Raw genomic sequence first — 121,896 nt, forward strand, 5'->3', positions numbered from 1 at the left:
TAATGTTCTTTATAAAAGTTTCACAACATGGCATTACATTTTTGTGGCTTCCCAACTACAACTTGAGGTCTTGTTGAGGGCCATATGAAGCTTAGATTTATTTTAATTTAATACTCTTCTTCCATGAAGATTAATATTCCATTGAGTGTTCTATGGTATTCTTGGTCAGGACATAATCATTTTTTCAGAAGTGTAAGCAAGTTTATGTGGTTATTCCTTTTTCTGCATATTTTCGTTTTCTGCATATGTTGGACATTAAATTTGATCTGATCTTTAACAACAATAGACACAAAGTCAACTAATAAGACACCATGTAAACATTCACATTGTAGGGATGCTCTTAAAAGACTATTAAATCATCAAAACAAATAGGATTCTTCCATAGGATGAATGTAAACACATTTTGTACAGATTATATCTTTATTTATTATTTTCTGTGTTTAAAGCACCATAGGAAAGAATAAAATGACAGATATGCTAATGTTTATTTTCTTAACATACTACATGTGTTGCCTAAGTAAAACAGAATCTTAACTAAAGAAATGCATAGTTATTCATTTTTTTTAAAGCTGTCATTTAAACATTTCAGAACTCAAAGCATGAACAACAACACATGTGAATTCCTAGATGGACAACAACAAAAGCTAATTGGAGTCTCAGCAGTAAAATAAGATTGAAGGTTTTGGTCAGAGCTGCCCTGCCCTGCAAAAAAACACTCACAAAATGTGAGCTTGCTTTTCATAATAACCATTCTCTGATGTAAACCATGACTTGAACAAAAGGGATTCCTGAAGAACTAAGATTAAGAATTGTTGACTGGCATAAAGGTGGAAAGGGTAGCAAAAGCATCTCTAAAATCCTTGACGTTCATCGATCCACAGTAAGACAAGTTGTCTATAAATGGAGACTGTTTAGCAGTTCTTCTCCAGCAGTGCTTCTCTTCCAAGGAGTGGGCATCCAAAGATGACTGCAAGAGCACAACTCAGAATGCTCAATGTGGCTAAGAAAATAACACCTAGATTTTCCCCAGTGCTACTTGCATACTATTCTGTGGACAGATGAAACCAAACTTGAGTTGTTTCGCAGGAACATGCAATGGTCAGCTGTAAAGTACGATGGACAGGGCATCATGGTTTAGGGCTGCTTTGCTGTCTCAGGGCAGCTTGCTAAGAATGTAAGGCCATCTGCCTGCCAGTAGAACAGGAGTTTGGTGATGCACCAGGACAAAAAAACCTCCAACGCACCAGACTCAATCAACAACAGAATTGTAATTGCAAACAACCTGTGATTTGTATGTAAAAAAACCTAATATTATCTATTTAATTCCAGAACTTGAAGGGCTTTATTAAGAGACTTTAAGTATCGAGACATTCTTTTCCGAAGATGTTTGAATTTTCTGTAAAATGTAGTTTGTTTTGGTTAATACTGAATACAAAAATGAGATGTCTTATTTTCCTATTTGCTGTTAACTAATCTGGTATTTAGTAGACTCAGGTCCTGGGATTGACACGCGTGTAATGCTTGTGCCAAGTAATCAATGACCCAGTACGTAGAATGTACCTGCTCTGTCTAGGGTGACTGGGACAAATACTCATGTCCTTGAGGACCAGTGGCCGTTCCACTTCTCTTTAGCTAATGTTGTTTGTTATGCATCGTTCATTTGCCATTGTCTGAACCAATTTTCAGTAGTTATCTGGCTCCGATCATGTATTTTCAGTATGTGTTCCATATAGGTAGATGCACCAGTCCTCCTTTCTGAATGCTCTACCAAATGAATATATGTGGAAGCAGTTCCCTTGTTTCATGTACGGTAATCATGTATGCAGTACCAGTCCAGTCAGGATAACATAATGTCTGGCTTCAAAGAAACAGCTCTGGCATTTTACACAGAAAACAGTTTCAAATCTCCCTATTACATTTTCCTTATACCCATGTGACCTTCAGTTTAATCACTAAATACTAAAATTGTCTCAAAAGGTTAGCCAGTACCTTATGATTCATTGATCTTACTTGGATATGAATATCCAGAGATATCCTTTATATGAAATTGTCTAAAGCAATAAAAAAGACTTTATAGCAGAAAAAAGGACACTGAAGACATAGGGAATTGGCAGAGCTCGGGGACATGGTTTAAGTTACAGTTTAATATAAGATTGTAGGATCTGAACTTAAGTTACCTTTCCTAATACAAACCGGAAGCTATTTTTTAAAAAAATTGCAAAAAACTGGATTGAAATAGGACACACATATGTATATGACCATTATATGAAATGAAATTTACTTTCAGTATGTGAATTCATTTATAAGTGTGATTACATTTCAAAATATCTTCTGGATTCCTATAATGTTCAGTTTAAAAAGCAGGAGAAAAGCTGTCCTCCAGCTGAAGCTCAGTAGAAGTTGGGTGATGCAGCAGGACAATGGCCTTAAACACCCAAGTAAATCTTACAGAATGGCTTTTAAAAATCCACCTTTTGGAGTGGCCCAGTCAGGACAAAGACTTGAACCCACTAGAGATGTTGTGGAATGACCTCAAGAGATCCATTCACATCAGACATCCTAGGAATATGGCTGAGCTTAAACAGTTCTGTAAGGAAGAATGATCTAAAATTCCTCTTGAACTCTGTTTAGGTCTGATCAACAGCTACCTAAAGCACTTGTTTGAGGTTATTGCTGCCAAAGGAGGTTTAATGGGTGTGTTCAATAAAGACATGAGAAATTATCATTGTGTTTTATTATCTTAAGCACATTGTGTTTATCTATCCTGTGACTTACATGTAGATCAGATCACATTTTACGAACAATTAATTCAGAAAACCAGGAAATTTACTTTTTCTTGTCACTGTGTTTGCAACCTACCCTCTCTTGTGTGCTTTAATACTCTCTTGATACTTGCGCTACAATCAGTTTACAATGCTGTGCTTTAATTTGGTTCAGTTCAGCATCATCGAGATACCTTATGTTTCATGGAACAGACCGACTTTATATAGTTTGCTTCTGTGACAGATGCTGTATAAAGTTATCTTTTAGAGCCGCATCTAAAAATGTTATCGAAAAAAACAGATTGTATGCAAATATAGGCAATTGCAGGGCTATTAAGTTAGGAGTCCCTAGACAAGTATTCCACCAACATCTCGATGCCCTTGAAAGTAAATATATTACCAGGATATTCTACAGTTATATTTACCTACAGCCATATAAAACTGTGCAATGATAAATTTGGTATTATATATCCAAATCTAGATTTATGCTGTTTGAAACCATGGTATAAACTCTGCATAAGTTTAGCCTAGTATCAGTCTACTGCAGGTGTAAATAATCAGCCTTTGTCACAGTAATTGTTGGTTAGGAGCTACTTGATTAGTACCGTAAAACGGAGGTTAATCACACTTTTAGACTGTCAGATATTGTAACATTGGATTCCCATTGTTTATCCAGGTTTTTGTTTTTTCATTTATCTATGTTCATCATTGGGTTGAGTTGCATCAACTAGCGTCCTTCACACGCATGGGAGAAAAGTGAGAAAAATTGCTGATTCCATATATAGCCACATTGGCCTTGGCCACATTTGCTCCCTTACTGGATCCTTCATATAAGTTTTTGGGTTCCCCCTCAAGTCCATTCAGGGAATGCCCCAAACTATTGTGACTCATTTATCTTTTTAGTGCTGCGGTCAACTTAAACTATGGTACAAGAACAGTTATTTCTATTCTACCCCTGTTAAATCATACACCTCACTGACAGCACGGGAGGCAAGAAGAATTTGCCAACTAAAACCGATTGAACATCACATACTGATGACTTGGTCACACACATTTGGATGGAAATTTACTTCACAGAAAGATAGCGTTTGATGGTAAATAATAACTATTCTGCCCGTCTTGTGTGCTCACCACTTTTTGTGCAGGACACCATTAATAGGACTCTCCTCTGGCTCACATTGATCTTTTTAAGTTGTGTGAATATCTGTCTTAATTAGAGCATGATGCTTATCTCAGACACTAGCATTGACTGTGAAACTCTACAAATCCTAATTATAACTCAGTTAATTAATGAGTAATTTAACTTTTTCTTGCTGTAGACTGCCTTGGCTGCCTTCCGTTGATTACTGTTCCATACAACTGGCTGCCTGATCAGCCCTCTGCAAACCTTCTGACTTCCTAAATTCCTACTTTGAAACTAAATCTCTTAGCGCCAGATTATGTGAAGCAGAATAGCCAAAGGGTCAAAGACTTAGATGTAATATGATGTAATATATGACAATATAAATTCTCTGAGACTGTGGTAGATAAGAAGAACACCCTTCATGCCGCAGAGCAATTTCAGAGCAGTGCGGATACAGTAATTGTTGCTGCATGGCTCTCTACTTGCAAGGAGAAGGCCAGGGTCAGAGTTAATGTGTGGGGCGCCCCCAACACCCCCAGCCATCAACCTGCAGGAGAGATACTGTGCAGGTAGGAGATGGGATCTGTGTTTATGCACACAGGTATTTTTGGGCTGCTGATGGGTAATAGATTATGTATGGACATCCAGCTAGCTGAGTAACTTTCACGAACCCCTGCCTTTGTTTGTATTTCCCTTCATGTCCCCTAAAATATAATTCCTGTGCATGATACTCTCTGGAGCTTTCTAACCACAGGCTGAATTATACTTCGACTGTCTATGGAAAGCAGTAATTCTACTGAGCAGTCATTGGCTTGCTAATGCACTGTGGGTGTGTATGTAGATATATGTTTGTATGTATATAGATGTGTGTGTCCACTTATAGGACTTTATGTGGAGCATAAAATATTTAATAAAAGGTATTCATTAATTGACATTTTGTACCTTACCAATGCCCTTTGTCAAGATAACCAATATCATAAACTGCATCCTATAGGAAGCTTAATTAATTACCCCAAACTGTGAGATCCCTCATCACCCACCAGCAGGCCCGGACTGGGACAAAAAATAGGCCCGGGCATTTAAGCCAGAGCAGCCCATTTTTATTTATTTATTGTTAAAGCCCACCCTTCATGTACCATCTTTGCATTTACTCACTCATTCACAAAAATCATTAACACAGTCTCACAAATCATTCAAGCAATTCATCCACACATGAATTCATTAATTGTCATACGCATTCACACAATTCATCCACACATTTATTCATTCATTCTCATACGCATTCACACTATCCCCTCTCCCCATCTTATCTGCCCCTTCTATGTTCCCCCTTTTCATTATGTACCCCCTCCCCCACTTCTCAATATGTATCCCCTCTCCCCATTTCTCACTATCTAACCCCCCTCTGCCCCTTCTCACTGCACCCCCCTCCCTCACCCTACTTACCTTGCTGCCGGAGCAAGCAGCAACTGCGACCGGGCCCGCGGCAGGGCCGGATTGACTTAGGGGCTGATGGAGCTGCAGCTCCAGGCCCCTACCTTAAAATAGGCCCAGTCAGGACTGCAGTTCCATCAGCCCCTAAGTCAATCCGGCCCAGTCCGGGCCTGCCCACCAGACTTATGGACTTCTACAGAGATACCCCTTCATCCAATCAGCGTTCATCTAACGCAGTTAGTGACCCCCCAATTCTACACATGCCAGAGGCAACAAGTGCCCATAGTTATACCTATTGTCATAGGTCAAAGAAAACATAATAAGATTTTACATTGCAAAATGGTTATTGTAAATATCAAACGGAGGAGAAAATCTGGGGTATCCTGTAAACAGCTGCATTGATAAATTGCGCCTCCCCTTTAAATGATCTCCGATCCATTTAGCAATCGGTTCTAATAAACTCCCTTGTGCAGGAACTATTGGGCGTCTCGGTGGGCACACTGGGTCCTTGTGGACCTTTGACAACGTAGACCGCACAGGGCACTTAGAAAATGGTTCCACTAACAAATCAACAGTCAATCCATCAATAATATGCGCTGATTCTGCTGTATCTAAAGCTTTCAAATTACTTGCAGCTTGTGCTGTGGGATCCTGCAGGACCTGTTGGTAAGTATCTTTGTCAGCTAATTGTCAAAGTATTTCATCTTGATATTTATGAAAAGTTATGATAACTTTGTATCACTATGCCTCCTCTGGCAGCGCATATTACAATTAATGGATCTGTCACTTCATCCTTAGGCAAGTTCATTTCTTAGAAACTAATAATTGGGTCTCAGTATTTACTACTTGTGCAAAAGACTTCAAAGATATATTATTGGTGTATGGATCGAAATGGCTTTTTAACTTAAAAGGTGTCAATGATACTTAACTTTTATGTACTTGACTCTTGTGTGTAAAAAAAAGTCTTTTAATCTGAAAGTTCTGTCAAATTTATATAACTGAATATCTTGTTCAAAGTCATTTGCTGAATTAGTCGATACAAAAGATTAGCCTCGGGTCAATAAGCTCACCTTGGCTGCAGTCAAAGTTCTTTCTGACGAATGAAAAATTGCCGTTAAGTCAGTGGTATTGGTGGTTTGCCTTTTACTCCGGTGTAGTCGGCCCCTTTGCCCCCTTCTGATGTGGTTGTGCTTTTTTCAGTTTCTTTTGCCATGGGCTATCACGATTCAATGTTTTTGGCCTAAAAATGTTGATTTGGTAGACCTAATCTCATTAGGAAATTCTGTTTCAGTAGCCGACTCACTAAATGAGTGGTTCCGAGGTTTTTGAATCCTTAAGCGTTTTTGTTTAAAACTCTTAAACATGGAATTTTCCTTTTGACCACTCAGCCGTCTATACACCTGACTATTCAGGTAATTATTATCCACTTTATTCAATTCTAATGATCTTACCATTAATTCTGTAGCACTCATATATGTATTATTATAATAGTAGGAATTAAGAAAATTCAAAGAAATATGTTTGTGATAATAGGCCAGTTAATAAAAACTGAAACTAGACATTTCATTTTAGAATCTTTAATTTGAGAAGACCTTTTCTATTTAGTTAAATGTACATTACATTAAACACGCCTTCATATTTATATTATATACATTTCAAAACCTCCTCCTTTACGGATGTATCCGAGAATCAGGTTATCGCTCTGGATGCTGGCAATGCACATCACGTAAAAGTAAAGACAATGAAATGTTAGCTGCTATTTCACTCCTTATTAAACTGCTTAACAACCCTTTAACAGATAATTGCACATTGGAAATTTCGGAGATGTGAATTATTTAACAAAATCTTCTCTGTTAAAGTAGTTAAAATCGGCATTACGTCGAGAGGTTTCACACCAGCTCTGTGAGGAGTGACAGTATGAAACCTGAAGGATGGAGTGAAAGCATACTGAATTAATTATGGAGTATTGTTGTTTACAAAAGTACATTGTTATTCAAACCTGAAATTACAATTATTTTTTTAGTGGCTAGCATGCCCAGCCCTGGATCCATCTATGTTTCCTCTAAATTATTACCCAAAGTTGGGTAATAATTTAGACACGGAAGACACAGAAAAAATATTTCTTCAACACAGAATTGATAACCTTTTTGACTTCTTGGTAAAACTCCTCTGGCATCAACCAATGAAGGGCAGCTATTTTTATACTTGTTTATAGTAAATTATATGATACAGTCAAAATAATGGCATCTGAAGAAAGCCCTTCTTGTCCTGAAAAAAAGCAATATATAACTTGTGTGGGTTCAGTAAATGAGAAAGAAGAAAATTACAGCTAAACAAGAGCATCGCAGAAATGTTAAAACAGCCATTGTCACGAAGGGTACAAAAAATAAAATCAGCCATTGTCACAAAGGTGTTAAACAGAATCACTACCCATAATAGACACTTTTATGGATGTGTCAGGACCATGGGATACGAACCAGCAACCCTGAGCATTGTAAACTTGCCTGTGTTGTCCCCAGGAGGCTCTGTGGTTGCTTTTTTTTCCTGTCCCTCTTTATGTCTCTGCCAAGTGTGTCTCAGATTCCTGTCTCACCTGCGGGCAGAAACTCAAGGGTCTTTATAACCAGGGTTGCTGCCACGGCTCGTTGCGTTAGCAACAAATTTTCCTGGCCCTGCACGGTGTGAATCTGGTTTGTTTATGCTACACATTTCTCAGGTTTTGACCCTTGGCTTTGCACCTTGCCTATGATCCCGTTTTTGCCCTTGCATGATTGTGATTATTTGGATTTTGGCCTTTGGCTTGGACTTTGACTATTCTCTTGGACTATCCTATGTTACCATGCCCATTGCCCATTCACACAGACTCGGCTGCCATCTACATGTTTCCCCAGACTCCCTTGCCCTCTGCCTTTTCCCCAGACTCTGCTGCAGTCTCTCCGTGCCTGTGAATGGCTCCTAAGAAGAAGGCCAAGCAGATAGCAGTTGTAATGCAGGAGGGACCCACAATGCAGAAACATAGTAAGTGACAAAGTCTGTGACAGGAATTTCAGGCCTGTAAGACTCTTGAGTAGAAGGCTCAGTCCTTGTGTGTTCTGGGAACATGGATTAAACAATGGAAATAAGACAGGCGGAAGTTGAAGCCTGAATGTCTTCACAAAATCCTCACTGACAACTTGCAGTGGCACAAGCAGCTGGAAAAGTGCAGAACGAAGCCAATCTGGAAGAACTTAGAGGCACTCAGATTTTCTTGGACAGCAGAGAGCAGCTTGTGACTTGAATTCTCTGGCATAATCCTTGTGCCACAGAGGGGTGCCTAACAAGGCAGTACATAAATCGTAGGTGGCTAATACTTTGGGGTCCAGAAGTTGGTGAGTCAAGGGGTGGACGAGACCTGTACACTAGTGGTGGACAAGTCAGAGGTCAGAGCACCCAAGAGGGATGGCAAGCTGGAGACAGTCGGATAGTCAAAGATGAGGTCTAAACCAGGAGAGCAGAAGTATTTGTTGTCAGGATAATAGTCAATGTCAAAAGTGGGAGAGCAGACATATTCATGGTGAAGCCGAAACAACATTGGGCAAGAAACACAAGCTGGAACCAAGAATGCACTTCTCTCATGGCTTCTGAGCATTTAAATATCCCTCCAATTCCAAAAAAACACCTCTGTAGTTGAAACAAGGTGAGAAACGCAAAAGGGTGTCTGTCACTTTAAAAAGGGCTATACCTGGAAGAGCCAAACTTCTGTACGGTAACATGGTAACCGACAGGAGCACGCATTCGTGTGATGTCACTGGGTCTCGATCGCCCATGTTGAGGGGGTGGACCACTATGTTTAATGTGTGTTAATATTATTGTCAATATTGTATTGTACTGTTAATAAAAATGAATTAAGAAGATAAGACCATGTGCACAGATAGCACTGGAATAAAAAAATGATGTACTGTAAAATTAGGTAATCAAATTAACCATAGTCACTTAGAAGAATGAACAATGCACAATACATATGTATCTAACACAAGAACATCAGTAATTACACACATACTACTATTATACCGATTCCATGAACTGAATGAGAATCTTCGATGCCAGTAACAATGCTCAGAACATTGTGTTTTATTTTGGCCATTAATAATTTACTGTATATGTAGAGAACTACAACAAAGGATGATTCATACTACAAAAGAATGATTCAGCCAAATAACACCCATTTTAATGAATAATGCTCTTTCAAATTGGCCACTAGAGAAAAGTGTGTTTCAGACATCCTTAACTGCTGCATTCATTTACACTTTAAATAAGTTGTGGGATATACATATATACATATATAAGTGAGACGACACAAAGCATTCTAAGATAAGATATCCCAATAAGAAATATTTTTTTTTACTTGATATATAAATTTCAAAGAACTTTCATATACAAGGTGAAATTGAAATCTTGTTTTTGACCAATTGGCATCTGGAACCCTTCTGGGTTTTTCATGGACCTCTGTCTGCTTGGAAATCTTATAGGCTACATTGTACAGCATCACTGACTTATCCCAGACTAATGTTGTCAGTGGCACACTAATACAGTGGCATAGTAATAACTAGAGCTGATAAAATCTTATCGCCTACATCCGGGACATAGACGATAGCTGGCAATAAATGCAAAACTCTCACCGAGGTGTTTGCATAAATAGTATGAAGCACATGAGATATCTGCAATGTTTTGGGGAACACCAAAGAATAGGGTAAATGATGGGTGAGCAGATGGGTACAGGGCACAAACGGGCAGTCAAGAATGGGGTGACTGAATTATAATCCTAGGGACCTCTCTATATATTTACATTCTTTTGCTCTAAAGGTCCCTGGGGTTTAAGTTCAATTGCCCCATTGTAATGCTTGGTCTGTGTTAAACTATCTCTCAAAAATAAAACTCTCTCGTTGTTCTTCTCAATTACTACAGTAATACAATTTATATTATGGCGCTATCCTGTGACTGACGTTAAAAGCACGTACTGTAGGGGAGTTGTCGGGAATGCTGTATGGAGCTATTATTCCATCACAACACCATGCAGACGCTTTGAAGGCAGTTTGTAATGCGGGTTATTTCGGTATGAGATGTGGGAGCAGAGGAGGAGGATAACCAACAACTATAATGACTCAACAGTCTTAATGAATATGTAGTGGTGACAATCAGGATGACAAAAGAATAATTACTAACAAATTCTTACAAAAAAAAAATAATCTAAAAAGTTTTAATCTTAATAAGAATATTCTAAATACTCAAATTATTTATTAAGGGGAAGCGTCCAGGATGTTTTGTTTTTTTACCCCAGTAACTCAAGCAGTATTTCACTAATCAATGCTGAGTGTTTGATTTTTCTTGCAGCGGTTGAATGCATTTGCACACCTGACCAGCCATTACAATGCATGTTCACAATGCATTCTCTCACAGAGTTTGGGATTCTGATTGAATTGTTTTCCATTTAAATAGTTTTTTTAACAAGGAATGTGGGGACAAGTGGTTATAGTCTAAAGGTAGAGGGTCAGTCGCTGATCAGTACATACAATGTAATGTAAAAAGTTTTCCTTTACTATGAGGGTGGCCGATGAGTGGAAGAGTCTTCAAGTAGTAGAGGTTAATACAGTGAGCGAATATAATCATGCATGGCACATACATATGGCTATCCTGAATATAATGGCCAGTTAAGGTTTGAGCTCTTACTGTTGTCAGTTGCTCTGCGGAGGATTTAAAATAGAAACACTCCGCAGGGTGTTGGGGAAGCATTAGGATTTTAAGATTAAAAAATAAAAAATCATGTTGTTCCTTTTGAGAAGTATAATGAAAATGCAGAGCTTATAATAAAACCATGCTTGATTTAAAAGCTTATTAACAAACACTAAACATTTAACACAGTTTTAGAAATACATGGCAAGCTGGACCACATAACCTAATAGTTATGGGTGCTAGCAGCAGCTTTGTCTGAAATGTCTCAATTCTGGAAATATTTCACTGGATTCTTGTACATTTTGTTCAGACAGACGTATAGCAATACATTTCAGCTCATCTTTCTTTAGAGTTAGAAATATAAAAATAGAGCTTGCGAGCTGGCCAGGGGCAATGCTAGATCTCATAGCAGATTTAATAGCAGTGGTCGCTCTGTACACTGCACACACACACATATAAATACAGTGTGTGTATATTTATATATATATATATTTATATATATATATATACATACATAAATACACACAAACATTTGCAAAACATTTATCAATTAACTAAATTCTGATTGTTATTTCCAGCATCCTCTGTGAAATATGCAACCAAGTCTATCTGCTTTAGACACGTCATCTTAATGATATAGTATGTACATAAGGACTTGCCACAGATGGTATCACAAATTTATACTACAGGACCTTCTCTAATCCTTTAATACCCTATGTGTGTACATTTTTTCCAGCAATAAAAGAGAAAGGAAAACTTTTGTGCTACTTTTATGACTCTCCCCATGCCAGGTAAATACCCAGATCAGTGTGCACGTTTATGGCCTATTTCACTATTGAATGTTAAAATATAAGCTAAAGTATGAGCCAACAGATTAGCCAAAATCCTTTCTAAATTGATACATACTGACCTGGCTGGTTTTGTGCTGGGCAAGCAGCCTTCAGATAATACTCGAAAGCTAATAAATGTTGTGATCTGATAGATCACAAATGCTGTGTATGCTTCTATCATTCGATGCTGAACAAAGGCATTTGACAGTCTGCAATGGCAGTACCTAGAGGGTACTGGGGAAATTTGGGTTTCCTGCTCAAGTATCTAAAGCTCAAGTATCTAAAGCATTAAAGGCGTTACATATTCACTCTTCAGGTCAAGTGGAAGCAGGTTTTCTGTTTAAATGTATTCTAATTTACAATTATGGATGTCCACTGTCTCCCTTACTAAATGTTTTATCCCTGGAGCCTCTGACTATCCAAATTCAGCCGAACCCCTGCATAATATGTTTGGGGATGGTCATTATGCTGGGCCTAAATTTCTTCAACCACGGCATCGAATTGGGGAAGGCCCTTTAATTCCAGTGAAGGGAAATCCCAATACATTTTGGATAATGCTGTGCTGCCAACTTTGTGGGAACAATTTGGGGAAGGCCCTTTTCCATTCCAGCATGACTGTGCTCCAGTGCATAAAGCAAGGTCCATAAAGACATGGTTAGATGAGCTTGGTGTGGAAGAACTTGACTGGCCGGCATAGAGCCCTGACCTCAACCCCATCAAACACCTTTGGGATGAACTGCAACAGAGATTGTGAGCCAGGCGTCTCATCCAACATCAGTGCAGTGTTTTAGCTGCAAAGGGGGGGGGGGCAACTACATATTTATGTCTATGTATTTAGAATACAATGTCATAAATGTCTCTGTTGGTGTAACTGTCAGGTGTCCCAATACTTTTGTCCATGTAGTGTGGCTTTAAACTGATTTATAATTAGTCTTAACAGGGACTGCGGGTGATGGAAATGTTGCTTGTATATACTTAAAGGTAGCAACATCTATACCCCTCCTGTTTTTAGGATTGCTTTTGGAATTTGCCACTGTCCAGGGGTAAAATAGACAACCCATTACTATGGATTTTCAGCTTATTGTTTAAACTGGGTGTAAGTTTTTCTTCCGCGAGACTAATGAACACATACCTATGGGGTATTTTGGGGTATTATATGGAGCAACTCCATACCTTCGTCTAATTCCTCCTCATTAATGTTTTCCTTATGTTATTACTTTTATGTTAGTTTTTACATCTTAAATAGCCAAGAGATGCTAGACAGCTCATATTGATAAAAAGATAATGCTGGTGATACAGATTGTGAATCGCATGCCTTGTTAGTGTAAACTAATTGTCAATGTTACCCTCACCTACAAAGCCCCCTAAGTTTTCTCCCTATGTGCAGTAGGGTGATGAGCCTGCCTGTATTCTGCATGCATATAGGTTCCTGGAATATACATCCGTCCGTAAAATCAGGAGCTATCTCAATATATTTTGAACAGGCAATCACATTGAAATAATAAACTATGAAGTAATCCATGCTAGGAATATATAAAATACAGAGATTGATTATAGTCTAAAAATAATATCATATGCAGCATATAATGATTCTGGATCAGAAAATCATTCATTAACTAATGTATAACCAATTCTAAATATTTGCTTTGTAACAGTAACACAGCACACATTTTGTAAAAGGATTTGGAACAGTAAAGAAATGTAGCATTACATGTTGTCAGTATTTATGGCATGGTAGTTATTCAATTTTCTCTATAACAGCTTCGGAAAATAATGTTTTGTTCCTGAGATCAAGTTGTTCAATCCTACACATTATTTCTTCAAGATAAAAAAAGAAGAGGCAAAACACTTATGAAACAAAGGTTAGAAAGGTGACAGAAGATATCAAAACAAGGGTTGAACTTGAAAGAAAAATGCTTAGAGCATTAAAACAGAGGTTTCACATGAAAAAAAATAGAACAGTATCAAAATAATACAAAACAGAGAAAAAAAAATGTGTGTATACATTTTGTATGACGGGGCCTGATAAAGGCTAAATGGTGACCCATCAGACATTCGCCGTGTCTTCACACATCACGGAGACCCACGCGCACAACAAACAGGACTTGGTCCCATGTGGCCGACCCCCCAGGTCGCGTGACAATGCTAATGGAGTCCCGAATAGCTGAAAAGGAGGTTGCACAGGTGAATGGACAGGTGAACCTTCTGCTATTGGTCAGCCAGCCCGTGATGAGAGTATCACAGATAAGTTCATTTTCTCTGTGCACGTGTTGGTCATTGAAGGTACATATATTTACTTAGAGATCAATGAAAAGGGGGAGGCTGGTGGCCCAATAATAAAGCCAATTTGAATAAAACAATGCCATTCGTTGATTATTTGATGTAATCTAAAACACATTAACAGAACAGGAATGCATAAAACACAGAAAGGATAAGTTAATATGTAAATTCTTTGTTCAATGGTCTTTTACTCTAGACACTCGGAGCAGCCCAGGTGCCAAATGCCCCCTTGTCAGCCCTCCACGTCAATGAAGGCTATAAAATGACAGGACAATTTCTGATCTTTGCAAGGCTTCACATACATTTTCTACATACGATAGCTGAGATTTGGCCCTCGCTATTTTCTGTGCAGGCCGAACACATCTTCTTGCACCTGACATACTTACCGCAGGTCGGCTCTAGCACTGGCTTACTTCTCAGAAGTCTAACAAGATCCCCTGTAGGCATGAATGTTTTTGCAGCATGCTTACACCTGTTTGGTAGGCCTCGTATTATACATTTGTATTATTTGAGCCTGTGACTAGCTTAGCGCACCGACATTTTTTCTTTTCCATGAATGGAAAGCGTTCACATTGAATTCAATTGGAGCACTTTCCTGCCACTAATTGGCTGCTTCACTCGTCAGACCACAGAGGAAGAGGGGAGCTTCAGCTTCTCTGTAAAGTAAGCGTCTTCTTTATTTTTTGAAAGAATGCATATTACGCTACTTTGATACTCTTTTTTGACGATTCTGTCAGGGACAGTATACTATGCCTTTAAAGATTAGATTTCAATAAGCAATATACCTAGTTTCGTAGCAATCACACAGGATTAATGTGATTGTTCCATCCACTTTAATTCATGCATTAATGTCCTAATGATTCATTAAGACCATTTGTGATTTAACAACCCAGATTGGAACTAACCTACTGAAAGGTCATACTTCTCTCAGCGTCAATTTTAAACAATAAAAATCTCATTAATTTGATAATTTTACAGATCTAGGAATTGGCTGAGTGAGTCAGTAATTTATTAACCTTTTTAGTGGCTGAGTAATGACTACCACATTGCTTTGGTCACTGCTCTGGCATGTAAGTAGTTAAGCAAAACCATACATTATTCCATGAAGTATCATTTTCATACATAATTTAAAATCCTCATTTTTTCTTTAAACGGAGAAAAAAAGTTATAAATCACCCTTATAGTAGAAGCATTGTACTGGCAGGCACTGATGTTTGGCGACAATTCCATGTCATAAACATATTATTTATCATTGTAAAAGAAGATATTCCACACTTCCTTTTGTTTTAGTTTTTTTTTTCAAGATCTTCTCATCTCTAGTTACTCCTAAAAGTTCCCACTCCACAATAATAGCACTTACAGTGAACCGGTGAATATCTAAGAAGGCAGAAAATTCACAAACTGACTTATGGGAAAGGTGTCATCCTATGACACTGCCACATTTAAGGTCACTGAACTCTAAAGACTCATTCTACTGCCAGTGTTTGTTTATGGAGATAGCATGCCTATACCTGTATAGACCTCTGTTTCCTACTCCATTGCGATGCACACTGGCTACTGATGTTGAGCACCAGGACATGATCTCATATCTTGGTGCTTAGCACTGCTGGTGCACCCACTGCCCTTATTCTTCCAGACCGGAAGGCGGGTGAAGACAAGAGGAGGAGGAGGAAGAAGAGGAAGAGGGGCCACACGAAAGGAGACAGGTACGCAGGAAAGGTAGGGAGACATTGTGGGAATGTGAAAATTTAAGTGTGTGAGAATGTGAGTGAGAGTGTGATGGGAATTATAGCTCACCACCATCAGACACCCTTTTAAAGGCCCATCACTCAGGCCGCCTGGGATGGGTCATTAAGGGTTTGATGGCATCTCAGAAGAGTAAGGGGAAATGGTGGGTTCCTATGGGGTGATGGCAGCTCAGATTAATTTTGTTTAAACTGCTTACATTTTTTTTTTATTGCTACAAAACATTTGATATGTGGAGATGTAACCACAGAGAAGGGGCTTTACCAGGAAGAGGCGTGGTCAGTATAGAGCGTGGCTATAGGAGGCAAAGGGGGGCCATGACTTTTTGTTGCCTGGGGCCCTGGATGGTCCCAGTCTCAGTACACACATACAGCTAACTAGAAAAGTCTCGAAAGTCATAAGTTAGTTGGGAGTTGTAACACGAGTGACTTTCCAATATGGCTTTGATGACGCTAGTCACTCCACACTCCGAACACATTACGCAACAACGTGGATACTTCCCTTTCATCTACACTGATTTTCCCTTATTTATCAGGAAAGAAAATATTAAAATGTTTTAGGACAATACATTTTCAATTATGCATGTGAAAGTATTACAAATGTATAATGAATTATATTAATCTTCCGTAAATTGCATATAAATTGAATTTCAAGACAGCTCAAGATGGAAAATATTCCTTTGGGGTTAAAATAGTTTATTATTCTAACTTTAAATGTCTTTCCCTCTGTGTATAGCATTGGGTGTGATTATATGGCTAGCCGGGGTTAAATACTATAAGAGAAAGGTCATTGAGATTAACCCATATTTTTTCCATAGTATTATCGTACCCAGGTACATATTTTACTCATAATTTTATGGCAGCCTTTTAGGTGTTAAGTGCCAGAGAAAGGCCACTTAAAGGGCTGAGTTAGACTTCCACTCATAAAAGTACTTGTGATTTATCAGAACCATAATCTCCAAATGACACCATAGTATATGATTGACATAAAGAGGAGCGCTATACGTTCCACTCCATTACTTGATAAAACACAATTCTCATAACTCACAGAAATATATCACAGTTCTACATCTGCATAAAACTGCAATTTACATTTCCTACAGCACCTATTGAGCATGAACCTATTTTGCTCCATATTTCCCACAATTGTATTGTTAGAAGCCTGAGAATTCTTTGAAAAATTTCAACCAAGACCTAGTTCTGTCAACACATTTGTTCCATGTAGGTGCGAATTTAAGAACCTCAGTGGAACCACATGTAAATATATGTATGTTAACAGATTTTGGAAATAACCCATTTATTTTCCATACCTGAAAGCAATCAAACCGCCCAACCTATACCCATTTCATTTAATTAAAATCACCTTTATGGTAAATTGTTGAAAACACTAATATGCATACTGGGTAATGCAATGCAGTTTTTTTCCTTCAAGAGATTTAATCACATAAAAACAACATTGCAAAATTAAAGGAGCATTTATAGTTTCTGTGCAACAGCATGGTTTTGTGGTACGTGGCAATTAAAGACGCTGTTCCACTGACAAAATATTAATTGCACTCTGTAGTATATTAAACAAGATTATTGTAAGTGTACATTTTATTCTTTTACATAAAAATACAGAGAAAACATTAAGAATACTTTTCATTTTGTATGGCAACAGCCTATCAATGTCTGCTATTATGTCCCACATGGGATTTATTTCTATAAAATGTTTGAGTTTTTAATTTTTTTAAAAAATTTTTATTTTATAAAAACATAATGAAATGAAAATAAAATAGATAAAAAGCTCTAATGTGTTGCCATGATATCAAATCCATTGAAAATCTCCCGTGTTAACTACAGAAACCCCTAGGGGTCTTATAAAGGTAGTTAAACTACAGATAATTGAATAAACCTCTAGTTGCCGACCGGACCATATAGATCACAAAGTTCCCGAAATCTTGGAGACAAAATAAAAGACACCCAGGGAAGCCATTTAAGCCCATTTTATAAGCCCCACCTCTGTAAGATGCAACTAGATTTGTGAAATTAAATTGACCTTAGAGAACCATGCGTTAATGGGTGGAGGGCCCGAAGCTTTCCAGAAACGGGGGGGGGGGGGAATCACGCCACATTTATGTGATGCATTGTCAGGAAGTGATGTAGCAAACGTGCCCCAGGAGAGGCAACAAAATCAGGGTCATCCACTTCCCTTATCACCTGGACCACCACCTTCTAAAGGGAGAGAATATCTGGACATGACAACTAAAGGTTCCTGACGATGTAGGAGGCTGCTTCCAAACCACATCTCCAACACAGCGAGGAAAGAAAATTTTTGAGTTTTGCTCGATATCCCACCCTTATGTATCACCAAGAATACTTTAATCGAGAAGGAATGCTGCACGTCCCTTTCCTATAGACCCCAAAAATAAGGCCTCATGTGTCCTTGATCAGAGACAAGCAGGGCGAAGACTAAATGTTTTAATTGGTGATAATCCCAAACAGAGGCGGCAGTGTTTAGGTATTTTAACACTGCTAGGATTTATGTTTAATGCTAAATATACCTCTTACAATGGGGAAAATGGGCAGAGTAGATGGACTAAATGGTTCTTGTCTACCATCAAATTCTATGTTTTTATTCGTGCAAAAATTATTTATTTTATTTATGCAAAATATGAACCAAAAATACGTTGATGTAGATCATAACAATACTGATTCCCATATTCCATGCATACAGGTCCACCAATGAAGAATGTATATTTAAATACTTTGTGCATACTTTAATACAAGGCTGGACTGGGGACAATGAAGCGTCCCTGGCACTTTAAGTCTGCCAGCTGCCTGATGACGTAAGGGTGGCTGACATCTGGATATGTCAGATTACGTTTTTATGCTGACATAGCATGTGCCCGGGCATATCCTGCAGCATACAATGTTTTCAATGTTAACCCCAAATCCTTTTAGGACCTAGAAGCAAGGCTGCTTGTGAGAGAGAGGGCAAGTGAGGGAGTGAGTATGTATGTATGTATGTTAGAGTGAGTGTATGTATATGTGTAAGGATGTGTGAGCATTGGTGGGTATGTAGGTCTCCCCCTCTCCCGCCTTTCACCACTTCAATCTATCCTCAACATTGCAGCTAGATTAATCTTTCTCTGCCACCGCTCCTCATCTGCTGCTCCACTCTGCCAATCACTTCACTGGCTCCCCATACCCTTCAGAATCAAATGTAAACTTCTAACCCTGACCTATAGAGCCCTCAACAACTCTGCACCCCCTTACATCTCTACCCTTCTATCCAAATACATCCCTACCCGCCCTCTTCGCTCCTCTCACGACCTGCTGCTTTCTTCTACTGTTGTTACCTCTTCCCACTCCCGTATTCAGGATTTCACCCGTGCCGCTCCCCTCCTGTGGAATCCCCTTCCCCGTTCAGTCAGACTTTCTGCCTCGTACGTGACTTTCAAAACCTCTCTGAAAACCCACCTGTTCAGGGAAGCGTACAACATTCCTTCCCAGTGCTCCCAACCATCATCCTAATCACAGCCATCGGAACAAATGGCTTCAACACATCAGAAGCAGATCAACTCATCCTCATCCAAGCCGTCCTCTCCTATTGTCCCACTCCCCTCAACCACTGACTAGAATGTAAGCTCGCAAGAGCAGGGCCCTCTTCTCCTTTGCACCAGTTTGTTATTGTATGTGTTATGTGTTTATAGAATGTTCTATGAATGTAACAGCGCTGCGGAATCGGCCGGCGCTTTATAAATTAATGTAATGTGAGAGGGGTGTGTAAGTATGTGTGCCACTGCGTGTGCAAGTTACTGGCTGGCACAAGGGGCTGATGCCTAACTAATTTAATCTTTTATGCTAATATAATTCATAATTCATTTTTCCTGGAGACTCAACCTTCAATACACAATCAATAAGCAAATGATTTATTTAGTTTACATAAAACCAGATTTGAAAATACAAATAATTAAAATCACAAAATGCAGCTTTCAGTATAAAAGAGGAATCATTTTATTATACTAGATCTTCTTACTACTATAGTTGTGTGGTATATAATTCATTTATTTTACTTAACCTCTTGTCATGGCTGAAATGGCAAGGATAATTGTTACATCTGAGATAAAACAACAATTAAATCCAGCACTGAAAGCCTTCAATTGTGTAATTAATTTTAATTAAATGTTCCATTTTCAGTGTGTTTACACTTTACACTTTCAAGCACTGACATCACAGCTACCTGCATAACTGCAAACGAACCAATATTTTCCATGATTTCTTAGGGTGGCACTGAAATCAAACTGTCAGCCAACACAGGACGTCTTCAGAAGCATGCATTTGGATACATGAGGACCAGAAGACAAAGGCTGAAGTGGTTGAGCCCAGCCAGGCGAAAGGTTAAGCTCCAGCTGTGAATATTTATTCTGTCATTGCATTGTTTAACCCCTTTGTAACTGATGACATAATAGGTATTTCGTGAAAAGATGGATGTACAGGACCTATGACGTACCCGGTACGTCATCGGATAAAATTGTTCCCACATCGCCATGACTGCGGAGGCACAGCTGTTACTGACCACTTCACTTCATGATTCGAGCAGCCAGTCTACAGAAAATGTTCTGCATTTCTGTGCATGCAGCTATTTATACAGCTAAAGAAAAAAGAGGGAAATTATTAAGAAAAGTGCTCTGGACCTGTAGTGTAAAATAGACCTAGTTTTTAAAGGGTTAAGCAGGCTTGTATTGTAATGCTTTTTGTCTTAGCAACCAGAAGCATAATGGCATCTTGGATATAGAGCTCAGCATAAGATGTAGGGTTTTTAGAATTAAGACTTAAGGGAACAGAAAGCATATATGTAAGTATTATGATTGGGCATAATCCACATTGTGATAGTTCCCCACTATCTGTCAGATTATTTTAAAGGCTAACATATTTTTTTCTATGGACATTCAATAATGTGTGCTATATGGAAATGTATTAAGTATTTTTGTTTTTCATTGTTAAACTTAGTTGCACTTGATCTCCAATAAGTTTCCAACATCTGCGCTTCCAACATCTGTGTATGTGCTTGCAAACTCTGATGCACAGATTGTGAGGGTCTAGCAGTTGCCAAGTGAAATACTGCTTATTTTGCTAAAATGCCATTTTAATGGACCAGAAAGGGGTTTCTTCTTCAAGTAGTCTTTGTTAGCCTTCATAGACCAGATCGGAGCCATTATTCATCTGAAAATGGTGTTCGTTTTTACTAGATATTAAGATATTAAGGTTCCATACAATCATGTGATTGGTTTGCATAAACAAACAATAGCAAGTCATTCATTTGGGCATTATATTATTGAGAATAGTTTAGGTATAGAATTTTAGTAAAGCTGAACACTTGGACCACCGTTTGTTATTTTTGTGTTCTAAATTTTACTTGTAATATAACATATTTAAGAGGAAAAGAACACAAGCACAGCAATTGCTTTTGTCCAATTACTGCTTCAATTTGAAATGTGGTAGTACTGTGATTCCCATTTAATTCGTGCAAATGTCAAAATCTGTTGGAGTTAATTGGAACTGGCATTGGAAGGGCTAATTAAAAGGCACATCCTGCTTCTCTTGTTTCCGTTCATGTTTATGAGTTCCAGTCTGCTTTTATAGACTTTTACATAAGGTAAACGACTATATGTGAGTGTTCTATCTATTTACCGGGAAATTTGATTTGAAGCTGCTTAATGTAAAACATGTCCCACATTTGCAGTGTCACTTGAAAATGCGTTTTAATTCTATACACAATAAAATGTAAAATATTCCACAAAGATAGGCATATCAAGTCTTATTTATAGTCACCATTGTGTTGACAGATTTAGTTTGATAGCTTTATTGTTTTTGGTTTGTTATCATCGCACAAGACAGATGCCTAGTGCAAGACATCAAGGTCACAAAATCTAGCATGGGTAGAGAAAGAGATATAGAAGGACTCGATAATGGCATCTAGGTGTGGGGGAAGAATTATAGGAGCAGTTATGTCAATTTCTTTCCTGCCTTGCTATGCTTGATACTATTTTAGTGGGATACAAACCACCAAATGAAATAAGAGCACCATTAAGGACAATTTGCTTTCCCTCTAAAATGCCTATGAAAACAAATAGTGACTATAACGAGTGGTTTGGCATTGTGAAAGACTGCTTAGTGGCAGCTGCTCTCCTGGAGGGCAGCACCATCTGGTACCTTGCCACCAGCTACCACGTACCTCCACAGCCGCTGTCCTCTATGGAGAATGTATTGGCTATCAAGTGCTCCATAGAGTATAGATGCTCCTCGCTTTACAATGGTTCAACTTACAATATTTTGACTTTACACTGGGATGATAGTGATGCACATTCAGTACTGTACTGTATCATCCTTGGGTAATCAAGTCAATGTACAGTGCTGAATGTGTACTGCTATACCTTATTAGTAGTAGACATTACACAAGAATGAGACAGGTAAAGTACAGTACATGTAGTGATATGGTGCACAGGTAATCCCCATTAAGTAGTCAGCTGAAAGCACAACGGGTCTGAGGAATGTTGTGAAGCATTGAACTAACATTAAATCGCTGAGCAAAGGTACTGGGGAGGAGGCTACAGCGACAGGGTCATCAATTTCCCTTTCTTCTGATGATTCACGTACGCGACCATCGCTCGTAGAACGCACTGGGTCGTCGATACTTGTAGATGATTCAGGAACAGGCTCAGGCTTCTTCAGGAAGATATAAAGTTTTAAATGCACAGTTTGCTTCTTCTTTTCATTATACATTTCATTATAGCAAGCAAAAGCAATCTGTATTTGTCTTTCAAATTTTCCAAATCTCTCACAATTGACTTACATTTCCACTATCATCTGCAAATCACTATTGAAACATGAAAATGCCTGTGCCAATGTATTTGTTGTAAAGTTCCTTGGTGTGCCTGGCATCATTTCTGCTTCTACCTCGGCTTCTTTACTTCTGTCTTCCTCAGTTTGTTCTGATCCCTCATTGGAAAGCTCTTGAGAATCTGTACCAACAAGCTGATAAAAATCTTCTTCATCCATTTACAATTCTAGCTGTCTCCCAAGCAATAAAATCTTGTTATTTATTTCATCAACACAAGAATCTTTGTTAAAGTCTTTGAATGTGTTCCCCAGCATGTCTTCAAAACATTTTTTTATCCTTTGTGACTTCTCATGCTGCAGCGATGTTCCTGATAGCGTTAAAATCTATCTTTCACTAAAATCTTTCCAAAACTCTGAAAGCATTCAGCCGTGGTCAGTTGTCTGAACAGCCTGAGCGAACGTGTTGCGTGAATGGTACACTTTGAATGCAGCTTTTATGCCTTGATCCATTGGTTGGATGAGTGAGGTTGTGTTCCCCAGCAAAAACATAAACTTTGCATCAGGATGCTGAGACGCTATGGATGTCCTGGAGCATTATCTAAAATAAGAAGATTCTTGAAAGGTATGCTGTTTTTACATTAATATTCTTTCACCTGAGAAATTAAACAGGTCACAAACTGCTAATGTCATCCAAGCTTTCTTGTTATTTCTATAATAGAAGGGAAGCTTATGCTTGCTCATATTCGTGAATGCTCTGGGGTTCTCAGAGTGGTAGATTAGTAAAGGCTTCATTTCATTGAGTAACACAATCTTTGAATTCCATAAATCCCACCATTGTCTTGGCCTCTTGATGAATGTAATGTAAGTACACAAATTATCGTAACCAAATACCAGTAACTGAACAGTAAATAAATTAATATAAGGATTTACCATATTAATGCAAGTACAATACTGTACAGTACAAAAACAAAAAGGTTCAACCCAGCCATGCTTTCCTCCCAATAGCCTCCCAGTCAATTGACCCAAGAAATTGTCCTGATGTTGGAGGTCCCTTTGATTTGGGTTTAAGGCTGGGTAAAATAGCTCTAACAGCACTATTTTGTTCCAAGCAATTTTTATTAGCTGCTTTTTTAATTAGTGACATTTTAAATGGGATGTTACAAACTGTCTTGTTAAAGCATAACAAAGAAAATTGTTTATTGCTGTTTTAATGACAAAAGATCAAAGAAACTAGACTGAAGTGGCTTTCTGTTTATCTTGGTTTACTTTTCTTTATGAGCACTGATGCACAGTTTAAATTATACTCTGATTATGTGGATGAGTTCGCTAATTAATTGTTCATGTTTTAATAACCGTACAACCAGAGAAGAAAAATATGTTTGCAGAATATACTTGTTTTTTTAATCCGGTCCTTTTTTCTCCTATCTACACATCAGATTTTATACACTGGTAACATTAAGATTGCTATGTAGAATAGTAATTAAAGTAATCAAAGACAATTTAAGTCAAATGGCCCATTAGTGTATTCTATTTTTATGTGACTGCACTTAAAATTTAGGGACTAAATCCATTAAATAATAGGGGTCCATAAACTACTTACCAGTCCTCTCCTGCTTTCTGATTGCCCTAACCTCTGTTAGTCCCTTACAGCTAACCTTATTTTGTCTAACCATCTGTGGTACGACTTGTAATCTGTTCTTTCAACAGTGTTCTTCCAGACGTTTTTCTAGGTGTACTGCAGGCCACGGATGTTTTATTGGTTAAACTCCTGGGTGCCCATTAATGTCACTATATGATCCCTATGAGTCCTGGACTGGCCATCTGACCCATCATATTAATGCCTGGTGGGCTCCAGCTAGATGCTTAAAAACATAGAGTGCGGCTGTGCATATCCAGCCAGTGCCACCGCATCATCGCCAGGCCAGATCATCTGGTTTTTGCATTTATCAAGAATAAGAGAATAAGAAACTGCTGAGTTTGAAGCAGGTGTACATTATATTTTTGTTATCTGTCCTAATAATATTTTAATGAAATGAAATGAGAGTTAAAGTACAAGTGTTACCTAGATAGACTTTACAATTTAGCTCAAAACATACTGCATAGTACATGAGTTGGCTTTCTGCACAAAGCAACATATTCTACTAATTTCTACGAATTAACCCAGTGGCAAAGATATTTTTTTTTACTGATACTGTTAATCATGGCTTTCAGACTAGCAGATAAACATATGTACATCTGAGTCACAGTTGGGCATGAGGCAGACAGCAAGGGTGGGCTACCAAGATTAGGAATGACTTTACACCACTATCCATATTACAACACAGTGATATATTTCAGTAAAACATGATATATTAGCCTATAAGACAATTGGCTAGCAGGTTGCACAGCGTATTCTATAAAATCAACTCAAATTCCCATTCATTAAAATAACATGGGTATAAATTCAAATTAGGAGCACAAAAATTATCCAGTCACAATTTAAATGCAAGCCAAAAGGTCCCCAATACTGGAAAGGCACCTCAATGACTGCATGCGGAATCATAGAAACATAGAAGTTGGCTTAAGAACCATGGTGTCAGTGGATGGTGTTAAAGTGTATAATTGTATGTTAGTGAGTGGTGTGTCATGGTTTCACAGCCACACTTGAGATTTCTCTAGTGTTGTGAGCTCTGTGCCTTTTCACTGTGTGCGGTTTGTTAAACTCCACCATGCTCTGGCCTATATAAGCCTGCAGGATTCCATTGCCCTTGTGTTTTGCTCCCATGTTCCCGATTTCCCCGTGTATGACCTGGCTTTGTGTGACTACCCTTCTGCCTCCAGATGCCTGGCTATTGTACCCTGGCACTGCTAACTTCCATCTTCCTGACTAGGGATAGTGGTGCCTGGGTTAGGAGGAGCGGGAGGAACAGTATGCGTATGATTATTATGTACATGCAAGTTTATGGTGTTAGAGCAAGTCTGGGTATCAGGAAAAATGTATACGGTAATTTCTTGCCTCAAAACATCAATGTATAATCCTGCTTTATTTTATTCCTATCTTTTACAGTAACCTAAGGCAGATACTTTGCTTTCCACAGCTCCTGGCAGCATTAAAATTCTACAAGGAGCCTCCATGAGTCCATAATACACATATAAATTTCATTGAAATCTTAATTAGAATGCAGAGAACTACTCCAAAGGCATAAATTCCAGATCCTTGTTCTAATTAAAATGCTTTAAAAAAAAAAAAAACAGTACTTTCACTCTCACAGAGCTACCATGCTTTACATTATTATGACATTTTATGCCAAACTTCCCTTAGGGAAAACATCTTTTGGCTGCGATGTTTATATTTACCTGTCATCTCAGTAAATCCCAACCAGTATCAGTTACTCTATGAATCAATAAGAATAAAATTGTTTAATCCCTTTAAGTGCTCAAAGACAGAACAGAGGAACAGATTACAAAACAATACATTTCTATCTTCCACAGAATTACATGAATTAATGCCATAGTGAATTGACTTTTCTAGTTACACTTTTTAAATATTTTCTATTGTTTTATTTTGCTATTTTGCGTGTCTGATATATATATATATATATATATATATATATAATTAGACATGTGCAACTGGCTAAAAAAAAAATGTGTTGCCCAGTGCCCACATTCACTTTGTCTCACACTGTAATTCGTTCACTCTCTCTCGCGCTCTCTAAATGTTTCCCTACCTTCTCTGTCGACCACTTTGGCTACTGCAAACCACTTCCAAATCTTCTTCTTCAACTTCTCTTCTCTATTCTATCTTCATTCATGCTATCTTCTTTCTTTGTCCGCATCTCCACAGACATAACCCGGCAGGAATTTCTGACAAAATGGCGGTGCTGTAGTGATGTCCTCTACGATCCTCCAATCAGGGGGAGAGGATGTCACTGAAAGCGGCAACTGAGGGCAATATATATATACAGTATATATATATACATATATATATACACACACACACACACGAGTCCAATAGTCCTCTAGTAATACAAGATAATCCACCTGCCCGGGCGCTATTCTGCCATTATACAAAAGTCTAAGACTTCCAAGTCAGGAAAAAGATCCAATCTTTATTCAGGAATTACAATGACGTTTCAATAACCTTTAACTTCTAACCCTTTATCAAGATGTTGAAACATATATATACACATATACATACGGTTAGCAGTGTACTTATGGAAGACTGATCAAGCACTGAACTGATTTACTTATTTACATTTGTAAGATATCTTTACCTAAAAGCACTTTAGAAAATTAAATTGAGCACAATCAAACTTTTGTGCAGGCAGATGTTATTTAATATCCTTGCAATTCTATAGACAATCCTTGCAATTCTTCATTACAATTTATCTCACTGTAATTTTTTTAAGATTCTGAGATCTTCATTTTAAGAGGTGCATGAATATATATATATAATTGGCAACTGTTTTTAACCATTCCATTAACTCTATAAAACCTTCAATAGGCATATGTATATAGGAATATAGAACAAGCTATTTAAACAAGTGAATACATCATCCATAGACTTAAACAAAACCCTTGGTTTTATTTAGTTATTGGTTTGATTTGCTACTGAAGCTGAATGTTTTAATACAATTACAGGAGCTTAACATTGAATAATGTTCATGTTGCTGATACTTCTTCACAGAAATAATCGTCTTTGGATAAATCAGGTGGCTGTATTTTGGAAGTGCTCTTATGACCTCCTCTTCTAGTGAGACAGTGTAGAGGACTGCATTGGGAGGCGGGTCCCAAAAAACACTGTGGGCGGTCTTGCTGGTGGTGTTGCAGGTGGGAGCGGGCGGTCAGACACTGTACCTGGGAGAAGAGTTGGGTATTTTTCGTTTTTAGCCAATCAATATAATGATTTCTAATGCGAACTAGAAGGACTACAACTCCTTGAAGCGTGAGTAACAGTAGCAAATCAGTAAAGAGGGAGTTTGTTGACATTTTATATTCTATTGCATCTAGAAATAGCAAAACATTCTGAGAGAAAGTGAAAAGGTAAATATAGTTATGGGCTTCACTTCTAAATATAGATAGTAGATATTGTAAAATACATGTCAAAATTGATGGCAGTTGCAGCGACAGAATGAATGAATGAAGATGTGTTGCACACATTTGTTTTTTGTTTCTTTCGTCCAATGTTTGTTGGTTCATCATTCGGACAAGTGGATGAAAAGGTAAAATTTGGCACGAAAACACATCCGTCCGAAAACGAATGCACAAATCTATTAATTACCATATTGATATTGTACACATTCTGATTGCTTATTGCTACTGCAGCCTCATAGGTAGGTTATCAGTTTCGTATAAACTGAAGTAATAATTACAAGCAAAATAAACTGTATTTTCTACAAAAGAATCACAAATGTCTTCAGCATGCATTGAAACAAAGTATATTAGCACATATTACAAATGATAGGCATGCAAAATGTAAGAAAATGCATAATTACCATCTTCGGGTTTTTCTACTGTATTTATTTAATATGACCCCAGGAGGATCTGTGCTAGATAGAGAAGATGTAAGAACATAACATCTTACACTTCATGTCCTCCAAATCCAACTCACTGCATTGTTACATATCATAGTGCGTTTCAAAGGCAGATGGAGAATGTTTAATGGCATTTAAATGAGCTTACTAAGAACCTGCAGGAATGTATTGGCAGAATACAGATTTAACAGAGGATAATATGATACATAACAGGAAGGTGCCTTGGCACTTGGGTAATGTATATTCTTAAGCATCATGATCTAATTTAAATAAACAGACGTTTCACAAAATACATGCATGGCTTTATAAACTACATAACCAAACTACTACATCCCTATTAATATGCGTTCCCTTGCATATGTTCGGAAATCCATAAAATAAATCATGAAATAAACACTTCACAAATGATGCAAATAAACTGATCTTTATTTTTTGTACTCTTCGTGACAACGGCTGTTATAACACTTCTGCAGTGTTTGTATTTAGCTTCTCATTTCGTGTACACACACAAATTATATATTGGTTTTTTTTTCAGGACAAGAAGTGCTTTCTTTATATACAATTAATGTGGGCATATCACCTAATTTACTTTAAATAAAATTAATACAATATGTTTTGTTTTTTTTTTTTAAAACCCCACTTTTTTTAAAAAAAAAAATAAAAAAACATTTTACTCATTTACAAAAGCTAAAGAAAAAACCTGCTAACTAGATTCTAATATTCATCCTGAGTTTGGAAATACCCAAGGTTTGTATGTTTTTTTTTTTGCTTTTTCATTGCCGTTTAAAAATAGAAAATTTTCACATTCTTTTCAAAATTAGCGATCGTGTCATTGTAACACTGATATCATAAGTCTCTGAATCACTTCCACATGCACAGATTTTTCAAAAGCAAACAACTAAGGCTATTCAACTTGGGGTATTTTTTCACTTTTTATGTAGCCATTTTACCAATAACCTTTGCCAAATTTTCGTGATTTTTTTCAAAAATATTGTAATTCAGGTATACATTTTCTTAGGATTTAAAAGGTGACTAAGAAACAATAGCAATAATGTAACACATATGTCGAATAAATACCAACCAACCATGGTTTAAAATAGAAAGATCTATGGTTAAGATTAACTTACCCACAAGTATGTGGCAATATCAGACAAAACTAGAGGTAAAATATATAAATAATACTATAATAAAAGATACTTTGCAAGAATGGAAAAAGATTAAGAAAAAATTGAATTTAATTAATAAGGTTTTAGATAATACGAAATTGGATACCATAGAGCTTATTATTTCTAATATAAATTTAAGTATTTGGAAAAATGCGGGAATTGAAGAATTAAAAGAAATTCTATCTAAAGATAACATAAAATCGTTCGATCAAATACATAGGGAGTTTAATATACCTAGCTCAGAAATATTCACTTATCTGAGAATAAAATCCTTTATATTACAAGCTAGATATAAAGAGGATGAGGAACTTCATTGTAAACTCCAAAACGTGTTTAATAAACAAGAAATAAAAAAAGCACTCTCTAAATCATTTGAAATAATCAATAAAATGGACGAGAGTCCAATAACACCAATTATAACAAAATGGAATAGAGATACAACGAAACAAATCACAGAAATAGATTGGTATAAAGCAATAAATAATACTTATAATTTAATACATTCCATAACAATTAGAGAGAATTATTTTAAATTAATTAATCAATGGTATCTAACTCCGACAAAAATAAAATCTATGTTTCCAAGTTCTTTAGACAGATGCTGGCGGTGTAATCAGGAACGGGGAGACTATAAACATATATGGTGGACGTGTATAAAAGTAAGGCCACTTTGGAGGTATGCCTTTGAACTCCTAGAAAAAATAGGCAATATTAAGATTAATAAAACTTTAGAAATGGCTTTACTTCATATATTCCCACCGGGATTATCATTAAAAATAAAAATAATAATTATTCATATACTGGCAGCTACGAAAGTAGTGATAGCAAGAAATTGGAAAGAAAGTAAACCATTTTTATATCTACAATTGAGAAATCAAGTGTTATTCCAATTACAGATGGAGAAAGGCTTGCAATGGAGTAGTCAACAACAGAAAAGAAAAACAACTATATACGAGGACTGGATTATTAAACTAAATAATATAAGAGTAATATAAGCATCAACATATATACCCGGCTTTTCTTTTTTTTTTTTTTTTTTTAAGATATTATACGATGTATTATATAACTTACATTTAAAGATGATATTTAAATATCTTAACTGTTATTTTTTCTTTATCTTCTGTTGTACTCGTCTATTAAATGTTTAATTTGTGTGTATGTACTATGAAAATAACAAAAATAAAAATTTAAAGAAAAAAATTTAAAGAAAAAATAATGTAACACATATGTTACATCACATCTCCTGAGTACAGTGATACCACCCATGCAGAGGTTTGTCGGGTTCTTTGGAGGCCTTTGTCAAAGTTTGGTAATTTAATTACACACACAAATTTGTGCATGTAAAGGGTTAAAATGCCACCAGTTGAAATACCCTGGGGTGTCTAGTTTTCAAAAATATTTGGTTTGATGGGGTAATTGGAATTGGCCGCTTTCATGAGCGTAAAAATGTAATGTGAGGCTCCGCATATTTAGGTTATCAGGTGGCCGCCAGCCTTAGAGGGCCAATGCAGGCCTCATCATTGCCAGTCCAGCCCTGGAATACACTAACATTGCTGTAGTATATAAGCACATAGTTTTACAGTCTCGGTATAAATTTTTTAAAAAAACATTGGAGTAATCTTTTCATGTTTCCTTTGTAATCACCAAAATAGGTTACAATTCTAGGCAGAATTTTTTTATTTGTATAAGTTGTTTACAAATGTTATAGGTGAAAGGGCGAATAAGTGTGCTATTTTAATTTATCAAAACCAGTAAATATGAATTTGAAAAAATGTTTCTGTTCGCTGTAAAAGTGCATCCTTAAAGTTTTAAGCATTTCAAAAAATAATAAAAAATATTTATATTATTTGCCTATGTGTATATTTTTTTATGAAGAAGTTTACAGTGTCTGTGAGCATACTAATGTGAGCATGATAGTCTCTGTATATGTAAATGTGAGCATGGACGTCTACGTATAAGTGGATTTGAGCAGGAATGTGCATGTATAAGAGTGTGTTAATATGAATCTGTATGTGAAAGCACTTCTATGTACAAGCATTAATGTGTAAGTGTTTGTTAGAATAGATGTGTATATGTGTTTCTGTGTAAGAACATATGTGTAAGAGTTGTGAGATGGAGTGTGTTAGCATGAATGTGTGTTTGCGATAGCAAATGGTTGGGCATGTACTGTATGTGTTGTGTTTGCATGTGAGCATGAATGTGTATATATAAGTGGTGTGAGAGGGTGTGTGTGTGTTAGAATAAGTGTGTACATGTATGTTACTGAGTATGAATAAGTATGTATGTTAGCATGTGCAAATTTGTGTTAGGGAACAAAGATGGCACAGGCACAGGCAGAGTGCTTGGAGGTTAGGATGGCACTGATAAGCTGCTTGGGGGCAGAGGGGGCACTCACAAGCTGATTGGGGGCAAAGGCAGCACTGTGGGACATGTTGCTTGGTGAAGTTGAGGGGCCCCGAGGCAATTTTTGCACTTGTTTCCTTTACCAAGCTGTCTGTTATTGAAGCAAAGGTAGTCCTCAGCAGATCCACCACCATTTATCAGATGTTGAAGTATACTGATACGCTAATACCCTGCACAGCTATTACGATCCAGAACCTTGAAGTTGCAACACTACTTAGAAGCACGTGTATCTTGTAATACTCTCCTTCCCCCAATGTATTTTTAACAGTAGCTATAAAAATAAAACAGTACTGTCTTAGAAGGATTTGATGGATATTTTCACCCACTTAGTCTGCACATTTTTTGTCTTGCTGTTAAACCCTCAAACCTTAATCATTCCTTGGTCTTGTCTTTTCAGCATAGCCTTATGCCTATCCCATGCATGTTTAAATCTCCTCATTGCATTAGCCTCTACTGCATTTGCTGTAAGGTTACAGTGTAAAAATAGACCCTCTGGTTTTATACAATGACCTCTGGTCCTAACGCCTCTCCTCCTTTGAAACATACTTCCCTATTGTACTTCTTTGAATCCATTTATATATTTAATTTCTTGTTTCATATGTAAATAGTTGCTACTGTGTTTTTCAACAAGAATATGTTGTTGGTGTTGTACATACAGAGGTCACTAGAAATGATTAGGTAAATAACACAAGCTATAATAAAGAGCTCTTTTATTCCACAGGATTATTTTAATTGCCTGATAATGTGCTCTACCTCCTCCATGTGCAACAACACAGATAATTGCAACTATAAACATAATAGACAACTTTGATGGCTGGATAGCAAAACAAGCAATTAATACTTGCTGCCAGAGTCACCATAGAAACAGGATCCATGATCTTCTACCACTTTTATTTTTATGCTTTATGTCCACAGCTTTAAAGCTAGTGAAACCCCACTACACTTTCATTTAATATTATAATTGTGTATTTATAATTATAAAGACTGATGACGTAAGAGTATTACAAGTAGCTAACGTCTGAGAGCAACTCTTTTTTTAAAATAAAGGGTGCTATACACTTTTGTGTATTTGTGTCTTATTTGTCACACATTCCCGAAATAATATCCCTGTAAAACAGCCATGAAAAATACTTTTCAAAAATAGAGTACTTTGACACAGTGGTGGGCTAAGCAAAATATGTCCGTATAGTGTCCCCAATATTTATGCCTGAAACAGGTGTTTTTTGAATGGTATTTGCCGAGTATGTGCTGAATTCTTGCCTTGTTTTGTGTACTTTAATAAAAGAGCTACAAAGGGTTAAATCTCATAGTGATGACTTGCAGTATTAAAGCAGCCAAGTTATCCTGATTATTATATTAAAAAAAAACAAAAAACCCTGTAATAACAGAGTAACAAATAATTTCCATGTAATAATATTGACTTTAAAATTACTTGAACAGAAGACATAGCAGCATATATTTACATAATGGAAACATATTATGCAAATTATCTTATTATATTTAAGATTTCCATTGTTTAAATTACCTGTACTTTGAAGCACTGGCAGATTAAAAGCATATAAAAGTGCAAGCCGCTTTATCAAATGTTAGTTACTTACTGCCATAATCAACTCATGTGACCTCTAAAGTAGATTGACCAGCCGTGTAGCCCCAGCGTGGATTTATACCCTCAGAGATCCTTGTTCCTTGTTGTCTGGCAGGGGTAAGCCTCTGTGGGAAAATGTCTTTCTCATGCTCCTTCCTGGGCAGTGTCAATACCACTGTTGGAGTACAACATTGTATCCTGACATTGTCAGTAACAAATAATTGACGACCTGTGCCACGTTTTCTACAGACCTCCTGCTTCACCCGCTGGTTATGCCAATGCCTAATACAATCTTCTATTATCAAGAGTAATGTTTTAGGGAATCCAAAAATGATTAAGGGAATATTTTACTGCATGGAAACTAGCGCGCATATTCATCAGTTACTTGAGTTAAAATATCAGACTTATGCCTCATTTAGCTCTGTTTTATTTTTTAAGAAGCCTAACTTATCTTGTGCTTACCCTTGTCATGTAAAGATGTGGATGTGCGCTACTGCAGTAAAGACTCCCCAATCTTCCTCTTCTGGGGCTACAAACATCATGTGGGGATAAACATTCCCCTTCCTGCCCTCCCTGGCCAAAGCCAAAGGGAGAAATTATTCTTCTTGGTCCCCTTTTGAAAAGACCAACCAAAATGGCATAGCCTTCCAGTCTTCATGGGTTTGGCTCTATTTCAGTATTTCTATTTTGTATCAAAACCATATGATACGTGCTGAAAACAACAAAAAAATGTGCCAGTGAATGTGTGAAAAATACATTAGTGCTATATGATCTCCCTTGGATCTGTCATGAAAATGTCACCTTCTGCCCATCAGCCATAGACTGGGGGATAGAGGACTAGAAATTGGAAAGATTATGAAGGGTCTGGTATTGTCCTTAGTGTGCTCACTAGCCCAAACAACGTAACTGAGTTGTGTTCAGCCATAAAACACACCCCCTTGTAAAGCACCCTGGTGGAATTAACCGGGTGGTTCCAACCCCACCTGGGTCCCATAGTTTCCCTGGCCTCAAGACCAGAGGACCAAGTGTTTCCCCAACCTTGCAGGTGGTACACTTGATTCGAGCCTATGCTGAAATGAAGAAGTAAATTTACTCCTACTAATACTGAGCATTACAGCTAATCTTATATGTAATACCTTTGACAAGAAAAAACATCCTGGTATGTTAATTGTCGCAAAAACAGGAAACCCAGAATAAAAAACATTTACTGTTCAACATCACAAAACTCCAGTAATGCTTTACTTCTGGAAGACTGGTCTGCAATCTGAGGCATGGCGTTGCATTTGTTAATGCTCAAAAGCCTATCTTCTTTAGTTGAGTTGCAGGTTATATTTCAATAATCAAATTCAAAATGATTAAAATCCTTCATAATTACATATTTCCTAGTACAGCAACATGTTTTTCATTTGTATAACCAGCTGTGTGTTTTTAAACACAGCAGTGTTTGATGGCATATTGCAAATAATATAGTATCTTCTGGGTAATCTGAGCCCAGTGCTTCTGCATGGTGACTGCTCCTGCTTTCACATACAGGCACATGCAGATCTATTGAATGTTCCTGAACAATGAGTCTCCAAATTTGTATAGATAACCTTGTTTACAATGGGCAGCTGAAGATGACTGGGTTGTTAGTTATGATATTATTAGATGTGATCAATGATTATTATACTGGAAAACATGGCCAATGTGGTCACCCTAGGCCAGTTTAAAGACAGATATCTGAGCTTGCCAACAATGTAGAATTGGGAACTGTGGTACACTGAGGGGGACACCCAATGTATCTGCTGCACCCACTATTATTTCCTGCTGTCTGTTGGGCTCCTGAAAACATGAATGCAGTGCAGCAGGTATTAGAAAGCAATGCATCAAGTACCAATAGAGTACAATGTGCTTTATCACTAAAGGGAGGATTGCAGGAGAGTTTCCACTCGCTAGCTTCACTGTGCTTGAAGGCCAAACCATGGAAAGTTTCTTCTGAATGAAAGGCTAGACTGGCCTATTTTAATTCACAGGTTCTACATGTGCATTTGAAGTATTCCATTGTGGCTGAGGATAGTGTAGACTAAGCATGATGCTTTGATTGTGGGGAGTGAGTATGCTCAAAGACCTCACAACTGCCTCACAAAGAATTTATAAATAGTTAACAAAAATCCAACCAATGTAGCAAGAAGCCCAAATAAGACACAGGCCCTGCAACAAAAACTGAAATGTTCAAACTGTAATGGGAATGTTCCAATTTGTGCCGTACTTCCAAAAACCATACAAAAACCCATGCTTATTGGGTATTTCCGTAATCTGGAGATGCACCTTAAAACTCTTTTTGGTGGGTTTCCCTTAAGTAACCATAACTTGTGCATAAAAAACCTACAAAACACCAGAATAAATACTGCATGCTGGGCTATGTGGAACAAGATTTTAAACAAACACAATCTAACAATGGGCCCATGTCCATTGATGTGTCATACTTCAGTGATCAGTATTACATTGTTGCAATAAATCCCCAAATCAGACACTGTGGTTATGTACCTTTTTATGTGTCCTTAACCAACTGGGATTTTTTCATTTTTAAAATTTTCACAAACATGTATGTAGCTGTATTTGGCAGGTAAAACTTTTCGAACAGTCTCTGCAAAAAATGGCCAAGCTCAGACAAGCTGGTCTAGGCACTTAACACATAACTCAATATATAGTTTTAACTAGAACTTTAACATTTAAAGCAGTATTAAATAAATACTATCATGGTACCACATTGTAGCTTTAACTGCCATTTGTGCAGCAGATCCCATCTGTGTGGGACTTTTGGCTAGGGACACATGGCTACACACTGGGGGTAAAAACATAGTGTGCCATCCCTTCTGATATCTAAAAGGTAGATAATCAAATCCCAGATCATTTTTCTACTGCTGGTGGGCATCTGGCTGGGTTTAGTAGTTTATTGTTTTCTATGATTAATGAGAAAATAAGCTGCAGATAACTTGTGTTACTCTCAAACAGCTTACATAATTTTATGTAGTGCCTAGCATGCTTACTCGGTAAGAAAGAAATGCTTTTGAAGGGAAACAGAGTTTGGTCTAAGATTTTAAGAAGACTGTAGACTTTCATGAATTTTGTTGACAGGGTAGCATTGATGCTGATCCAGCATACATGCAATTGATCTCAATTGTGCATGAAGTGTTAAGTGTTATGTTTGCACTCATCTGAGACAGACACAGGGAATAGAAAAATGAAGCAAAACTCTGTGTACTAATTTGCATGCACAAAAATGCATTGGAATCAAGGCAACATCCAGTATGCGTTAAAAAAAAGAACAAAAAACGGGGGGATAGGATTGTTTCTTTAACTTCTTTTTCTAGAGAACTGCCTGATTATTTCTCCCATTAAGAAAACTGCCTTGATGGTAACTTGGTGATTGTATTCGATTGGTTACAGGAGCCTTTGTAAGCATGTGTCAACACAGACAATGACAAAAAAAGGAATAGAATAAGAGGTGTTGCAGGAATAGTGAAAGGGACATGGGACAGGCAGGGAGACATTGTGAAGGAGATGTAAGAAAGTGTTATTAAGTATATGAGAGTGTGAGAGGCATTACGCTGTACCACTGTCAATGTCTGACTTAGGTTACAGCGAAGGGAGTTTAGGTGTGCCACCGTCATTGCCTGGCTTAGTATGTAGTGATGGGAGTTTAGGTGTACCACTGTCAGTGCTTCGCTCAGTTTATAGTGATGGGAGTTATGCTGGACCACCAATAATGCCTGGCTCTGTATATAGTGATGGGAGTTATGTTGCACCACTGTCAGTACCTGGCTCAGTATACAGTGATGGGAGTTAAGGTGTACCACATTCAGTGCCTGGCTCAGTATATAGTGATGTGAGTTATGGTGTACCACTATCAGTTCCTGGCTCAGTATATAGTGATAGGAGTTATGGTGTACCACTGTCAGTGCCTGTCTCAGGATATAGCAATGGGAGCTATGGTGTACCACCATCAATGTCTGGCTTAGTATATAGTGATAGGAGTTATACTGTACCACTGTCAATGTCTGGCTTATTATATAGTGAACATTAATATAGCTCTGATGAAGTTGCTGATCAATTTGCAGAAATGGAGACTCCAAGCCAGAAGATATAAATCCATTTACCTTTGCAGAATAGTAGTCAATATGGACCTGTGTTTTTGTTATCATAGAAAGCAGTATTATATGCTCAGTAAATTTTATGTATATAATTATACATAAAATATATTTTTTTATATTTAAAGTCTGTGTGTGAGTTGCCACATATGGGATCTGCCCCATGTGCCAAATACTCTAGGTATGCCCCTAGGTAAGTACTTTATTAAAATAAAAAAAAAACTTTAGTACCTTAAATATGCATTCCTTGATGAGAATTCTGTGTGGGACACTGGAGTGCCCATTTATGCTAGAACTACTGTTACTAAATAAAACATATGAGGGTAACTTGGATTTCAGTTACAGTCTCCATTTAACCCTGTACACATAGCCTTACTTCTAAGTAGCACAAAGAGACACTAAATTGTCTTTCAAGTTCTTAGGTTGCTATGGAAACCTAAAGATAAAAAATAAGAGAGTATTTTATTAAAAGTAGCTTTAACATTGAATCTGTTGGCTGACTCCTACCTACGATGTCTCATGTAGATTTTGTCCACAAAGGAGGTGCAAATTATGGGTATGAATCTCTGGGGTGAAACATTTGGAGCACAGGGCAGGCTGCAACCCCAATTATTGTAAGAGCCTGGATGTCAGCAGGATCCACTCCCATATTTGTATAAAGCCTGCATTAGGTACAGGTTTTGGATAGTTAAACTTCTGAAGCCTCACATTCAGGGATCTTGAAGACCCATGAGCCGCATTACCTATTTGGACCTGGGTGATTTGTCTGGGGGAGGTTTTCAAGAGCTTGGCCTAGCTACAGGGCTGACCCCTGGGTGCACGAATTTGTCCCCAGTTGGGTGTGGTAATATTGCTAACTCCTTCCCTTAACAAACGTAATACACCTATTATCTATGGCAACCACTTCAGCTCTTCGGGCCCCTGACTTCACAAAGTAACGTCACCCACATCCCACAGTGCCACACAGCAATCGCCAGCCAGGAACGCCACACATCTTTAAAAGCAAACTGACCACTGGAACCAGCATCAACAATAACATAAATTAAAATAAAAAAATCAATGCCACCTGTGCCTTATGCATTTTCACCTGAATACTTGTCAGGATTTACCTGCCCAAATCCTAGCCTGCCTCGCGTATTGCGATCTTGTGTGCACACATGCATACTTATGAAGCAAATGGCCTTAACTGACCACGTTTCCTGGCGGGTTTGCTATTTAAATCCAGGGCCTACACTTCCGCCCTTGCTGTATTCTGCAACTACCAGAGTGTTTAGTATTTTGCTATAGTTGATTCCTGATTCAGCTGGTCTCTGACCACAGATCTGCCTGCTACTCGGTCCTCTTTGCCTGTTGTCTCTCCTTACTGAACCGGCTTGCCTTATGACTTTGCTTTGGATCCTGATTTGGCTACCTGTACCCATATTACAGGTATTGGTTGACCAGTCTCCGCTTCAGGGTTCCTGTATTCTACACTGCGGAAAAGCAAATTCCACGATAACCTATACTATATTGCCCCCATCCCCGCCATTGTCCAATCCTCATCAAGTTCCTTAATTCATTTTAAATTAATTTTATTTGTATCCTGTGATTCAGTGGATGTTGACATTTTCTGTTTCAGTTTTAGTAACAAGGCAATAAATGATATTAGAACTGCAGAAAATAATAAAAGTAAAAAAAAATTCCCAAAACCCCAAGATTTATTCACATTTTGTGCTGGTCGGGGCTTTAGCAAGTGTTTTACATGAGCCTAATAAGACATTAGGGACAATGTAACCTTTGATACTCTAGAGGTTGTGGAAGGTGTTACATCATTGCCCTCAACAGTATACAGTTAGCCAGACATAGATATGATACAGTGCAGCTCATAGTGAGCATAAGCACATAATGAGCCTGACATATGCTATCCAGTATAAATCCTATTAACCCCTATGTGACAACGGCTAATTTTATTTTTTATACCCTTCATGACAAAATGTGTTTTAACATTTCTGAAGTGCTCGTGTTTAGCTGTATTTTTCTTCTATCATATAACTTACTATAAAAAAAGGATAAAATATGGTAAAAAAGTGAGAAAAATCTGCTTGAAAAATCTTTTATTCATCTACAAAAGCTAACCAAAAAAACCCTGCTAAATAGATTCTAGTATTTTTCCTGAGTTAAGAAATACCAGATTTTATAGGGGTTTTTTTGCAAGTTATAAGGTAATAAATAACATATTGCTATTTCAAAGCCATTTTTTCCAAAAATGGTCAATCAGTCCCCATGTCCTATTTGGGACATTGTCGACGCCGGCCAATGAAATTTACCCCATCAAACCATATATGTTTGAAAAATCCAGGGTATTTCAAATGCTACTATTTTAACTCTTTCCATGCATTAATTCTATCACCAGCTTTTGGCAAACTTTGTGGTAGTAGTTTGTTCTTTTTTTTTACACACATTTTACGTGTTCAGTAACATCTCTTGAATATAGTGATACCCCCCATGCATGGGTTTGTCGGGCTATATGGGAGCTAAAAGGCCACTTTTTGGAATTTGGATATATGGTCAGTCTTTTTTTTATTTTGTGAAGATATAGTGCCAATTTTAGGACTTGATATCAGTGGAGAATTATTTTTACACATTTTTGTTTTTGTTTCTTATTTATTTTACTAACCACATTTTACTAACCTATTGACCTGCATGGTTGTATTCAACCTGCAGAGGGAGTCCAGAGTTCTCAGGAAGGTCTGGAGAGACCCTCTTGGAAACTTGATTATTTTTTTAAAGGGCACCGCCATCTTGCAAGAGGCAAAATCTCTTGCAGTGGTGCTTGTGACGCTCTCTGGAGTGCTGGGGTCGGTTTTCGTTGTCTCCTTTTAAAGCAGGTGTCTGTCGCCATATCATATATGATGGACGTTGACGTCTGGGGGAGGGACCACACAGGCCCCTGTTGCATATGTTATTGTTGCTGAATGCCTCAACATCAAGGCATTACATCAGCACCGTTTGGGAGAAGAAAACTATCACAGACATTTATGGCCCTCAGCCTCAGGGTTTTGACACACTGTATATAATCAACTCTTATCTGTCTCGGTAACATTTTTGTTTGTATGATGTCAATTTCTTATATATATCATTAGTTATATACTCTTATTAGTGAAACTACAGGGGTCTGTGCCTCTAGAGGCCTGGTGCGACCCCTTCAACCCCTTGTGCCTGTCTCTTCATACTAATTCAAAATTGTTTAGAAAGGTCCCTTTCTTAACAATTTTGAACTGGCACAGGGGACAGGAACATCGTTGCATCACGTAACCCTGCATTGAAACAAAGGCTGCCAGCACAGTGTGCGAGCCGTCAGACAGCAAGCTGCAGGTGAGCGTGAGTGGGTGGGGTTTATGTTTGTTTGTTTGTCTTTATGTATGTATGTGTGTGTGAATGGATGTGTAATTGTGTATGTGAGAGCACGGATGTGTAATTGTGTGTGAGACCATGGATGTGTAAATGTGTGTATGTGAGCATGGGTGTGTAAGTGGGGTGAGAAGATTTGTGTTAGTGAGTCTGAGTAAGTGTGTGTAATTTGTGCATGTGTGTTTACATACGTGTGCCAGAATGTATGTTGGAAGGGGGGCAAGGGGCATAGAAGGCACAGCCAAGTTGTTTGGTGGCAATGATGGAACAGATAAGCTGTTTGAGGGCAATGATGGTGCAGACCAGGTGTTTGGGGCAAAGGTAGAAGAAACAGGCTGTTTGAGATCATGACGGCACTGAAGCTGCTTGGGGCACTCACAAGCTGTTTGGGGCAAAGGTGGCACTCACAAACTGTTTAGTGCAATGTGGCACTGTGGGACATGTTGCCTGGTGAAGCTGGGAGGGGGCGGCCGGGGCATTTTTCAGTGGAGGCCATTGGAGGAATACCATAACGTTATTCAGGGTTTAAAATTACGAAACTATTTGTATAAGAAAGCAACATGGTGTGCATACCATTTTAGGTGACCATCTTAACTTCTGGTTCTCATGATTAATATTATCATTCTCTTAGCAAAAAATTATACAGAAAAGGGAGCGCACAACCTAAAAGGCCATACACATTCAGATTCCCGGGTTGCTGCTAGCATAACAATGAACAATATGTACACAAAACAAATCAAGAATTCAGCACATACCTAGAGAATCCCATCCAAAAAACCACCTATTTAAGGCATAAATATAGGCGATTCTGTCACACTATATGGCCATACACTGCTTAGCCCGCCACTACATCAAAGTAAACCAAGTTTGGCGAGTTATATCTAATTTTTCCATGACTGTATTGCTTACCAAGTAGCTGAATCAGTAGGAATGCACTATTTTAACCCAAGTGAGACTCTCATCCAATTTAAAGCCTTCTCTCCCTATTTTTAGTTAGTGATTGTTGGTTCAGGCAGCGTTTGTAAAGGCAGGTTGAGTAAAGGAGAGATCATTGCATTTTCTTTCTTTGATTTTAAAAACAAAATTGAAGAACATTTTCTCATCTTTAACAGCCTGCAACTTGAAACTTTGATTAACATGCTTCCTGCTCTTGGCAGGTAGAGACAGGATACTAAAAACCAACCAATAGATAGTTACTGATTAGTTGAAAGTTATAGATTTTACACTATAATTTTAATCAAGAAACTAGGATTACAGCCTGGACAGCAGGTAATTCTCCAAAATAAATTTAGCATTTCTGTTGGAGAAGCACAGATGAAGCAAAAAAGGTAAAAACAAAAAAAATGCCTGTACATTATGGAATATATGTAAATAACATATTAAACAGAAAGTAAGTGCTGTAGGCAAAAAATATTAAGCATAATATTTATATATTTTTATATTGTGAACAGCATGAAGTTTGACCTGGAGATCTCCGGGTGAAGCACCGCTTCTCCGGGTCCAGACCCGAATCCTTAGGGTCGTGGGGTCTTGACACGCCCCGTTCCCTGCCCTTTAAATGGAGGTGTTTCCCGCTGACGTCAGCGGGACCACCCACCGATGTCCTAGCCGCGTCCTACAAGTGAAGGCTCCGGATAGCCAGAGCCCAGACGTTCGCAGGTATGGCTATAACTAATCATGTCCACATGATATCCCTGTATATTCTTCTATGATGAAAATAATCATAATTAAAAGCATCAATTGGATATCATAAGCTGCCCCCGTTGGACACCTAAAATCTTAATATGCTAGTATTTTAACTCTTTCCATGCACTAATTCTACTATCAGCCTTTGTCAAACTTTGTGGTACTAATTGTTTTGCGTTTTTTCTCATACACGTTGTACTTTAGATATGGATTTACATCTCCTGGTATGTGTCATTGACGAATACCCCAATATGTGTTCAGCAAGATCTCCTGAGTACGGTGATACCACTCGTGAATTGGTTTGTCAGTTGTTTGGGGGCTAAAATGCCACATTTGCGATGTAAGCAATTCAGTTTTTTTTAAATTGGAATTTTGACATTTGGTCATTCTGCCATGATGTCCTATTTGGGACATATTTGAACCCTACCAATTTAATTTACCCTGGACTTTGTCAGCATTTGTTTTTTGTGTCTTTTTTCACACCACATTGTACTTAAGGTATGAATTTAGAGCTCCTGTGTCACTGCTAAACAAAACACCAATATGTACATTGTTGAATGCAGTACTTGTATTTAACATGCAAGGGGAGCTCAAAGCTTTTGGAGGGTCTGGTCTTTTTTAGTGGGCGCCGTCATCTTGCAACATGCTTCTCGTTTTGGCACTTGTGGTTGCCTTCCGGATCAACCACAGTGTGTCCTGGGGTGAGTTCTTGGTGCTGCTGAATACCTCAATATCTTTGATCACTTTCTATACACGTCATCAAGGGGTTAAAGACAATATAGAGGAGGAGGACTAACCTCCACCTAATCCCCTTAACCCTTTCGACTTTTGTCAAAATCTATATGTCACTGTATTTGAAATGTATGGTCACTGTCTTTGAATAAACTCAGTAGCACTGGGACCTATGGTCACACTATTAAGAAGATGCTTTTTCTGATTTTTAAATGTTAAAGAGGACAGAGGAACATTTTAAAAACATGTAAACATTTAGGTGTATGAATATTTAAAATACTAATTTTAGGACTTATTGCTATTTCGGTATGCTTCAGGGTGTTTATACAGACAAATTTGAAAACAAATACTGAAGAAACATGATCATGGGAACAACACGCACTTATTTAACTTGTGATTAGCATTACTTTAGCTCTGATGTCTCACCATGGAATTATTAGCATCCCTATCCAATGTTGTGGCCTGGCTCAGCACAGATAGATATAACCATACCTGCGAACTCTCAGGGTTTGCCCCAGAGTCCCAAGGTTTTTGCCCCGATCACAGGGTGAATGGGTTGATTGTAATGTGACCACATTCAAGTCTCCCAGTTAGGACATTTGCTCCCAGTATGTTATGGTTGATATGCCTGGTTAAATGCAAGTGACTCAATTAGGTGTGCCTTTAAAAAATGACAAGTCAAGGTCTTCTAGAGGATTGGTATTAGGGCCATTTGTTTAACACCGTTACCTACATAACATCTTCACGATGGGCTATGAGGGGTTAATATTTCAAAAGTCTCAGGATCAGATCATTTAGAATATTCCCTGGTATGGATAAATCTTGAGGATGCCTAATATAGTTTTTCTCATCTCCAGACTATTTCATAATTATATTGATTGCACTGAATAATTAAAGTCATACAGTATTAATTACTCAGCCAATTAAATATTTTCAGCTCACCGCCCTAGTTTTATACCATTACGCCATTTACTTTCCACTGGGTAGAAAGCTCTGGAAGGTGCCTGCTGCCTGCTGCTTCTACTTTTTGGTGTAATCATTAGCAATGGTCTTTCTCCTCTTCTTTTTTCTTCTCGCTACAATCCGCCCGCTCCTTTGGCGATGTCCTGGGGAGTAGATGATGTCTGCTTCATACTAGGGCCATTAAATGTAATAGTTCCTTTTATAGGACGTGTTTATCATTTCCTGTGCTGGATAGTCTTCATTGTTCTGAAAATCAATTTACTCCTCCAGCTATGCCAAAGGCCTACTTAGCTGGATCGAAATATGATTGTTATTAAGGTAATAATTAATAATGTTATCATCATTAACACTTTCTTATATTAACTAATATTTCATTAGCACGGTGATCTTTATTTTCACTTTACTCACTGCCATCTAAATAAATCTCTCGACAGCTACAGGTGTGATGTATGCCTTCCAGCATAGAAACATAGAAGTGATGGCAGATTTAGCCCATCTCTCCTGATATCTCACTGTATTAGTGTCTACCACGTCTGTTGGAAGGCTCTTCCATTTATGCTGGGTAGCGGTTCCATTTAATTCAAATTGCTCACTGGTAAGAGCTTTGATTGAATCCCTACAGAACATGACGTATACTCATACCCATCGTCTGTGTTCAAAAATGTTAATAATCAGGGAAGCAAAAAGGGACAGGTATGGTGACTGCTGCGAGGCAGAGTGTTTCTGGCGCATTCCTTTAAAGAATAATAAATATTGGCAGCTATAAATCTGTAAAGCATGCAAGGCCTCCTGGAAAACCTCAATCTATATGTCTTTATAGAAACAGGACTTGTCCTGCCAAGAAGTTATGAAGAAGCTTAAGACTTCCAGCTCTTGGATTTATCCTGAATGGGTGGAATAATGCTGATCTCTTTGGAAACATAGAAACCGATGGCTGATTGGACTGTTTTGCTCCATCCAGTCTGTCTGGTTTTCCTTTTGTAAAGACTCGGACCTTAATCAGTTCTTGGTCTCGTCTTAGATTCAGGATACGCCTGTGTCATGCATGTTTAAATTCTCTGTGTTAGTATCTACCCCCTCTGCTTTGAGGCTGTCCCACTTATCTATCACCCTCCTAAACTTCCTTATGTTACATTTAAGTCTCTGACCCTCTAGTATCTAACATTTCCAGCAACCTAGATCTTGTGCGGCTGTGCCTGGAAATAATTAGAGATGCCCCGATTTACACAGAGCAGCTGCTATGATTCATTTGTAACACCAGCCACCAAGCTGCATCAAAGACATTGATGTCATTCAGACCTCCTTCAATAACAGACTAGTCTTATGTAATAATCACTCAGCCTGCATTCAGATCAGTGAAACATGACGTCTGTCACAACCTGTGATGCCCTCACCATTGCCTAGGTAACCTTGCAGTCTAGAAAACCTTTTCATTCAATTCTTTCAGTCAAGCACATGATGGCAGGGGGCTTTCATCCCAAGACGCGCAATTATTAAACGCACAATGATGTCGTAATCAACCCACAGAGGTCCCCTGCAGCTCACGAAACACCGCACTCGCTATCCCGCCATTACGTCATCGCTCCCAAGCGCACTCTTCGCAAGATACTACAATCCCCGTCATGCTCCAGAAAGGCAGAACCTCTAAGGAACACGTTTAACGTGGTGGGCGTGGCTATCTGGCTAAGCCCCTCCCAATTCTCCGCGGCCGCCATGTTAATGTTAACGATGACAGGAAGGAGAAGCTGGTGACTGCCGAGCCGGCTGCGGGTGCACAGAAGGGCAGTGGCGATATTTACGTTTTCGAACGAGGGCTCCGCCGCAGATAGATCATTTCCAGACTCACGGCCTCCCCCTGGGCTCGGTACTGGGGCGACGCAGTTGGTTTGCCTGGGGAATGAAGCTGTAAAGTGGTCGCACTGACTGGGGGTCGCTGCTGTGAAGACTCGCCGTGTTAATCCCTCCTCTAGAGTTATTTATAGACAGGAACAAGGAGTTATTTGTTTTATTATCAGCCTTCTAGTTGAGCCCGGATCAGACAGGATCTCCCCTTGTATCCGCGGGCTCCTCCTGGTTAACCTTCTCCTGGCTCTGGAGTGAAACTTTACATTAGTGTTTAGCTCGTTACACGAGAGAGCGAGCGAGATCTCCGCGTTTCACCCCCGGGGGGCAGTTACTGAATTCCTTCATTTACCACCTTAGTGCTCTGCCTGCTAAACGGTGCGCAGATCCGATCATCAAAAACAAAGGTGGATTTAAAGCCCATGTCAGAGCCCTGGTGCCCTCTCTCCACTGATCACCGTGCGGGGCATCTCCACTGGATTTAAAGGGATCCTCGTAAAAATACCTTCACTCTATCCGGGACCGAGTGGGGCTTTAACGCGGTGCAAGACCTTCTCGTAACTGGCTGTGCCCTCCCGTATTGTCAAGATGTCAAGCCCTGTGCCGGTGGATATGGTAAGAAGCGCATCTGCCCTGCTGTCCGATGGGGGGTTATATAGAGGAATATGACATTTCCAAATCAGATCAATGCTGTAATTGGCTTAATGTAGATTGCATTTCCTTGTTTAGTGCACAGAAGGGGACAGACACGGGTGATGTCAATGTAATGTGCTTATAGTGCTTTCATGGAAGAGATCTATTAACCTCATAAAGATCAATAAGATCTAAACCTATAGAATTACTGATAACCTATAGATATGTACAATGTAGAGGCTAATCCAGTGTGGGGGGTTTAAACATGTGTACGGCTAAACCATATAGCGCAAGACCGTGGGCTGATTGAGTCTTTACATTGGGAATAATGAGCAGACTAGATGGGCCGAGCGGTTATTATCTGCCGTCAAATTCTGTGTTTCTAACCCGGTATTATTTATCACGCTTCCTAAGATCCCCTTTATTCCATTATCTGCTATACTGCGAGGTTAACTGCTTGTGACCCTGTCATGGCGTATACTGATCCCCATTTGTTTAATGCTGGTGATATTTTATTATTTTAACCCCCTATTGGCGCCAACAATTCTTACAGCGCATACTTTCAAAGGGTCTGACAAACTAAGACAAACCGATACATTAAATAAAGTGGCCCTGCACGCCAGCTTCCTGGTTCAGCGATCCTTTATATATTTTGTCATGAGAATAGAAATAAAGAGGAAGAAAATGTAAATAACGGTGAAATCTGTAAAAGCGCTTTACGTTTATTGATATAGCTCCGGCAGCGCTGTTATAAGGACGATTTACAATGATAGGATTAACATACATTAAACATGCTGGTGCAAAAGGTAAAGAGGCTACTGTTCTTGGGAGCTTACAATCTACAAGTATATGTCTCAACTCCCAAAAAAACATATTTTTACTGAACATCCTCTTTAGTGATCTGTTTTAAAACTCATTTTTGCTTAAAAAGTGTCAACAATGAAGTTTCTACATGCTGTTAAATGTTTCGTTTGGAGGTCCGCGCGTTAATCGTTGGCATTTTTTATGCAAACAATCTTATAGCGAAACTATAAATTCGCCCAGGGCTAGAGCCGTAGCTCGGGAATCCGATCTGCCGGTCCTTAAAAGTATAACTGTGTGATCTTCCAGCAGGTGGCCGGCTGAGCACTATGGGAGTTTTAGTCACAATCATTACAGTGTTTTTTCTTTTGGTATCGTTGAGGCTGTTTGTGGCCCTTTTGGCCCACGTAATGCATTTGCGATCTGGATATTGACATCTTTTAACTTAAGGGACATGGGACTTTTTAAGAATGCCATTCCTCTGTCTTTGACCCACTAACTGGATCAGTCAATAGTGGAAATGTAATCATCATCGTGTGTAATGATTGCTGGATTTATCAATCCTACTAAAGTTTTATGTGTGATTACCCCCGGGGGGATTTGCGTAGGGCTCCCGGTGTCCAATCTCGGTCGTAAACCCCCCTCGACTTTTACATTCTGGTTTAATAAAGTAAAGCGCCGATCCCAGGCCCTTCGAAAGCAGCGGCGAATGCGTTTCGAGTGCATTGATTTAACGTTCAGCCCCGATCAGTGCGCTTTCACGATATCCGCAGGGCAATTCATTGATTTGTTGCCTGTTAGAATTAGTCTTGTACCCTGGAAGTGACTCAGACCTTCTTTAAATGCGTCTTCCGCGTGTACTCCGTAGCCACCGGTATCGCGTGCTGCCCCGCGCAGGTTCAAAGTTAAAAAATAAATAAATAAAAAGTCTTAAATGCTGTGATTGATTGTATTTGCATGTATGGAAAATGAAAAACGGATGCAAGGTACTCGCTGTCATCTTCCCGACTGTGCATTTTTATCCTCGGGAATTATCATATTTTGTCATAAATACGAGCTTCTCTGGAGAGAACGCAGCACAAGTTGCTTTGGAAGGTGTTGGAGTTTCGGATCTGGAATGTTGGTATTTCGAGCCATAATGTTCTGATGTTACATAATACTGGAATGTTGTGTTGGGGGCTTCGTAGAAAGCTATATATTCTCTCTCCAATGGTGCCGTTAAACACATTACTGCAGCTATTTGAATAATTCATTGACCAGTGATTAAAGGGATTGCTCATGACAATAGCCTGTTGTCCACTCGTCCGTTTTGTCCAGATCTTGCTGTATTTAAACACTTAAATCCTTTCTTTGTGCCGTTCGTGGTCCTCTGGGCTTTTTCTTAACCACTTCAATTCCACATGGATTTCTGAATTCTAAAGATTTTTCTTGCTCTGACAGAGGAGGTTCATACATTGTAGCGACTCAGATTATGTGAAGACCATAATGGATGGTCCAGAATGGTAACTAATTGTCAACTTCTTATAATAAGGTTGAGTTCTTCTTGGTGCAGACTGTAGATTGGTTCACTTCGCAGTCATATCGTCAGTACACTGGCAAATGATCTTGGCCATTGGCTGGCTTTAGGATCGGATCAGTAGGTCCCGGGCACCGTTCCCAAGTAAGCCCTTTTTATAGCACGGCCTTTTACAAACGAATACTCCGGCAAACAATTAATGGTCTTATCCAGGCTATAATTTGCCATTCCCTTAACCACAGTTGATTATGCGGTGTTGAGGCTGTCACTGCCCTGGGTGTGAGTAAATAAACTGCTCTGCACAATGGATATGAAAAAGGTGTATTTGGGCAGCACATTCCAAGAGCTGGCCCACCAGTTTTCAATAGCGGGTTATTCCGTACCCTGCTGTTTACTCTGGTAGTTCTATTGATCCGGCGTAAAAGAATCCATTAGGCCCCATGCAGTGAGCGTATAATTCCTCTTTTCAGAGGCGAGGAATGAGGGGTAGGAGCCGAAGTATGTGCCTTCCCCTTTCTCTCCGAGGGAGAGCTGGTTAATGACCCGCTGCAAAGAATGCAGAGCTATATCAGAGGGAAGAAAGTCTTGACATGTCATTAACGGAGCACGTGTATGATTAACTCGGCTGCTCCAGCTTTGATACTGGACTCTACTTGCTATAGTTCCTTGCTTCTACCTAGCTTTTACCTTTTTTTGCTGAAAAGTTACTGTTGCAAATCTGGTTTCCAAAATCCAGCCTATCACAATGCACGATCTAGCATAAAATTAGCATACAATTCTATCCGCGTAGAATAGTTTCAAGGTCCAGGCGATACCATAATATTATGGCAATGTATCTATGTGTTGTATATCTTTGGGTTGCTGCTTAGTCACTCACATTGCATCAAATGCAGATTTTACTTCTACACTAACTAAACATCAATGTTACTGCCTTTTTTAAATTTTTTTTCCCTCTTCAACGTTTCTGTAGAAAAATGGGGGAATGGTGACAGTTGGCAAAAATGTGTACTGTCCTGTGATAGGTGACTGCGGACGTCGTATATAATGATTTCTGCAAGCCCTTATTCCAGCGTATTTAGGTTTATATCGGCACAGATATACCATTCACAAAATGCTTTGTTCATTCATTCGAGTAATTGTAATCATACCTTGTCTGGAATGAATTTCATTGTTATGTATTTCATGCTTGGCGCCTTCTGTCTGATTTTCTATGCCGTGGTTGCTGCGTTGCTGATTAGAGCTCCTTGTTAGGAGGTTTCTATTGAATTAACGGTTTGCAGTAGGTTGCCTTTCTTGCGGTTTAATACGACATTGAATATGAAACATGCTTTAAGGAAATTCAGTGTATTTTGGGGTTGAGAGGCTTAAAGGATATTTCCAGATGAATTTGAACGATTAACCCGTGACCTTTTCATTTGCTTATACAATTAGCTTGGTGTAATTCAGTTAGTGATCTGTGTTTTTGTTTGGAGCTCTTGTGTTTCTGCATCCTGAGCTGGTTATGCTCTGATAACCTTAAAATAAGGGTCAACAAATTTGGTATGGATCTGGAAGCCAGGCCAAAAAATTTAGGAGCCTGTTTTGTTTGTTTTTTACCATACTGTAATATATTCAACACCACGCTATCCAACAACATACACACAACAACTGGCTAACACTATATAAAAATACACCCTCTAACACTGAAACTGGCATTACAATACCGTAGACATAGTCTGGCACTATACATTTTCACATATAGACACAGCACGCACACACATACACACATACAGTGCTCCTCCTCGTGGAGACCTGCAACACCACTACCTATCTTCTGGCACCCTACGCCAGTGCCGGATTCACAATGGCAGCCCTGGCCAATTTTTACCCCCTTGTCCCACATAAGCCTTGAGCGCCAGGAAGTGTTTTCTAGTTTCCATGGCAACCTGGCTCTCGTGGTTTGTTGAGTCCAACCTTAAAGCACATTCAAAATAACATGGTAAATGAGCAGTATACACAGATTCGATTGAAAAGGCCTTTTACACAGCTTTAAAACGTTATATTTGCCCCTGTGGTATTTTTTCTTCTGTAGCTCAAGTATGCAATAAATAATAATAATAATAATAAAGTATGCAGTGCAATTGGAACATCACTCCTATGTTCCAATTGCACCTTGTTTTAGTTTGTAAGATTGGAAGAGACCTCTTCAAATTATGTGTGTGTGTGTATGTATATGTATGTATATATATGTATATGTGTATATATATGTATATGTGTATATATATATATGCCCTCAGCATGGTCCTTTACTTTTTGCAAATCAAATCTATGCAATGTATTTGCTCCTTCCATGTAGACAACATATTGTATGCTGGTTAGTAGACATGAACATATCTGTATGGTTTACACACTATATTTCAGCTGTCACGTTCTAGTATTTCTGATAGCCTTTCATGGCCAGCACTATCCCCCCTCCAAACTCTTAGCATATGCTGCAAAGGCTGAATATAGAATGGCGATGAGGGCAGAATAATTGATTGCGAGGAACGCTGCGGAAGTCTGCCTCACGTGTAATTTTACAGCAGATTCCAGTAAATCCCAGAAGCCGATTTTAGCGTATTATTCATATCTTTAAATGACAGAATTATTGATTTCTATAAATTATAAATGACGGACTAATTTAGGGGCTATCTGCTGAATGAATGTGTCCACCATGTTAAATGATTATTTGCTTTTGCACCCTCGTAGTACCGGTGATGGGATAAATAACCTTAAAACCCCAGTGCGTATAGAATACCGCGTGCCTTGGGAATGGCCAAAGCTTCGTATAGTTTGATCAGATGGAGGCGACTGTTTAAAGGGAAACCGGCCACTTTATGTCCTCTTCAAGTTAACCCCCCTCCCTTAGAAATGTATGGTGAGATGCCAACCTGCTTTAGTCCCGTGGGGTCTCAATAAGATTAATATCATGCCAGTGAAATGCTCCTTGGATTTCACAACAACAAACAGCTTCTGTATGGGATGTTAAAGTCCATTTGTGACATTGGTATATACGCTATTATGTCACGTGTGATGTAATCACACTGAAATGTAGGAGGGTTCCAGCTTGGGGGCGCCTGGGGATGATGTGCAAAGTTAAATTCTTTATCCTAAACCCCTATAATTTAAAGAGCTTAATTCTTTATTAAGAAATTTGATGGGAGTTCCCATTAAAGCTCTGTATATTCAATTAAGGGCATGTTGTCGCTCACAATAGTGGACATGCAGAATGTTTACAGAACAAAGTTCATGCCTCTGACGCATGCATTTACATAGGTGGGCATAACATTGCACTTTTTTCACGCGTGCCAATGTTTTTTTGCATTTTATTTGATGCTTTTTTTTTTTTTAGCGAGGAGTGAATTTTTTTTTTTACATTTTTTTTTTACATTTTTTTTTTGTTCGAGTTATTTTTTTCTGGTGGGGGGCTGCACTAAAGAACATCCAGTCCTCTTGCTGGCCTTTTAGCTTGGGGCAGGGGGGGTTCAACCAGAAGATAAAAGGAAGGAACCCAGAAGATAAAGGTTGAGGACTCTCTTGCCCTCTGTGGCTCTTCTATAATTTGGCTCTGTAATATCTCCAGTTTTTATGTATTTTTTTTATTTCAATGAAGCTCTGCAAGTCTTCAATAAAAGTCCACGTAATGCCAATAAGCCAAAAAGGAAAATCATCAAAAATATCTTTAGTAGTCCATTGTGTCTTTACTATTTGTTTGTCCTACATTCATATCTTTTAGTGTTTGCAACTACTTACTTTCTCTGTCTCTGTGTATATAAAGTAGGGAAACCTTAAGAGGTTTGAAGTGGTTTTGCTGTTCTAGGGACCTCATTACTTAGCCATAGCTGCACACCTAGAGCTCCCGTCTCATTGATATATTGTGAAGACCGTAGCCGCTCCTTGATATTGTGAAGACCGTGGCTACTGGTGGCTTTCCCTCATAAGCCAATAACGCCGGAATTTGGCAAACCATAATAACTTATGAAGTATACTTATGACTTAATTGAATACATAGTTACTGGAGAAGTCTTTAGTTAGGATACTTCTTTGTGATACGCTGTATGATTAATGTAACTAACAACTACTCATTGATCTGTTGCCTTCTATACAATAGTTTAGGGATGGGACGTATATTTGCTGTCCCGGCTTGAGAATGTCAGCCTTGACAACCTATTTATATACAAGTAAACAGGCAACCCTTCCCGTGTTTCTGCAACACTTGGGTTAACGCCTAAAACTATTTGCCTGGCTTGGTCATAACACATTACGCATTTATTTATTACAAATACATGATTTTCTATAGATTGGATAGCTGTTGGGGACATATGGAAATATTTTCTGCTTTGTTCTTTGTTTCTCTTTCTCCTTTGTATGTGCCGCTTTACCAAATGGTATACAGTAAATCATGTGATTTTGGTCTTTATTTGAAAGCACGCTTTTTAGCTAGTTGATATTTAATCTTTAAATAGATGAAGTTACCAGTCTGTGCTGATGAGGATCCCGTGAGAAACAGAATTAGAGCCTCCAGCCATGGGCGGATGGGGAGATAGGATAGAGATGTCTTTTAACTGTATAGGGTAAGGATAATGGCATAACCATAAATCAATTCTTTAGTATGAACTAGAATCTTCTTTAGGTATCCATTGTCGGATTGTAGAAGACCTGTAGCTATACATCTTATTGTTGGAATGTGTTGACCCGCTAAAATGTGTAATGACGTCCTACAGACTCTTCTCAGGGATCAATGTATCTTCCACTTTGGCCAACATACTCGTGGAATGTAATGTGGCCATTTTGGTGAGTTCGGTTCCTAGTGTTTGTCTTTTTGCTTGTAGCTTTCCTCCAATGCTTGCGCATCTGCTGGTGGGGAGACATTTTGTTTCGGACACGATGCAGAAGGCGAGAGCTGATTTCCAGGGCAGCGTCCTCCTCTTAGCAGAACTTCAGTATCTCATTTTTTGTATCAGTCTGCTCATTTAGTAATTTCCAGGGTTATTCTACCAGTCATCAAGAGTAGCATTGCCATTTTCCAGGGTACAGAATAAAATAGGCTTTGCTACTATAAGTGAAAAGGTGCTGGATGAAAGCCATCTCTCTCCTGCCACCCAACAAAACATACAATCTGATTTTGGGGCCCTGCTGAGATGACTAATATGTACACACAACAAAGCAAGAGATCAGCACACGCCCAACAGATACTATTTAAAAGAAATACTATCTGAGACAAAAATGTTGGCAGTTCCATCTCATTAAATAGCCGTATATTCCTTAACCGCCATTATGTCAAAGTACCCCAATTTATGGCGAGTCCTATTTAATCCTAACATCGCTATATTCCTTACCAAGGAGCTGAATTAGTGGGGGCTGTGCTGCCTTTTAACCCACTGAGACCCTCATGCAATTTAAAGCCATCTCTGGACACTATTAATGATGCGCCTGTGGGCAGAACCTACAAATATGCACACAAAAAATATACAAAAAGGGGAGAACATAACCTGAACACTTAAAAATCACATTTTGGGGTACATGCTATATACAGATGTAGCACTCCTTTTTTCTAACTCATAATAGGAAACCGACTTCCAATAATCTAAATGGGGATTTGTTTACTTAACAGAGAAAATCTGCAATGTTTCTGGATGACGGGTCTCCTGTAAAGGACATTCAAATTTATGCATGGTAGCAAATATATATATATCAACTAATAGCTCCCATTTTTCCACCCCCAATAACTGTTTTTCCAAAAAAAAAAATGTTGTAATGATGCCGAAGAGGATTTTCCTTGACATTTCCACGGTTTCTTCACATCCCATTTCACAGCGCCATTATCAAAGAGCAGATTCTGCAGGATTTAATCAAATGAGTATTAAATACCAGTTGGGGATTTCAGATGTGCGGAGCAGCATTTGAAATCACTCCCTTTGTGATGAGTGACCAGATTGTGTGCGTTGGTAAGCCCCTGGCTACCAGTGGGCAATGCTCGTTTTGTTATGCTGTTTTTTGGCTCTTTTAAATAAATTCAGAATTACGAGTCAGAGTAAATGAAAGCATCGTCCTCTGAATAACTCAACGTGGTTTGATGGATAATTCAGTATACAGAAGTAACCGCAAACTTGTGTAAGATCCGTTTGCCGTTCTTGTCTATGACACTGATGCATTTAATGAACGAATACTCATAATGCGATATTAACCATTATTTTTCACCGCTCCGGCATGACATTTCTTTGCGCATAATCTGCTGTATAGGTCGGCTACAGGTGCACGACTTTGCGGGGAATGTTAAAGTCTGCTATTAATCTGCCGCATATTGTGAGAGCTTTGACAGCCTTAATAGCTACTCATCGAGCATTCTTATGCTAATATGTGACAAGTTTAGCCAACAATCTGCATGCGCTTCTATTCCAAGTGTGAGATGGCACTGTCCATGAATCAGATAATGCTTTGTTGAGACACCTGCAATTTATTTTACGCATCCACGAAGCATTCTGTACACTCGTCACTTGTAAGATAATTTAATTATTAGATTGAGTCCTATACATTTTTTATTTTTGCAAAAAGAGTGTTGGCAAAGACAAATGTAAGCAAGTAACACAGTGATTCCGTCACCCCTCTACTTATCCTTCCTGGTTTTGATCCAAAAGAAGACCAAAAAATAACCTCAATTAAGCTAATTTTCAGGTTTTACCACTTAGGGAAAAAAAACTTTGTTGACCTTGGGTTTATTCTATAAATGTATAGCCCTGTATGTTCTGCTCTTATATAAAAATATCCATACGCTTTCTGAAGGCATCCATTTTATGTGATATCAGCTCTCTTGGCAGTGAATTCTATACCTTTATTGTAGTGCTGAAACAACGAATCGATAAAATCGATAATAATCGATAACGGAAATCGTTGTCGACGATTTCCGTTATCGATTAATCGAGTGATCGATTCGTTGTTGGAGCACTCGGCTCCTTTTACTTACCTCCGCGAGCGTTCCCCGCTTCTGCTACACGCTCTGCAGTCTCCGCCTTCTAGCTACGTGACGGATGTGACGCGTTCCGGAGGTAAGTATTCTTCATGTTTATGTGCACAGATCGCACAGAGCCACTCGCACAGAGCGGTTCGCTCTGTGCGAGTGGCTCCATTCGCACAGAGCGGTTCGCTCTGTGCGAGTGGCTCCATTCGCACAGAGCGGTTCGCTCTGTGCGAGTGGCTCCATTCGCACAGAGCGGTTCGCTCTGTGCGAGTGGCTCCATTCGCACAGAGCGGTTCGCGGGGGTGGGGGTCCACGGTGGGGTGGGGGTGGGGTTTCAGGGGATGCAGGGTGTGAGTGTGGGTGCAGGGCAGAGTGGGGGTGGGGGTGCAGGGCAGAGTGGGGGTGGGGGGTGCAGGGCAGGAGACTGGGTGCAGAGCAGAGTGGGGGTGGGGATGCAGGGTGTGAGTGTGGGTGCAGGGCAGAGTGGGAGACTGGGTGCAGGGCAGAGTGGGGGTGGGGATGCAGGGCAGGGTGTGAGTGTGGGTGCAGGGCAGAGTGGGTGCAGGGCAGAGTGGGTGCAGGGCAGAGTGGGTGCAGGGCAGAGTGTGAGTGTGGGGGCAGGGCTGGGTGCAGGGCAGAGTTGGAGACTGGGTGCAGGGGCACAGTGCAAAGTGCTGGGTGCAAAGTGCCAGTGCTGGGTGCAAAGTGCCAGTGCTGGGTACAAAGTGCCAGGGCTGGGTGCAAAGTGCAAAGTGCTGGTGCAAAGTGCTGAGTGCTGTGTACAAAGTGCTTGCTGGGTGCAAAGTGCCAGGGCTGGGGCAAAGTGCTGGGTGCAAAGTGCCAGGGCTGGGGCAAAGTGCTGGGTGCAAAGTGCCAGGGCTGGGGCAAAGTGCTGGGTGCAAAGTGCTGGGTGCTGGGTGCAAAGTGCTGAGTGCTGGGTGCAAAGTGCCAGGGCTGGGTGCAAAGTGCCAGGGCTGGGTGCAAAGTGCCAGGGCTGGGTGCAAAGTGCTGGGTGCAAAGTGCTGGGTGCAAAGTGCTGGGTGCAAAGTGCTGGGTGCAAAGTGCCAGGGCTGGGGCAAAGTTTCTTGAACAGTAATAGTCCACCTCTTTTCAGAATGTTTGGGGTTATTTTGTTTCATAAATATTGTGTTTGGGTTCTTGTACTTTGAAAATATTGTTTTTTATTACATCATAACAAAATAAGAATGTTAATGTAAATTTTAAGTTGTTTTTTAACATCCAGTTCATTAAATTATTTTAAATAAACGAAAAATTTGCATATTGTTTTTTTTATCCGATTAATCGATTAATCGAAAAAATAATCGGCCAACTAATCGATTATTAAAATAATCGTTAGTTGCAGCCCTACTTTATTGCCCTTACTGTAAAGAATCCCCTCCTTTTGTTGTGTAGACAATCTTTGTTCTTCCAGTCCGAGGATGTCCTCTGAGACTTTGTACATTTCTGTTAAGAGAGCTCTTTATGTTGGCCCTGCGCATACTTATACAATGTGTGACAGTCATGTAGGATTGGTGGTGGAAGAGAGGTATGTTTCTCCTAGATTCCTTTCCTATGTGGAGTAACACCTGAGTCTTCCACCTGCTAGGTAATTAATTTAGGTGAATGAGAGGGTGGATATAAAAGGGAAGCCAGGAGGGCAGGTAGTTCTCTGGCTGAGGACACAGAAAGCCTGTCTGTGGGAGAGACATGTGAGTAAAGGTTGCTGGACATATTATTGTTAAGTTGGCAGAGAGAAGCTCTCCAGCTGGTAGTGAGGGACATCCTTTGTATAGTAAGTGCCGGACAGGCAAGGTTTTTCTTTTGTTGCTGTGTTGTTTAGTTGTTGTTTGTCTTTGCAACCTTTCCAATAAACCTGACCCTGTGTCAGATTGCACAAACCTACTGCTGTTTGCCTGGTGTGAATGAAGACGGACACTTGTCCCTTGTCCTCAGCGAGGGGCGATCCCAGACCTACCTCACAAATGTTATAATAATCCCTCTAAGATGCCATTTTTCTACTGTATATAGATGCAACTTTTTTGTCTCTCTTCATAACCAAGATCTTCCAACCCCTTTATTAACTGTGTAGCCCTCCTTTGCACCTTCTTCATCCATAAAGTCCTGGTATATCATCCCAGTGAGTCTAATATAAAAAGTCATAGGACCTCTTCCACTAGGTATGACCTCATACCGTGTGCACAATGTTCTCCAGCATATGGTGCCCATGCAACATTGGGCTAGGAATCGGTCCGCACCATGCCTCATGTCCTTATCTTCTTGTCTCTGCCAAGACTTCTGCAAGTACGCTGGAAACGTGTGCATTCTGAAAGTCAAGGAAGAGTTGTTCTTAAACATCACCATATGGATTTCGTGTTGCTGTCGGTAAAATACAAGATAACGCAATCCAAATTGCCATATGTTCTCATTGATGGTTCATTTTAATGACCTTGGCCACACAAGAGGATCAGAATGCAGTTAGTTTGGTTTGCAAACAACGTGGTTCCATTTCCTGAACGTTTCTCAATAAGCAGCCAGGTCCGCTAGATACCTGAGCTGTCTAATCCGGAACTACAAATATCACTATTTGTAGGAAAACTTTGGAGAGGGTTTCCTTGTGGCTTCTTTTTACTTCTGCTACATGGAAGGGGATTCTGCATTTTAAGGCTATTAAAGGAGCCCCTTTACTCCGAAGCAGAGACAATTGTAGATCTTAAGCTTTCTTTCTTTCTTTCTGTTTTTTTTTTTTTTAAATGTAATTTATAGTTAAATCTCCTTAAGCACGATCAGACTTTTTGTGACTTTTTTGCTGCAAAGAGTCAGGTTTCTGAGCATTATATATATTTTGTGTATGAGCTGACCTCTTACTTCAAGCCCCTGTAGGAGTCATGTCGTAATATAATCTCTGTAGTGAAGGCAGACACCGGTCACCTGAATATTGTGAATTCAAATGGAAATATATTATACACAGGAACGTAGGCATGCGCAGAACACCCATTCTACTGAATAAAGGACTTTGCTAATAACATGGAGCTCCAAGCCGACCTGCAATACCCTTATGTTATGTACAGTGTAATTTATTCTTTGTAATACATGAGTGGATTCATAAGCTAAAAGACTAATCCTATTTGACTAAAACAATTAGGATTTGTTTTATCTTCCTAGCTCGGCCATTCATATAATACGGCCATTGGAGCCGCTCTTACTCATGCGTTATATTGTCAAATCTGCATTTTAAAGTTATTTTTTTATAAATATAAACGTGGTGAAGTCGGCTAACTGAACTAGACCTTCTCCCAGCAGTATACGCAACGGCTCTGCTTCTACCTACTTAATTAAAGCGAATGCACAAACCCTACTGCGTTTGGATGTGGAAGAACGTAGAGGTGACGCCATGTTCCACGTGATCAAGCTGATGTGTGGAGGAGGCCGCTCTATATTTATTGAACAAAGCCAGTTTCTATTGGAAAAGTTGTATGTTAAGGCATTCCCCTTTCGTACATCTGAGAAAGATACAGTGTACATCTTCAAAAGTCATGCGTTTCCGTCATGGTGAATTTTTTTCATTGCGGATTGAAGACAGGCTGTATTTTAATGATTTGGGGAAACCGTAGCTAGAGGCTACTCACTTTCCATGAGAAACGTTTTCACGGATTTGTTTGGCTAATAGTCTGTCCTGGGAAAAGTGTCTTTCATTCCATCCCCCCTCCTTTCCCTTGTGAAATCAAAGTATTGGTATTTAAAAGCTGCTTATGGGGTTTTTGGGATGTAGCGTTGTGTAAAAAATAAAAAAGCTTTAAATATGATTTTCCATATTTTATTCTTCATTATTTTTCCATGGATGCTTAACATTTTATGTACCATTTGTTTAGACACTGCGATTAAGCCAAGTGAAAACGAGATTTTCCGTTTTTATTCACCACTTGTTCTTTAAAACACTAATTAAGCCACTGCCATATATGATGGATAGATATATATACATATAATTATGATATATAGAATAAAACAAGAATTGAGTTGACTTTTTGAGGCGTCTCGGTTCATTCTGTCAAACAAAACACTTTTCTAGGTTTAATCGTTCATGACCCCAAGTGCTGACTGACTACAGAAGTCCTACGAACAATGACCGACCCTTTCGACAGTTTCTACAGTATCTGGCCAGCCAAGTCATTAAAGTCTCAAACTCTGCTGCTCCATGAGATGACTGTCACCGGGAATGAAAAGTGCACCACTTGCTTACGCAAAATGCTTGCCAAGAGACTCTTCCGCTTACGGCATTAGAGTGTTGGGATCATTTTTTTTCGCCGGCTGTGTATTTGAGGTTCATCATAACAATGTTTGAGTTGATAGATTCCCCGTGCAAAGACAATCGGAGACGAGATGTAGAGTCCGCTTCGTGGTAATGCTTGCATTCTGCTCTATAAGTTTCATATATAAATGCACATATTAATCTATATTGCCTGTCCCGTGTTACCTTTTAAAGGTGAACTGTTGCATTTCTGGCTGTCAATCAGAATTACACTTCTGTATATCATATGGCGTGTTTGGCTTTTCTGTATATAAATGTAACTGTTCCTTGTTTTACGTACTGTGCTCTGTGGGAGCTGCTACGTTGATTTGTTTTGTGTTTTAAGTTGTTCACTTGCCCTAAGATATTTTTAGAATAGATTTACAGAGAAATTAAAACCCCCAGCAATTTGAAAGCTGGAAGCATATGCCCAATGTAAGAGAGCCCAGGAGGCATATTGCCGTTTGGGCTTACGGTAGACTTCCGATGCAGTCGCTGAGGAATTGTGGGAATTAGAAGAAAATGTCCATGAAATGCCCTGTCTGTGCTGAGTGGGCTCCCTCTGGGTCTGAGCTGGTTTCTGCACTGTGACGTATACCCTGTGTATTGGCCATAATAATTTCCTATTAACGCAACAGAAAGTAAAGTGAAACTCCGCCGGGAATTGTTGGGGAGGGCAGAATTTCATTCTAATACACAATTCCTCTGTCAGAATTCATGAATTATGCAAATTGCTATCTAGAAAAGAAATTGAACATTACATTTGTACTTAGTTATGTTTAAGCAAAGATCTGATTATCTAAAATGCTGATGGCAGATTCCCTTTATACCGGATTCTATACTCATTTTAATTATCTTTACAGTAAACAAAATGCAGAAACCGTCAATCACCCTCCTTAATGGCGAAGATACTGGCAGCCACAGAAAATCCTAGGCTGTCGGGATCAAGAAGCCCCTTGCCTTCTCTCCCCCTGACATGCTTGCGTCTTTACATACGTCTTTGCCACCCATTTGCAATATAGCCATGGTTAATTATTGAAATACTTCAGTTTGGCTGTCCGCAAACCCGCATTTTGATCATTTAGAGCAATGCATTATATAGAATGGCATGATCCCCTTTATCAAGGGTCAGCTTGCACACTCTTCATGGTTGATCCACAATTTTTGTGCAAGTACCCCATCTACCATTTCTGTACAGAAATCTGGTGTCGTTTCTGTGTGAGGAGATTGTTGGAGAGATTTTGCCGTCTATATGCCTTCTCTTTCGGATTGTCTGTGTGGCATTCACTGGAGTATTTTGGTTAGGGGTTGCTTGATCCGGGCAGCGCTGTAGACGCTTCTCACCAGTTATGTCTGCTGTCCTCTACGCAGTTATCTTATCTCGACCGCGCTCTTCCTAAGGATGTGCAGCTGGTTCCCCACCACGGACCTCCCTACCTGGTCATCCCAGAATATGCTACTGCTGGGAATTTCATAACTTTAGAGATTTTACAATCTGATTCCATACCTTGGTAAATCAAGTTTTTGATTCTTTCACAGAGTAGTTTGTTTCTGGAATTATGTACTTCAATTCCTAGTGCTTTGATGAATTTATTATAGTGTGTATGTAAGTATATATCCATACATAAATGATCTCCCTAAATCCATAATTACTGTATTATGTGTATAATATAGGGCTGCAACAACTAATCGATAATAATCGATGATGAAATTCGTTGGCAACGAATTTCATTATCGATTAGTTGAATCGATTATTATCGATTATAAAATGAGGGTTTTTTCAGAGCAAACGCTCTGAAAAATCCCCCTCATTATATAATCCGTTTAGTCTGACTCACCGTCTCACAGCAGCAGCTCCTACTTACTCCCCCTCCCTGTAATCACTGTGACAACTGGCCCCGCCCCTTCCTTCTCCAGGCCAGAACCACATGGCTGTGACACTCATCTAACTGTAAGTATATGTATGTATATGTATGTGTATATATATATATATATATATATATATATATATATATATATATAATGTGTGTGTGTGTGTGTATATATATATATAAATATATAATGTGTATATATGTATGTAATATATATATATATATATATATATATATATATATATATATATATATATATATATATATATATATATATATATATATATATATATATTTGGGCTACTGAAAGTTAGGGGAGGTGGGGGTTAATTTAGGGGCAGTTATGGTTAGTGGGGTGTTTAGGGTTCATTTAGGGGCAGTTATGGTTAATTGGGTGTTTAGGGTTAATTTAGGGGCAGTTATGTTAATAGGGTGTTTAGGGTTAATTTAGGAGCAGCTGTGGTTAATGGGGTGTTTGGGGTTAATTTGAGGCAGTTGTGGTTAATGGTGTGTTTAGGGTTAATTTAGGGGGTGCTGTGGTTGATGGGGTCTTTAGGGTTAATTTAGGGGATGCTGTGGTTAAGGGGGTGTTAAGGGTTAATTTAGAGGCAGTTATGGTTAATGGGGAGTTTAGGGTTAATTTAGGGGAATCTAAATCCTGGGGGCAGTGAAGTGACATATCTGGGGGTATAAGGCATATACAGTATATAAGGCATATGTGGGGAGGGCAGTGTGGCATGTCTGGGGAGGACGGAGTGGTGTATCAGGGTGTATAAGGCATATCTGGGGGTAGAGTGGCATATCTGGGGGTAGAGAAGTGGCATGTCTGGGAGGCAGGGTGGCATGTCTGGGGAGGATGGAGTGGGGTATCGGGATATAAGGCGTATCAGGCACAGTGGCAGATGTGGGAGGCAGCGTGGCATATGTGGGAGGCATTGTGGAGTGGCAGATGTGGGAGGCAGCATGGCGTGGCATATGTGGGGAGGGCAGGGTGGCATGTCTGGGGAGGATGGAGTGGTGTTTCAGGGGGTATAAGGCGTATCAGGCACTGTGGCATGTGGGGGGTAGAGTGGAGTGGCAGATGTGGGAGGCAGCGTGGAGTGGCAGATGTGGGAGGCAGCGTGGAGTGGCAGATGTGGGAGGCAGCGTGGAGTGGCAGATGTGGGAGGCAGCGTGGAGTGGCAGATGTGGGAGGCAGCGTGGAGTGGCAGATGTGGGAGGCAGCGTGGTGTGGTATATGTGGGAGGCAGCGTGGAGTGCTGTGGTAGGCAGCGTGGCATATGTGGGGGGGCAGCATGGCATGTCTGGGAGGCAGCGTAGCAAGCCTGGGCTCAAATGTGCATATATTGGGGGGCTGGTTGGGAAATAAAGACAAGAAATGTATTATCGAAGTTTTTTTATTCTGCTGTTTGTATTTAACATCATTTGTTTAGTAAATTATACTAAATAAATGAAAAATTTACATTCATTTTTTTTATCCGATTAATCGATTAATCGAAAAAATAATCCGCCAACTAATCGATTATTAAAATAATCGTTAGTTGCAGCCCTAGTATAATATGATGCATGCTTCTGGTTCATTTCACTTATTGTCGCTATCTTTGCCATGTCATTGCTCTCTGTTAAGTGGCCAAAGATGTTGATCTGTTCTACAGTTTGTATACATTAGCGCATCCGTATATAAATTGCCCAGTAAATATTCTATATGTAAGCTGTAACGTTGGCACTGCTTGTTTTCATCTCTGCGCTGACGCATGCCTCTCAATGTCCTTGGTCTTGGGAAGCTGCTATGATCAGTTTCCTCCTGACTTCCCATCAAGATGGTTAAATGTGGCCGGTTTTCTGTCCAAAGAAATCCATGGAGAATGAAAACAGGAAATGCCTTTAAACCAAAAGTAATTATTAGCACGCAGTTGAAACTGTAGAGAAGATGGAAAAGCACACGGTTTGTGAAACGACCCAAGTTTGTGAAATTGTGGTATTTGTATAGCTGCTTGAGCCGGCGTCGGATAGAATCAAACGCCTGATTCAGCCGCACCTCGTGAAAAAAGAAGCCGGGTCGGGTCAAAGTCCTATATAGTCAGCATTTTTAATTATGTAGCAGGCACAGCCCCCCCACACTGGACCCCCATTAGCTCGAGCCCAAACCGTCTATCACGTTCTCTCCCACATTAATAGCTTCTTTTTTGGAAGCTGAAGGGTGACCATAACTGGTGGCCAGGGGATCAAAAGTTGCTGTTTTGTATGGTAAAGAAGATTTTTGGACTTTGACCCTTTTCTGCTTGTTTTATAGCGAAATACCCACTTATGTTAAATGTCATCAGAGTGGGTTTTACAGTGCTGTCAGCGTTTGTCCAACCCTTCATTGATTTTTTCACATGATTATCAAAGTTACAGAGACTCCCAAATACTGTGTATGTTGGAAGATTTTTTTCCGGTTAGACATTAGTATAAAAATATATTGTATATCATAATTAAAAAATGTCCCATTCTAAGGATCTCACAAAATATATGTAATACACAGAAAAAAGGTTTTCTATTTATATTAATCCAGTTCATAAAGATTTTATAAATAAATTACTGAAAACTAGGGCTGCAACAACTAATCGATAAAATCGATAATAATCGATAATGAAATTCGTTGCCAACGAATTTCATTATCGATTAGTTGAATCGATTATTATCGATTATAAAATGAGGGTTTTTTCAGAGCAAACGCTCTGAAAAATCCCCCTCATTATATAATCCGTTTAGTCTGACTCACCGTCTCACAGCAGCAGCTCCTACTTACTCCCCCTCCCTGTAATCACTGTGACAACTGGCCCCGCCCCTTCCTTCTCCAGGCCAGAACCACATGGCTGTGACACTCATCTAACTGTAAGTATATGTATATACTATATGTATATGTGTGTGTATGTATATATGTATATGTGTGTGTATGTATATATGTATATGTGTGTGTATGTATATATGTATATGTGTGTGTATGTATATATGTATGTATATATATATATATATATATATATATATATATATATATACGTATGTATGTAATATATATATATATATTTGGGCTACTGAAAGTTAGGGGAGGTGGGGGTTAATTTAGGGGCAGTTATGGTTAGTGGGGTGTTTAGGGTTCATTTAGGGGCAGTTATGGTTAATTGGGTGTTTAGGGTTAATTTAGGGGCAGTTATGTTAATAGGGTGTTTAGGGTTAATTTAGGAGCAGCTGTGGTTAATGGGGTGTTTGGGGTTAATTTGAGGCAGTTGTGGTTAATGGTGTGTTTAGGGTTAATTTAGGGGATGCTGTGGTTGATGGGGTCTTTAGGGTTAATTTAGGGGATGCTGTGGTTAAGGGGGTGTTAAGGGTTAATTTAGGGGCAGTTATGGTTAATGGGGAGTTTAGGGTTAATTTAGGGGAATCTAAATCCTGGGGGCAGTGAAGTGACATATCTGGGGGTATAAGGCATATACAGTATATAAGGCATATGTGGGGAGGGCAGTGTGGCATGTCTGGGTAGGACGGAGTGGTGTATCAGGGTGTATAAGGCATATCTGGGGGTAGAGTGGCATATCTGGGGGTAGAGAAGTGGCATGTCTGGGAGGCAGGGTGGCATGTCTGGGGAGGATGGAGTGGTGTTTCAGGGGGTATAAGGCGTATCAGGCACAGTGGCAGATGTGGGAGGCAGCGTGGAGTGGCAGATGTGGGAGGCGGCGTGGAGTGGCAGATGTGGGAGGTGGCGTGGCAGATGTGGGAGGCAGCGTGGTGTGGTATATGTGGGAGGCAGCGTGGAGTGCTGTGGTAGGCAGCGTGGCATATGTGGGGGGGCAGCATGGCATGTCTGGGAGGCAGCGTGGCAAGCCTGGGCTCAAATGTGCATTTATTGGGGGGCTGGTTGGGAAATAAAGACAAGAAATGTATTATCAAAGTTTTTTTATTCTGCTGTTTGTATTTAACATCATTTGTTTAGTAAATTATTTTAAATAAATGAAAAATTTACATTCATTTTTTTTATCCGATTAATCGATTAATCGAAAAAATAATCGGCCAACTAATCGATTATTAAAATAATCGTTAGTTGCAGCCCTACTGAAAACAATAGCTGACTGCCATTTTGGGGTCAAGAAGGAATTTTTTTCCCTGGTTAGTGCAAAATTGGAAAGAGCGAAGCCGGGGTTTTTTGCCTTCTTTTGGATCAACAGCAACAAATTAACAGATATAGGAAAGGCTGAACTTGATGGACGCATGTCTTTTTTCAGCCTATGTAACTATGTAACTATATGTATTCCGTTAAATATTGGTAAAACTAATTAACAGACACTTAGACACTTAACACCATACAGTAACAGACACTAATGCTACTGACACACACACATGCATGCTAACTCCATGCACTAACACACACACAAAACTATATGCTGGCATGCGCACATAGCACCTGCCACAGCGCCCCCCCCTATAGGCAAACAAGGGGGCCCAGCCGGCTCTGATACGCTAGTACCAGGCGTGCCTCCCAGGTGCCAGCAAGTTATTCCTAGACTGTGTGTGTGTGTGTGTGTGTGTGTGTGTATGTATATATATATATATATATAAATAAATTTTACACACACCTGCTTCTAATACAGTTTTCCATTCCTTCTGCAATCCAAGGGCTGGTTACAGATCATTAATCTATATAGATTGCCAGATTTTTTTTTTAATCAATGATTTACCAAAACATTCTGAATTTGTGGGGAGCTCTTTACCTGCTGGCCTTGTTGTTTAGTGATTATCTGATATGTGAAAGGAAAGGTCATTGCCGCCCGGTCAGTGCGTGTATGTACATGCTCCAAGTCGTAGCCCACGGAGCACAACTTCTTTGATGTGTTTCTGGAAATAGAAATGCCGCTGTCATCCATACTCTTCAGAGAGGATCGGAAAGGGAGTTTATGCCGTTTCCTTATTCCACATCAAATATTGGGAGCTGTGATAACGTTAAATAAATCACATTTTACTCATGGAAACGGAGCATTAAGAGTTTTATCGCTAATATTTTTGTTCTTGTTTCAAGTGCAGGTCGCACGCTTTATTTTGCTAATCCTTACCTGATCTTAGTTCACTGTTTACCGCATGGGTTTTCTTGAAGCGCATACTCTTTTCAGCATATGCGCATATTTTTTTTCACTTATCTGACATTTTCGTGTTTCATGGCATTTGTGTAAGCGCTGGCAGTATGTTTTCACGTGTTCTGTGTCATTAATCACTGTTGACAGCGGCCGCGGTGTAATTCTGCTCAGGGTTTTATTGAATGATGTAATGATATAGTGTGCGTTTGAACAATTTGTTCAGCGAGGCTCTTCTGCACATAGTATATTAGGGATTCTAGGTCTCTGACACCTTGATAATAAATACAACACAATGTAGATTATGTTTCATTGTTCTGTCATAATTTAAAGTGACAAGAAATAAAGTACCTGCTACCCGTGACATTTTTATTCTGGAGTCTAGAGTGGGATCTGTACATTTGCATTTATAGGATGACGTCGACTGTTTCGGTGAAGGTAAAGACTTGTGCTACCGTTCCCATCTGGAAGATCTGGCAAACTATGACTACATACACCTGGTGCGCTCCGAGAGTCTCTCACTTCACTAATCATAATGAAGGGCTGAGCCGTCACTGCGTAACATACAGTTCAACTGATCAAGGGATGTTGGAGAGATCTCACTGATTTAACATGCATTGTTCATGGCCACACCAGCTTTTCAGAAGTTCAGTAGGCTTGGACCTTCAGAATGTATAGGGAAGTCAAGCAGCTGAAACCGCATCTCAAGGAACCGCGCGTTCTCAGTCAAGAATATGTATTGCATGTGTTTTGTTTTTCCATATGTTTTGTGTGAGTAATTCTGTAAACTTAACACATACACAAAATATGTGAAAGTGAAATACGTAATAAACCTATATATTGTGTTGTAGGCCATTTCTTTTACATAAAGAGTATGGTAGTCTGATGAGGCATGTTGGTAATCCCATCTAACTTGCTGTAAAACATAATCTTGTTACATCTCATATGGAAAGGGGAGGTGAGCGTAGCGCAGACATCAAAACTCGTAAAAGTGTTTGAGAACCGTTTCCATTAATCTTAACCTGCTGCCAAACCAGCCCTGGCACCTGGGTAAAAGTTAAAAGGACTCCTGCTGAACATGGTCAGCTGAGGAACTACAGACTGAGCTGCTGGTGGATAAAAAGAGCCACCTTTACTGGTCCAGCGCCAGAATCGTCATGCGCTGCTCAGGCATCCTCTCAATGCAAATGCTTGGCCCAGAATGCATTGCTGGAACTACTTTATTGCTCCTGCAGAGGATCCCAGAACATGAGGCAAATAGAAACGTCCGTAAGGTATCTAGATAATTGGAAGCATAGTCTTTCAGTCATTTGTTTTTTTCAGTCTCTTGGAACGCAGAAACGTTCCAGGCCTGTGTGTATTTATCGATAAATGTGTATAGTTTCATCCGTTTGTGTAAATGCCTGATGATGGTCGCTGGAGGCTGTTTTTTAACCTGCTGCCCGTTCACGTGTGGTTTTCATTACCATCTTGTAAAATGCTCAGTTTCGCATGGAACTGTATTAAAATGATTAATGGTTTAATATTATGTCTCACCTTAGCCATTTATTTGTATGGATTAACAGGACCGTCATCCTAGAATGATCTCCATCTCTTGTGAACCATGCTCCTTTTTTAAAACAAGCCAGGAAGATTTAGAAATAAACAAATAAGGAGGTTTGGCAAGGTTCCTAAGGCCAAATTAGTGGGAAGTTGCCTTTTCTGCTGAAAAATATGTTGGGCTCTTTACCAATTTAATAAGTCATACATGTAACAGACGGGTTTTGCTGCTCAGTTTACAGCAATGCTTATGGAAAACAATAGAATCAATAGAATTGGTAAATAGACAATAGAATAAAAAATAACTTTTCGAGCATAAAATACAGTGCTGAATGCAGTAATGTAAGTTAACATTGACAAAAACCTGGCTTTATCTCCATTTGTTCCGATAAACCGCCTTTATCTGCAGACCTGGAGGCGGCCATTGCTGCTAGTGGGATTTTTGGATGATTTAACCACCACGCTAAGCTGGTTCGTTATGGCAATGCTAAAGAATATAAAAGGATGTCAGGGTGTTTGTCTAGTAGATCAGGTTACGATTTTGGTGGGAGTTAAAAACCCGTATCCATTTGTTTAGTTTTAAATTACGTTAACACAGTTTGAATGTTTTTCTCATTCATACGTCTTCACCGCACATCTCATAAGCTGCGGTTGTACCACTTTGTGACAGGTCACTGGCCGCTGCTTTATATTCTGTGTCTGCGCGGCTTCACTTGAGTTCTTTGTCCTTTATCTTCACACTTCCTGTCCCTCATTTAGATGATATTTGTGTTATTTTCAATTTGTATGAAGGAACTCATTCACCAAAACAATAGTGTATATGTTACACTTTGGCTTATTTGAATTTTGAGCAGATGTTGCTAATTCATGAGTTTAGACCCAGTGCCAAACAATTGCTACTTTCTAGCTACATCTCCATATATAGTTCCTCCCTCTTGTGCGTTCATTCAGTGTCTTCTTCTAGGTGGCCATTTTGGATCCAGGAATCCTCAATCCTCATTGCATGTGACAGCTTTAAATCCGTTAATCACCTTGTGTTTTTGATGTATGTTTTAGCCTCACTACCAGTAAAGTCATTGTAATCGTGTATTTAAAGCCAAAACGGATGAGTCTTCCACGCTTTCTTTACTGTACCGTAGTGGATTACTACGCTTTATTGTCCCGGGTTTCCCGGGCATAGAGAGATGCAATGCTTTGAGGAATGCTCATCGTGTGCATGAAGTCAACTTTTAAGTCTTCCCTTCCTTAAGCTAACATTGGATCATTAAGCCAGTCTAACGTAACTCTCCTTTGAATCAGCAGTTTCTAGTACATTTATTTTAACCTTCTTTTATGGGATGCAGCAGTTTTGTGAAAGTCTTCAGTCCTTGAACCAGAGAAGACGTATTGCTGTGACTTTGGCTTAGTTTTATATCTTTGAAATCTGTTTCAGTTGGTACTCTAATGTGGAATGAGTGGACTACTATGTAATTTACAGGATGCATGAATTCTTGATGAAGTATGTAGGTCAATTAAAAATTGAAGAGGAAGACCACAGGACACACATGATGACCATGTCAAAGATACACGGTAAATGTCTCGTGTAACTGTGCGCTGCTGTGCATTGTAGACCTCCATAAACCACATCGTCCTCCTTTATTCAGGAAAGCTGTCCTTGTTTAGGGAACATCCCAAGTGACTCTTTGTAGGGGAATGATTGGCACTGATTCAACTCCACATTAATTATCTACAGAGGGGCTTATTGTTCATCATTTGGTAATTACGGATCTGTTACTTTAATAATGCATAGTGGGATATGCTAGAAACGGGGTACATCGTTCTGGAGGGTGTAGTATATTGGCTTATTCAGCTCATCTTATATATATATATATATATATGTATATGTGTATATATATATATATATATATATATATATATATATATATATATATATATATATATATATATATATGTATATATGTATGTATATAGCGTGAGTGTATGTATATACATAGTTTTAATGGGTAAAATTTCCAAGTATTCCTTATTTGTTGCAGATTATGTGAAAATATATGAATATATAGAATAATATTTGAAATAGACCAAAATAATTAGGAGTATTATACAAGCCTTCATGGCCATGGTGACTTTGAAGAGAACATTTGCTATGGCTTGCCTAGATCATCTTATTATCTTTATCTCTCTTCTAATTTGCATCTAGTTTGATGTAAAATCTCTTGCAGACAAGAAAAAGTTTATTTTATGTAGATCTTTGTTTCTATGTATGAAATAATAGATTTCTCCGTAATGTTCAAAGCTAAACAATATCTTTGAAAATCCAAATTATGAAGGCTAGGATTGAGAAGTAGGAAGATAGGAAGCAGTTTGAGAGACCTGTTTTAACTTTACCAGTTTTATGTGAACGCGTTTGAGCTTTCTTTCTGCATTTTAAACGTCTATCTACGATCCAGAAGTTTCAACCAGATATGCCGGTTTCACTGAATATCTACAGGAGTTTGATCAGTACCAGATGTTAATTCAAGTTAATTTTATATAAATCAAGCTGTATTTGTCTCTTAATTCTTTGCATTCTTTCGTTTTTATAAGTTTCAGATGCTGGTACTTCTTTTCACTGTGCCAGTTTTTTCACCAACCATGGTCGGGTGGACATGTCCACTTCCAGCTTGACTTGGCCATCTATAGTCTGGAATTAAGTCACAGAGATGACCATGTCAAGAAATCTTCCCACTTTCTGTGTGACATGTAGGATGTAGCTACCATTGAGCCATCTTATGTGAAACATGACCAAGAATTTATGATCCCATCATATTATATGGCCTTCCAAAAGAGAACCAACAGGTCTAAGAATAGAGATCAAACAGGAAGAAGACCGCTCCCATGCTATACATACCGGTTTGGCTCCTAATGCATATATATTGCTTGATTTAATCTGCAAACATCATGGCATGGGTTTATTAAGCATACTGAACTTTACGAAGATGGATTTGAGTGTTGGTAGGCATTTCTTAGTTTATCGCAAATCTCTACGTATCTTAAGCTCTTTGAGCAGGGCCCCCTCGCTTTTTGTTTCTTTAGATCCAAATTATGTGATGCCCTTTTTGTGCTCTGTTTATTCATTGTACTGGGCTGTAGAATGTGGTGCTGTGTAAATAAATTAATAATAATGCTAGCAAACCAAAAAAAAATCCAGTCTAAATCTCTACCCACGTGAACCCTCTTAAAGTTTAACCGCCACCATCCACCTGCGCCTTGCGAGAGCATCCGATGTGACTGTTCCTTAATGAAGTTATCTCAGCTGGTGCTATAGGTTACTGCCCGATGGCCGGAGATCAATCGTATAATCGATTCTCAACATTAGAAACGCATCACTGTCTCCTCTCCCCAATAGACCAGAAAGACGGAGATAGAATAAGAACAGCTGGAGAGGTAAGAATTAGAACGGCCGATACTTATACGATGGCATGAGTACAGGATTTAATAAAGATATACGGGTTTTTAACAAAAACTTAAGTCAAAGCTGAAATAGCATGTGATATTCTTAACTCCGAGACACTTCCGCAATCTCTGCGTGTTTCTGTGTTAAGCTGTTAGCGGTGTGGTTCCCACCGGCACCATAACCAGGCTCTGTGCCAATGGCAAAGCCATCACCGTACCCATCACCCTGACCGCAAAAAAAAACACAAAAATTGGGCACGTTTATACCAGAAAAACTGCCTATTCTGCTTTTAATTGCAGCGCGTGCTCTGATACTTTGCAGACGTTGTGGTCTGGTTTTATTGTATCAGTAGCTGGCTGCCGAGACAGAAATTACCCCGGCGTAATTACTGGATTTGTAACCGCAGTTATATGCGGATTTGTGTCTCGCCGTTTTGGTTCTGCGGTGATATATAGCGGACTCCGCATTAAGTTGCACATTTAATGTAGATAACGTTGTTCCTGGCGCTTTTCGCCAGGGAGAATGGCACTTTTTGCTTCTTGCTCCGTTAAAGACCACACAGAACCTTTTCTCCTTAATTACGATAGCTTCACAAATTAGACGGTGGTACCTTTTTGAAATAGCAACCCCCTGGCAGACTTCCACGCCACTCGAGAAACCCACTACGAATGCTAATCAATAGCTGGACGGGCGCCAGGAAAATTGAGGGTTTTTTTTCTAATACTGTTACAGAAATAAACTATTTGTTTCCCCGTCTTTTATCGGTCTTTATTTTGTAAATGTCAAGCAGTTGTAATCTTTTGGCATCAATGCTGCGTCTGATTTGATTGCTGGACTATTCTGCATGTGGCGGCCGTCGAGCGCCCCGGACTCTTCTTCAGGGAGATGCCTTTTTGTGTTTGGTCAAGCAGCGCAACCGGAATTTTCCACGCTCTTGAAAGTCTGGGATCTGTAAATACACGTATATTTGGATCATATCAAATTTGTATATCCAGCAATAGCAACTTTATATATATATATATATATATATATCATTTGTTTTTGTTTTTTTTTCTGAAACATGGCGGTTTGCCTGGAGGTGTGTGGCGTTGAGTCCCTTCAAGGGCTTTTCTACGGCCCCAAATGTGCTGGAAACCCTGTATATTCTCGATCAGATATTTTGGTGCTACAAGTTATCGCTGAGCGTTTTATAGCCATTATTAACATGGTATATTGTAAGAACCTTAAGTAGCGTGTTTAGGTGAATCTGTTTTTATTGAGCGCTGTGTACATCGTCCCGCTGCTGGTTTGTCTATAATGAGAATAGAACGTGAGATCAAAGAAAAAGATTGTAGAAGAGAAACAGAATAGTGGAGAGTTTGGAGCCGGAGCTCTTAATGCGGCACGAGCCCGATGACTAGGCTGGACTTCAGGTTTTTGAGTAATAAAAACGGGCCGAGTGCGTGGGCCGGAAAGATTTTATGTGCCTGGAATTGCTATGGTATACATGATCAGGGGATGATGCGATAAGTAATGTTTTATGGGTTTAGATGAAGCAGTAAAACTGATTTACTTAGCATCAGCGGCTTTGCAGATACCGGCAGTTCCCGGTCTGTATAATATGCCTGCCTGTTTATTCAAAAACGCGTTAACTATACAGACCGTTCTAATAGCGTGACGCTACGGCATAAATACTATAAGGCCGTATATATCGCTTAACCCGCCACAGCATCAAAGTACCCCAAGTTAACCAATATATAGCCATATGGTGTGACGGGATCCCCAATATATATATATGCTGTAGATTAGGTTTTTTGGATGGTGTTGGCTGGGTATGCGCTGAATTCTTGCTTTTGTTTTGTATATTTATTGGTCATTATTATTCTGGCAGCAACCCGGGAATCTGAATGTGTATGCTTTATGCTTCTTGGGTTGTGCATGTGTGTATATATATATAACTTTGCAGAGAATACAAATACTGACCTCTAGCCATCATATTATATTATGATACACTATGATGTTCCATTTTACTTTATGCTTAAAGCAGAACTCCCTCCATGTACAGTATATATTTCTTTAATCTCGGTGTAATTTCCTCTTTCAAAGCAGAAGTTTAAAGCATAAAACAATGTTTCCTGAATGTGTTCTAGCTCTGTCATGTTAGGACTGCACGCGATTCTCAAGTACAGTTGGCCATCGTACTCCTTGTGTTAACAATAGGCTGTCTCGGTCTTAATCACCCAGCAGGACCCTGTGATTAATGAAGTCTGTGCCATAAGCCATTTCCTCCGTATGGTGCTTGTGTAGGGAACATTGGTGACCTCCATGTCCAATAAGACCAACTTTTGTTAAATGTTCTACTACATCACTGTGTATGAGGCTATATTTAACCTTTAGAGTGCCAGCTACAAAGGAGATATGTAGAAGGCATCGTACACTCAGCCAGCTATGTATGCTCTATTAGGGGCATCCTGAGCCCTGTATCGAGCGATTGCTATAAGCGATCGCCCAAGTAACGTTTCTGTAGTGTAGTGGGCTTAGCGGCCGGCTAGCAGCCTTCTCGTGCCTCCTCTGGCAGGAGTTTTGTGGCCGACGGCAGCTTCTCTGAGTGTAGCTTAAAGTACAAACAAGAGGCAGCGATCGGGGCCATGGAACAGACAGCCAATCTTTTTTGCTTCATCCTCTAATCCTTCATCCTCAATCCTTCAATTTCATTGTTTTGGTGCGACTTTTTGTTATGTCTCAACAAAAGCCATTTGTGGCGGAAACATTTTAGCACAGTATCTAATAATTACATATTTATCCTAATATCTAATAATGACTCTAAAGCAGGATCATTTTAACTAATTTTTTTATACTAAAAACTGAAAATCAGTTCCCCTTTTACGATATATATATATATATATATATATATATATATATATATATATATACATTTTTAGCAATTTAGGCAAAATGTGGCTTATTGCGTAATCTTCATCAGGGAAGCCGAGGAAGCATATTTCCGTGCAGCTGCCGCTTCAGCGATATTCCTCAATAACCTGTAAAAGTCTGTATTCCTTAGTCAGTCAGACGCTTTTCAAAGCCCAAGGACTAAAATGATCTATGCGGAAGTCTGCTCGAGTCAATATGATTATTACCCTTAATAAAAGCATCTTTATTACGCCGTTAGATTACATGCTCCTGTTCTATTCTACAAAAATAGTTTTCTTCAATGTTAATAAAAATATATATATTTTTTTTTTAGGGGAAACTGATACAAAAAGCGTAATAAGAATTCCTAACTAAAGAAATGTAAGGGTATTTAAAGGAAAAATAATCGTACATTGGATAGGCCTGGGGCTGTCGTGAACAACAAGGATCAAGGAATCTTGGGGGTTTTTGTTTGTTTTTTAACACTTAGCAGAAAAAAAGCCGGCGGAGTGGCTCACGTCTGCCGTCAGATTCTATTTTTCTGTGTGAAGCTTTATCTTGGGTGGCTGTAACGTGATGACAGGTGATGTATTGTGTGTACTGATAAAGTGACTGTTATCAGAAACAATTTGGGCATTTATCATCTGAGCAGAAAAATACTTCTACATCTGTTAACATATTTGTGATAATAGATTTCTGTCCACCTCTTGGGAAGCTTTGAGCGGAATAAGTACTGATATGAACTGCACCAGTTTATAAAATGTATTAAAAGGGAACATTTGGAGTCCCTGGCTACCCCCGCTAGGGGAGAATAAAGTACTCTAACAGTCGGTGTGCACTTTAATCTGCATTCTTCCAAAGGAAAAAATAATATCCCTTACCTGATGCGGAATCTGCAGCCCTGATGCTGCACTGTCCTCCGTGGTCTGACAAGTCTTGTCATTCTTCACACAGCAAGAAGTGGCAAGAAAGCGTTCCTATTGAAATAAATGGGGTGTTTCTTTGCATATACCCAGGGATCTGAATAGACCCCCCCCCCCACCAAGTCAGCTGAACACATCTCCTGCAAGGTCTAGGTGGGGGAAGGGTAAATGCATATGGGGGGATTCTGCTGGAGTCGGCCTGTAGATGGATTCAGTGGGGTGTTTGAGCAGACATTTAGGAAGATCTGGACCCATAAAAAGGTTATATTTGGGTCGGCACTGCTGGGATCGCAAGTTTTAGATCCATGATGATTTTGATGGAATGTTTTTAAGCTTTGGAGGTATCTGACACGTCGTCATATACCGAGACTGCTCGTTCAGTTATTTGAAACCTAGTCCAATCTCCAAAGAAACAACCAATTAAGTCATTATTATAGAATTCTGTTTACTCTGCAAAGGAAACCTGCATTACAAGAAAAACTGGCTATGACGGGGCTGTTATGGATGTCAGCGTTTCTTTAGTCCGTGACGGTTCGATGGAGAGTGCAGACTGGAATTGGTTTATGGCCATATGGGCCGAACGCATGGTTTAAACTCGGTGTGGCCAAATTCTACAGCCAGTTTGCAATGTTTGATCCACATTATTAGTCACAAAGTACGATGTAGTATTGCCTGCAAATGAGGATTAACAATATCTTTTGTTGAAGTATGCCCCGGGTGGCATAGATATGTTTCTTTTGTCACATATGAAAATATAAAGAAAATAGTATATACAAAAAAATAGATCAAAATACTCTCCTTAAAGCAAGGGCTCCTCAAATCCCAAGAAATATAGCCGGTAAAAAAACAACAGGATTTCTCAACAAAAATAGCTCTCTTGGTAAAGCCAGACTGGATGACCCCCTCAGGGGCACGGGTGGACATATGCACAAAAATAGTGTAATACTGTCTCTTTAAAAATCTCTCTATCATTTCTCTCTCTCTCTCTCTCTCTCTCTAATATATATATATATATATATATACACTGCTCAAAATAATAAAGGGAACACTTAAACACCACAATGTAACTTGAAGTCAATCACACTTCTGTGAAATCACACTGCCCACTCAGGAAGCAACACTGATGGACAATCAATTTCAGATGCTGTTGTGCAAATGGAACAGACAACAGGTGGAAATTATAGGCAATTAGCAAGTCACCCCCAATAAAGGATTGTTTCTGCAGGTGACCACAGACCACTTCTCAGTTCCTATGCTTCCTGGCTGATGTTTTGGTCACTTTTGAATGCTGGCGGTGCTTTCACTCTAGTGGTAGCATGAGACGGAGTCTACAACCCACACAAGTGGCTCAGGTAGTGCAGCTCATCCAGGATGGCACATCAATGCGAGCTGTGGCAAGGTGGTTTGCTGTGTCTGTCAGCGTAGTGTCCAGAGCATGGAGGCGCTACCAGGAGACAGGCCAGTACATCAGGAGACGTGGAGGAGGCCGTAGGAGGGCAACAACCCAGCAGCAGAACCGATACATCCACCTTTGTGCAAGGAGGAGCACTGCCAGAGCCCTGCAAAATGGCCTCCAGCAGGCCACAGATGTGCATGTGTCCACTCAAACGGTCAGAAACAGACTCCATGAGGGTGGTATGAGGGCCCGACGTCCACAGGTGGGGCTTGTGTTTACAGCCCAACACTGTGCAGAACGTTTGGCATTTGTCAGAGAACACCAGGATTGGCATATTCGCCACTGGCGCCCTGTGCTCTTCACAGATGAAAGCAGGTTCACAGACGTGACAGAGTCTGGAGATGCAGTGGAGAACGTTCTGCTGCCTGCCACATCCTCCAGCATGACCGGTTTGGCGGTGGATCGGTAATGGTGTGGGGTGGCATTTCTTTGGGGGGCCCGCACAGCCCTCCATGTGCTTGCCAGAGGTAGCCTGACTGCCGTTAGATACCGAGATGAGATCCTCAGACCCCTTGTGAGACCATATGCTGGTGCGGTTGGCCCTGGGTTCCTCCTAATGCAAGACAATGCTAGACCTCATGTGGCTGGAGTGTGTCAGCAGTTCCTGCAAGAGGAAGGCATTGATGCTATGGACTGGCCCGCCCGTTCCCCAGACCTGAATCCGATTAAGCACATCTGGGACATCATGTTTTGCTCCATCTACCAACACCACGTCGCACCACAGATTGTCCAGGAGTTGGTGGATGCTTTAGTCCAGGTCTGGGAGGACATCCCTCAGGAGACCACCCGCAACCTCATCAGGAGAATGCCCAGGTGTTGTAGGGAGATCATACGGGCACGTGGAGGCCACACACTACTGAGCCTCATTGTGACTTGTTTTAAGGACATTACATCAAAGTTGGATCAGCCTGTAGTGTGGTTTTCCATGATTTTGAGTGTGACTCCATATCCAGACCTCCATGGGTTGATAAATTTGATTTCCATTGAGAATTTTTGTGTGATTTTGTTGTCAGCATATTCAACTATGTAAAGACGAAAGTATGTCATACGATTAGTTCATTCATTCAGATCTAGGATGTGTAATCTTAGTGTTCCTTTTATTATTTTGAGCAGTGTATATAAGAAAAGGTGAGAAATAAAAATATCGTGAACTTTGAATACAATGGTACTACCCCATGTTAATATACACAATGGGGTTCAGAGCATGTATGTAAAGTGAAGACTATTCTTAGTCTCAATGACATGCCTTTTGGGCCAGTATTTGGTTACCCGCACTTCCTCTTCACAGGATTCACAGGACCCGGAGGAAGTCCCAGCCCTTCTCAATCAATGGCTTTGACCGTAATGTACTGAACGGATTACATAGCGGTCAGCGCCATCAGATGCCGCAAACGGGGTATCCATTTACTGTTCTTAAGCATCTCTCTTTAAAACACTTACAGAAACTGCATACGCCATAGCAGTAAATTTGCAGCTGCAAGGAAAATATTCTCTTTACTGCAAAATTACTAATTTTACATGCGTGAAAGGAAAATGAAAAGTCTTATCTGTCACTTTTCCCTAATCATCCATTTTATAGATCTCTACGTTAAGTGAACTCATGTATATATGATTAAAAAAAGTGCGTATGACTCGGTGTTGTGTGACACAGAAGCGGGCACTCATAGAAACTGAGAACGCCTCTTAAAAGTTTTCTGACGACTTTAGAGCTTAAAACCTTCAGTGGACCCGCCATGTCTCTCCCCTGACTCAATGTGCTAGATATAGCAATTATTATTTAACATCCCTTCACTAATGGGTTTATTTCTGCGGACAGCCGTTCTAACTGTTCCCCTTTAAGGCGTTTTAGGCAGTAAAGGACTATGAGGTTTGATGTGAGGCATTACCTTGTATGTTGAAATGCTGACGGTTCATTGTAGATCCGGTTGTATTTACCCTCTTTACATGATACAGCCAGGAGAAGTAGTGATTAAATGATAATGAAACCTTTTGGGCATATCGTCCTATAGTGATTATAAACTGATTGCATTGTTTGACCTTTCACAAATTGTTTGAAGTCAATTTTGATGTAATTAAAACCACCGACTGCCCGGTTTGTAAAGAGATTACGGAATTATGAGTCTGATTTGAAAGTTCGTTGCCAAAAGAAAAAAAAATCCACGCTAACTTTTCTGTGTTAGGGAAAAAATGAGATCTGCTTTGTACAAAGGTTATAACGATAACGCCAAAAGTTGCATAGGTTATATTTTATAAAGACATGTTTTCTTCTTTCATATTTTTTGTTGGTAAGACCAAGCTTTTAGCATAATCACATTTTTGGAACTCTTTTTGTCAATCAGTGTTTTGGCGGTATTTGGTTAAAAATGGTTACATTTGGCCCCTTTTAAAGGTGGCAGAAGTAGCTTCATCAGCTTCTTGTCCTGGTATCAAACCCTTCTTCTCTTTCCCGCTCCCTTTTAAAAGCAGCTAGAATCAGCTGCAACCAGAGAGGAACTAAAACTTAACAAACGACGCGTCACTCTTTCTGAACCCTTACAGTTCTATATACTAAATAAACATTTGTTTACGGTACACGTCTCATGAATAACAATGCCACAAGCACCAGATGCAGTGTTCAGGTAGTAGACATACTAGTCCTCCGGGACATTCCCAGTATTGGCCGTCCTGCGCGAATGGCGCGCCATGGCCTAGTGCGCAAATCGTGCAAGGTGAGGAACATGGATGGAGATGGCAGAAAAAGTTAGGAGCCGCTTAAAGAGCTTTATTCTAAACACTAATGTGTGTCTTATACCAGTTGAGTTGATCAACCTCAATGATTTCCCTGTGATGAAATGAAACACTTTATTTAATTTTTATTAATTGTATTTTTGTGAAAAAGGTTTGCTATTTATTACATACGTCTAATTTTATTTATTACTGTAAACAGTTTTTTTTTGGTACTATCACTGGTTGAATAAAACAGTAAAAGCAGTCTGTTATAGCCCAATTTGTTATGTTTAGGATGTTGTCTGACTTTGAAGCAGCATAGCGAGGGCTAAATGGTTGGAAACTGGATCTTCAGGTAGAAGGAATGTCCTCTTCTGTTGTGCCCTGTCAGCATCCCCTTATCAACCCTCAAGCAGGTCTTTAGGTCATCCCCACATTAATGCAGGTATATGATCAATGTTTTATTGTTTCTGATATCGCCACTGGTTCTTCTGAAAGAGCTACCAGATGTCATGTGTTGAAGCTCCTGAAATCCCTCACAGATGAAGGTACACAATGTTTGATATCATTGCTTTGGTGGGGGGGGGAGCCTCTTAGGTAGGAAGGACCTCAATCTGTATTATGACAGAATGATAAAGCTAGCTAGCATGTCTGTTCTTTTCTAGATGGACATAAAGCTCCCTTTGCTGAAGCTCACAAAAAATCTTGCTTAACATTATAGATGACTAAGTGGTCATTATCTCATACATTTATTGCTCTCCTCAGCATCTTATTTATATTCTGATATTTTCTTCCACTCTATGAATGGAGATGTGTATCTCCAATCTACTCTGGTCATTGATTACACCGGACCTTGTGTTCTACTTCAATACATTGGCATGAGTTTTGATATTGGGTTCTGATCATGCGATTTCAAGCATGCCAAAAGTGTTTAAGGACTGCTGTTTGGTTTAGTGCAGTTTTGACCTGCTTTCCTTTGAATGCTTCCCCATTTGATACTACCCAGCATGCATCTGTTGTGAAATCAAATTCTGTTTACATACAAATAAACAGCATTTTTCATTAAAATCGAATGAAACGCCACATATAACCGCATTAGCAGAGGAATGTGCCCTGATTTAGAAAACCTGAAAAGATTCCTAAATCATTCAAGTTCAGCTTCAAGAGATAATAGTTTCCATGGTGATGATTTCAGCTGCATGTAGACATCAGAAGGCTTTTCACTACCTCATCCAAAGCAAATCTGAAAACAAATAGCTTATCGTTTTATTATAGGGCTGTGAATACAACTGGCTTAACTCTTTCAATCACGCGTGGCCCTTCTTTTTTTTTTTTTCTGTGCACAAATGCATTTTGATGTAAAAAAGGCTCAAAGGAATCCACTTCTTTCTATACCCCACCGTCTACTTGCACGGCTACCATGCTCACCAGCTTAACCCATCAAGGCCAAACGCCTTTGCCGACGGCACAAGGGGGTGTGCTGCGTGGTTCACCCCTAAACCTTATTGCACTGGGATGGGATGCACATTGGGAATGCACACCTGTGCCTGGATCTGCACTACTTCACTACCCTGCCGACGGATATCTGTAGGAAGCCTGCGGGGAAATGACCAAGCAGCCTTTCTGATTGAAATGCTCTTCGGATTTCACTGAGACAGGGATCGGCAAAGCAAGCAGTTTGCTTCACTGATCCTGAATTAAAGAAATAGACACGACGGCCTACGAAATGACGCTATACACGGAAGGCTATTATGCCAGTGAATAAAACTGTACGGCACTCTGTAAGCTAGGACAAATACCTTAGTTTGCAATGACGGGTTTCACTTGCCCAGAAAAACAAAACACAAGGTTACGCAGACATGGTCACATTATATTAACACACAGATATATTTGGGTAACATCCATATTTCTTAGCTGCAATCTCCACAATCCCCAACACGTCTGTCTGTATGAGTTGGGAACCTTAACATGAATGTTCATAGCATTTTTGGGGGGTAGAGTGCGTTACAGGTTGACAGAATTTCTATCTGATATTATTACCCTCAAAAGAAAGGGAACAAATGCTCCTAAACAGAGGTCACACGATGTCCTGTTTTCAAGACTTTTACCCCCTCCATTATTTCATCTCACATCCCAGGTTGTCTTCTCCAGCTGTGACTTGTTTTTTTGGGTTGCCTCTTACCCATTCCATCGCGTCATTCAGAGAGAAATGTGTTCTTGAAATAAGTGCTGTGTTTCGGTAGTCTGGTGCAGGCGATTTTCATCTGTATGTAAATGTTTTGAAATAGCTGTAGGAACTGAAGAGTACAATCTGTCTACTTTTAGTGTACTGAGCATCAGCACATAGACAGAGCTTTGTCAGGTCTTTCTCTGTGACAAATATTTGTTCAGACATTTATATGTAAAATTTCATAATGCTCTTTTTATAAACGACAACTTTTATTTTCACTTCTTATTCAATAAAAGCAGAATGCTCTGTGCAGTCCTGTCTTCTTCTAATGGACATTTTAACAGCAATAATGTCTCTATGGTACCATAGAGTTTCTCTGCATTGGCTCCTTAGTGGGAAAAATATGTATCAATTGATACACAGCTTTGCTCTCCAACACTCCTCCAGCTCTGTTCCTGACCCATTACTATCTTATCTATTGTTAAAGGGGGCTCGATATCTTCTATATTTACAGTCTGAAGTGATGGTTTGGTGCCAGCGATACATTGCAGAACTGTATATTATTTACTGGGTGGTAGATAAGTAGGACAGCCTCCAAGTGGCAGAGGCTAAAAGAATGGAGGATGGATGGTTAGATGTACAGCTTTCGTGAATCTAAGACGGGATGAAGGTCTGATTAAAAGGAAATGGACAGACTAGATTGGATGAATTTGCTGTTATCTGCCGTCAAATTCTATTTTCTCGTTTTCGTGTTTCTATCTGGCACTGGAAGCGTTATGGTAAAAGACTCCTCGGCTGTACCGTGATACAGCCTCAAGGTGCGAAAAAAACAGATGCCTTACACAAAAAAAAGCAGCTAGTTTTGCCAATTTTAAATTGATAATAACATGTGAGAGCGTATTCCATAATGACTTCATCAGGCATTTTTCTGTTGCACCATAAAGCAGTCTCAGAAAGCATGGAGTGATGATCTATAATACACGTTTCCCATGTTTCATTTTTGTTGCTGATACTTGGGAATAATTTCTGAGATATCAGTATGTCCCGTTTGAATAAATAAAGTCTAGATTTTACATGGTTTCGTTCATATTGCGCTCCAAATCATTTTGATTACTTATCCATCTTTCTCATTTCTAAAGGCTTTATAAACGCTGTCCTTCCCAATGCGTTTCAGTTCCAAACTCCAAGTGTTCCTTTCTGAGTAGAGCAGAGGTGGAAAGTATGTAATGGGATCATTGTATGAGCTGCCAGCTAATAAAGACCGACTGATTGACGCGTGACTTGGTATTCTGCTCCTCTATCAGCGTCCGGCCGTACTCCATGCGGGCGATCTTTGATCTGTAATCACTAGCGGCATCCCGCGCATCCTGTTAGTAGCCAGACGTTTCCTCCTCGCTACATGCATAATCCTCAGCGGGCCACGGTATTTTCCAGATTAATGAAATGCTTTCTCTACATCCTTGTTACTCAATAGCGAAAAATCTTTTGCTTTCAATTTACATACAACGGCTGCTTTTGCATGAAAAATTGGCACTGATCGATGTCTGCAAACATTTATTTATAGCCGTAGAAAAGGTTAATTGTGTTCTCCAGCAAACCCTTTAGCGAATCAGCCGTTTCATTACCATATAATAACAATACAAGCGTTTAAAAAGCCTTTCCGTTTCATTGGTTGACATCCTATCATTGCTTGCGTTTGTGTCACATGATGCAAGCATTTCCTGAAAAAGTATTAATGAGGCAGCGTTTTACAAAATTAAAGAAATATTTCTTGAATAGGTTTGGGCATCCAGAATATATGTTTCCAACGCTGTAATATCTATAGGCATTGTAATTATTGCATTCATTTACTGAAAAAAAAATGTGTATATGTATGTGTGTGTATATATGTATATATATATATATATATATATATATATATATGTATATATATAATATAAATATATTTCCTTGTGCATAAGATCCAGTGCTGTATACAGTAATGTAGGTTAGCATTTCCCCAAATCCAGATTTATCTCCGTTTTTATTCCAATAGACTTCCTTTATCTGCAGATCCGGACGCTGTTTTTGGTCGTGTGATATTTCGGGTGACTGAGCTGATTCTGTACAGCAATGCTAAAAAAGTCCCTTCCTCGATAGACTGTTGAATCGTGAAGTGAGGGAGTTGAAATAACTCCAGTATAAACCCCTTTGCCCGGTTATAACCAGTTCGTTTATACTTTATCTGCATTATTCCTGGCAGTTCGCTTATACGCAATCTATTACACAATCTGGTTAAGATTTGTTTCTGGCGGAGCTGGGGAACATTCCTCATAGCGTAGTGATTTACTGACATTTTTTACTATTGTGTAATGAAATACCAAGCTTTTCAAAACCTTATTCTATCATATTCTTTGTTACAGATTAATTTACGTCTAATACTGGTAAGCGGGAAGACAAAAGAGTTCCTGTTTTCCCCAAATGATTCGGCAGCAGACATTGCTAAGCATGTCTACGATAACTGGCCAATGGGTAAGTCATTCTTCTGAAATATCATTTTCATAAATTAATTGGTCACTTTATCTGATTCTGAACCTGTTCTCTGCCGTAATGGTCGAGAACATGAAGAGCATCCAACCAGGGCATCTTCAAAGCATGCCAGATGTCCTGTCCTGGGTGCCATGAGTTATGGCTGTATATGGCGGATAAGCAGAATCATTACATAAGGATGTTCTGTGTGCTGACTCTAGAATGATAGGAAACATGGCAGGAGGGGGTTAAACGGGGCCTAAAAAATAACAGGTCACCTAGATGACCGGTAAACAGAGGGGTTGTTTGGAACCCAAACATTTCTAATAACAAGGAGGGTGTGATCACCCTGGAATTATTAATGTACAAAGTACCATAATAACAAAATGACATATTAAAATGTCAGACAGGGTTTATGACCCAACTCATTGGGAGTGACATAAAGTGTCTGGGCTACACACTCCCCTCCCAAGTGACCCCAAACGGACATATCCTAGAGATAAAAGGAGAGAGTCCTATAAGAATGGGAATCCAAGGATACCACTATTTCTTTTTACCAACTTAAAGGGGAGAGCTTTACCATCTGAAGTTCCCACGAGGACTCTGGTAATTGTATGTAGGGATTTCTTGGGTTTCTCCTGTTTTATGGACGGTTTTGCCGATCTGTAACTTTTATTTCTGCATATTCTTTAGTCCTGCACTTTTGTACACCGCACTGTGAAACTTTTTTTTTCCAGATTAAATGTCGGTCAACTCTGGTGTTTGTTCTCTAATATGAAGTCACTACTCTGTAGAAAGCTCAGGTAGAACACGTTACAAAAGGGGTTAATTATAGATGAGTAATTATAAAGGCGATTCATTTTATGCTGTAATTCTGTTGTGTTTGGGTAACCTAGGACATCCAGATATTAAGTCTTGGCGGTGGCAGCGAATTGTAGTAGTGGGGCTTGTGTAAGAGTAGTTGACATCGCTTGTGGCATAAACATTTCTGCAATTACATTGAATGCTATGTGCGATGCGGTTGATGCCATGTTCTGATCTCCAAGAGGCTTTACAAGTCTTGAGAAGTAGCATCACAAGTGGCAGAGGATCATGAGTGGGTGACTACTCAAGTGAAGTATAGAAATAACAGTTTATTATATGAAAAGTCTGCTCTAATTGTTTTCATAGAATGGCTGCCATAAGAAGAGGTCATTTAAAGAGCAGTGATATGTAAAACATCGGAATGGTGTGTCTATGACCTTCACCCAGCTTCTGAAAGAATTCAGGTTGCTAACAATATAATAAAAAAAACATATGAACAATTATATTGTTATATTCTTTACAGATACATAGTTGAGAAAGATGCCGACTAAAACAGTTGAAGAGAATAGATTTCTTATTATGCTAACAATATATTCCATGATTCATGCTGAAGTAGACAACAGAATTGATCTGATTTGATATTGTGGTCATGCTGAAAACCGTCAGGAGTACGCGCAGCTATTGAACCAAGTAAATACCGCTGGCTCATTGCCGCATTAAGTAAATCCAGCCGTATTGTAGTAAAGGTGATCATATCAAATAATTGAGTCAAATATAGCGAATATTCAACAGTCGAAGCATCTGAAGATTTCATCACACGTCGCTGGCAATAAAGAATCCCACAGGTGAAGCACGATGTGACTACCAGGATCCCAAGTATTGTGTTACTAAACATATTGTGTACTGAATAAATAAATTCAAAGAATTCGAGCTTCCACTTCGCCACTAGTAGAAATATTTATTGTAAATGCTCGGTGCCTTTATTTGGGTCAGATTTGTTTCCAATAACATGGCTTCAAAATAGATATAGATAGATATATCTCCTAGAACATCAGCAAGAAAGCTGTATCATTTTCTGCCAGTAACACTATTTATTTGTGTCCTCCGCATTCTCCTTAAAGCTGCTGATTAGTGGATTCCGGGTTTTTGTCCCGTTCTACGTCTATATAAGTAGGGCAAGGCAGTCAGCCAAACAAAACTAAAGCGTTCAGCCTCGGCACGTCGGTTCTCTGAGCCTTTGTAAGAAGCCCTTCGCTGTATGTGGTCAACGAGGAGGACGTCGGATCGAGCCTCTCGAAACGAAAACGAAAAGAAAGTTCTGCCTGCCTGCATGGATATTTATTTAACTGCAGTATGAACAGGGGATTCCAAAAGACTGCTTCGAAACAGGTGATTCTGCCCTCTAGGATGAGAAAGATATCCTTCACTGCGGAACAGCTTGAGAAGTGTAAGCCGTTGAAACGGGGTGTGCTGATCTGCGCAGCGAGGCGTCTAGTCCTTGCTGGGATATGGATGTATTGCAGAGTTTTCTTACAGCATAACAAAGCATGGATGCTTCAGTGGCCCGTCTGCTGCTAATGCTGTTCCACCGTGTCTTCTACTGTCATTGTGTGTGTAAGATATATATATATATATATATATATATATATATATATATATATATATATATATATATAATATGAATATACACATTTATATTTGTTTCTAATATCCAAATTGTTCTCCGTTGTTTTAAAGCTGGACGTGAGCTCTAAGTCAGCAGTAAACTTCATGGCATATAAGCCGTGTGTGTGTGTGTGTGTGTGTGTATATATATATATATAGATAGATAGATATAGATACACACACAAACAAATATATTTATGTTTTCTCTCTGAAGAACTGAACATATGTATATTTATATTAGGATTTACACTCACTTCTAATCTGCCATTACAGCTACCATGCACATTTAAGTCTTGAGTGTTTAAATCAGGCCTCAGCAAGCCATCAGGCAAATGTACCGCTCAATACAGTTGTAAATTCTACAAGAATGAAAAAATATAAAAACAGGGTACTTAGCTTTTTAACCCTCTATTTATTCCTCGGAACACATATGTGGTAGCTTCCCCAAGGACTCTTCCTTCAAAAAAGCCCCTTATAACAGGTATATGGTATATATAACAGGTATATTATTCTTTTTACAGAGTATTTTTAAAGCTGTATCCCCAGAATTTGTTCTGTTTTATCCAAATGTGCCGCTCACTCACCTTTATTGCCGCGCAGGTGTCTAATCCAATCATTTAGTGCACGGCTGCAAAGGTACATGTTGTTTGGCCATTTGTATGTCATTTATCGGCCACCGGCCATAAAGCGCCCGGGAAAGGTTTAATCCCCAGTTGGAAACCTATTTCCCTCACACAAATTACAGCTCTGCTTCCCTGGTAAGCATTCCCCAAAAATTATAAATGCCGCAAAATGTATAGTTATAGTTGATTATGGCTTTCGACACAATGCTAAGAATGATGTTATTTAAATGGTAAACTCAGCAGAACCTAATACAGTATTGTAGAGGCCATTTCATTTCCTGCTAGTTTAGATCCCCTTATAATTCTGGAAAATGTTGGAACAAGAGGTCATAATCTAAAATGAGAGGGTGAGGAGAGGTAGAGGATAATACAGTGAGGGACATTACATATGCATAATGCTGTCCTAAATCTAAGGCGGGACCCCAAGGCCGATTAAGGAAAAATAGCCAGACTAGATGGACCGAATGGTTCTTATCTGCCATCAAGATTGGCCTTCACAACACAATAGTGAAAACTTTGCCGTTGCCCACCATTGTGAATTTGGCGGATTTCTGTGCATCACTTTAAAGTTGAGTCTCTATTGGTTCCTCCCGTGGAAATGAGCTGAACTTAATTTGCTTAACACTTTACCCGCATGTTTAATTTCCAATTGTGCCTGAGCACCAACCATTAAACAATGATAGAGGTGACATTTTAGGAGTAATTAGATATGAAGCCCGGAATGGCGTGGAGCCAGATGGATGTAACATTTACAAGAAATGAAACCACTCGTAATTGTTTTTAATGGTGGAGCGTTTCGCACGTTTTTCTGGCAAAATTCACTGTTCGCAGTTCGAATTAAAATGATATTCTATCAACACTTAGTGTATTTACTTTGTTCATCTTTAGTCGGGTGACTTTTCAAGCAATTAACCGGTTCCAGGTTCCACATATGCAGCCGAAATGAAGTCTGAATAAAATGGGAACCGGTTGTATTGATGAGCCCTGGAAGTATCGGAGCGTTCAGCAGACGTTGTGGTGCTTGCCTTACAGCATCTGCCAAACAAGCTGCGTGCAAATCCATTCTGATTTCAGGCTTTTTACCAGCGTAAGCAGAAATATCATTAAGACATCTGCCCAGTGCTGCTTGTAAAGATATCGTAGTCTATTAAATCCCAATAAAAGTGATGCGGTGAACTTCAATTTATAGAGGATGTTTACAACGTCCCAGACATGCCCATGGGAGGACCGGCTCCATTCGGCCTGAGCGGCAAGTCCAGCCAGGTGGCCCAGTACAAAGCTCTGAATGCAGTGTCCAGACCCCTCCAACATGTCACTGCTTAGAAAACCCAAAAGGAGCCCAGAAAGAATCCACTACATGTGCAATTGCCGCCTGACGCACTTGTTAGTGACTTATCTGGTGACTGTAAGTGTAATTAAACGTAGTTAAACGTGAAGGTGCTGCAGGTAATGGCCCAGGAGGCTTATGATCAGAGTAGCCACCTCATCCCTGTTTGCCAGCCCAACTCTGCACATGACATGGATTAATGATTATTCTCCCCCATCCCATCTCCTCATCCCAGATTGAGTGGCCCAATGTTTACACAAGGGCATAGAATGTTTAATGAGAATAGGCAAGATCCATAGACCAAAACACAACCAGCACATAACTACTGGCTTTAGATCCACTGAGTAAAAATAATACAGTAAAGCAAAGTAGTGTCATACTCCATCTACACACACAGACATACAATGCGTTTATCATCAGTCCTTTTATGCGTTTGCTTACAGGCAGTACTTGTTCAGACATTGGTGAAAACATTGTGCACATCTGTTTAACCGCGCCAAACCCATACGCAGGAAAATGTGCAGACTAGATGGCCGAATGGTTCTTATCCGCTGTCACATTCTGAGATTCGATGTTTACAGTCTAAAGCGATTTGTCCCCGGAGACTCGCTGAGTTTGCTGCACGCTCTGCCCGTTTCCTTTTTGACAGCATTTAAATATTGCTTTAGTGTAAAAATAAAAGAAGGCAGGTGCCCTTAACACGTTGAGGCGTTGTGAATATTAGTGTTGTTAATGTTGTGATAAGTTGCCGCCAGCCATTTGCCTTCCTGGAATAAGCACTGTTTGTGCAGCCTACAGTATCGAGCTAACACCCTCTGGCACTAAAAAGATTTTTATGGGAGTTTTCACAGAAGTATCAGAAATTAAACAGAATTCCTTGACACACCCAACCTTACACGATATACGTATAAAAATGTATCCCTCTTTCTGCGCGGTTGTTTAAGCCTCACAATAAAACTTGATGCATCAGAAATGAACAATGACTTCTGACAGGTTCCAAACGGTGTGGGTTTCAGATCATGATTATCGACCAGAGAGCGCACAGATGTTAACTGAAAGCCCCCTGTTAGAAAACAGAATAAACCAAAAATGACCCATGCTTCGTAGGAGGTCAATTTCACATGAAATTCCTTTTCTTTTAAAGTAAATTTTGAAATATTTCCAAAATTCTAAAAACAAAAAAACCTTAAAATACCAATAAAATGCCATACAACTTGTTAAATGTTTCCACAATATATAACCAGCCTTATCTTTTTCATGTCGTTCCCAGCATCAAGTAGGAGGTGATTGCTTACTAAACTCCTGTGTCCTGGCGCAGTAGTTCTACTGTTAAGGATGTGTTTGCACCCATTTTTTTCCATCTTATGGGTTACCATTGAATTATATTCTATACTGTTCCTGCAATGTCTGCAGACCAGCCTGAGGAGCCAAAGAAGGTGTTAAACTGTCTCAGAGTACCATTGCTGGATGGGTTGTGGAAGCAATCAAAATGCCCAACATGTCCACACCTTGGGCAGAGACAGTAGAAGTTCCCACAGCCCAGATCGGCAGAATCTCCATATGGTCAGGAGATATTACCATTGCTGATGCTCTATTGAAGATTTAATCTCTGAGAGGGTCCTTCAATCTGTTGCCCTTCTTTGCTGCTGGATATAGAAATAGTACCGTATTTGCTCGATTATAAGACGACCCTGATTATAAGACATCTCTACAGCTCTACACGCAGCCCGGACTAAGCACCGGGGACTCAGATGCACCGGTAAGTTGGGTCAGGGGTTAACACAGGAGGATCCAGGTCCCCTGCATCTGGGTCCCCAGTGCTTAGTCCGGGAAGCGTGTGGAGCTCTACGCGATTGTATCGTGTAGAGCTCTACGCGATTATATCGCGTAGAGCTCTACACGCAGCCCGGACTAAGCACCGGGGACTCAGAAGCACCGGTAAGTTGGGGGGGGGGTTAACACAGGAGGATCCAGGTCCTCTGCATCGCTGCGGGGGATCTGGATCTTAGTCTCATAATCAGACCTATTTGAGGTCTGATTATAAGACGCCCCTGATTATAAGACGAGGGGTATTTTTCAGAGCATTTGCTCTGGAAAAAACCTCGTCTTATAATCGAGCAAATACGGTAAATTCTTACCTTATCGTTTATTCTTCTTGGTGCGTATTTGCCATCTTATAAAACCTTTATTACAGACAGGCACATGGAGATGGTTCTAAATTTTGTAGGTAATTAGTGCTGCAGAGCTTATTCCCTTCTGCTTGCAGCTCAAGTAAGAACTTTTTGTTTCTTGGTGAAAGTTACTTAAAACAGATTCTCTTTGTTCTCCCTTCAAATCCATTTGATGCATCAGTTAACATGCTCTTAAAAATCTCTGAAAAAAGGCCAGGATGATATTGTCAACTGAAACCACAAGACGAACCAAAAAAGCAACACTTGAGAAAATGTAGACTAAAAGAGAAATATGATAAGGCAACCTGACCAAACTTTTTAATGGAAAAGGAAATGTAATCCCGAGAAAATTGTCAAATATAAGCCTAGCTTAAATAATATTTAGAACATTAACATTCATTCAAAAAATTTTATTGAATCAGATGAATGCAGAGTTTGGATACAGAATGTAAAAAATGGGAAGGGGAACTTGAAACATCATCCAGTTGCAAGACAAATCACATCTGCTGACTTCGATTCAAATAACAATGTGTATTAAGAAAACTGTAATTAAACAAAAACAACAATACATTGCTGCTTGGGTTAAACACCTCTGGGGAGTGCTTAATCCCATGGTGTCCTCACGGAAAGCCACAGTCACATACAAACATACATCTTCATCTACGATGTTTGCAGTCAGGTTTTACCAAGGTTCCCAGATTTGTTGATGTGTGAATTTACGATTGACTGGTTGATGAAGTATGTTTTCATAACAACAATTAGATTTTATTAAGATCATTACTACCTCTAATAATACGGGACTTACAGGTGACAGCCACTTGCGTGCTATACAAGTTTGAGCTGCTATAAATATATGTTTGAGAATCACTCCAGGTCTGGAATAATCATCATAATCATCATAAGCAACATTGTCAATGTTGGTCTCCAGAAGAATCTCTGAGAGATGGTGTACCTGCTCCCAAAATAAACTGATCCCGGGGAAGTTCCACCAAATGTCCCTCATCATTCTCTCTCCCCGACAACCTCTCGTACATAACTTGCTGCACGAGGGAAACATCTTGTGTAATCTATGTGGAATCAAGTATCAAGGAAAGATGATCTGCCTGTTAATCTCCACATGACAGTGCATTTAGAAACTGCTTAAATACAGGTGATTTGCAGCACAATGTCTGCACTAGAGACATTACTCCCAAATTAGCAGATTTCAAATAATTAGAAAGCTGCAAAAAATAGATCACCAGATGGAGTTCCATACGTATTTTGTAAATCTGGGAACGACCTCATTTTACCAGCGAAAAATAAATTTGAAATCCTGGTTATCCCTAATCTAACCCAATGCTTAATATCTAAGTGTGGAATAACCTAGGTGCATGGATATGAGAGACCACCAAAACTGGCACACCAGTGGAAATGTTAGTCCTTGTATCAGTCCCTCACCTGAAGTGACAATAGTTGTGGGCTGCACAATTTTGGGTCTGGACTTTGTTGTGGTTCAACAAATATGTTCAAACCTAAGAGGTGCTAGTAGACCATATTCCATATCCACCCAAACTGAGGCCTTATGCTAAAATGCGATATTCAGAATTCCTAGACCTCCCTCCACTCAGTTGAAGAACCTCTAGTGGAAGTCAAACTCTCTTATTATTCCAGATTTTTGAACCCTGATGGGCAGTGTGCGGAAAACATTAATGAAATTAGGCAATATGCTCTTCTTGGCTGAGGCAATGTTGCCTATCCATGAAATGTTGAAAGGAGCTAATGATCCCATGTCATGTTTAAGAATGTTCCACATATGTACAAAATGTTTCATGTAAAAAGTAATTTTTATTCCCAGGTATGTAATAAAATCTCTTGTTAAGACCTGGGTTTTGTAAGATTTTCAGCTAAATATTGATAAAGTATGCATCAAATTTGGAAGGGATATTATAAAGTTGGTGATGGCCAGCACGACAATCACAACTTTACCTTGACTGGAAACCCCTGAATGTTTGGATTGGATCTAATGGAAATGGCTAAAGGTTCCAGGGCAACAACGAAAACCAGGGGTAAAAGCAGGCATTCCTACCTCGTACCATTATTTATGTTAAATGCATCTAAATGTAAACCTGCGGAGAGCACTAGCCAAAGGACTGATATAAGCACATTACTGCTCTCACAAAAAAACTTGAAGACCAAATTTGTTTCAGATGTCTCCACTGCAGTCTATCAAAAGCCTTTTTGGCATATAATAAGAGCAGACAATTTTGGAGATTTTTGGCTAAATAGGTAATATTTACACATTTTCAAAATATTAACCTGATTGTAGTCAATAACGAGGCAGTATACGTGCTAGGATTTTGACAAACATTTTCGTGTCAGACTTTGGCATGTAATTTGCAGATCTGGGCTTGCCAGGTTCAGTGATTGTAGTGGCTTAAAGTTATCCCTTTGGAAGTGAACTTAAATCAATGCAGTAATTAAAAAGACTTTCCGTATGAGGGATTAAAACGTCTTGGATTTTTTTCATAATATAAGTGAACCCATCCGTGCCAGGGGATTTATGAGGTTTGAGGGAGTCTATCGCTTTAGATATGGTTGATATGGGTTGACACAGCAGTCCACTTTGTTCTTTGATAGAAGAGTTATGCTATTCATAAACTCAGCAATTTCAGCTTCGCAAGGTTGATGTGCAATGAGGCTTTTGTTACTTTTAATGTAATATTTGGTTTGTTTAAATTGAGATCATGAATCTCATCCCTGATCTTCTGTTTTTCTCGGACTCTTCTAACAGAGGGGTTTGGGTTTATTAATGGCTGTCAAGGTCACAAGCGAGGATTTAAGCGCATTTTTTCTTTCTGCCCCCATATTTAATGTATTGACCTCACATGACAGCTTTATGCGCTGCCCATAGCCAGGTGTATTCTGTGTCTGGGACAACAGTGATGTTTTATAAGTAGGGTCAAATAAATTGGGAGTTGGGATAGAGCTATTGATTATGCTGAATACTTTTTTTAATGATGTTTTAAAGTAAAAAAAAAAACAAGTCAAAATAGTTAAATATAGGTAAATACTTTTGAAATATAATTCTAGGGACACATTAAGCACAGGCTTAGTCAAAGATATCTCGTCAGTTTAAAACTGTGTAAGAAATCAATAATTTGTGTTATGTTACCGTACCAAATCTGTTCTGTATCTGACACCCAAGGCCAGCAACCTAGAATTTGAAGGCAGAACCATTTGGCCCATCCAGTCTGCTTATTTTCCCTGATATAAAGTCTCAGGCCTTAATCCGTCCTTGGTCTTTTCTTAATTTAAGCATATATTTGTGCACATGGCATACATCTTAAAATTCCTTCTAACACTTCTGCTAGGAGGCTGTTCCATTTATCTAGCACCCTCTCAGTAAAGTAAAACTTCCTTACATTTCATATGAGCCTCTGAGCCGCTAGATATGGACTATGACTTCTCGTTTTTACCTTAAACGTGCGCATGGATATTTTCCATAAATAGTCACGCGGCTCATTTTACGCCGATGTGACCGGGGCGCAAGTTTTAATAAAATGCTTATTTAATGGCGCTTTGATTTCCTAGGATATCGTGCCCCTCCTGCGGTTGGGACATGCATATTAGAACAGGGAGTTGAACCTACTGTTTAGTAATAACTTGCTAGTGTTTGACAATTTAATTATAGTGAAGCACGCTACGCACCTCATACGCCGGCTTTTCCTGATTGTGTACTCATTTGAATACTACTGGTACGTAACGTGTATTTGTTTGCGGAGTATCGTGTTCCATAGGCATTAGGAACATCGCTAGAGGTTGCCAAGAAGAGTGGCTAGAACTTGCACGGGCCTGTAGTATCGGGGCTTGAGGCGAGTGACACCAGTCTGCCCGGCGAGTGTTTGTTAAATAATCTGATCTTTCCCTGTTTACATCCAAACACTGCTTTAAGCCATTAACTGTTTCTGTGTCAGATGGAAGAGCCAAAGTGGAATGCGTAAATGTGTTGGACTATCGGTTAAAAATGGATTTTTTTTCTTGTCATTCAATTTGTTTTAATGTTTTCTCAAATAAAATATTTGCCGCTCTTTGTGAATGTATTCGTACATGTGTGGAACTATCTGCCTCCAGGAAACTCTCTCCTCCTAATCATAGCGGCTTATTTTACACCCGCGTCCCTTTTCTTTGTGTAAAGAAGCAGCATGTTGTCTGCAATTGGGTGGGTAACGTACAGCAACAGACAAGTGCTAATTATTGACTTGGTACTGCAATTCCACTCCTGTTGTGCTGTGCACGCATTGATCCTAAACTTGTGTACATATACTCGTGATTTTTAGTGACTTGGTGAGAAATGTTCTATGTTAAGGCTAGGAAACCAGTTTCTTGATGATTTTTAATTAAGGAAATTCTAGAATGTAGGCAGGATTGTGGCCTTCTGTAGGCTACCGGCTTTGGACTTCGTTATTTTAAACTTTTATATACACAGATTAGCCGTAACATTATGACCACCGACAGATGAAGTGAATTACACTGGTAATCTTGTTAGCATGGCACCTGTCAGTGGGTAGGATATATATTCCTCAAAATGTCTACTCTCCACTGCCGAAGGCACCTACAATGGGCATGTGGGCATAAGAACTGGACCACGGAGCAATGGAAGAAGGGGACCTGGTCTGGTGAATCACGTTTTCTTTTACATCACGTTCAAGGTGTTGAATCGGCCTCCATATTCCCCAGATCTCAATCCAATTGAGCATCTGCGTGATGTGCTGGACAAACAAGTCCAGTCCACAGATGCCCCACCATGCAACTTAGAGGACTTAAAGGATCGGCTGCTAACATCTTGGTGCATACCACAGCACACCTTCTGAGGTCTAGTGGAGTCCACGCCTCGACGGGTCAGGGCTGTTAAGGTGGCAAAAGGGGGACTTACACAATATTAGGCAGGTGGTCATAATGTTATAGCTGATCGGTGTATGTCTTCAGAGAAAATGCATTATTTTCAATGGGTTTAGGTTTATAGACCGCCAATTGTCCTTAAGGGGTTAAGTGGCTTCCAGTCATTGCAAAAGCAGCAGGATTGGAGGGGAGGGTGGAATAGATTAAAGGGAACCGAGATGGATCCAAGAGGAGCATGAGGGAAAAGAGAGAGGGGGGTGGAGGCACAAGCATAGGCTTTTCCGTGGCCTAGGGAACATAAAATGGCTCTGACAATGCCTGGTAGCTTCGCTTTACACCCTGGTTACTGGTGACATGAACACTTAAAATTGAGGAGAATTAAGCATGCATGGGGCAAACATAAGGCAAGGCTAAGAAAGAAAAGGGTATATGAGTCTGAAAGAGTACTCAGTACACCCAAACTAATGGAGAGGCTCAAATATTTGCTTGAAATATCTTATCTTATCCGTGCAGTTTGTTTTTGTTTTTTGCTATTTATTTTAGGTTTCTTTTGGTGCAAGGGCTGTCTTGAATAAATCTCTAGGAACTATTGTTAATGTAAAGGAACAATAAATAGACAGATTATTGGGTGCGCCATACTTTGGGGTGGAGACGAAGGCTGCAAACTGATTACTCAGGTATTGTTTATTAACATGATGCAATAATAAGTTGCAAGAATATGCTGTCTGCATTATTGTCGGTATTTATAGCTGACTTTCAACTGCCGCAACTTCTTAAGCTCCAGAAGAACACTTATGGAAGCACACAATGTATTTAGGTCTTATGTCTCTATTAAAGGACGTCTGTCTGGAGTCTTCCTTTAATGTAGGTGTTTGCTGATCTACAAACGTTGCATGTGGCTTCTTTAAACTGCCTTCTAAAATTTCACCTACCTGTCTCATGAATCACGGAGCAGTAACATGGCTACACACTTTCTGGGTTTTTTTCCAGCCCAGATCACATTAATATAGGTTGTCTGCAATACTGTCCTTGTTATATGAATCCACCTTTGCCTTTTGCACATATTGCATTGCATATACAAGCTGGCATGGTACTACTTCCTTTCACCTGTCTAGAAAGATGTGAATTGGGGCATAAAATGACTTTGCAAAATATATGAAAGTGGAGCTGGAAGGGGCTAAGATAAAGCCATAAACAAGTCCAACTGCGTGTGTCAGCCCAAAATGAGAATATCTGCTTCCTACCCTTCGTCTTTGGGAGTCACCACTGAAGCCATGCGTCTTTCCCTCCAACAGCGCCGCCAAGAACAACCCGAGCTCTGCTTAGTCTGCCTCTCTGGGAATCCAAAAGAGGTGATGTGCCTCGTACACGTTTATATTTTAGCTTCTCTAAAGGGAATATTTGCTGTGGGTTTTTTAGTTTTGTGAAAGAGGGGTACTTACGATAGAAAACTTAAGTCCTTTGTCGGTAACCCCCTTACCTTTGCGCTGACGGCTACCTGTATAACCCTTGGGTTCTTTGCATTGCATGTCTGTTACTCATTTGGTTCCACCACGAAAACCTCAATCACCAAGATGTCAAAGCAAACATTCTGGGAATTTCATTATTGAGTTTCCAGCCTGCTCCAGCTTTCTATCTCTGTCCATGGCGGACACTTTTTATCTTCTGGGTTTCCTTCCACTTCCACAAGCGCGGTCCTATCCACTTATCATCTATATGACCACAGCCCAGAAAGCAGCAGCCTTTTCTTGGTAGAAACCATTAATGCAGTCTTTGTCTTAATGTAATACGTACTGCATTGTGCCATAGTAGGCTTTTATTTCTAAGTGTGATTAATTTGGATTCTGCTTTTAATGTTCACATTGAGATGAGAGTCGCATTTATCTTCTGCCACCAGGTCTCTGCATTGCTTTTCCTCTCTAATTTGCTGTTTTTCTCCCTAATCTAGTCTGTTACCGTGTACAAGTTTAATATTTTTCATGATCACCTTTAATTATATTCAAGCACCTTATTGCTAGATGACCTGGCATACTAGGCTTCTACTGGATGAGTTGAAGTCATAGATGAGGTTGTGTATGTGAAATTAACATTTAGTATAAGAACCGTGGCATGTCCTGCATTATTTATTCCAAAGGCATTATGCGAGGCCAGTCACTCCTTCTGCAGACTCTGTGACATTGATTCTGACGGTAGAAAGCGGCTAATAAATCCGTATCTGATCTGTGAGATCATTAATGGCTTTAAGCATGCTTTTCCATCTGAACTTGGCATATTAAGATCAATTATGAAATGACTTTGGTCCTACGCGCCAATAAGTTCGCTTAGCTGTTTTAATTTTCTGTCTACACCAGTAATCCCTTTTAAATGAACAATACGGAGCTCTCACATGCTTGTTTTCTTACGTTCCAATTCTTTCAGTAATGCGTGTGTTTATCCATGTCTAGTATCACGCTTCCCCCGAAGATAAGAGGCTGTTAAAATGCTGAAAATAACTTCCCAGTAAATGATTCATTCCTTCTACAGGATGACCGGTGCATGCATTTATATACAAGTCATTTGTCTGCAGAACCCAATAGCTGCAGCGTGCCATTTTATGATCATTTCTGTTGGCTCATGGCCCATCTCAGCCTGGCGTGTATTAGTGGGGACTCGGCGAGGACGCTGGGCAGACTTCATTGCCTACTACCTTATGCATGTTGTGTAGTTGGTGCATGGAGACTTCTTCTCACACATTTTTTCTATGAAATATGTTATGTTAACAAATTATGTTTCCTGCTTTTTCATTCATTCAAAAACATGTCACCTGAAGAGGCATTCTAGATGAGATCAGTTGCCAGTTGTCTGAACTGCTATCCAAGACCTCCTGAATTGTGGCGAGAGTGCATGGGCAGGTTTGGCTGTAATGGCAGCTATAATCTGCACTTGCCCTGGCACAGGGTGTTATGTCTCCGCTCGGAGCTCACCCCATGGGTAAACTTCAAAACACATAAGAGGTTTCCAGTGCTACAACTGTGTCAAGGTTCTTGGCGCTGCATAGACAATTTTGGAACAGAGTTTAGCGCTCTGAGGAACCACTGGGTCCAAATTTTCCAGAATATCTTCCGTTTTTGCTGCCATTTCTCTCATTCAGAAACAGTTATCTATTGTCTTACATATCTGGCTAATTGCAAGGGTTTTTGAACATCTCACAGTTTTATCTGTGTATTACACACGGCCAACTCTGCCTTAACAGGAGAAACTCCTGTGAAATGTTCCAACGCACTGCGCCATTGTGAACGGTTTGTGATAGCGGATGAAAATGTATGAGGGTTTTTTCCTTCTTATATATGGGTAAGAATGGTTTTGAAGGCTAAGCGTGAGTGATTTGCGCGGATAGGTTTGGGAGACCGGCATGTCCATGTAATTCACTAAGTTTCAGTAAAGACAATTACACATTGTGCTGTAATTGGTTTACTAATTAGAACCCCGATCTCTGTTAATAAATGTCGCCTTTTCCTGATAATCCACCGTGAAATATTGTCCGTTTACAGTGTGTAACTTTCTCTACTAAATTAAAAAGCGCCTGTTACTGTTCTGTTCTTGATGAGTGTTTTGTGTGTTCCAGATTGGGAAGAGGAGCAGGTCAGCAGCCCTAATATTCTTCGACTCATTTATCAAGGACGGTTTCTCCACGGCAATGTGACTTTAGGAGGTAATGGCTTGCATTTAGCTGCATTAGAATTTGCATACAAAAGTAATACAACCAGTATGTATACCGACACCGCAACCTTACAGTAACAAACTAGTCTGTTAATGTTATTAATACATACCCAGTTTTTCAGTTTTATCAGCAGGATGCCAAATTAAATTTCAATTTCTTTCTGGCTGTTATGTATCAACTAGAAGTAATGCTGATAACGCATCCTCATTTTATTGACTGATGAGGCACTTTGAAGGGCTGTAGTCTCAACCACATTTCACATATAATATAGGAAGTTTAATTATCAACCTTATGGAACAATCTGAGTTAGTAAGGATAAGTTCACAAATAACTTTTACCAAAATAGGAACATTGTCAAAAAGATGCGTCAAGATGAGTAGTTAATTTTAAACTTTTTTGGATAATTTGCATTCGGATTTAAATGGAGTCCCTGACACCCATGGAGACTGTATTAAAATAGCCAATTACACCTGGTACCTGGATTAATAGTATTTTGTAACGTTTAGAATAAGTGCTTGCGTACGCTCATCCATTGGATGCAGTATTTGGCTCTAAGGCTACGACTTGACCATTTTCTCTGGGTGCCTTTTCTGCGGTGTGCTTCTGCCATCTTGTGGCTACCAGAGTAATTGCATTTTTTTTTTAGCACTGAATTTATTTACACTATATATTTCCAAATAGGATAGTTTGAGCTAACAAAAGATTTTATCACATTAATATTATAATACATTAATATTGAATAACCAATTAATATCCGCATTTTTCAGTTCCACAGCTGCATATTGTTTAATCGTATGCAAAGTAATATTCCCTAAATGTCTTTGTGTTAAATAAAACATTTCAATACGCACTCACTTAAACTTTCCTGCGCATAAGGTGGTGATTAATGAATTGGAGCCTTTGAGTTATGAACTCCTGTTCTGTATTAGTATTTACTTCTTTATATTACGGTATGTGGCCCTGTGTCAGCTACGTTCCACTTATATTGATTTAAATCCAGATTCATAGTGACAGGCAGTATGTTTTCAATCAACTCCATTCTGCTGTTTGCAGATCATACCTAGCTAAGTGGGAAAGGCTTAATGCCCCTATTCTGGCACAGTCCAGATCAACACAAAAGCTTGAGCAGTCTACAATGTTTTTGTTTATTTTTTGATAAATGTTAAGGCTTTTTCAGCAAGTTCCTTATTAATTGCCTAATGAATGCCTTCTACCAAAGCCGTTTTTCCTCTTAAGTCATTTGCATAACGTGTATCTTTGAGTATTAAGCTTTATGTCTTTGTTTACCCAGCATTAAAACTTCCTCTTGGCAAGACAACAGTGATGCATTTGGTTGCCAGAGAGACATTGCCAGAGCCCAACTCTCAAGGTATGAACAAGTCATGTTTGATCTGCGTATAAACTAGACGTACCCGTTGAAATCGGCGTGTAATGGTCCTGTGTTGTCCTGGCAGCCTTTCCTTGTGCAACAATTTTAAGTGGGAATGTTTACGTATTTAAAGTGGGCCTGACACCTGATAAAACTAACTTAAAGGGACACCCTGGCTATCATGTTGTCCATTTTGCAAATGCCTAGGGGGTCCCCCCCCCCATGCATTTGCCCCTTATTCCACGGCTCAGCTATTTTTGGTGCAGGAGACGTGTTTGGCCATGCGTTGTTCTTTCTGAACGTCGGCTCCAGTCCTGGCTGGGCAAATTCTGCAGGCAGGGGCTTTTTCAGAGACCTGAGCAGGGGCCTGTTTTGAGAAAGATTAAATGTAGAATTTGAGAAAATTCTACTAATGAATTAACTAATGAATGCCGTGCTCTCCGCAGTGAGATGAGCGTATAGCAGAGTTGGTTGTTGTAAAGTATTTTGTTACTGTTACACGATTCCCAAGTTTCCGAACAATGGCCTAATTGTATGACACAAATGACAATGGCTGCTGTATCATGAATCTCTCATGAATAGTTACTTTTTTTGGTATCAGAGACATCACTCAGCAGCATGTAGGATAATCCCCTAAGGAAAGAAATGTATAAGTGTGTGAGCTGTGTAATCTTACTCAAACGTATCATTCATTACATTGATATGATGCAGAAAAAGAGGCAGTACACCCAATATTCACTTATGAAAAGTGATCTAGTGTCGATGACATCGAAAACCAGAAGTTAGGATATTCTGTTTACAGATGCAATGAACTACAAGCATTCTAAATTACTTCATCATACAAACAACAACAATAAAAATAAACACTCTAAAACAAACAAAAAGGGAAACCTCTTCTCTATGGTCTCTTGAATGTTCCAATGGTACCTACAAAGATACCCGTGCTAAATGCTGGTGACTAAAGCCGGACCATCCGTAATCCTGGGCTTGAGAATCCAGGGGTCCAAATCACATTTTCCCTCCCAGTCAAACGATTCTCTGAGCCATTTCAACAAACCATGTGCCAGAATTAAAAAAATATATGTATTGGACACTTTGTGTGTGTGTGTATACTATGGGAACGATTACATAACTCTCTCGTTACATTTGGTCGTCTCAGCCTTTATAATAACAGAGGAAAGAGAAGGGAGATGACTTCAGTACAGAGATATAATTTAATGGTACTTCTTTACCTTGGCTCCAAGGGAATGGCTTCAATTCCTGTTTCACTTCATGTCAAACAGCCTCACCTCCCATGGTGGCGTACTCCCTGTGCCAAACGTGTTTCAATCTTCAAAGAATAGGCAGCCAATGTGCATACAGAATGTTTAAACTATATTCCATCGAGGTAGATGTACACAGCGGAGCGTCTAACGCATTTCACAAGGTGCAGGTCTAATGTCCATATGAGAAAATCCCATTGGTACTAACACAAGTTTGAAAACTTGCCTTACGTTAAAAAGAAACGCATCATTTTTACGAGGTTCTGTTTTCTAATGAAAGTGAACTGATGGCCGGAGCAGTTGTTTATTAGAAAGCCCTGGTGTTGTGGTCTGTTGGCCCTTCTGTTTTCATGTGAAGGAACCAGCGCAAACACATTCAACGGGAAACTGGAAATTGAATGCCTCAGTGTGTAATCCAGTCTCTTTGGATATGTATTTCCAAAATCGTTTCATAAAGAGAATAATACTCCAAAAAAGGTTTCTCTGCCAGAACTAAAAGCATCTCCATTCCTCTGTTCCCAAGACAAATGTCAACAAACACAGCCACTGATAAAAAATAAATAAATCACAGGCTTCTGTTCAGGCCGCAGGCCGCAGGATATTCAGCCCGGAACAAGTGGGGAGATTTCCTCAGAGCCGCGTTTAAACAATGGCGGCATAGCTGTCGCTGTGGTAGCAAAATTGTAAATTATTGTTTTATATAGTGCCATCATATTCTGTAGCGCTGTACAATGGGTAAACAGGACATAACAAGTACATATAACAGTTTGACTTACAGAAACAACAGTTGAGGAGAGTTTACAATCTAGAGGGAGTTCTTTTGTACATGTTTTTATTTTTTGGCCAATAATATCTTTGTGGATTAACTTTATTATTTTTATTATCCTCATCACAGGTCAAAGAAACCGCGAGAAAACAGGAGAAAGCAATTGCTGTGTAATCCTTTAAATCTGGCTTCGTCTGCAAAGTGTGATGTAATATAGTCTTTGTCTTTCATGCTGCTGGAATAGAGGAGACCCATTGCTTCAAAGAACCTTAGAACAACCTGTCATTGCATCCATGGAACTTATATATTACATGAACACTCATAAAACGCTCTTCTTTGAAGAGAACAAGAACATTCTCATTCTGATTTTATTTTTTATTTTAAGTTTTCTTTTTCTTGCAAAGTAATTTTGTAGTATATTGTATCCAACTTTTTCCTTTTTTTTCCTTTTTTTTTTCTTTCTTTCTATGCATTCAGTCTCCGTGGGATAAAGTCAATGTGTTCACTTATACAGCAAGAATAATTAATTCTGCATCAAAACTGTCTGTATGCAGATACGCACTACCGTATCATAACGATAGCTGTAGCCATACACAGTCCTACAGTAGAAGACACTTTCAACACTGGAAATCAAAGCTATCAAATTCCGGCTGAAATGAAAGTATTAGGAACATGACTTCTACCCAGTCCAGTTATATTGGCCATAGCGGCACGAGGTAGTAGCAGGAGAAAGACAACGGTTTCTATTCAAGGAAAACAAAATAAATAAAAAATAAAAAAAAAACTTAATGTGCCTGTAATCTGAAAGCACTCTTCAGAGGGCTCTGGAGCAAATGTTCTGTACTATTTGGTGCGCTCTTATCTGACGCATATGTTGCATGCATGCCCATACCAAGCAAACGATAAGAGAGTGCCTTTCCTAGCCTTAATATGGGAGGGTTAATTTTCCTGTAGTCCATAAGCCTTTTATTATCGTACAGAGATATTAACAGATTTACTAATCGACTTTGTGTTTCTATATCAAGACGTAATGTTTTTTCGGTGATAGTCATCCGTAATTCACGCTTAATGCCATTTAAGTAGTAAATGAACTTTAAGACAACTAGAATCCTTCCCATAGTACAAGTTTTTGTTTCCTTCTGTATCCTGCATATGTACTAGTGCTTGCAATGATATTAAACTTTGGGCAGAAATGAAGATGCCATTTTTTTTTTCTTCCATTTCATAAAAATAATTTAAGACATAATAAAACAAATAAATAAATAAAAAGGCGATTTGCACAGCACTAAAGCGCATGAAGCTACATTCATTTTAAACTGTAAAAAATTTTATATTTTTCCACTAGGGAGGAGTCTTCCTGGTTGAAATTACAAATACGTGTAGAATATATTTAATAAAAAAAAATTATAAAATGCATTATTATAGAATCTAACTGTAGATTGGCGTAGTATAATAGAAAAAAGAAAAATATACCTATAAATTGCTTTTTGCCTTGGAAGACAGGTTGACCTGGTATTCTGCATACTTAAAGTGTTCAAATCCCTTACAGACGTTAAGTGTAATAATTTTTTCCGATGGTCAGCATCATTTAATGTAATCGGGTTATTTTCTCCGTTATGATAGCTTTGACAGAATGCTTTAATATGCATTAGGTCTTCAATATACTGTTCATACTGATCTGACTTAAATTTGTATAGAGCCGTTTTAAATAGAAAACATTTGTAAATAGCACTAAACATTTTCTTCCTGCAACCTGTACTGATATAGATTATTCTGTAACTAAATAATAAAAAAAATATTGTAGTGCATTACTGTTGATTGTCTGGTGGTTATGACTGGGACTGTGATTGTTTAGAAAATGTTTTGCTAAAACTGGAAGATCATTTCGAAAAACTAAAATCAATGCGCATTTATTTGGTTTCTGCAAATTAATCCTGCTGGTTACTTTTGTAATCCCATTGATAGTGAATTGTTATGAGATTTTCCTGTATAGCTACAATAAAGTCAATTGTCACAATGCAGTGACCTCTGTCTCTAGCGTCGGATTGAAAGAAAGGAAATGTCTGTGGGACGTTGTGTTTTATAATCCCTTATTTTGTTTCAGGAGGAAACTGCATACATCCCAAGTACCCTACAGTAGGGAGGACAAGTCCCTCTTTGTAAATCTGTGTTGAATGTGTGTAAATGTAACCAGTTACTGTAATCCCCAGCGCTTGAGTCTGATAAAACAATAGGGTGAAGCATGAAGCAGGGTTAGAGAACAATTCTAAAGCGATCTTCAAAGAGGAACTGTAGTAAATAAAGGGAAACTTGCAAAAGCCCCAGCCAAACTTTTAGGTGGATGTGTGAGATATTTTAAGTGCTGGATTAATTTGTGGGGTTTTTATTTTTTTTATTAATATCATTGACCTACTACATGGCTAATTCAAATTGGCATTGTACCCTTTGACAGCATTGGGGGGTCTGCTATACAGCAACATATTTTCCCTGCATTTGCTTAAATAGATGGCTGTGCACTTTTTTTTTAAGAAAAAATCCTTAAATGAACAGTCTGGTCTACACGATTGGTTTTATTTTTAATGTGTGTTATTACCATTAAGTATACAACACTATACATTTATCTGTTTGTCGGGGGGCATCAGCTATCGTGGGATCAATAATAAGATAACATTATATGAAAGCTCTTATTCTACCCTTAGGACTCCTTAGATCAATATTTGCCTATGTAACTGCTTAATGTGTCTCTATGGTAACACCTTTAATGTCAACATATCGTTATTCATTTTACAACATCTGACGTGCACCTACAGTGTGCATGTCTTTTGTAATGTTACAACATATTTCAACTGCAAGTACTTTTCCTTTTTAAGCGAGAGGTCAGTTCCACATACTGAGCCATGGCTGGTCTGGTATTGTTTTACCGGGCCACCAGCATATCTTGGAATCTCCGGGGGAAGGGCTGCTTCCCCCGGGTCTCAGGGTTACTGTACTCGAGGGAGCTGTGTTTCATTTTACCCACTCTCTCGCCTATTCACTCTAAAAACTATATGACCAAAAGTATGTGGACACCTGAATATCACACCCTTTATGAGCATGTTGGGCATCGCATTCCAAAACCATAGGCATTAATATGGAGTTGCCATCTCCCGATCTCAGGGTCACACAATCTGGAGCTGACTGCTTTCTATCCTACACTGCTATCCTGATATATATATATCTATATATATATATATCTATATATATATCTATATATATATATATAGATAGATAGATAGATAGATATATAAAAACTCCCAAATGGTGCTTTTGCTACCAGTATCTATGGGTAATATCTCTGCTTGAATGTAGGTCGTTGTGTTGTTAAAGTTAGCTAACGTTTGGGGGTGGAGCAATGACGTAGCACGCTAGACGTGCTGTGCGTGCGGTTTGTCGGAACGGGGGCAGCAAGATGAACTGAGGCCGAGGAGGAACTACATCCGAGCGTCCGAGTATGGGTGTTCGAGCGCTCGAGCTGCCAAGCCTTACTAAAGGCGTCCGATTCCTCAGTTGCAGTGCTTTTGATGTGGCCTCGCTGCCTGGTTTGATCCTCCCTGTGGTCCTGCTGCTCGGCTAATTTGGCGGTCCTGAGGCGGTGGAGGAGGCTGTGCCGAGATTCGGCACACTCGCTCATGTCGACCTGTTAGACCGTGCGGGGACAGCGTGGGCCTTGTTCCTGTGCGGCTTTGTGGGAGAGAACCGCTGGGCCTGCCTTTGCCGGAGGCGGTGGAGTGGAGTTGGATCCAGGCTTGTTTTTGGCCTATTTTGCACACGGACCATGCGGTCTGAAGTTTTAAAATTAAGAATAGAGATCTGCACTGAGGAAAGCTACGAATTTTAAAGAATGGAGGACGCTAAAGACTCCTAAGTAAAGCAAGTGGAGGTCGGTGGAAAACAAAAAAAGAGCTGATTCCGTGGGATAAGTACCTCTATTAATTTCCATTTATAATTCTGTATTCTCATGTTTTATGAATATAAATAACATCAGCTAAGTCATTTATATTGCTTCTGAAGCGAATGAAATACTGGAATATATGTACAGCTGAGCATCTTTAAAGTGTTTGGGCCTATAAATCCCTTACTGGTATACTACTTTAAGAGGGAAGGAAGAGGAGTAAGAGGAGACAAAGAGGAGATGAGGATAGAGGAGAAAGAGTAAAGTAAATTAAAAGAAAAGGGAAAAGAAAAGAAAAAAAAGAAGAGAGAGAAAGGGGAAAAAAAAAAAATAAAATAATAAAAAAAAAAAAAAAATTTTTTGTTTGGAGGCACATTTATGTAGTAATACCTTTGAAGTGAATCTGATAATCTGACAACTCGATACTTCTGAGAGAACACGGTTTAAATAATGGCTTCCAAAAAGACTCAAGAAAAAACTATGAGAAAAGACAGAAAAGATCAGAAAACAGAAAAAAGACTTTCCTTTTTTACTCCGCCTATTAAGCACGATCAAAGAGGATTAAATGTGGAGGAAAGTATTATTGGACTTAATCAAACTGATGCAGATATTTCCCACATAAGTCCCCCATCAACAACAATGGATATGAAACAGTTTATACAAGATCAGTTAGATGCTCAGCTTGATCAGATCAAACAATTACTGCAGAATGCTATTCAGGAGTTAAAAACTGATTTATTAGCAATTACAATGAGAGTAAAACAAAATGAAGAAAAATTGGAGTACTTAGAAACTCAACTTGAAACTTATCAGGACATTATTAAGCAGAGTGACAACAAAATGAAATTCTTGGAGCAAAAAATAGCAGATCAGGAAGATCGGTCCAGACAAAATAATCTTAGATTTAGAGGAATTCCAGAAACTATCCTGAATGATAACCTTCAAGAATATATCGAAAAATTTATTGATATGCTTGGTATTAAAAAGCAGGATAACATAAAGATCTGGAATAAATGTTATAGAATTCCTAAACCTACCAATATACCATCGGAATCTCCCAGAGATGTCTTGATATCTTTCACCTCAACTATATTAAAAGATAATATTCTAACTAAGATAAGGAATACACCTCTACGTATCCCCTATGATACTATTAGAATACTACCGGATATATCCTACTTTACAAGAACGCAAAGGAGAAGATTTGCAGAAGCAACGGGGATTTTGAAACAAAAAAACATTCGTTATAGATGGACTTTTCCAGGGAAGATCTCAGTAATGTTTGATTATAAAAACTTTAGCTTTGACTCTCCTGAAAAATTAGAAACTTGGATGCAATTGAATAAGATTTATTGATGCCCAATTAATGTTTTTTTGAGGCAGGTTTTTTAGATTAGGTATAAGTGTTTTTTTTTTTTTTTTTTTTTTTTTTTTTAACAATATTCCATATGATGTATCAATTATTGATTTTCACATATTACTTGATTTAACACAAAGGATATAACTTAAATTATCACTAATACTGGTTCTCTGGAATAAATATAAGGGAAGCAGTATGAATTTAATGCACTTAAACTTTTAATGAATATGGCTTAATTAAAGGTATTCACGGAGCCTTTGGTATAGTAACCCTCTAGGATGAAGATAAAATATGTTAAATTTAAATACAATAACACTTATTATCCTACAAAGTTGCGAATCACTGTTTTATTTTGGAATTATCCGAATTTATTATTACTTACGTTTATTTATTTATTACTTTTTTTTTTTTTTTTTTTTTTTTTTTTTTAACAATATTCCATATGATGTATCAATTATTGATTTTCACATATTACTTGATTTAACACAAAGGATATAACTTAAATTATCACTAATACTGGTTCTCTGGAATAAATATAAGGGAAGCAGTATGAATTTAATGCACTTAAACTTTTAATGAATATGGCTTATTTAAAGGTATCCACGGAGCCTTTGGTATAGTAACCCTCTAGGATGAAGATAAAATATGTTAAATTTAAATACAATAACACTTATTATCCTACAAAGTTGCGAATCACTGTTTTATTTTGGAATTATCCGAATTTATTATTTACTTACGTTTATTTATCTATTACTTTTTTTTTTTTTTTTTTTTTTTTTTTCTATTGAGTCACAAATATGATTTGACACGACATAAAGGGTAGTTTCCTAAACTATGATTAAGCTATCTGTTATTCTGAAATAAACATGAGGGATATATTAGGAACCTAAATACTAACTTAAACTATCAATACATAGGGTTGTTGTACCTATGTAGTCTGTCATAGTAACCCTTTAGGTTTAAGGCATAATATGCAAACCTACACACAATAATATTTACTATACCATAAAGTTGGGATTTGGTAATCCAATTTGGGATTATTTGATTTTTTTTTTTTTTTTTTTTTTTTTTTCTTTTTTTTTTTTTTTTTTTTTTTTTTCTTTGAGTAATATTTCACATGATTCATTAAATAATGATTTTCACATATTATTTGATCTATCACAAATGATATAACTAAATTTATCACTAATATTGGTTCTCAGAATGTATAAGGGAAGCATTATGAATTTAAGCACTTAAACCCCTAAGGGATATGGCTTAATGGTATCTTTGGAACTTTTGGTATAGCAACCCTTTAGGGCGAAGATAAAATATTTTAAATTTAAACACAATAATATTCACTATTTCATAAGGTCGCGAATTATTATTTTATTTGGAATTTCCTGGAATTATTCGAACCTATTTATTTATATATTTAATCCTTTTTTTTTTTTTTTTTTTTTTTTTTTTTCTTCCTTTCACCTGCCCTATTAGGAATACCCCATTAATTCCGACAACCATCGGTAGGATGGTAAATATTCCGCTTGTATCTCTCGCAACTGAGGGATTTAGGGAGAGACACATGCGGATGTATATTTCTCATTTTAAAATTGAGCCGTATACTGTACAAAGTCTTAAATGTTGTCTTATTGTGTTATATATGTATATATTTTTCTTAGTTTATGATAGATTAGAAAGCATCACCAGGGTAGTAAAATATATTGATCAAGTTGAAAGCAATGCTTAAGTTTGCTACGATAAATGCCCAAGGTCTAAATTCTCCCTTAAAACGAACATTACTTTTGGATAGATTATGGTCGGAAAAAATACATATTTGTTGTATTCAAGAGACACATTGGAGATTAAGTGATAAAATAAATATGAAAACTCAGAGATTCCCCATTATATTTGAGGCTTCACTGAAAGAGAAAAAAAAGAGAGGAGTAGCAATTTTGTTCAGTAAAGATATAGATGCTGACATAAAGCTAATAGAATTAGACCCAGACGGGAGATACATAATAATGATTATTGAAATAAATAAAAAATTAATGACATTGGTTAATGTATATGCACCAAACAGTTCACAAGTTTATTTTCTTACAGCTCTTTTTCAAAAGATAATGAAAATTAAACAGGGTTTCTTGATGATCTTAGGGGATTTTAATTGTATATTGAATCCAGATTTAGACAAAATGACTCAAAAAGGTACGACGAAAGATAGAAAAGTGATTGCACAAGCTAAAAGATTTCAAACGCTGTTACAAAATCATTTTTTATTTGATATTTGGAGAACTATGTACCCTAATGAGAGAGACTATACTTGTTTCTCCAAATCATATAAATCTTATTCAAGGATAAATCTGGCGGTGGGGGACTTAGGTTTGATGTCTAGAGTTTCAAGTTCAAAAATACATGAAATTACCTGGTCTGATCATAATTTACTGACAGTACTGGTAGAAGGGTTAATCTTTAAACATCGCCCTGAATGGATATTAAATGATAATTTAATGAAGAAAGACCAAGATATTGCCTACATAGATGAGACTACTAAATTATATTTTAAAGAGAATGACGTAGAAGGAATATCAGCAGGTAGCCTATGGTGTGCATATAAGGCGGTAATTAGAGGCCATTTTATAAAATTAGAAGCTCAAAAGAAAAGAGTTTTGGAATCCTCCCTGTCAGAATTATATATTAATCTTTATTTAGCAACAACAGAAAATAAAAAATCTCCATCAGCTCATGGGACCGAGAAGATTGAAGAAATAAAAAATAAGATTAATAATCTTCTATTAGAGAAAGTGAATAAAACCCTAAATTCCCTAAAAATGAATAGATATTATAAAGGGAATAGAGCGGATAAACTGCTCACTAACTTACTTAAGAAAAAAAGGGCAAAAAAGCGAATTACAAGATTAGTCTATAAAGGTAAAACCCTGCTGAATCCTAGAGCAATTGGGGAAGCCTTTAATGAGTTTTATAGTATGTTATATAATATTCCGCAGAAATGTTCGGCATCGGAAATTAAAAAATATTTTAGTGATAGAGTTTTCCCTAAACCTACAAGAGAAATGCTTAAGGAGCTCAACAAAACGATAACAATTGATGAAGTCCAAAACAGAATTAGAGCATTAAAACCAAAAAAATCTCCTGGTCCGGACGGATTTAATGCCAATTTCTATAAAATATTTATAGACCGAGTATCTGCTAATCTGTCCATTTTCTTTAATGAGGTTATGAAAACAGGGAATATTCCCAGGGAACTTTTAAGAGGCAATATAATACCTATTTTGAAAGCAGGAAAAAACCCAGAGGACATGGTCAGCTATAGGCCAATAACTCTATTGAATTTGGATTTAAAAATCTATACAGGTATCCTGGCCCAAAGATTAAAAAAAGTTCTCCCCTGTCTGATCCATAAGGACCAGGCAGGATTTATTACAGGTAGATCTTCTGCAAGCCATGTAAGGTTTCTTGCAGATCTACTGGAACATTCAAGCAGGAGGGGAGTCCCCCAGCTGACCCTGTCATTGGACGCGGAAAAGGCCTTTGACAGGGTCAGCTGGGTATATATGTCAGAGGCCTTGCTTTCATTCGGCATGGATGGTGATTTCTATCGAGCTATTATGGCCCTATATACAACCCCTATGGGGAGAGTAGTTGGACCAGGAATTGAGTCCCTTTGGTTTTCATTAACGAATGGCACCCGACAGGGTTGCCCACTTTCTCCCCTTCTTTATATTATCTCATTAGAACCTCTTGCAATAGAGATTAGATCTAGTCCAGGAATCAAAGGATGTGGGAAAGACGAGACCCATAAAATAAAATTATATGCGGACGATATCCTAATAACAATTGAAGATCCGATAAGATCAACAGAGAGCCTCATGACAGTGATTAATCAATATAGCCTTTTATCGAACTATAAATTAAATGTTTCAAAAACAGTGGCTTTACCTTTATCTATTAATAAAATTCAGAAATCACAGATAGAAAAATTTGGTTTTTCTTGGGCTAAAGATTCAATAGAATATTTGGGAATAAAAATCTCAGTCAATCCCGCAGATTGGTTAGAAATAAACTTATTGCCAGCGATAAAAGAAATGAACCAATCACTCAAAAATTGGCAAAAACTGTATATCTCATGGATGGGAAGGATAAATGCGGTTAAATCATATTTACTACCAAAATTTATATATATCTTTAGATTAATACCATTTTCTGTTCCCGATTCCTGGCTAGAATTAATACAACAAGCATTTACACAATTTATCTGGGCAAAAAAAAAACCTAGATTGAATTCCCAATTATTAGCAAAAAAGTTATATGAAGGAGGCCTGGGTTTTCCAATCATTAAGCATTATGCTTTGGCTGCGCAACTTACTAATATATTAATGACCTTATTGGATAAGGCACAATATGAATCTTGGTATGATTTAGAACTGTTAATTAATACTCCCTTTAAAGATCTCCAAACACTTTTTTGGCTACCTAAAAAGGAAACTATGGAATATGTTAAGACATGTAACAAGTTAATTTTGATACACTTATTAAAGGTTTGGATTCAAATAAGGAAAAAAATAGGACTTGAAAATAAAATTATTGTGTCCTTATCATTGAGTACCATAGAAAATTTAATACAGGATATAACCCTGACCACATGGAAACACGCGGGTATATTAAAGATCTCAGATCTATATGAAGATCAGATCCTAAAAAGTTTTACGACTCTACAAATACAATATAATCTTTCTCCGGGTGAATGTTTTAAATATTTAAGAATTAAGTCATTTCTGAATAAAAATATTTGTTTTGATAATAAAAATAGCTCTATCTCCTTGTTTACAAAAATATTAAAATCTAACGAACATAACAAAATGACTACTAAATCTTTGGCCATAATCTATTCTTATAAAAAAATCCCGTCCCCTCCAGCGTTAAAAAATTGGGGAAAGGATTTAAATTGTGAAATAAATTTAGAGGAATGGAATTATGCGTTGAAACTTACTATGAAACATGTTCATTGCTTAAACCTAAATGAATTACAGTTTAAATTAATGAATAGATGGTATAGAGTTCCAGTACTATTAGCAAAAATGTATCGCAATGCCATACCTAATTGCTGGAGATGTGGAGAACCAAAGGGAGATGAAATACATATCTGGTGGAGTTGTATAGCAATTAAAAACTTTTGGAGTTCTATATCTTCCCGTCTGCAAATGATTTTTGGAAAAAAATGGAATCTGACTTCTGACCAAGCTTTGTTACATCTAAATCTTCCCAATACAAATAATAACGACCTGAGATTCCTTCTTCACTTATTAACAGCCGTAAAAATGGAGATTGCTAGGAATTGGAAAAAGACGGAAGGGATTGTTTGGGAAAAAGTTAAGGCACAAGTTATATATCAATGTCAGATGGAGAGAGGAATTGCAACCTACCCAACTTTCTATAAAGAAAAATATAATTTCTGGAATAGATGGATAGACCAATTACAAATGGGCAAATTGGATTAATATTAAATACTTAAGTTAGCTCTAATTTTTGTAACTTAATTAATAGTTACAATCTACCCTGGTGATGCGGGGATGACAATATATGTACATTAAGATGCGAATGAATCTATATTTTAATGTGGTACTTTGTACCCTATTTATTTATGTTTAATGTTTATTATTTATGTATGCTGTTGTTTTTTTTTTTTTTTCTTTTTGATTAATGTTTTTTTTTCTGTTTTTCTCTGCTGTTATGTCATAATTCGCCCGGTAAGGCACAGGCGAAGTCTGTTTTTCATTTTCTTTTTTTCGTGTATAAATTTTGAAAAACCAAATAAATAAATAAATAAAAAAAAAAAAAAAAAAAGTTAGCTAACGTTTAGAATCTTCACACTGACCTATTAAGAATACTTCAAGAGTCTCATTGCCAGCCCATTTAGAAAGTTCTCCGGTATACGTATTATCGATCTTATTCTATGAATGTTGGTCACCAAGATAACTTTAGTCAGCAATATGTTAGGTTAAATGTTAATCTTAATCAGATTTTTAGAGCTATGTTGGATTATGGACTGAGTTTAACACTTGATATTTGACTTGATGGTTAGTCAAATCATTCCACACAGATCGGATTGGACATTCATATCAAAGTGTGCAGAACACATAATGTCGTTTTAATCATGTTTAGTTAAGTACACAAAAAAACTCTGTTGATGGTATTGTTACACTTGGATATTGGTTTAGGGCAGAGTACACTGCTGGATATATGCTTTAAGGTAGTAATTTAATTTCTACATAACAGCAGCTCTAGATGCGACTAAATATATTTCCACAAGGTGGCGAACTGACTCCTAGCACTCATGGTCAGTTTTTTCTTCCTAAAAAGGATGATGAGGAAGTATAAATGAGTTTCATGCAAACGTATTTTTTACCAAATGAGGAAATCTTCTTGCACAACTTAAAAACAAAATATATATTCTAAGTCTGAAAAACTATATATAAATAATTCCAGCCATGATGCACTTACCCAATATTTTGAGTTACTATTATTTTATACTATTTTTTACTGTTGTGGCATAAGGACAGACCTATCATCTAAGTAAATGGTAAAACCGTTTTTTACCATTATTGCTGTATGATGCACATATATTGTCATGTAGTAAGACTTAATCCCTAATATTTTCGTTTGACTTCTAGGCAAATTGGAGATGCACAGAATATAGGAGAGAAAGTAAATAAACAATAGTGTAATATATCAAACAAATGGGAGATGTATTATATTTATAATGCACTCACATCTTGACTGTAGTATGAACACCCTTAGAGAGGTTTTCTTTTAACCCCTTAAAGACTTCATTCAAGAAAGAATTTTTTTTTTTTAAATCGCGGTGACCAAGTTTCCAGTTGTCCTTGAGAACCGCCATTAATGATTCCTCCAATTCAGAAGTTTCGCATGATCCTGCAGGACTTCAGGTGTGGGGAGCAATAATGGCAGTGAATGGACGCATCGCACTCTCAATGAAGTTAATACTCCATTCATGTGTAGTGAGTGCTGCTGATCGGTCAGAGACGAAGCAGCAGCCTCTGAAAATATAAGGCTGGTGTGTCGTGTGGTGTGGCCTGTAGATTAGGCTAAAAAAAAAAAACATTATTAAAAAACAAAATATATAGGGTCATTGGCTTCTTTGTGCAGGGAAAATGGATTTGTTTCATTTATGGATTTCCTACCTGGGCAGGAGCAGACTGGAGATGGTCAATGGAGACTTTATTTTGCCTATAATCGTACAGATGACTTAAAACTTATGGTCCTAAGCAGAAATGCACTGTAGGATAGGCTATTAACTGGTTGTGTTTTCTCAGCTGATTTGCTCTCAATTTTTTATAAATGTGACTTGGCTAATATTATAACTGCCCTCCTTCAGAGGATACATCTACGTATGACAATTGTTTTCTTATTAACTCTTTTAATACAAAGTTCTGTAGCATTTAGCAGAACATCCCTTAAATAGTTCCTATTCTCCTGGACTCCATCTAATGATATCCAGGCCATCAAAGATTTACCTACAAATCTTTCCATTCTAGAAAAATGTGTCTTTTGATAAACAAAAACCTTTCTTTTAATGAGGATGCAATCCAACCTGTCTTCATATAATAAACTACACTGATTAATGATCATAAAAACCCATGTATGGGCTTTGGAGGTGCTGCTAATTTTATTTTGGTGGCCCTAGAGTTCCATCTAATCTGTTTAACCCCTTCGTGACAAAGGCTGATTTTACTTTTTGTACCCTTCGTGACAATGGCTGTTTTATCGTTTCTGCGGTGTTTGTGTTTAGCTGTAATTTTCTCTTAACCCATTTACTAAACCCATTTACTAAACCCACACAAGTTATATATTGTTTTTTTCAGGACAAGAAGGGCTTTCTTCAGACACCAAATTTTTTTCATATGATGTAATTTCCTATAATAAAAATAATAAAATATGACGAAAAATTGAAAAAAAAACACATTTTCTCACTTTTATTTGAAAAATCTTTTATTCATCATAAAAAACTACTGAAAAAACCTGCTAAATAGATTCTACTATTTGTCCCGAGTTTAGAAATACCCAATGTTTTTATGTTTTTTTGCTTTCTTCTACACGTTATGGGGCAATAAGTACAAGTAGCGTTTTGCTAATTCAAAACCATTTTTCTCTGAATCTGGTAATTCTGTCTCTATGTGGTATTTGGGGCATCTTTGAAGCCAGCAAATTAAATTTACCCCACCAAACCATATATTTTTGAAAACTAGACACCCCAGGGTATTTTAGATGCTGATAGTTTAACCCTTTCCATGCACTAATCCTACCACCAACCCTTGTCAAAGTTTGGGATAGTAATTGTTTTTGGTGTTTTTTTCACATACTTTGTACTTCAGGTGTGAAATTACAGCTCCTGGTATATGTTGCTGTCACACAACACCCCGATATGTGTCCAGCAACATCTCCTGAGTACATTGATACCCCACATGCATGGGTTTGTCAGATTGTTTGGGGGCAAAAGGGCCACATTTGGAACATGAGCAATTCAAGTTCAGTAGGAATTTTACATCTGGGTAAAGAAAAATGCTTGTACCCAACTTTCAGTAGGGACAGGTTACAAGAAAGCCTGGCCTATCTCCAAGAAGGGATTTGATCTAGCACCTTAAGTGGCCCCTCATGCCACGGAATGGACACAGGGTTCACTTGACAGTGCAAATGAAAACGCTTAAAAATGGTGGAGCAAATAAAAGCTAAAAAACAGTAAATGTAACAAAAAATAAAAAAAAAATACAAAAATGGAGCAGGAACAAAAAAAAAATTAAAAATGGGAAACTGTGTGATACAGCTTGAAGCAGTCACCGACACAGAGTGCAGGTTTTCCAGGGCAATCTGGACAGTAAAATGTGGTGTCCTTTCTTTGCCCCCTGCTGTAGCATACCCTGCATCTCTTTTGGGGATTCTGCTTCTTTGCTGTAGGGGGGATTTTAAAAATAAAATGGGTAGCCCCAATTCTGTTGGTTCCCATCACTACTTGGGGACCAGGTGCATCACGGTACAAGATACCTGAAATTACTTCGAGCTGAAACTGCAAAAAAGACAGCTTCAGCCCAGTGTCTGCTTTTTTGTGCAGCAAAAAAGCGTTATAGGTTGCAATTTGCATTAGATAAATTGCAACCTTCTTGTACCAGGCCTTTGTCTTCCTCATAATGAGGTAGGGCTGTAGGAGTTGATCTGACAGATCAACTCCACCCATGTGCTTGTTATAGGCCCTGATGCACACTGGCTTTCTAGTGACCCCAGCTCTGCCACGGACAGAAACCTCCACGGTTCTTTCATCGTGGATGGTGCTCAGCATGCACACCTCTTTTCTGTCCTTGAACTTCAATGCCAAAAGCTCCTCTTGGCGTAGAGCTGAGGTCTCCCCCTTTCCTAGCCGGGTTCGTACCAGGCGTTGTGGGAAACCCAAGCGGTTCTTTTTTATAGAACCGCAAGCTACCGTATCGAAACAATACAGCAGCTTGAACAAAGGGACGCTTGTATAGAAGTTATCTACATACAAGTGGTAGCCTTTGTTCATAAGGGGGAATATTAGGTCCCAAACAATCTTGGCACTGGTGCCCAGATGATCTGGGCAACCTGGAGGGTCAAGGTAGCTATCCTTACCCTCGTATACCCGGAAGGCATGAGTATATCCTGTCTCGCTCTCGCAGAGCTTATACACCTTCACTCCATACCTGGAGCGCTTGGAAGGAATATACTGCTTGAATCCCAACCTTCCTTTATATTTCATTAGGGATTCACCCACGCAGATATTCTTTCCAGGTGTATAAACCTCTGGAAACCTGGCAGCGAGATGGGTAATCAGGGGGCGGATTTTGTACAGCCTATCAAACTGGGGGTCCTCCTTAGGGGGGCACAGGCTGTTGTCGCTAAAATGCATGAAACGAAGAATCATTTCATACCTTTGCCTAGTTATAGTTTGGGCAAAAATGGGGGTACTAAAGATGGGGCTGGTGCTCCAGTAGGAGCGGATGGAGGGCTTTTTTATAATGCCCATTAACATTGTGAGTGCCCAGAATTTAAGAAATTCTGGCACGTCAATGGGAGTCCATGGCTGTTTTGCCCAAAAAGAATTAGGGCTAGCAGCACAGTGCTGCTGGGCATAAATGTTTGTTTGTGTGACAATGTCTCCCAAGACATCGTCTCCCAAAAAAACCTGCACAAATTGCAGTGGAGTGAATCCTGTAACATCAATATTGATGCCAGGAATTCCAGAAAAAGGAGGGATAGCTGGCTTGTACCTATTAGGCGCTACCCATGCCTCTGGTGCACTGCCACGACTACGTGTGGCAGGCGTCCTAACAGCCACAGATACATCACTAGATGTATCTGTGAACTGACCAACGTCAAAATCTGACGCTGTATCAGTGGCCTCAGAATCTGTGGCCAAAAAGGCATACGCCTCCTCAGCCGTATACCGCTGCATGGTAAGAATTGCAGCAAAAATAGTGGGGAAGGAAAGGGTTAATGGCTATAATAAAAAAAAAAAAACTAAAAAAAACTAAAAAAACCTAAAAAAAAGTAAAAAAAAATGTAAAACAAAAAAAAACCCCAAAAACAATTGCCACTATGCAAGATCACTGTTTATGCAGTGATCAATGGCAATGAAGGGGTTAATATTATATGGGTGGCTCTTATAAGAGCCTTTGGATCAATATATATATATTTTTATTAGGGAATACCTGAAATACCAGAACACACTGATCTGTCTCTCTCCCTCACTAGAAGCAAGTGAAGGAGGGGGGCAGATCCAATACTGATCAAAGGCAATGTTTAGAAAACATTGCCTTTGATTTATCAAATCATGATCACTCTTATGAGTGATCTGACCACTAGGGGTGTTATTCACTGGATGTCCATGACATCCAGCAACACCCCCCCGATGATGTCATCAGGCTCCGCCCCCCGGCTTGATGGGCGCCGCCATCTTGAAACACCGCGTGTGTTTCGAAGACACCGGCACCGGGAAGGTAAGTTGAGCATTTAGGAAGCGATCGCGAGTCGCTTCCTTTGCTAAACAGGTGTTGCAAAGATGCCTCGATACTGAGGCATCTTAGCAACACCAGCTAAGCAAAGGAAGCGACTCGCGATCGCTTCCTAAACCCGTTTTTCGGCGGCGGGCGCCGCCATGTTTGAAAGACGTGCAGTCTTTCAAACATGTTTTTTTTTTGCTCCTAGGAGCGATCGGGGGGGGGGGCGGGAATGTTTTTTTTGGTGTTGCTCAATGCCTCGATGTCGAGGCATTAGAGCAACACCGTTTGAGTGAAAAAATCGATCACGGATCGATTTTTTCACCCGTTTAAAGACGTGCCGGTCCTGGCACGTCAATTGTCATAATCGTCACGATTTTCAGTGACGTGCCCGGACCGGCAATTGTCACGAAGGGGTTAAACAATCCTAAAAAAACATGGAAAGGTTGGTGGAAAAAAAATCAAAGAAAATTAATGTTTCAACTCCCTTTTGCCAGAGATCGGAGACAGAATGGTTACATGCTAAGTGTCCAAATGCTCCTTGTGAAATACCCTGGGTTGTCTTCTCTCCAAAAATATATAATTCTGTCCAAACATATATTAGCCATATGTGGCAGTGTGCTCATTTGCATTTATTCAAATAAAATATATTCCCATGATCCTTTCATCTAACAGTTTAATACAAAAAACCCCCAAAATAAATAGAAAAAAAAAGAGGTTGCAAGTTCGACAGAATTGATGTCCGCGAGTGTGGACGTTTAACTGTTGCAGCGGGGAGACCAGCGGATCATGGGAATATATTTTATTTAAATAATTAATAAATGAAAATGAACACACTGCCACATATGGCTAATATATCATCGGACAGAATGCTGCCCTCTGTTGGTTATACGTCGAGTAGCATAATATTCTGCCCGAGAATATATTAGCCATATATGGTAGTGTGCTCATTGGAACCAATAGAGTTGCTCATACGGACATTTAAACTCCTGGCACCAGAGCTGCTGTGGTACGCGTTAACCCCGTATTAACCCCTTAACTGAAAAAAAAAAACGAAGAAAAAATGAACACGAAGAATGTCCACGAATATTTGCCCGAAGAGAAGACAGGAATGGGCGAATATTCGCGGAATACGAAGATTTTTTTTTGCCGAAGACGAAGTCTAGTAATCATGGTGCCCCCAACCCCACTGCAGAGCTCCAGGATATGACATCATATCTTGGGTTCTCCCACTTGCTGTTCACTATAATTTAATATATATTCAGGCTATTTTCTCTGTCTGAATGTCCCTTTTAATAGTTCCACCTGAATATTTTCGAGCAATTCCTCTTCATATGGATCATTTGCCCCTTGGACCCCAAATTGGGGTGATGACAGCTAGAGAAGTCAATGTAGCTTTTACCATCATTTGGCTTAAAAAATATGAGAGCAGATATCTTCACCTTCAATGTATATTGTTACGTCAAGGAAATCTATATTAGACTTTTGACTGTTTGAATTTTGAAGTGAATTTTTGACCCTATGAGTTATCAGTAATATAGGACATGAAATCTCTCCATTTCTCCTCTCCTCCCTGCCAAATAATCAGAAGCACCAGATCAGCCCAAAATTATTATTGCTCTAGATGTTCTTAGACTCTTCATAATTGGTAAAAATATTTGCATAGCTCGGGGCGGATTTGGTGCCCATCACCGTACTACACACCGGCAGATAAAAATTAAGACACTATTGGAAATCAATTCAATGTGGGGGGTTTTTACCTTCTTCTAGATATACAGTGGGGCAAAAAAGTATTTAGTCAGCCACCAATTGTGCAAGTTCTCCCACTTACAAAGATGAGAGCGGCCTGTAATTTTCACCATAGGTACACTTCAACTATGAGAGACAGAATGGGGGGAAAGAATACAGGAAATCACATTGTAGGATTTCTAATGAATTCATTGGTAAATTCTTCGGTAAAATAAGTATTTGGTCACCTACAAACAAGCAAGATATCTGGCTCTCACAGACCTGTAACATCTTCTTTAAGAGTCTCCTCTGTCCTCCACTCGTTACCTGCATTAATGGCACCTGTTTTAACT

The 121,896-nt window shown here is 39.0% G+C and overlaps 2 protein-coding genes, 1 long non-coding RNA gene and 1 other non-coding gene across 4 annotated transcripts; 2 read left to right on the forward strand and 2 right to left on the reverse strand.

Annotated features, from left to right (window-relative positions):
- The first annotated feature begins 45,980 nt into the window (after positions 1-45,980).
- Positions 45,981-105,517, forward strand: UBL3 (ubiquitin like 3). The gene is made up of 5 exons (XM_053456378.1): positions 45,981-46,733; positions 84,830-84,938; positions 100,008-100,094; positions 101,395-101,472; positions 103,630-105,517. Exons 1-5 carry the CDS (start codon positions 46,707-46,709, stop codon positions 103,680-103,682), a joined length of 354 nt encoding a protein of 117 aa, XP_053312353.1. The 5' UTR covers positions 45,981-46,706; the 3' UTR covers positions 103,683-105,517.
- Positions 105,518-116,501: 10,984 nt separating this feature from the next.
- Positions 116,502-117,222, forward strand: LOC128474111 (uncharacterized). The gene is made up of 2 exons (XR_008346313.1): positions 116,502-116,590; positions 116,681-117,222. It is a non-coding gene; the product is annotated as an uncharacterized LOC128474111 (long non-coding RNA).
- Positions 117,223-117,370: 148 nt separating this feature from the next.
- LOC128476059 (small nucleolar RNA SNORA35) lies at positions 117,371-117,500 on the reverse strand. The gene has a single exon (XR_008347086.1). It is a non-coding gene; the product is annotated as a small nucleolar RNA SNORA35 (small nucleolar RNA).
- A 103-nt stretch (positions 117,501-117,603) lies between these two features.
- LOC128473839 (piggyBac transposable element-derived protein 4-like) lies at positions 117,604-119,271 on the reverse strand. The gene has a single exon (XM_053456064.1). It carries the CDS (start codon positions 119,269-119,271, stop codon positions 117,604-117,606), a length of 1,668 nt encoding a protein of 555 aa, XP_053312039.1.
- Positions 119,272-121,896: the final 2,625 nt, after the last annotated feature.

The sequence above is a fragment of the Spea bombifrons genome, chromosome 2 (assembly GCF_027358695.1).
Source record: "Spea bombifrons isolate aSpeBom1 chromosome 2, aSpeBom1.2.pri, whole genome shotgun sequence".
Lineage (NCBI taxonomy): Eukaryota > Metazoa > Chordata > Amphibia > Anura > Pelobatidae > Spea > Spea bombifrons.

Excerpts from the sequence above, each read along its gene's own strand:
- UBL3 (XM_053456378.1), top strand. The coding sequence starts at position 46,707 with ATGTCAAGCCCTGTGCCGGTGGATATG. Across the intron at positions 46,734-84,829 it reads GCCCTGTGCCGGTGGATATG|ATTAATTTACGTCTAATACT; the intron begins GTAAGAAGCGCA and ends TCTTTGTTACAG. Across the intron at positions 101,473-103,629 it reads GCCAGAGCCCAACTCTCAAG|GTCAAAGAAACCGCGAGAAA; the intron begins GTATGAACAAGT and ends TCCTCATCACAG.
- LOC128473839 (XM_053456064.1), bottom strand. The coding sequence starts at position 119,271 with ATGCAGCGGTATACGGCTGAGGAGGCGTATGCCTTTTTGGCCACAGAT.